Source organism: Lytechinus pictus, chromosome 4 (assembly GCF_037042905.1).
Source record: "Lytechinus pictus isolate F3 Inbred chromosome 4, Lp3.0, whole genome shotgun sequence".
NCBI lineage: Eukaryota > Metazoa > Echinodermata > Echinoidea > Temnopleuroida > Toxopneustidae > Lytechinus > Lytechinus pictus.
This window is the reverse complement of record NC_087248.1, coordinates 27,297,751-27,441,929: the sequence shown is the minus strand read 5'-3', so window position 1 is coordinate 27,441,929 and position 144,179 is coordinate 27,297,751. Positions and strand designations below refer to the sequence as shown.

The following is a 144,179-nucleotide window of genomic DNA, read 5'->3' as shown; positions in this document are numbered from 1 at the left end:
CTTAACCCCGTACTATCGCTCTTAGCACCGCAATTGCTGGGATAACCCTGCTTTTTTGCAGGGCCAAATAATCCCGTACTAAAGGTGGGGTTAGCCCACTTTGCAAAAATGCTGTGTAAAAAGAAAGTGGGCTAAGCTTAACCCCGTACTATAGGTGGGGCTAAATGGCAATTTAGCCCCACCTATAGTACGGGGTTAAGGAAATTTTAGCGTGTGTAAAAAGGGTATCTGAATCTTCAAGAGAATGATGAATGTATGAATATACATCATATACATCTAGAAAATATTTTGAACGAATTTGCACTTTATATGTCGATGTTGCTGGCTTTCCATAGTTGTGCTTGATTGGATCGACCGTAAGTCATTGTTAAGACGGCCCTGATTTTCAAGGAGATTCTGCTAGAATTGCTGTCACTATGGTTACACTAAATGAACGCTTATTACATTAAAACTTTAATTCAAACATTAGTCTAAAGTTATGGTTTAACTATGGATGGCCAACTGCGACAAATTCTCGAACAGTTCAAGTTAATTTCACCATCTCATTCCACACTCAATTATAATTGTCAGGAGATGCTGACTGAAACTGTTTTCTTCACCATGAATGCATGAGAAAAGAGCAAAGTAAACATGAGAAACAAATAGTGTAAACAAACCCTTTGACATTTCCAGCTTCCCATAATTTTAGCATAGAGTTAGACCATGGTTTAAGTTAAACCAGACTTCAGTTTGCAGTGAGTTTAAACTGGCATGTCTATTTACTTTGAGCCAATCAGATGTAAGGATTTCATCAATTATGAAAATAGTCAGTGATTATTGCTGTCTGTTAGTTTTATGCTATAGACTCCCTTGATACCATGAACCATATTTTCTGCATCGAAGAATGTCTGTGTTCCATCTTTCGTGGGCTCAAAAAGGTTTGTGTGAACTTGCCCATTTTCTGTAAATTTCAAAGATGGCAGAGGCAGACTCCTGGCACCCGTCTTACAAAAGAGTTACGATCCATCTCAATTGTATGGAAATCCATCCATACCATAATTTTTTCTACAGGAAATTTGCTCAATCTCCTTTTAGTAAAGAAAGAGGGATCACACTTTATCTTCAAAAGAACGATGATTTTTTAAGAAAATATTTTGAACAAATTTGCATTTAAGATGTTGACATTGCTGGCGGTCCATAGTTGTGGTTGATTGGATCGATCACAACTCTTTGTAAAATGTGGCCCTGGTGTTGGTGTTTGTGTTCCCACCTTCCTCAGCTAAAACTCTGTGTGAACACACCTGTTTTCCATGCACAAACTCCTAAATATAGGTGTCAGTGGCTGTGTTCCAACCTTCCATGGCTAAAACTTTGTGTGAACTCCCCCATTTGTTGTACTGCGGTAAAATGCCCCAACTCCTCAAAAAAAAAAAATGTTTGCGGAAGTGAGGAGCTTAGCAAAGAGGCGTGAAGATGCTCCAGGAGCTGGGTGTGGATTAACTTGTTGATTGGGTCATAGGATTAAATGGGGTTGCCTCTAATCCCCAAAGTTACAGATTGTTGCATTTTCTCTCGTTCTCGGGCGAAACGAAAATATGATTTTTTTTAAAGAAATATCCTGATCCAGTAATCAGATAGTAAAACCAGGAGGAAATTTTCAGTGTGATGTATTATGATTATGTGGGATATCTTTTGGTATATTTTGTTACGGATGTCGATTCCCAAACATAGGGGATGATTATTACGATGAAAGGAGAGGGAAGAGGAAGCGAGTAGTGTATTATAGGGTGGATCAAGTGAATGAAAGTCAAGGTTAAAGTGATCATTTCACTTTGTTCTGATTTAAAAAATTCTCCTTTTTGTTCCTGAAAATGGGCTAAACATTAGGCTTATAGTGTAAAAATACCATCCCAAAAGTTTCATAGTATTATATTTACAGGATCACTTTTAAAACCTTGGAGATGTATAAACCAGTTTGAAAATAATTGGGAGTTGGTTTCAATGACTATGTGTATACAGGGAATCTGTGCACCACAACTTATTTCTAGATGAACACAGCATGACCTACATACAGTGTGTACAAGGTATACACTGAATGTACAGTGCAGCTTATAGCGTGTGTATGGGAGATACACACAACAGAAGGCAGTCAAAATAGCCAACGGACTTTTTGAATTGGAGAAAACTGGTCATAAGCTGAACCCGTCTACTAGACGGTTCTCAAAATCAGGCTAATAAATTGCTACTTGTATCTAAATTAGAGATTTTCATCCTATATTGTGGTCTGTTTCAGGGTTTTTTAGGACAAATACAGGCAATCATACGCACGTTTCAACTCAGTTTGAGAATTTTTTAAATCAGCTGCTCACAAAGTTAAACGATCCCTTTAAATTGAAAGTGAGGAAAAAACAGGATTTCAAAGAGATTTAACTAGTATATGAAGTAGTGAGAATACTGTGTTAAACAAAACATTTTCATCTATGACCAGAATGTGTAACTCTGCCTCTGTCGATTCCTTTTTTACCACAGAAATCTTTTAAACTTTGAAGAAATTTTTGTTACAGAAGCTTTGGAAGTCTGTATAATTTGGCCTGAAAAATTGTTTTAACTTGCATGTATTTTACTCAAAGAAGGTTGACTTGTAAACGCATGGTTGAATGCATTTCAAAAGTGCTATGAGGAATGAGCAATTGAGCATTCAATGAAAACAAAAAACACATCCATGTTGTTTGTAATAAAGGTAAATAAGAATTTTCCACCTTCATCCCCCTTCTCTTCCCCTCCCACACACCCATTTGTCCCCCCCTTCTCTCTGCTATTTAATATTTCTCATATTCCTTTTTACCATTCCTTCTTTTACCAATGATTTCATATTGAATATTTACCATAAATTGATTTAACCAAGTTTCTGCCTTGTAATTCCGATCTTCCTCTTTCCAATTTTCTCAAACTCAAGCGCTTCTTCCAGCAACTGACGTATTAAACTGTATTCTTTGAAATATTTCTGTGAATCATGGACAGGAACAATAGGTTGCGAATTTTAGCTGCAGACAAGAAGGTAGATGGATATTTCATTATCCAATTGTATTTTTTTTCGACCAGACACTCAGTGTTCGTCACATGATGTGGCCAGGGCTCCGTAAAAAAGGTTTGCAATCGATCGCTAAATACCAGTGACCAATCAAGTTCATCGTTGCGTGCACACTCTGTTTAAAATACTGACCGGGAACCAATCAGTGCGGTTCTTTCATATATTCCATTCATTGCAAACCGTTTTGTTACGGATCCCTGGGGTGGATCTTGGGTGAGCGAAGGGAGCATTCCCCCCCCCCCCCTTCCCCATTTTCATGACTTGGAGATTTTTTATATTATAAGGAAAGTGATTCTGAAATAAGCGTTGATCTTTGAACTCCTTTTCTTGTTATTGCTTGTCTGCAAATCTTTGTATTCATTTCATTTTCATAATTGCATTTGTATTGGAAAACAACCATGAAAAAATCACAATATTTACAAGTAATTGTTCCACAACTAGAGCACATAAATCACAGAAACAAAGAAAAGAAGAAAAAAATAAAAGTTCAGAAATATGTGTTCTATTTTTTGCTACTAGGAAGGTAATCAGATAAAAAAGAAGAATGAGTTAGCATACAAAAATAAATCAACAAGGAAGGAAGGTTTTAAGAGTCAATCAAGAGGATTATGGGATAAGAGGAATTGATAAACACAATATAAAATGTTCATGTTATGTCAATTCAAATTTACAAAAACAAACAATAAAAGTCATCAAGGAATCATTGAAAACAAGGAATTTCAGGTAAAATAAATCAAGAAATCCTGTCAATGGCAATTTATCAGGGGTCGTTGTGTTCAGAAGAACTTTTTGAGAAAACAAAGTGCATCTTGTTTTGGATGTTGTTGATGATAACCATTCGCGATGTGGGTTTTTAGTCGTCTGCACTAATACCCTTTTTACACAGGATCTTCTTAAGCCCGGACTATCGCTAACCCCGTACTATCCTTAACCCCGCACTATTTTTTTCCTTTTCACACATGCCAAATTGTTATTGCTAACCTCGGATAAGGAATGCTTGCTTTTCACACAAGAAACTCGCTAACCCCGGACTAGTGGTAGCTCATGAATATTCATGAGCGCACTGAGGGGTCATTCGGGTCATATCCAAAATCGCGCGCGCTTTAAATACATTTGTCGATCATTCGTAGTACAAGTACTTCACTCGGAATTTCTCATCGCCGTGTTCGCTGTTCATGAATATTCATTATGCTTACCTCTGATTGGACAACAGGGCCGGCTCTGTTGCGGGGCATGAATGGGAGCGCTTAGCCCACTTACGTTTTACACTAGCGATCTTAACCCCGTACTTTCGCTCTTAGCCCGGCAATTACTGGGATAACCCTGCTTTTTTGCAGGGCCAAATAATCCCGTACTAAAGGTGGGGTTAGCCCACTTTGCAAAAATGCTGTGTAAAAAGAAAGTGGGCTAAGCTTAACCCCGTACTATAGGTGGGGCTAACCGATAGTACAGGGTTAAGGAAATTTTAGCGTGTGTAAAAAGGGTATTAGTGCTGTACAGAATGAAATGAAACCAAAACTTGGTATTTGAAAGCTCTCTGCCCCATTGTGCTATAAATACTTAGCAAGGAAATGTATGGATGTTCCTAAGCCTGGTTTCAGTGGAGAAGAACATTAATGAGAAATTTCACATGATGCATACATGTGTGTTGCATGTTATGAAGATTCCCCACTTATCTACATATACTTGCATGATGTACATTGTGGTAATATAAGGAAGCCATTCTTAAACAACAATAACTGTTTAAACGCTGTTTAAAATTTTATACAACGTCATTTACTATATGAACCTTTATACAGTATTTTAACAGTTTAAACTGCCATGCTGTATTTATTGAAAATCGAATATTAAAAGTTAAACTTTGTTGTTTAAAATTTTAAGCACTTGTTTAAACTGCTTAAACAACGACTGTAAGGTTCATACAGAAAAACAGCATTTATGCACACATGCTTTGCATGAAAGTGTGGTGTTATTGGCATTCTTGCACTGACACAGCAAAATGGAATCGAGAGATCTGTATGGCCTTTTCACACGTGAATCTTGAATCATCATTGTAATGATGATTGCTATTGTAATCGTGTCTGTGATTAGCGTTCGTGATTCTAATCATGTTCTAGTTTGGTTTCACACGTGCTAAATATTCGTCATTAGCCTTATGTTTCACTGGAGTCGTCATTGAAATTACAAATTTTTTCACCGTGTGAAAGGGCGGGTAGATGTCATGTGATACTTTATTGTATTGGATGGCTTAGAATGGAATACCAGAAATATTCCAAGAGTTTGGGCAATATTGATCTCATATTCAACAGAAATTTTTGAACAGGAGCCTATGCGATATTCGTCGGATTTTGATACTTTTTAGGGATACGCTCTTGTACTGCACGGGCAATTGATGCAGACCAAAGTAGGCATTTTTAATGGCTAAAACACTCTATATAGATGATAATAGTGTATATCACATAATGAAGATGAATGCGGCATGGAAAACAATACAAAACAGGACCAAAACAGAAGAAAAATAATTTAAGAAAACACCCAATAAAAACAATGTACTCCTGAAGTTTTTCCATAATTAAAATAAATAAAAGTGTTTTACTGTATGAACCTTTATTAGTTTAAACTACCATGCTGAATTTATTGAGAATTAAATATTAAAAATCAACTTTGTTGATGAAGAATTTAAACACTTGTTTAAACTATTTACATAACTACTGTAAGGTCCATATAGTAGACAGCATAGTATAAAAAAATTAAAGAGCATTTTTACTGTATACATCAAGGTACTTTTGTTAATTATTATTCTTTCATTTAGGATATTTGTTGACCATACATGAACAGGATGTGGAAGTGCTATGGGAAGTACATGTGGATTGAATTACCATTACATTTTCATGATCAGCTGCACATATGTGTACCGTCGAAGGTGTCACCGCCTCGGTGCAACCGGACTTCCTTTCTCAGCTTTTGGACTGAGATTGTTCAAGCAGAGATAATAGTGGTAAATAAAAGCTATCCGCAGAAAAAAGTAAAAGAAAGGCCAAAGTCATTTATAGAAAAATTTGAAATACTTCAAAATAGTTTATGTGAAAGGACAAGTCCACCCCAAAAGGAGAAAAGTCAACAAATAAATCACTAAAAATTTCATCAAAATCAGGCGTAAAAAAATGACATTCTAAAGTGTGCTTAATATCACAAAACAGATAAATGTACATCCTGGTTGGTATGTAAATGAGGGGACTGATGACATCATCCACTCACTATTTCTTGTGTTTTTTTTATTATATGAAATGTGAAATATTATAATTTTCCCCTCATTGCCACACGAATCAAAGTTTTAGTCCTCCCTGGACATGTGGTATTTCCATTGTTTTATCATTTTATGGTTCAATCAAGTTGGTCCTTATTGTCAAATCTGTAAAAAATAAAATATTGTATAATTCAAACAATAAAAAACAAAATAAATAGTGAGTGGGGGACATCTCTGACTCTCATTTGCATATCACTGAGCTGTGCATATAACTGTTTGTGAAAATTATAAGCGAAACGATAAGAAATGTCATAACTTTCTTATTTTACATCCAAATTTGATGAAAGTTTTATTGTTGATGCTTGCTGGATTTTTCTCATTTTATCCGAGTTCACTTTCTGTTGGGGTGGACTTGCCCTTTGATATTAATAAGAAGCAAAGCCTCAAAATGCAATTCTACTTTTCAGAGTGAAGGAATTCCCCCCCCCCTCGCCCCCTTTGACAGATGTATGTTGACATTGGGCAAGAGTAAAAAAGAAGAAAAAGAACAAAATTAAATGAGTCACAGAAAGATAAAGAGTGGGAGACACTGACAGGGAGAATTAGAGAGAGAGAGAGGGGGGGGGGGTCGTAGGAAGAAAGATGGAGAGGATAGAAAGTAAGGAAGGAAGAAAGATAGAGAGAGGGGGTAGTGGGAAGAGCGAGAGAGAGAAAAGAGGGAGAGAGGAAAAAAGATAACAGGGTGGATATTGGTTATCTAAGTTAGATGTGGCCATACTGAAACTTTGATTATATCCAAAGAGTAATGCTGCCCTCTCTCGGTTATATCCAGTACAGTGACAGAAATAAAACTCCCCAAGTAGAGCCGTGTTGTTGGAGTTCAAATTTCCAATCTTTAATTTTCATCATCTTCAGGAACTGTGAATGCACAAGAAATCAGTTGTATTATAAGATTTAAATCAAGTAAATTTCAATGTTATTGAAATGAAGGACTTGATTGATGCGTCAAAAAATTGTTTTAACCCCTTCAAACTTGAAGAATGATATGAACAAATTGCAAAAGCAATCGTATTTGATAACTTAATAACCCCCCCCCCCACCCTTGAATTCATTATCCCTAGATTACCAATCATTATACATTATTATACATATATATGTTTGCAATATATATTTTTAACTAATATTAATAACCAGATTTTCTCTTTATTTTGTTTCTTGCTGTAACACAGCATTTGGAGTTTTGATGATCAGTATGTGATCCCATTGAAGTGAGTTGTTTTGCCTGCCAAGCATGATTGAAGTCCACTTGTTATCTGGGGCCCTTGTTTCATAAAGAGTTTCAGCTATGGTGACTTTGCCATTATAGTAACTACCATGGTAACACGGCTCAGCAGCCAATCACAATCAAGGTCTCTGTGGTAGTTACGATAGTGGCAAGGTAACAGTAGTTGTAAAGTTTTTATGAAAGTGGGTTCCTGGTCTGAATGCATGACCCCCCCTTACACGCACCTGAATGCCTCTTGCCTTTATTGTTTTCTATTTCAAGCTGGAGGAATGCTCATAGAGAAGTCAACCAGAATTCAGGGGGGGGGGGAGATTTAGGGTACGTTCATACAAATAGTAAGCTCATACATTAGGCTTTTTTGCAAATCCTCTCTTATTTTTTTTTCCTGCTTCGAACTTTCCCTTTGCTATGTATTTCTCTTGTTGTTTATAGATCCTGTTTGCTCCTGTATACAGTAAATTGGCATCTTCGCGCCTCGTTCAGATATGGTGAGGTCAGCAATATTGTTCGCACTGCTCAGATAAATCGCTTTACTTTATATGATAGTGCATTACACGCTTCATGTCTCAGGGTTGTGTGGACAGAGCCCCTGACATCACAATGACTTTTGCATGAAGCCGTGATGCAACTTGGCAGTATTCCTTTTTTCTTCTTCAATATTCGGATCGAACAATAGCTTATGTGTGGGCAGAAGTTTTTATTTAATGGGGGGGGGGGGGGAGGGTATGCCTTCATTGCCTATTTGCACAAAATAATGCTGCATTTTTTTGCTGACGGTTGTCTAGCTGTATCTGAACAGGGTTTACTGTGATGCTGTACATGTGTGTGACCGAAAGTACCCTTCCGCTCTCCAGGTATTGCATCGTGGATATACATGTTTGAATGTCAATGATATAGATAGCATGCCCCCGTCATAAAAGAAATATTGATTGTGTAAATAAGTTGTGAGTTGCATGCTTTTAAGTACGAGATATGTCATTGAACTTAGAAGTTAAAGTAGAAGTATGCATCATCGTGTCGGTGCAAGAATGCCCTTAACCTACACCACACTTAATATGCTCATCGCATGCATGCAAAACTGCCCTTAGCTCCACGCATAAGTGCATTGCGTATTGGTGTTTCTATGTTTTGCTAAGGGCGTTCTTGCTTCGACACAACGACATGTGGTATTATATTGAGATGTATCTATACATTTTTTATAGTCAATGTATTAATCATTATCTTTTCTTGGATAAAAATTTTATCTCCAGTTTGTCAGAATTTAGTCTTTTTGACATCATAAACGAAGGATTTTCTTTGTATCTATACAGTCTTTGTATACATATCCAAATTAATGAACCATCAGAGATTTGTGAGTTAGGGGGTGTTGCAAGAAAATATTTGCAGTCAATTGCAAAAATTCAGTTGCAATTTTGCAAATGAAAGATCAATTCCAACTGTCAAAATCGGGGGCCCGTCTTACAAAGAGTTGCTATCGATCCGATCAATCGCAACTATGGAAAGCCAGCAAAGTCAACATATAAAAATGCATGTTTGTTCGAAAAATTTTCTAGATATGAATGTAGCTATATCCATAAATTCATTGATTTCTTGACAATTTTGTGTTTTCTCCTTTGTTTACAAAAGACATTTGGCAAATTTCCTGTGCCGGGAAGAAATTATAACACTGATTGATTGGATCAATCGTAACTCTTTTTGTAAGACAGGGCCCTGATAAAACGCCTATTTGCAAGAAGCACAATTGCAGTCAATTGCAAATTTGCGATTAACTGCAAGATATATGATTGACTTTGTGAACACAAATAGGTTTGCAATTGATCATAAAGTTTTGTGCAACGCCCCATTAGATCGGGCCCAAGGAGCCATTTAAGCATCCACCAGTCAAACTTCAGAGTGGAAGTCATCAATTTGGTGGATTCACAATATGGTGGGCCATCTATCTGTTTAAGAGAACGGGGGCCTGTTGCAGAAAGAGTTGCGCTTAAACGCCAAGTCAAAATATTAAGCGCAAGCCAAAATATTAAGCGCAAGCCAAAATATTGAGCGCAAGTCCCAAATACGGGTGCTCCATTGGCTGAAAATCAAGTTGCGTAAGATTTTTTGAGTTGCGTTTGATTGCAACTCTTTCTGCAACGGGCCCCTGGCCACATTTCTACCTTTGGCGTCGACATCACGCGCAGACTCGGGCAGCGCACGGTGCTTATGTACTGTAATGTGAACTTGATGCTTCAGAAACAAAAACCATACGCCAAAAAGCGGAGGAAGGAATTCACCGAAAACGGTCCAATTTTGCTTTAAAAAAGGTGGCGAATTTCTCCCCCACCTCCTGGACCCTGGTAAACAGCGTAATTTTACGCAAGCCGGCCGAGCTACATCGGCCAGCGCAGCATAATCGCATCCATGCGCTATAGCGTGCGCAAGAGATGTCGACCTTTTCCCCGTGAGGCATTGGGAATTTCGGCCCGTAAGCTGCTACCGACCCAAATGGCCAGCTAAGTTTGGTTTTTGGCTCCGAGCTTCAGCTACAAGACCACAAACTTGAAGGAGGAGGAGAAGGGGAAGTTAGGCCGATACTCCTCTAATATAATCTTGACTTCATGCCAGAAGGGAAATTTCCTGGCATAACAAATTGATCACCACTATCCGGAGTGTATTTGATGATACGTGTATCTTCAGGATATTTTCTCTTAGTTTAACTCTACTTGTAAGCTAAGAAAAAAATTGGTTCGGTGGATACCTTTTCTATATATAGAGAAAAAGGGTGGCCAATAATTTTTTTGAAAATAATATAAATAGGTACTACTTGGAAAAGTAATGTTTCATTATCAAATCTCCATTTCCGTTGACTCAATGCATGTAGGATGCTTAATGCACATCATTCAAACTGACAAAAAGTTAGTTTAAAAAATATTTTTTGAGAATCACAGATGGAGTGCGGATCGAGTCCTTCTGAAAGGAGCTCTGAAATGATAATAGCTCCAGCTGCTAAAGGTGCTTGGTGCATTCATGGAAGTAATCCTGCTGGATGCCCATTCATCTCACCTGGGTTTAGTGCAGCGCACTGGGTATTTTTTTGTGCTGAAGGAAAGCACACCATGTTTTGGATTCGAACCAACATCCCTCTGAATGAAAGACGAGAGTCGTAACCACTAGACCACAACACCCTGGACGCCCATTCATACCGTACAGCATGACTTGTGCAAATTCCAGACTTGTCTAAATTACAGAGGACAATCTATAAGACTGAATATCTTGTTCTGATAGGATTAGAAATCAATCTTAATTGATTAAAAACCTAATTGACCTGAGATTTTTTCTCAACAAAACACGTTGGGAGTTGACTTTTTATCAAAGACATATATATTTCACTTTTTACTTTGCTGTGCAATATTGAGGCTTTGAAGAATAGCATTGCATCTTTAAGTGTCTTTTGTTTTAGAAAAGCCCATTTTGTGAACAAAGTCCATTATGGTCATTTTCACTATATAAGTTGCTTGAAATATAAAGAAAGAGGTGATTTATTCATATGGTGAAGGATATTTTTAAACGTGTCCCAAAAGAGACAGGTCATTTAGCCGGCCAAATATCTATTTTTAGCACCTTACTGGCTGTGAACTCAGCTCCACACTAGGAAAGTGGAAGCTTGCCAATTCTCGGTACATGCCATTGCCAAAATCATATAATCTCTTGTTTGTGTAGATAGGATTTTTCAACGATTATGGTTTGTTTTTTTTTCCTCCTGAAAATGAAACATGCCAGATCCAGCCATAGTCATGGTTTCCAATCTGTTTGTACTGTAATTATTCAATTTACAGAGTTTTTATTAAAATTAGGGGGACCGGAGGTATCGGTAGTATCCCGGGGGGGCCACTTACATTGACGAGTGGATACCATGCGCGACCAAAAAAACACGTAAAAAGGATGTCTTTTTCAAGATAGGGCACGTTACGTACGTAACGTGATAAGGGTGTCAAAAACACAAAAATAATGAAAAAAGGGTATCTATTTCGCTATAGGAAAGCTACGTGTTTAGGGTCAAATTTGCGGGATGATAAAACAAAATTAAAATGTTGTATAAAGGATGTCCTTTTTGCCCCAACACTACGTGTTTAGAGTCCCGATTTGCGCGAGGAGAGGAAGGTTGGGCCGTACTAAACCAAATGGTGTATGTAAATTAGGTAAAACCGACGGACCCGTGACACAACAATGAAATATCGCTGTATACTTGTTTAGGCCGGTTCATGTCAGGGAATACTTGCCAAGAGTATAGTTTTGTTTCCAATACTTGTTAAGGGTATGGTTTCAGACGCCAATACTTGTTAAGGGGTGCATTTTCAGAACATGGAAAATACGTGTTTAGGGTGCTTTTCGAGACCCCGTGGTCGCGCATGGTATCCACTCGTCAATGGAAGTGGCCCTCCCCGGGGGTAGTATGCATGATTGACTGCTGATTTCATGAAAGTTTTTTACTCAAATGATTTAAAGCATTGACTTTTTTGCATCATGCTCTTCAGTGTATCATGTAGGTCATTTAATACTTTCTACTGACGGAAATAGACTTAAAACCTCTAAAACCTTTTGTTGTGATATTTTTTGTTCGAACGACCAATTCATTTCCTGGAATACAATTTATTGGTATTATGTAATTACGCATTGGCTGAAATTTGGAAAAGGGAATGTTTTAGGGTGACTATCTTTTCTTAAGTTAACCCAAGATTTTCCATTAATAATATTCAAGGACATTTAGAAAAATGAATAATAACAATGTGATTTGTAATGCGCCAAATCCACTCGGCAGAGTGCCCAAGGCGCAGTGAAAGAAAGAAAGAAAGAAAGAAAGAAAGAAAGAAAGAGAAAAGTACAAATATAATAGAAATAGATTCAGGAACAATTAAGAGTAGGAAGCATTGAATAGACGAGTCTTAAGGTAATGTTTAAATGTGTCAATGGAAGTGTATTCATGGATTACCAGGGGAAGATATCATTCCAGAGAACAGGGCCAGCATGAGCAAAAGACCGAACCCCCCATGTCTTATGCTGCATACAGCAGAATAATGGGTTATGCTTTTACAGAATAATTGCTCGTTTGGGTATTCAAGTAGCCCTTGAAATAAAAGAAACAATCCATAAAATTAAGTTATCATCCCAATATGGCAAAAACTTGCACTCACAAAATAAATTCATTCCCTACCCTAATTACAGGGCATAGAGAGCATGGATTGAATGGTTTGAATCATATTTCAGTTTTAGATTTGGGAATGAAATCCTCCTTTAATGGGTTTGTCTAAAGTAGATGTGAATTCATAGTTGATTGGAAATAAATAAAGGAAAAGTATGTTTCTTGTGAAAACACTCCCAAAGAATTCTCTTGGGGTTTACAAGGAAGAATAACGGTGACTCTAAACTTAAGATTTATTTCAAACTGAAATGTAATTTAATTCAGGAAGTATGATGCAAAGGCCTACATTTCCGTGTTGGTTGCAATTTGTTTTTCAGGTTTATCGTGTTGCAACGTGTTTTTCAGGTTTTTCATGAACGTTTGCATTTTGTTAGTATAAACGCAAGTCTGAAAAAGAAAAAAAAATCTGTTTGTTTATCATGAAAAAGATGATCCGTCATCAATTAAATCCGTCTGGGTGCTAATCCCCTCAAATCGCTATCTCCCTGCACATATCCACCGAATAGCTTTGAAGTGATACGTTAACCCACCGACACAAAACTCTCCATGTTGGACACACAGTCCCATGTATGTTTAGTGACATTGTAAGTGTATGGGTTAATCGGCAGTCCTTGCACCTGTTCATGAATGAAACCACTGAATGTAATAGAGATGCATTTTCAGTCAAACAGATTACCAATTTATTAGATCCCTGGATCCTTAACCCTTCAGCTCTCACAGTAATAGTCATGTGTACGTGATAAATGGCATGTTCTCTTGTGTGTTAGAGCTTACTGGGTTAATAATTGTAGACGCTTCCACCTGTTTCATGTGTAAAATCAAAGTAGTCTGGCCTGCAGAATCAGTTGAAGCGGTTGAATATGGTTATTGAATTTCAGGGGCTATTCTTAACCCTTTGACTCTTCTAATGACTAAGGTACTCATCACATCTCTAGGTTTTACATATAGTATTTTCTGCCAGAGGATACAAAGTGCAACTACTACCCCGGCTTTATATTAGCTCAAGCTATGTCTTTATCAGCAGCGCCTAGTGCATTTGTAATGCTACCGGGTCCCCATTTGCCTCACCGGGGTTGAGTGCAGAACAATATGGATCATTTTCTTGCAGTTCTGAAGGAAATTACACCATGGCTGGGCCTCCACATTAATGCCTTTATTTGAAGAACATTCAATCAACATTGATTTCCAAATCGTTGTTCAGATCAAGACATGTTTATTGGTTACATACCCACAGTTTAAACATGGAGTTTTTTGGAGGAAACTACATGTAGTAGTACCCGATACCAAGTACCGAATCGAAGGTTACAAATCTCGAAGCACAGCAGGTGCAGGTCGGTGGGGGGGGGGGGGATGAAGCCACACACACCCCCCCCCCCCCCCCCCCGTAGGAATAAGAAGGGAAGAATTGACCTTAAATCTTAAATATAGGTGAAAACTTCTTTTTTTTTTGCTTGTATTTTTTGGGGCGGACTCTGGATCCGCGCCTGCACAGCTTGTAGAGAGTGCTCTGTAGATATATATATATAAAAAAGAGAAAATAACACAATACTGAAAGGCGAGGAAGGATCTCTGAGCATGATTTGGGTCAGCATCCAATGACTTAAATCTAGCTTTACGTGCACCTGATTCATGTATAAAATCTCAGTCGTCTGACTTCAAGAATCAGAAGACTACGTGATTACATGGGAGAGACTCTACACCTGCTGGATCAGGCATTTAGCACACAGAACCCAGACAAGCCGTTTTTCTGTCTTTTTTAAAATGTTAATATATCTGACCAGACAGTATGCATTATCTTTCCCTGCTTTTGACCTAAATTTGTCATATTCTTGCATGCTGGATTCACCCAAACTTACACTCTACACTTTAAGCATGTTGTTTAAGCCTGACACTCTAACAATTATCGAACTTTTTAAACAACTGTTTAAACTTTTTAAACAAGTTGTTTAAAAAGTTGAAACAATTATTACAAAGTTTAAACAACTTGTTCTTATAAGAGTGACAGGCTTAAACCATATGCTATTTTTTGTTACTGTGTAAACACCAATGTCATGTTAATGGGAGGATGATGATGATGATTCACTGCATTTATATTACGCCATCTTTCTGTTTAAAATAAGTTCAAAGTTGTTGAATTTAATTAATCAGTTTTCCATGAAAATCTCATACACGATTACTGAAGGGTCCAAAATATTGCTCAATAAAATGCATGAAAACTAAAACACTTATTTGAGGAAGGGCCTATTAAATGTGTCGTAGAGACGGTAGAGTAAATATTAGACCATGTGTTTGCAGCCATTTGAGTTGCCTATAGTACAATAGAACCATTTAAAAACAAAGACAATTATTTAAAAATTTGACTTTTGTTAGATGGTTTTGTGAATTTTGTTGTTTTCAGCTATGAGGTATTTTCCATCCCAGTCCAACGTTTCGAAGCACAGAACATCCCATAGTAGGAGTATTCTGGCAGTAATTCAGAGACGATTTTGAATAGAAATTTTAGTTGATGGAACCTGCATATGCTTGGCTTTGATATTCATAGAGAACACTGGCTATTGCAGTCAGTCCGCAAGCCCTGAAAAAGTAGCTTCTTTTATCCAAGTGATATTCATGACAAGAGGGTATTTGCATAGTTAATGAGCTTGGTGCGAACCAAAACACCTCTTTTTATTCGGACATTGCTGCTCTAAATATTGACAAAATTTCATGTTTTTGGTATCTTTGTAAAGAAGAAGAATCATTCTTTTAGGTAATGTGTTTGGATTTTTAAAAGAATGTTGTAATATAGGAAAAACTTTTGATCTAAAACATGAAACAAAATATTTTTTTTCATGCAACAAAAGTTGTTGTTTTCACACTTAATTTCTGTTTAGGCACAAATGATTTTTAAATTATGATAAAGCTGAAGATCTAAGCATTAATATGATATAATTTTTATAAGAAGATGTATTTTAGATGGGTCAGCAGCCAGCTTTTCATAGGCCAAGTACATTTTGCAGCTCAAAAACAAGAATACTGCGCTCTGATTGGTCATAGACCACACACCCACGCAAATTCCAATGTTCCCCACACTGGGCCTCTGCAAGGTCACACTCACCATGTGGTAATCTCTTCAAATTACCCGCGCCTGTTTGTTTTGAAAACAGTATTCAGCCAATCAGAACTCTGGATTTTATGTTACTCAGAAATTTCAGAAATCTCGTCTTGCATCTTGATGGAAATAACTGGCTGCTGACCCATCTAAAAGATGCCACATATCAAGAGTGACATTGTAAGAAAGTATAGAGTTTGAGCTTTCTGATGATATAAATAATGTTGGTGCCTAAAACACAAAATGTTGCACAATTTGCAAGTGAAAACAGAGGAAGAAAATTCAGTTTGATGCATCTTTTCAGGTAAAAAATTCACTTATTTATCAAAATATTTCATTCAAAAGAAATGGCCAATATAAAAGGGTAACATTTACTCTTGCCCATGGTACAAAAATAATCAATATTACTCAAGGAGAAAGTGGTTAAATTCTTTGAGAAAGAAAGTCTCACAATTCACGAGATTTTGCAGGGACATGAATTCAGCCACGAGAGGACTTGGATAAATCTTGCTCATTTGCTCATTAACACAGGGGCTTGCGGACTGACTGATTGCTTCTATTGCATCCACAGGTGCTGAAAATCTATGTTCTTTGAAAAGGCAAACATCAGGATTTACTTAATCCCAGCTTTATAACAATCTGATAATCCCATGAAAGCAATGTCTATAGAGTCTACATGTTGGCCTAATCCCTCTTTTGTCTACTTTGTTCCCCATCTTAGCAGTTAGAAAATGCCATTGAACTTAATGCTTTGATGCTTGAATAGACTACTGATTTAAACACCCTTTTATCTATAAAAAGGTGTATTTTGTTTATAGACCATACACATTTTTTATTTCACTTGACTTTATATGGATAATTGGTTGTGGTGAGCAGTATATCAGTTCTCTAGCAGGTAAGATTCTTTGTTTTGCCTGAATTAACTCATCAAAAGGAATGAAATGCAATTTGACGATGGTTTTAGTCTCATGGTGCAGACCCTCTTGCTTCTACAGAAGTTTTTCCATCTTCTTCAAGAGTTTGAAGAACCTAGTCTATTTTCGTTTTTGGATGGTGAAGCATGCTGTTCCCTTTCTATGAGCAGCCTTTGTTTTAGGCTTTATGGTATTTAGCTTTGTTTCAGGCTTTTTTCTCAATTGTGGATTGCATATGGACTATTAAAAACTGCACAGGATTTTCGTTTTTTTTCCAGAAATTGAATTCAAAAGGTAATATACTTTTTCATGCATTAAGTGTTTTTTGCTTTAAGTTCTGAAATGAATTTGTCATTTATTCATTTCATTTAATCTTGCCTATTTCATTTCCAAGAATTGAAAAAAATGTTTATTGCTTTTAAATGTTATATTATATTGTAGAAAATGTTTGCCACTTTTAGTTTTAGCTGATGATAAAACAATGTACAATTTTATTTATTTCTGCCCATGGAAAACAAGTCTTTTTTCATATTTTATTTGTGTCTTTAAATTGTTTGAGTATATTTTACAATAAAAACCTACATGTATCTTAGATTTTTGAACAGGAATTATTTGAGAAAACACTCCAAAATAATCATTCAAGCCTTATAGTATTATTATATATTTGGCCATAAAAACATACAAAGAATTGTACGATGTAAAGGGTACAACATACATGTACAAATATTAGGAGCGCAATTGGCAAATTACAAAAGGGGTCGTGAATTACCCTACAATTATATCACACATATTAACCAAGTAAAGTGATGTGTAATACGCCCACCTCTCAACGCCCATCTTGTTTACGTTACGAGGTAGCCAATAAGCTAGTTCCTTGTTTCGAAAATGGACCCAAAACTAGAATGACGTTATCTGTTTTTCTGTGGAAGGGCAGAACTTGGGATTCAGGAAAGCGGCGTAGCTTGCAGTCAATGACAAATATTTCCTGTGGTTCATTGAAATGGTCTGGCCACAGTATCACAAAGCGTTGTGATTGATCGCTCAGTTGATTTGTATCCATTTGTATGACTAATTGCACATAATGATCAATGCAATCAATCATAAAATAGTCTTGTGATCGATTGCAAAGTTTTGTGTATTATAGGACCTTAGGTAATAGTTTTACAAGCGATATATGATACCAGTTGTAGATTTTACACTATTCATTTGCTATCAACCTTTCGTATCAAGTTGATCAGTTGGGTCGGTGTTGGTGAGTGTAGTTCTTGCAATTTTTTTTTGTCTTTTTCATAAAATATTTTGCCAAATATCTTCATCATTTTAGGATGATATTTTTGTCATTATTGGAGTGTAGCATTTCACTTGTAGGCTGTTCTTCCTATGAAGTCTTTCCCTTATTAAAAAGCAACCTAACCAAAGTCTGGATTTTTTGTCATATTGGGCAAGCGTAGCAATGCCTTTTTCTCAACTTTAATGCTGGTCTTCCTTTCCTAAAGATTCATTAGCTTTATATAGATTTACATTGTAGTGTAGATTTATTATGGAGTGAAAACCCTGTGCATATGAGTTGATGAACAGCATTTAAAGAAATGCCTATGATGTTGAAGTCTTCTACAGTTCTACCTTCCCAAATTCTAGGATGATTTTCTTTTGTAATATTTTCAACATAGCATTCCATACATTTATCCTTTTCTCCAGATTACTGGCCCAAGTTTACACTCTGTGCGTTGACGGAGATGAGCAGCACTGGGAGAAGCTGGTCGACGAGGTCGTGAGGATATCCGTCATCTGCGAGCAGGAGTCGCCGAAGTGCATCTATCGTGTGACGGCGGGTGATACAGAGCTACAGGGTATCATCGAGGCTTACATAATTATACCAGGTTAGAATATGTAAAATATTTATGACAATAATAATGGCATATTTACTGAACCCAGGGTAGCCACTTTGGTTCTGAAAACTGTTCTCCCAGATGTCCTTGCTATTTTTAAATACCCCGGATTTAGCTGGGCTTCCTACATGTAGGCAATCAAGCATTCAAGGAGTTTCTTGTTACCGGATACCCATTTGCCGCACCTGGGTTGAGTGCAGCACAATGTGGGTAAATTACTTGTTTAAGAAAAACACAACATCGCTTGGTTTAAACCCACATCCCTAAAATAAAATGTGGATGATATCATTAGAATGAATTAGGGTTTTGGTTGCACATGATCAGTTTGGCAGTTTAGAATAATAGCAGTGATCGTAGAATTTTTTTTACATAAATGTATAGGTATGAGTTTGGGGCAAACTGTACATGTATCTTTCTTATCCCCAAAGGAGCAGTTGTCGCCAGAGCCGATATCATGAAATCAAATTGGGTGTGCGCGGTTTTGTGTTAAACTGATGGTCACTTCTGTGCAAGGTGTAGCCTCTAGGCATTCCCCAAGTCTCTGAGAATTTTCAAAATTGTTCTCTTCACAATGAAGTCAAAGAAGTTGCTTTTCTAACTAAAGTTTCTATTTTTCATCCCTCAAAATACTTCAATACCACATGGTTGGCATCCCTGCATTAAACTCTGTTGGAGGGGGGGGGGGGATTTACATATGAAGAGTTTGGTTGCAAAAGGGGTTAGGTCCACCTTGGACCATTCCGAGAAAAACCGTGTTTTTTATTCTCACTTATTGCAATATTCTTATGAGAAACTAAATTGTCAGGATGTACTACCCTATCATGTGAACATAAAATTGGGTATAAAAGAAATCTACCCGTCTTCAATTTTTTTATATATATTTTTGAAAAAATTATCATTGTGGACCTAACCCCTTTTGCAAGTAAACTGAAATGAATCCAATCTCTTTTGATTAAAAAAGTGATTTTTCTTTGTCACTTTCATTCATGTTTTCATTTGAATTTCAAATTGTCTTTGTTATCATCAAAGTGACTAAAAATTTAGAGGTTTAGAGACAGAAAACAACAAAATTTATGAAAAATGGACCTAACCCCTTTTGACAAATGAGTTCTTCTGAAGAGTTTAGTTGCAAAAGGGGTTATTGGTCCACTCCACGAAAATCATTTTTTTTATTTTCCCATATTGCAATATTCTTATGCGAAACTGAATTTTCATGATACCTTACCATGAGAACATAAGATTGGGTATAAGAGAAATCTACCTGTCTTCATATTTTTTAAGATATTCTTTTTCAAAAAAAATTCTGTGTGGACCTAACCCCTTTTGCAACTAAACTGAAATGGACCTAATCCCTTTTGAAAAAAAAGTGATTTTCTTTGCCATTTTAGTTCACTTTTTAATAGGAATTTCAACTTTTCTTTGGTATCATCTTATAGAGCTACTAAAAATCTATACATTAAGACATAGAAATCAAATTTGATGAAACATGGACCTAACCCCTTTTGCAAGTGAGCTCTTCAAATACCCCCTATATGTAAATTAAAAATAATAAATTTGCTATTGGGCCTACAAGAGGAATTATCCAGTTGATTCACAAATAGAAATCACTCAGATAACAAAAAATTTAAATAAATAAACTACACATTTTTATGCCTAACATGTCTTCAGTCAGGGCGAGAACAGATGATAGTTTCTCTTTCTCGTGATAAGCTTGTCTTTCCCTGCATCGCAACGTGTGAACAGAATGTCGACACCATGCCAGACAGATCATGGCAATGGTAGCCTGATTCTGTTCGCACCTCAACACCTGTAGACATATATATCTGTAACATCTTCCTCTCTAGCTTGCTCTTGGCCCTGCTAACCAAATTGTTTCCCCAACCACAACATAAGTCATTGGACATTTTGGCTTTGAAATGATTTCATCAATCATGCAGACCATCAGCATCATACAGTATGTGGTGGTTTAATTTCATTTGGTCTACTGCCAATTCGTCCAATTGCCAACTTGTCTCCTGTCATTGGTTAGTTTGTTCAATATCCACATGGTCCAATTGCCATTTCATCCACTCACCATTTCGTCTGATAAGCAGTGGTTGGTTCAATAATAGCTACATGTATTTAGTACCAATTGGTCTAATTAGACTAAATGTTAATTGGGCAAAGTGAATGAAAATAAAACGAGTATTATACCAACTGGTTGTGAGACGAAATGGTCATAGACCAACTGGTGATTAGACAAAGTGATTATTGGACCAAATGGTTATTGGACCTAATGACTGTTAGACAAAATGTTGATGGACAGAATGGCATTAGACTATTAAAATCAAGGTAGACCATGTGATGAGTGGACGAGTTGGCAATAGACGAATCGGCAGTTTACTGCCGCAAATATCCCGTTCTCATGTAATTGCTGAAACTACCGTAGTTTATCGGAAATCAGTTTAATGTGTGATGGGAATGTTTGAAGCGATTTGTAAGTTCAAGAAACCACCTTGCTATGTGGTTTTCAAGACTGGTTTGTCTTGGTAAACTGGTTTAAGCGTAGATGAGGAAACAACCGTTCTTTTGGAAGCTATCTTCGCACAGAGTACTGTGTGTAGAATGCCTACAGTATGCTGCGGTTTAAATTTTGTGTAAAGTGGAACATGTGACCCCACTGAGAGCATTCCCATCATAGCAATAAGATCACTTAACATGGAGTGGCTTTAGAAACTACTTCAGGGGGGTGTTTCACAAAGATTTAGATATTACTTAGAGTTGCACTTAAATGCCGTCGTGTACACGATATGAAAACCGCTATCTTATTGATCAATGCGCAGTAGTGCTCGACCAATGCGGCCATGCCTTTTATACCGCACGCAACTAGGCATTTAAGTGTAACTCGAAGTCATACCTAAATCTTTTTGAAACACCCCCCACCCCCCCCCCCAGAGATGGAGATGAGAATGCTACCGAAGCGATCTTCTAAACTGGTTATGTATAGTCTTTATTGCTTAAGTCACCGTGGATACAAAACGAATCCAATTAACACAAAAGAAACGATGCAAGCAAACTCTCAACAAATGCATTTCATGGAAATTGCTTCTTCCCCCTCCCCTTGATCCATTTTGAGTCTGTTGTCCGATGGGGGTCTGGATGTGTATCCTAATTAGATGATAACTGTTAATGGTCAAGGAGACATCTTGATTTTAGATACAGAATAATTAATTATTTCAGCCCAATTAAGGAATGTTTGCTTTGCTCAGAGTGTATAAACCCATTCTTTCTCCTTTTCTTTTGTTAGACATTTTCTCGATATGTTTTTGTTTTTATGCCTGTTGCTTGAATGGTCATCAGGATTTCAATGAAAGAAATTGATCTTGATTGCCTGTCTTCATATATCTGTTCATACTTTCAATCACTTTGTTCATTCATTCATTCGTTTGTTCATTCATTCATTCTATCGTTCATTCATTCATTCTACGGATGTGCCTCTATCAATCCATTCATACATATTAAACTTATTTCATCCATCCATTCATTCTTATCTTCTGTCATTCTTGCTTCCATCCACCATCTTCATTTATCCCTTTGCTTACATTTCCTCCAATTCTGTCATATTTTGATAAGAAAACACCTCATTTTCAAAATCCAAATAATTAAAAAATCAAACTTGTTGAATATAACAATTATAGCATTTCTTTCAGGTACAGTGTACATAGCCTATATGATTAAACTTTATATATTTTTCACTCCATTTAAAACGTTGAATCAGGCTCCACTTGCTAAACATCACAAGCTATATGAAAAAAAAATCTGGCTATCTTTAGTGCTATAGAAGGAATCTGGAAATTAGAGGGGTGTCTATTTAGTATTTTTGAAAGGAAAAGGACTTGATTGCCACAATCAGGGCAAGGTGACAGGTTACACATTTGGAACAAGGCCAGACTCAGAGGAAACCTGTGTGTAGTTGAATGAATCCTCTAGGTTGTGTCTTTAAAGGTAAAAGAAAGTAGTTGCAGCAAACAATTATTTCATGAAAAAGTCTTCTAAATCAAGGTTACTTACAAGTCAAGATATTATCTTACATCTAGATCTGGTACGTTAATGTAAACTTATCTTTGTAAAATCATGAAATCTTTATAGCTCAAAATCGATAATATTGATGATCACTAACACAGAAAAGCATATCTCAGCAATTACATATTTTCTTCCAGAGTTATTTGGCACATATTTTTCATTTATACATACAAACAATTTGGTGGTAATTGAATTGGATTCTGTCGTTACCACGACAGGTATTTATCTTTAAAGTGTTATCAGGAGATGCAATCCATTGTGAACAGGGGGATACATGTCGCTGCTGCAGAAAGAAGGGACAATTTACTATCCATTCATGCATGATGTGGGCTACTTCTTTGTAATGGGACCAGTACAGTGGCGGACTGTGACCGGAGGAGACAAAGCATTGGAGGGGCACAGCATTGTTCACAAACAATACAGTGCCCCTCCAATCAATTGTCTCCTCCGGGTCACGGTCCGCCACTGAATGGGACCATCAAAATGGTTCCATGACTCCGGCGACAATTGCTCCGCTGTAATTTCCACACACTAAAGGAATGACCAACTTCAACCATGGATTTAACACTATACCCTATCCTATACCTAACCCTAAACCTAACATAAAACCCTATTGCCACCGTGATTCTATATCTTAGGCAAAATAAAGCCCGGAGCAGTTTATCGTTGGAGCAAATGCCGTGTCACCGTCAAAATACGACAGCCTATGCTGAAGGACATGTTTGTTGGGTTCTTTTTTTTGTGTGTGCAATTTTTGATGTCAAAGAGTTTGATTAAACGAGAAAACTGCTCGCCATACAGTGCTTGTACCTCAGCTTAATATGCTGGCTAAAATGCCCAGGTAGGTGATTCATAAAGCTGTTCGTAAGTTGAGAGCAACTTGTGATCCTTTCTTTTGGTAAATGTTATACACCAAAATGTTCATTGACGATGGTTAAGCACGTAAGAAAGGTTCACCAATCGTTATTAAAGTCACTCTTAACTTACGAACAGCTTTATGAAACATTCCCAGATGTACATGTAACAGCCCCTTTAATGGTTAACAAAGGCCTAATTGTCTCAAAGTAGCAGTAGCATAAAAAAAGAGAAACTTTATCATCATTTTTGCTTTAACCATATTAAATGTGAAATGGTTGAAACTCACAAGGGATAGTTCACCCCCTGAAAAGCTTCATAGTATGGTAATCTGCAGGTATAGGCCTAAAAAAAACTTGCATTTGCTGCCAAACACAGGCAAAAAGTTTACAATTTTGTTTATTTCCCTTGCTCTTTCTGCGAATTGTTATGTCACTTTTAATTGTGATCCCGGGGGGGCCACTTCCATTGACGAGTGGATACCATGCGCGACCACGGGGTCTTGAGAAGCACCCTAAACACGTATTTTCCATATTCTGAAAATGCACCCCTTAACAAGTATTGGCGTGTGAAACCCTACCCTTAACAAGTATTGGAAACAAATACTATTGGCAAGTATTCCCAGAACTGAGCCCCTAAACAAGTACAGCGATGTATTTTCCATATTCTGAAAATGCACCCCTTAACAAGTATTGGAAACAAAACGATACTCTTAGCAAGTATTCCCTGAAATGAACCCCTAAACAAGTACAGATATATTGTATTTTTATGTCACGCGTCCGTCGGCGGTCGTCGGTTTTACCTTTAGACACCATTATTTTGGTTAAGTACTGCCCCATCTTCCACACCTCGCGCAAATCGGACTCTAAACACGTAGTGTTGGGGCAAAAAGGACATCCTTTATAAAACATTTTGATTTTGTTTTATCATCCCCGAACATTTGACCCTAAACACGTATATTTTTCCGGGCAAAATAGATACCCTTTTTTCAATATTTTTGTGTTTTTGACACCCTTATCACGTTACGTACGTAACGTGCCCTATCTTGAAAAAGACATCGTTTTTACGTGTTTTTTTGGTCGCGCATGGTATCCACTCGTCAATGTAAGTGGCCCCCCCGGGATTGTGATGCAATTACATTTTTTAAGCTTTACATTCTTCAGTAATATCCCAGGGTTGTTTTCTTTTCTTATCTGGGAACTTTTACTTAAAAGTCACAACTTTTCCTCTACACATGCATGTGTTCTTCCTGTAGTAGGTCACTGAGTTACCGGGTACTTTAAACTTTTTAGAAGCTACATTTCTGTTGAAAGTGATTTAAGGAAGTTGTTTTCCTTAGATATTTTTGTGTCAATAAGGAAGAATACCATACAGTTAAACTTTCTATAATGATCACCTTAATCAGTCATAAGTTATGTTTTCAATTTAATTACAGTCCCACATTAAATAGGGGAAGAATTACTTTTACACACCATTTGGAATACTTGTCTGAATTTTTGAAAGTGCTAAGACAAGAAATATTGAAGATGTCTTGTGGAAGTATATTCCATTCCTCGACACCCAATGGAAGGTTGTAGATCAAACGTTAGAGGAAATTGCCCTGCAGTGGCATTTCTCTGTCCATTACCTGAGAACACGGCGCATGCCTGAGATATCCTGACCTAGTAATCATGTCTTCCATAATTAGAATGATCGGAAGTGGCTGGTTTGTGAGTGACAGTCCTACGCCCGGTGACGGGCAAAATACAGGAAAACTACGCATCCCGCCGTTTCCAACTCCCATTGACGCACATATACTCGATGTCTGCCAAAACATTGCCTTGCCAAATAGAGAATTTCACAAGTTTAAAGAGAAAGTTGGATCTAGGTACATGTAGATGTAAAGTTCAACAAAGTTGTAACTTCTGAAGGTTTGCATAGTGAAAAAGATGGAGTGTAGTGGTTACCGGTACACCATATATTTTTTTGTGGGCATTTGTTTGTCCGGAAAAGGACCACTCAAAATTAACGTTTTGACAAGCGTGTTTTTGGCATTGTCAAGAGAATGTTGTTTTTCATGGTTTTTTTTTGTACTGTCAGTTATAAATAATATTTCTCCTAGATTGCAATCATGTTCCACTATCTCTGGTATAAGCTTTTTTCACACTTCTAACCGATTCCCATGCACTGAAATGGTTAGGAGCTTTAATTGATAGCTTCTGTCTCCAGGTTCTTAAGTTAATCTACCAAAAAAAGTTGCATTTTGCTGTCTAAATTCTAGAGGAAAATTAGACAGAAAATCGTAGCATTTGTTATTGATTTTATTTCATCAAATTATGCCGCCGGACACTTCAAAATTGGCCAAACCCTGCTGGTACTTAGTCTGCAGGCACAGACCCTGATTGGAACTTTGATCAACAAGTGTGCCTCCACGCAAAGACTAGCACATAAAAAAATTGCCGAGCGAGAGGGCCTTCAGCACACAAGGCATGAGTAGGCTGCAATTCAGACCCTTTACTCGAGGGAAGTGTTTGCCCAGCAGACTAGCTGGTACTTGTATTCAGCTTTATGCAGGAAATAATCCAGGTATTAAGGGCATTTTTAGATGAGCAAGGTAGGATGATGTGTGTCATCCAGTCCTGAACTTCCTCATTGTTGCCAAATGACACCGAGGAAAAGGAAGTGTCAGTCTATTCTGTGGGCACAGACCCTTGGTTTTTGCTATTCGCAAAATGCAAAGTCTGAAGTAGTGAGACTAGATTCACTGTGTAATGTGACTGCCTTTACCAAAGACCGTTAGGAGTCCAGTCTTTGCTCTAGACATGGTTTTGGTTAAAGTGTCAAATTTGAGTCTGTGCTTGTAGTGTCAGACTGATGTCCTGGGTCCTGCTTAACACAAGGTGATTTTTTTAGCCATTGTTTCATAGTCTTGCCACATCAGATGTATTCCTTGCATTTAGAGCAGTCTCTGCTGAGATTATGGGCAGAGAAAAAAAGTTACTCACGGGCTCAGGGCTATTTTACCCCCGAAATGCTCCAAAGAACACTGGAAGCCAAGAAAAAGGATCCCTAGAAAATCCCCATTTATCGCAACGTTTTAGCATTAGGCAGTACTGGTAAGTTGAAAAAGTAGAAAAGTAGCCCCTGAAGCTGAAATGTTAATTTTTTACTTGATTATAGGCTATTATTCGTTCAGACTACCCTATGACATACTGTATTGGGAGAGGGGGGGGGGGGGCAATTAGGAAGTGTCCTGCCACCACTTTCACAGAGCTGTGGTACATGTAAAAATCAAAGTATAAAACCATTAATTTGAAGAGAAAACGAAGTTGAATTTGCTGGAAAGCAAAGGGAACTACTAAAATTGCATGAAGCACCATCAATTGGAAGGGATAAGATAGCAGCACTTGCCCCCCGTGTGTGTGTTTAATGTGATGTGTTTCTGAATTGGTTGTTCTATTTTATTGACCAACGAAAAGTATGGCATCTATATCCAGCAGGATGCTACATCTGTTTTTAGCCATGGGGGTTGCATGCAGTGTAGTCCTTGACATAACTGTCACCTTCGAAATTCATTTGTGCTGCAAATTTCCATGATCCGTCAAAAGTTCAAATGCAAACCTTGGGAAAATGTGAAGCCTCTGTGGGAAATAAACCCTTGATTCCGATGCAGCATTTGGACATTAAGTACTTCAGAGTGGACCCCTGAAGCTTTTCAGACAGGTCTTTGATGCAATAAGAATGATGGCATTTGAATGGTTTATGATGGAGTGTTGTGGCCCAGTGGATTAGTCTCCTATGACTTTGAATTAGTGGGTCGGGGGTTCGAATTCCAGCCGTAGCGTAAATTCTTTGGCAAGAAATTGATGCACATTGTGCTGCACTCAACCCAGGTGAGGTAAATGGATACCTGGCAGGAATTTCTTCGGACTAGAAATGCTTCCACACTGTAAAAGGCAGTGACGCTAAAGCTGGTGTAACTATATTCATGTCAGTTGTAAGAGCATCTAATGACATTATATAAAAGTTGTGAACAAGTAAAAAAAAAAGGTTATTGCTTATTTAACATGATGAGTAATTAATGATTTATTAGATTTTCAGCACTTTTACTGGGGTGGACCTGCACATTCTTCCCACATCCCCCTCCTCTCCCGGATCCATGCCAGTTGATCACGCCTTCCGTGCTCCAAATTTATTCCTGGGACCCTTTCTCTAAAAGTTTCTTTTATGGTAACTTCCCCATCCAATGGTAACTTTCATGGAATCCTTGATTTGATTGGCTGTTGAGTAATGACCAGCAGTGCCATGATAGCCAGTTACCATTGGATGGCAAAGTTACCATAATAGTAAAGTTTTCTGCGACGCGGCCCGCAGTCACTTTTGTTCATTGTGAATGGGGGGTTGAAAGACCAAGTGAAAGTTTTCGCAGTCAGAACCGGTGAGTTTCCTAGTTTGTCGTTGGGCATTTCCTCAGTGGTTCATCCTGAAGAAGTTGTGTTTCCAGTGGGAGTTTTCGAGAATCATTCCATATGCAGTCAATTCCTAATCACAGACATGTTGTTTGTTACTTCAAAGTTTGAGTAGCCCTGGATCTGGGGGGGGGGGCAGTTTCATGACGAGTTTACAACTATGATAGCTTTGTTATTATATTACTAACCTTGAAAAATTTCGCTTCTGAGCCTTGTTTTTATGGTAGTTGCCATAATTGCAAACTTATACCCCTTTCATAAACCCATCCTCCAATTAGCCGCCTAATTTTAATGCGGATAATTCAATAAAAATTGCATTCACAAACTCCGAAAATAATCCGCACTACTTTTACCAGCGCCCGTCCTGAAAAAGGCGGATAATCGTCATGACAACTGCACACGCCCCCTCCGATGCGGTTGTGTTGGAAAAGGGTGACCTTGTGACCGCACCATGGCAATTATCCGCATTATTTGGTAATGCGTTCATAAAGTCAAAATCTGGTCCCGATGCCGCTATTATGCGGATAATTGCAGCATCAAAATAATGCGGATAACTCTGGTCCTCCTCCGATTTTACGACCAAATTATGCTGCTATTAGCCGCATAATTGGGTTTATGAAAGGGGTATTACTATAGTAATGGAAAGTACCTCAGTACCTTGCCATTCTTCAGTATTAAGTAATTGTCACCAAACATCGTTAAAAAGTATTCCCCCCCCCCCCAATGTGTCCATCTGAATAATCCCTGCATCATGACACAGTGCATTTCCAACAGAAATCTTCATAAAACAACCTCTTGGTTAGGCATGCAATGGCGTTTTTAGTCTGTATTGCATGAGCTGTAAATTTTGTGAGGGTTGTCTTTTTTGGTAAATTTTACAAGACACCATCTTGCAAAATTTACCACTTGTAGATGTAAATGTATGTCTATTTATAATAGTAATTATGGCAACCAACATCTGCAAAATCACAAAATGGATGAAATTAGAACTTTGCAAGTGTGCCTTTGCCTAGTGATATGTCCCTGAATGGGAGAAACTTTCTATTTTAAAGGGATGGCCCGGGCTGAAAATATTTATATCTTAATACATAGAGTAGAATTCACTGAGCAAAATGCCAAAAATTTCATCAAAATCGGATCACAAATAATAAAGTTATTGAAGTTTAAAGTTAGGCAATATTTTGTGAAAACAGTCATCATGAATATTCATTAGGTGGGCTGATGATGTCACATCCCCACTTTCCGTTTTCTACATAAAATCGTAATTTTTTCATTATTTCATACTTGTGTGAATAGTATGTCTCCCTTGTAATGAAATAAGTTTCAGCAATAAATATCTAATGCACTAAATCAGTTGTCAATCCAATTTTTCAAGTTATTGGAGGAAAAAATTTGAATAAACCTAATTGCATATAATAAAATTCAAAAGAACAAGTGGAGATGTGACATCATCAGCCCACCTAATGAATATTCATGACGACTGTTTTCACAAAATATTCAATAACTTTGTTATTTGTTAACCGATTTTGATGAAATTTTTGGCATTTTGCTCGGTGAATTCTACTCAATTTATTAAGCTATAAATACTCTCAGCCTGGACCATCCCTTTAAATCAAATAGTGAATGCCCTTTTCGCTTGACACCTTCCAAAATATCTTGTGAAACCACTTTGAAAGTACCCTTCACTCCTCATACATGTACATGACAAGTGGATCCAAGTTTCTTTTTCTTTTTTCTTTGAGATAGGCTGCAGCTCAGCCAGATCTTGTTAAAGATGATTGAAGGAATTTCAGCACTAGTGCAAAAACTGAAAATATCCATATGCAAAAAATCACCTTGTTCTAATAGTTCTTATTGTTCATATGGCTTTACGACATGCATACACAGATTCATTATTCCATCAGAACAATTGTCACTGAAAAAAATATATCATTGTATATTAAGTTGAATGATTTTTCCCCCAGGCCAGCATTTATGTATAAAAGAGACATAATATTGAAATGAATAATTCATCATCATCATCACCATCATGTGTGCTAAGTTTTAAAACCCTGCTTAATTCAGTAGCGCGATCCTCGGGATTTGACACATTTTGATATTTCATACATTCAAGGCCCTCGTTGGCAATGGCAGTCTACTATTAAGAAAAAGATTACTTCGTTACATAAATTGTTTATAACATTTGAAAACAGCTGTCCTGAAAGCTTCAAGACTTGTTCATGTGTTGACTTTTATTTATGAATTCTAAAATCTCAACTTCTCTGCTGTTGATAAAAATTGTTTGATCCAACAAAGATTTAGCTCTAATTCTGTTCAAATTCGTACGGGTTTTCCACAGATGAATACTTGATGACTAATGTCGCATTTGTCCAAGCTTTTATTTCAATGTTAGAATTACTGAAGTTTGGAATTACAGAATTCTTTACCTTCATTGTTTTCATGGTAAAATATTGAAATACATGATTCCTTTTTGTTCTTGTTTTATTGCAGACTGTTTCTCTGTGACATTAAAGAAAGACTCCCTTATTTCTTCTTGATATAGTCATGATTAAACAATTTTTAATGAAATTTCATTTACAATATTCAAACTGTGCATATCCTTGTACTTAAAAAAAAAAATCCTTTAACAAAACAATCTCTATTAAAGCAAAACAATAACTGTATTAATATTCATACATCAAACAAAAAACAGGGTACATGATTATAAGAAATCTGTCATAGGATTTTTGATTTCATAAAGCCTTTGTTTATTACTGGCATTAAAGAGAAATTCCAGTAGTTGCAGTAAACACTGATTTCATGAGAAAGTCTGTAAAACCAGGCTTAATTGTCAGTATATCATCGAGGATCTAGATCTGGTACAGTTACATCAACTGAACTGTGAAATCTTGAAATCTACGCTGAAAAATGTTCAGACTGAACTTCCCCAACACAGATAAGCGCACGTGGGACAGTGTATAATTATTGCTTTGAGCGTCAGGCCCGACGCTCTACCCGAATCCTGTGCTTATTTGCTGATTTCTCAGCAATTACACAATTTCTTCCAGAATCCTTTGGCACATGCGTTTTATTTATACAAACAGACACTTTGGTGGTCATTTCATTGGATTCTGTACGAACTCATTTTGATATCGTTACCAAAACTAGCATTTACCTTTAATCTTTGTAACTTGATAACTCTACTAGTGCACAGACCCAGGGCTATCCCAAAATATGACCCCCCCCCCTCCCCCCCCCCCCCCCCCCCCCGCAATGAGTCTGCATTTCGTTTGTCTTTTATCATCCATTTTTCTGGTTAGTGATTCAGTAAATTTGATTGTGACAAGCTCTTTTATTTCCACCCAAAGCCCTCCAAGGTCGAAAGGGAGTTTACAGAGTGAGATGTAATACATTTTGACAGGCAAATTAAGGTGTATGTACTAATTCAGCTGGACCATGATGTCATTTGGAAGTTCTTTGTCAAAGCCAGAGCGGCCCAGGAAAGAGCTCCACCTTATTATTTGAAACCATGCCTGGTTCACGATGGTTGGTTTTAATTATACGCATTGGACCTTTTGGATTTACAATCAAGCAGGATTAAAGGATAGGGACCAGAGGAGCACCTGGAAACCCTTGTCAGGGAAGGGGGGGGGGGACATTTTCTGACTCTAGATCACCAGTGGTGGTGCCTTGGCCAAGTGTTCTAAGGCACCTGACTAGACATCTGAAAGTCTGGGGTTCAATCGCCAGTCTTGCAACCGCTGCCTGTGAGCAGGGCTTTTAAAGGACAGTGCCCTTTAATCCTACATTCAAATAAATAGAAATGCATTTATGGTAAGGTAACTAAGTATCTGGAAGCAACCTTCAATTTGTCTTTCTTATGCCACACTTCCAGTTTGGGCATAAAAATTCTGTTTGGGGTTGCCCCCCCCCCCATGGACTCCGCTAGTAGTAGGGCCTGATAGGATAGGACAAAGATGAAAATAGCCTCTATGAACTACATGTATGTCCATCTTCACAATAACATTTTCTTCAAAACAATTTAAGGATGAAGAGAAGGGAAAGTGAAGGGGGGGGGGGAATGGGGCTACTATTATTAGGCAAAAGTATATTCGCAAAGGCTACATTTTGTCAGATTTCCAATTTGAGGAATGAGCATGTGACAGTCTGAGTGCCATGTAAGCGTGCAGGCTTTTCATAATTCCAGACATGATTTGACAAATATTTCCCCAATCTGTGATAAATTAATATATCTGGGTGGAGTGTAAGTGAAATTCCCCGGGATCCTGAATGAGGATATACTTGTATGATTGAGATATATACAGGCCTGGAATTATGGATTTTTTCTCACAACAAATGACTCTGTGAATTTAGAATTGCGCCTACATGTGACAGGCTCAGACTTTTCCTCACGAATCACTAAGAGGCCGTTCTCATTACGCTTTCTAAAACTAGTTTACTGGAAACCGATTCAGGAAACCACTTTGGAAGATCGCTTTGCTAGCGTTCCCACTTGATCACACGAAAGTGGTTTTCAAAATCACTTCACGTAAAGCGCTCTTGTTGCTATGGAAACGCTCTCAGTTGGGTGACACGTTTCGCGCGAAATTCGAAACCGCAGCATAGGCATTCTACACCTGTCGTGTGGAGTAGCGCGCTCAAAATGTGCGAAGATCGCTTCCCGAAGAACGGTTGTGTCCTCACTTACGGTAAAACCAGTTTAACGAGGCAAAGCGATCTTGAAAACTACATCGCGAGGTGGTTTTCCAAACTGGTTTGGAAGATCGCTTCCAAGACCGTTTTGACCGTTCTCACTACGCGTTAAACTAGTTTCCACTAAACTAGTTTTAGGAACGTAGTGAGAACAGCCTCTAAGTGAATTTAGATCTACTTTACGATTACATGTGATACAGTCGCAGACTCACAGTCCTGCAGGACTGTGTTTCTCTCTTCAAAGCACCCATACTTTACTTAAAGGGATCGTCCAGGCTGAAAGTATTTATAGCTTAATAAATAGAGTAGAATTCACTGAGCAAAATGGCAAAAATTTCATAAAAATCAGATAACAAATAACAAAGTTATTGAATTCTAAAATTTAGCAATATTTTGTGAAAACAGTCATCATGAATATTCATTAGGTGGGCTGATGTCACATCTCCACTTATTCTTTTGTATTTTATTATATGAAATTAGGTTTATTCAATTTTTTTCCTCCAAGAACTAGAAAATTGGATTGACAACTGATTTAGTGCATTAGATATATACATGTACATGTAGCTGCAACTTATTTCATTATAAGGGAGACATATTCACACAAGTATGAAATAATGAAAAAAATATGATTTTATGTAATAACATAAGAAAATGGAAAGTGGAGATGTGACATCATCAGCCCACCTTTTGAATATTCATGACGACTGTTTTCACAAAATATTGCTAAACTTTAAACTTCACTAACTTTATTATTTATTATCCGATTTTGATGAAATTTTCGGCATTTTGCTCAGTGAATTCTACTCTATGTATTAATATATAAATATTTTCAGCCTGGACCATCCCTTTAAGTTTAAGTTCTATGTCCATAGTTGTTGTGTGGTGAGAGTGAGGGGGGCGGGGGGGGGGCGGCCATTTATTGTCTGAATACTGTCTGCTTTAAACCTAATGGAGAAGTTTAGCAAGGCCAGAAGTAGTTGCATATACGCTACAGTCTTACATTTCCATTAGCACCGAATATATTGATGCCAATGTCTGCATCAACGAAACCTTCCTGAAAACGATTGTGTAATTTGCATATGGCGGTGCGGAGTTCGGTCATTGCCGTAATTTGCATTTGGTGGTGCGGAGTTCAGTCATTGCTGTGATGACTACTCGATTTAAACATTCATTGATAAATTTTAATGATGCTTGAAAAGAAGTGGATGACACCATAGGGACTTTCCCTTCTGTCACCGCTTGAAGTCCAAAATGCCTTTGACTCAGAATTACCCAGAATTACTACCCTTGTATCTATCACCTTTCTCAAGTAATCATGATTATTATTATTTGTTTGGCGTCACCTGTGCCTGGGAGGCGAAAGGCTAACTGAATCACTGTGACCCGCACGTCTTTCCTCCCGATATAACTGATTGGGGGAGTGCAGGTGGACCACTACACCGGGGTTGCCCCCTTCTCTTATACGAATAGTGCAGTAGGATCTTAACGTGCAAAGGTGGTGACTCTCCTCTACACGGGGCCTCCATTTAACGTCCTATCCAAGGGACGGATTGTTTTCCACTGTAACGTAGCCTGCATCTACGGAACAGGGGAGAGACGTTGACCGGTACACACAGCGCACCGGATTCAGTCATCTGCCCTGGGTGGACTCGATGATAATGATACAGCTCTACTATTAAAGCACCTTTTCCCAGAGGATGCAAAGACAACATTACGTGTATTTATTACCCTGGCCAGACATGACATTTGCTCCGGTCTTGATTTCCCAGAGGGCACAGGGTTAGAGTTAGGATTGTATTGTAATATAGTTTTTGGTTCAGAACTTCAGACTAATGTAATGATAAAGACCCAGGTTTATTTAGTTTTGGAGGTTAGATTTTGTTTGGCTTAAGGCGCAATTGTCGTCGGGGCAAATGTCCTGGAACACTTTGTTCTAGCTTTAAAAGCTCAAGCTGGCACTTCTTCAGCAGCACTCGGTCTCAGTTGACTGTTCATTTCAAGAATTAATCCTGTCATGCAGGACTGGTACTCGAACCTTATATCTGCATTAACCGCGCAGTTCAAACGCCTACCATAATATTCTATGTTTGGAAACTGAACGTGAACACACCTATCGTCTGAACGCGCTGGCACACATCGGGTAGTGCCCCTTTCTTACAATTGGAGGAAATTATACCGAAGAAATGAGACATCAAGGCATGCATGCTCTTGCATGGAGATCTCCTAATGTTTGGCTCCACCGCAAACCCTGAAAATCTCCAGGCCGTCTGCAGTATTTAGGGCAGACCACTCGACATTGACAGAGCCCTCCCCAGGCTTGAGATGTATTCATCGGGTTGGGGGCTAATGACAAGTAGAAGTCGGCGATTAAACCGTAATTGAGCTAATAACGGGTCAGCAGCGAGCTGCGTTTGAGGACGGATCATTCCCTCTTTGGTTAATTTGATGGATATCTGCAAGTAATTACTTATTGTCTTGTCTTGTTGGAGAAACTTTATTAAGCGGTAAGGCTTCTGATTATGCGGTTTATCCTGAATCAAGACCCTGCGGTGTTGAGTACATGTTTTTTTTTTTTGGGGGGGGGGTCAGGTACATGTATTTGATTTACCTTTCACAGCACATGTACGGACCTTGTATGTTTCCAAAGGCATGTGCCGTGTTCCCCGTATGTCGTACAGTGTATATTGGTGTAACTTTATAAACAATTTTATGAAGCACCCACCACTCCTCAATTATTATTACCATTTTCAGTTTATTCATGATATATAATTACTTCAAATGTTGTATATTTGAGAAAATATTAGTCACCTATCATTGAAGAGTAGGAGTATATTAATCTGATATTTTGATTATCTCTAAACTTTTTTTTTCCATTTAGGAACCCAGTTGACCCGTTGCACCCCTACGTTCATACAGTGGAAGGATCCAGAACTGGGCGGGGCTTGGGGTCTTAACTTTGTCTTGGAGGATGAGGCCGAGAAGTTCATTAACCTCTGTAAGGTAAGGTCAAATGTCATGTTTACCATTTCCTTTGTCACATCTTTCTGACCTTGGAATGACTAAATGGATGAATTTGATATTAATTTCGTAAAAATAAATACAGGGCTTGTATTAACCATTTGTTTGGCCTCATTGACCGTCTCATTTGCTTTGTTTGTTTAAATGTGTTCTTTTTGTGCTCTTTAGTTATTTTTTTCCAATTCGTGTGGATTATAGGGCAAGTGGGCACGTCCTAAGATTTATTGAAATACACGAGTAAGGCTGACTTAAGATATCTAAATGATAAAAAAAAATTAAAAAGATTAATATATTAAAAATTTTTACTTATTTGTTAATCTACACTCTTAAAAATGTTGGGCAACATACGGTCCACACAACAATTGGTTAAAACTTTATCCAATTCTGGGTAGTTTTACACCAATAATATGTGCTTTGGGTGAAAACTACACAGTATTGGTTGAAAACTACCCAGAGTTGGATAAATTTTTTAACCAATTGTTGTGTGGACCGTATGTTGCCCAACATTTTTAAGAGTGTATAATAAATCAATTATTGGAAGATAATGGATTAACAAATGCACATACACACCTCTTCCTCAGGAATCAAAATAAAATGAAGTGATATTTCAAGGGACCGGAAAGAAATGAAATAAAAAAGGAAGAAGGAGCAGAAGAAATTAAAAAAAAAGAATAGGAGAAGGAAAAAAGAATATTATTAGAGAAAAAAAAAGTTGTCGGAAGATAAAATGGTGGATGAAAAAATTGAAAGAGAGAAGGAATTAAAAGTTCAAGCAGAAAAAGGTGTTTTTGTTTTGTCGAATGAGAGTATTTACAATGTCCAAAGTGTTACAAGTTACATCTGTATTTGAATGCTCTCTTGGTCTTGAAAATACCCTATGAAAAATGAAAAGAAAAACTGTCATAAGAGAGTTAATTTAATACCAAACTAGGCCTGGGGCATTACATCTATTTTGAAATAAATGTTTAAACGCTTTTGATAAACAGGTGTGTAGGGTTAACCGATGAGGGGAAAAGTATAAAAACTTTCCCCAAAAGTTGCTGAAATTTCATTTTTTACATCGTTAAATCCATGAAATGGCCATCTATTTTCCATATTTCCTAGAAATTGTTAAGAGTTTGAAACTATCAATAAGAACTATCAAATTTCTTGAATCTGGGAGATCATATTCAATTTCAGTTGATTATTCAGAGTCAAGAAAGAACCAAATATTCTTTATTTTCTTGATAGTTTCCAACTAGAGCAAAACAATTTCAAGGAAATATTGAAAATAGAAGGTCATTTCATGGATGCAAACTTGCAAAGATGAAAAATATGAAATTTCTGTAACTTTTTTTTGTAATTTTTTTCCCCCTACAGTCATGTGGTTGTCAACATAGGAAAACATATATGCTTTTAACCATCATTTGAACACAGTTTATACGTTTTGACTCGGCCCTTAGTACACCAAGCATCTTTTGGTTCAGTTAAGTTAGACAAAAAAAAATCTGTTGTCTCATTTTGCTGATCAGAAAACCAGCCGCTTGGAATTAGGAAATATGATTTCAATCTTTTTGTGGCCCGGAAATGTTTGAGTTAGTTTTCGCAGCTATGTAGGATGTATGGTCAGCTACCTGAAATGAATGCTTCCCTCCTGTTTAATTTAAAATGATATTAACGATTGATTTACCAGATGTATACTAAATATGTTTATTATTTTTTTCATAATATCGACAATGAATTCTTTGGAAAGTATGAGAGAAGTTTGTCTAATTGATTATTGAAATGTAATAAAATAAAAATAGAATTTCCAAAAGCTATGCACAGTTGTGGTTTTTGTGGGTATTACACAAAAATGGGGGCGAATTTTGTCCAAAAAAAATGTGCTCTTCGAATTCAGTATTTTTCAGCATAGTTAGACATGTCTTGACTACCTTTAATAAAAGTTTTTGTCTATTAGAACATTAAACAAACTATATGCTCACTTTACCTTTGGCCATCCACTTATTTTTCAGATACTTCATGTTCCAATGTTGTAGATTCAATATCTGTCAAAAAGGGTCCTCTTTGAAAAATTAAGCAAGCAATTGACAGAACGTGTAAAGTCAACCAGGCCATCGACTTCAACCTTGAACCTACATAAAAAAATATTACGGGTGACCTAAAAGTCGTAAAACTTCTAGGAAATATATGTTTTCACTTGTTTACAACACTCACAGGACTTAGAAAATTTAGGAAAACAAAACAAATGAGACACTGAGCTCAGTGACCCTGATTCTAAAATATCCACATACACAATTTATAAAAACAAGCAAACAAACAAAACTAAAAACAAAATGAGGAACGCCAGATCGAAAGTAAAAGATATACAATTTCACTTATTTACAACATCCCACAGAAATGAAATATGGTTATCTGTGTATATTGTTGTATTATCCTTTTTCTGTATACATATTATGCAAAATAATACCTCCAGTGCCTACTGTATATACATAATTCCAACTTGGTAATTGGTCAATTATAGATTAAGATACATGTACTAGCTTTCTCTCAAAATAAGAATTAACCCCCCCCCCCCAAAAAAAAAGAATGACTAAGGGCTTCTGAATGACCCATTAACCTGATTGGTGATCACTGGCCGTAACCAATCAGGAACCACCTACTATGTCATGATCCGTCTTGTCATGGGAAGGAACGATTTCTCAGACGTATTTACTCTGTGGGATTTTCCTCTGACCTCATTAGCTGTAATTATAAGCTTCGATAATCATTTTTATCTCGCAATTATTGATACCTCCTTACCTGGTTATACAGCTATTTACGAAAAATAATATGATTATTTACGTCTGGGACCGACCTTTAACTTCACCATCCAAAAGACATGACCAAGGCTCGAACCTCTGCATCAATTTGTAACTTCCCCACATGTAGCTCGGATTACAGGCACACGCCACAACGCCCAGTGTATTCATGATATGTACACAGTGAATTCACGGTGTAATGTATTTACAGTGTATTCAGTGTGTTCACACTGTAAAAGTATATTTACAGTGTATTCACAATGTATCCACAGTGTGTTAACTGTATTCACAGTTTGTTCACAGTGTATTCACAGTGTGTGTAGGCCTAAGTGTGTGACAATTAATTCTCTACATGTATTGATACATGTACTGTACATGTAGTTGTCTCAAAAGGTATATTTAAGACTATACATGTATATAGCGGACAATCATTGAGAGATCAATGACAGAGTTGGTCAGTTTGCCCCCCCCCCCCTTTAATCTAGCTGGTGCCAGAGTATAAGACAAAAGCTATTATTAGGTGCGGCTAACCTAAAATAGGCCAGACGGCATCTTCACACTCTCTGCTTTTCATGCCTTCTAATTAGTCGCAGACATAGACCCTTAATTGTCATTTTTTATCAAGTTCAGGGGGCTGTTTCATAAAGCTGTTTGTAAGTTAAGAATGACTTTAAGAATACTGGTGATCCTTTGTTGTATGGTAGATGACATTCACCATTAAAAATATTCTTTGCTGGTTATTTAGCGCGTAAGAAAGGTTCATCAGTCGTTCTTAAAGTCGCTTGTAATTTACGAACAGCTTTATGAAACACCCACCAGAAGTCTTGATACATTTCACGTCCGTCACTTTAAGCTCGGTGAATATTCACAATTTCAAATCAATTTCTGACAAAAAGCAGCTGAAAAAAAGGATTTGAGAATGGAGTTTTCAAAATCATAAACGGAAGCCATGTAACATTTCCAATCATTTTTTTAAATGGTGTTTCATGAACTATTCGAGGATAGGGAATCAAATTTTCTAGTTACATCTAATTTGATCATGAAAATCAATAAAAAGTACAAATAACAAAATGTAGCTACCTTTCAATTTATTTGAACCTTTTTCATGGCTTTTAGTCCATTACACATTCATGTGGTGCATGAATTACCGTGTGCTGCAAAGATCACACTGCTTTAACACTTTTTGTTTGCCAAGGAAGTTTAGACTTCAGGGCAATGAGCAGGCTCAAGAGTTTTTTTCTTTCTTGGGGGGGGGGGGCTACTTTTTACAACTTACTGCCCAATTCTGCAGCATTGGATAAGCTTTCACGATGCACAGAATGAGGAGTTTTCCAGGGCTTTTAAGTTTCCTTGGCTCCTTTGAGCATTTCAGGGGCAACTAGCCCCCATGTACCCCTCCGGACAACAAGAGTCTTTGGTCTTAGACTACGCTTGCTACATGTAACTGCACTCTGTAATTACAGCACATAAGGAGACAGCCCTTCTCTCTTGCCGGACTTGATTGTATTATGTTTTGTCAAGGTACAGATTAATCACACATGTTAACAAGCCAATTAATGACGGTAGATCCATTCTTCTTTTAAAATGGCCTCATCATGTTGTTTTATTTTCTCCCATTTTGTGACATTTCATGTCCATGTAGCTTACATGTATGTCTGCATTTGAAAATAACTTTCTTTGCATAGAAATAAGCGATACTTAATAGTTTTTATCCCTCAAGTTTGATGTGCTCACAAAGTAATGTAAGTATGAAGAATTATAGGATAATCAGAGCTGAGAGTGTGAGATTACCATGTGGCTATTTTTGCTTGTTTTCTTTTTGTTTGTGTATATATTTTATTAATATCTGCATGTGTGTATGTGATCTATAATCTAAATACATTTGTGTAATTTTACAAGTCATGTGTCTGTGTGTAAGCCACATAGTGTGTGTGTGTCTGAGAAAATGAGTGACTCCTGCTTGATGAGTAATACCAATGGTGAAACATTGTAAATTGAAATACAAGAGCAGCTTCAACAATAAGTACATTATATTGCCTCTCTCCCGAAGATACATTCACACTTTTTGGCCAAATACCACGGTAACCCATCTCACTTTCATACTTATGCCTCACAAACTTCCTATGCTTGTGCATTTTATACTTCTACCAATCGGACGCATCCGAGAATGAATCAACTATGCTACGCCAGGCTTTGCTTTGCATTTTGATACATACGTCTATCAGACCACAAACTACCTGCTCAGCATCAGGCGTTCAAGTGCCACTCGCCAACAGTCATTACACCCCGCTATGGAGTGACAGGGTGCAACCGTTGCACCCCTATTAGGATTCTTTAACCCTCCTCAGAAGGTCAGGGGATGAGTAATGGGACGAGTCTCGTTAGCGGTAGAGTTGTCTGAGGGAAGGTTCAGTTCTCTGTCTTGCGACCGAGTGGAGAGCCAGGTCTTCTGAAATGACTGCTGTCTACTTGACGGACATTGCAAATCAAAGCGATACTGTCAAATAACCTCCTGGAGAAGTTCCTCTTTTTGCTTTGATCTTCAAAATAGAGCCAGATCTCCATGCACGACTTCTATCTTTTGGACGGACATCGCAATTGAATGTAATATTGTCAACCACCTGGAGTTGTTCTCTTTCTTTCCTTTAATACATGTAGATTATTGTTCGCTTTATTTATCTCAGACCTTCTCCGACAACATAGGCGTACTGTCTGTCTCTCCATTCGCAAATCATATCCTTTTGAGTCTTGGCAACTTGGAACCTGACTTTTTCTAACAAGGCGAGCAGCAAGATTTAAACATGAATCACTCATTGTTGTACTTCTATCATTGCAAATGAGATCGATATCTTGCAGTTTTGGATATCAGTAACCCAATACATTGGATTCTTAGCATTCTCTGAACAAACATACCAGGCTTCCATGTTATATACTTTATTGTGGATATTTATCTTCTACAAGGATTTCACTGCCTCCTCCTCCAACTTGGTAAGTTTTGATTTCCATTTGATCGCTGTTCCAACAGGAGTATCACCCCACCTTGTTGTGTTTTTATTCGATAATTACCGGTATATTTCATAAAGGGATGCCTGCGTATGTATCGCAATACAGTGTAATTGGAAAGGAATTCTCTGCACCAAGTTCCAACTGTGACATTTGATTATCGATGAAGGGTAATGGGAGAGAACGCCTCTGTCGATTCCCAGTGGTTTGTGTATACCCATGGGTCCTACATGTACTTGATCCATGTTATACCTGAGGTCAGGCTTAACATTAGATTTTTCAGGTGTATAAATTTGTTTTTATATCTCATCTTCTTTCTTTAAAAGTAAACTTGAGTAAATTAAAATTTTATCAAGATTTCTATGGAAGCAAATACACTAGTATTAGAAGATGTGAGGTCTATGGTGTTTATTTGAAAATTGGGGGGGGTAAACTTTTCATTTTAATTTTCTCTAATATTGACGAGAGTTTTACCAAAATGTATCATGTATATTTTCCTTGGAAGGGATGGCACCAAATCCAAGCCCCATTTAAAGCTTTAGTGCTTGATGATCTTGGTGTGATTTTTAGCTTGATTACATGCAATAAATCATATAAACCAATTATGCAATCAATCAACAAACAAGCTTTGGGTTTCAGGCCCATTTGACTTTTCCTTAAGTCTTAGAACATGTTAAGGCCTGGTCCCACTGGCCGACGGACACAAAACGTACTCATAACGGATACGGCGGACAAGCAGAATTTGGGGTGACCCCATCCGTTTTCTTGCGCTCCAGCCAGTGGACAAATTAGCCGAACAGTGAAATCACAGTGGACGGATGCGTGATGGATGTAGAGCATATGAAACTTGTATACATGCAAAGGATACACAACGGATACATAACTTTTTCCAACGGATCTAGATTCTTTTCCTTGCAGTGGGAATTACTATAATGATAATACATAACATTTATAAGGTGCTTACTACTGGTGTTTCTAGGCCCACTGAATTCTGTTTATGGTTTATACTTTGGATTAAAAGAATAGAAAGAAGGAAAAAAATGTGGAAGGGGAAGATGACACAGCTAATGCAACTATATACTAATATTCAAAAATCAAAACTGGTGTGCACATCCAATCGACCGACCCACAACTGTGAATCATCTATGAAGCAGGTAGGTTTTAAGCGAGAAGTTGTCAAAATACAACATTTTTTAAGACCAGAGAAAGCGTTTTGACATGACATAAAACTATGAAAGACATAAGATCCAAATCACTGACATGTTCTGCCTCTAGACATTAACTTTGGCTCATTAAAATGGTAGTGACAAAAGAAACATTTAATAAAAAGATGGGGGGAATATGTCCACTTCACGGGGAGTCTGGTATATTTGGCAGAGGAAACTGACTAGGAATTGGATTCGATATATATACCAAATACTCACTTCCTCTATCGAATGTACATGAACAAAAGACTGGGGGGAGAGAGGGAGGAAATCTGCGATTTTAAGGCACAGGAAATCCCTATCCCGCTAGTCTGATTTTCTGTGCGATTGTTCCTTCAAGAAATTACGGGACATGGGGAAGTGTTTCATGAAGCATCTTGTCAGGGATTTATCACCGAGAAAATTGCTCTGAGCCAATCAGATGCAAGGATCTCAGTAGCTTATAACAATTGTCAGTTTGAATCGCTGATTGTTATGTTTCGTGAAAAGCTCCCATGTGGTGTAAAGGTGTTGTATATTGAGGCATTTCAAAGCTGTCATTGCGTGACTGTGTTCAGCATTTGAAAGCACTTGAGATATAATCACCTCTTCCTGATGGTATAATGCACAATTTTAATTGACCCACATGTACCTGGATTTCCTTTGGTTTTTGTCTGGATAAACAATTAGAAATGTATAGTAATTTGACATGTTTAACTCATTACCATGATAATGTTTCTCTCAAGGTGAATTTGAGCTATGTCTATTTTCTTTTCTATTTTCTATCCAATCAATTCAAGTTCAAAATGAACGGTTTACCCTGCTCATAACAGCTTCTGTTAGTAGTTATTTTGTCCTTTATATATACAGGGGTCCTTTTTTACCAATGGTTCCCCCCCCAAAAAAAAAAAAAAAAAAAACACACACACACAATAATAATCATGATAACAATGAATAAATGATATTGAAATGATGATAATTGAAAAAAGGAAACAAATTATAAAAGTGAAATAGATCGCTGGAATAAAGAGAAAAAGAATTGTTGAGGGTAGATATAAACTTCTTTTAATTAGTCCTTCAATATATTTTCATTGACTAGAATCCTGAAAAACAAATTTGATGAATATTTCACTGTAGGAACACATTGATGGTTCGTTGGTTTAACTGTTCAAAGATTTAATATTTCTCTATATGTTATGTATACCTACCTGACTCACCATACTTGTTCTAGATAATATCTAAAAACCATGAGATTTTAGATATTAAGATGTTAAAATCATGATAGTTTTGTGTACACGTAAAGGGATGGTCCAGGCTTGAGATATCTACATGTATCTCAATAAATAGAGTAAAATTACAAAGCAAAATGCTGAAAACTTTGTCAAAACCAGATAATAAATAACAAAGTTATTGAATTTTAAAGATTTTCATTATTCCGGTGAAACAGTTCTAGACATGTCTTTATGAATATTCATTAGGTGGGCTGATGTCATATCCCTACTTGTTCTTTTGTATTTTATTATATGAAATTAGGTTTTTCAAAAATTTTCTACCAAGAACTAAAACAATTGGATTGACAACTGATTAAGTGCATTAGTTATTTACCGCCGCAACTTATTTCTTCACAATAGAGACACATCATCTACACATGTATGAAAAAATGACACATATGATTTCATGTAATAACATAAGAAAAAGGAAAGTGGGGATGTGACGTCATCAGCCCACCTATTGAATATTCATGACGATGTGCATATAACTGTTTTCACAAAATATTGATAAACTTTAAAATTCAATAACTTCGTTATTTGTTATCAGATTTTGAAGAAATTTTCAGCATTTTGCTCTGTGAATTTTGCTCTATTTATTTCAGCCTGGACCATCCCTTTAAGGTGGTGCTGCACCATGCAGCCTGAGTTTGCTCAATCTTGCCCAATCGGCCCTCTTCGCGACTAATCTCAAGATTCAAGAAACCCCTTCTCCACCAGCACAAGAAAAGCAATTCGTGCTCGATCAAGGCATCGATGCATTATGGTGTGACGCCGTGAATGAATAATCCTGAGTGCGTCTGCGCCTGCAAATTGGCGAGATAATTCGTAAATAGCGCGTTATTTTGCAAATATACCCAAGTTGACTTGGGATTGCAATCTCGAGATTAATCCAGCGAACTGTCCTGATTGATTGCGTCTCCATTACAAACAATCTCGAGATTGTTCAGATTGGGATTATTTGGTGGATCAGATATAGTGCGATTATTTGAAAACTCGGGCTGATGCAGACGGACATATTAGGTGGTTTCAAACCGCCTCGATCACAAGAATCCCCGTTAAATTACGAGAACTTTTTTAGGCTGAAAAATACCCATTAATTATCCCTGCATTCACACCGCCCTGAAACATACCCTTCGGAATAAGTTCCTGAAGTTACGAGCATGCGCAGTATGGTCTGATAAGCAGCAAGGCGCGAAATTCAAAATCACTAGCCCAGCAGCAACCCATGCACGGCGCCGCACCCAACGACACGCTGGGCTAAAAGTTCCCGTAATTTGCTTTCAGACCGCCAAAATACCCACGACCTTGGAAAAATCCCCGCGAAAGTTCTCGTAATTTCGCCAAGTACCTACTATTTATCGGGTATTTTCTTTCGGGGATATTACGCGTAGTTTGCTTTCACACCGCCAAAATACCTGGTATTTTCTGATCGGGGTAAATTTCCCGATCAGAGAATACCTGGAACTGGCGAACTTCGAGGCGGTCTGAAACCACCTACTGTTACTATAATCCCTGTGTTTTTACATTAAATCCACCACATCCTCCTTTGTAAAGTATTTCTTCTCCACCATCTGTTCCTACTCATGCATGTATGATGTTGTTACTGCGAGCTGTGAACACATATTCTGATTTTCGTCTGGCGTCCTTATATCATCCCACTGTAAGAAAGAATATGATTTCATTGCCCAACAAACCACCTGAACTGAACTGTTGAAGGTCAAGTCCATCCCCAGAAAAATGTTGTTTTAAATCAAGAGAGAAAAATCAAATGAGCATAACACTGGAAATGTAAGATAAGAAAGTAATGACATTTTAAAGTTTCTTATCTTTGACAAAAGAGTTATATGCACAACTCATCGAGATGCAAATGAGTGAGTCAATGATGTCCCTCGCTCACTGTTTCTTTTTTTTTAAATTGTTATTTGAATTATACACTATTGTAATAAGGACCAACATGACTGAACCATGAATTGTTAACACAATGTTGGATTTTCTATTTTCATTCAAATCAAACTCTTCATTGGGGTGGACTTGTCCTTTAAGCCTGTTACACACCTCACAATTTAAAAACAAAGTATGAAAGTTCAAACACGTAAAATCACTTCATTTGAATTATTGTAATGTTAGGAATTATTAAATAAAAAAAAATCTGCTTTAATGCAAGCCTTGTGGTCGGAGTGAATTTCAAATTTGCTTCAAAATCTGAGCCAGTGGCGAGATGGCTGCATGTATTACTTCACTGGAATTGAATTTGTTTTTATTATTTGATTTTGCTTGTTGTTTTCTGTATTATTATGATGATTGACTTGTTTCTAGGGACAACATCATTGCTCATGCAACTTATTTCCTATTATTGTATTATTTTTAGAGTGACTGCCCAATCATTCTCCCTCTCAAAACCTTCCCTTTATTGTAAAAGCAAACATCCTTCGCTGTTATCTATATTTAAAGCATCATTTCATTGTCAATGTAGTAGGGTATTACTTAAAACATATGTCCCTGAGAAAGTAATTACAAAGCATCCATTTTCTCCCCTCAGGTTTCTACATGAAGGCTGACTGGGTCAGCAATGTCAGTTTAGAGTGTTTTATTTTGGTAAATCTCTCCGTAAAATATCTGTTTTTAACGCTCTGCCAAATGAGATTCCCAAATTTTGGCAAATGGTACTTTTGCATTGGGATGTTACTTTAATAGCAACATTTTTTTTTTTATATTGATGTTAACAACAGTAATGTTAATATACCGGTACACTGTAAAAATGATGTTTAAAATTTTAAGCATGTTGTTTAAGCCCGTCACTCTAACAACTTTTGTTTAATTTTTTTAAACAACTGCTTAATCTTTTTAAACAACTGTTTAAACTTTTTAAACAACTTGTTTAAAAAGTTTAAACAACTTGTTAAAGTGACAGGCTTAAACAGCGTGCTATTTTTTTTTACTGTGTATCAAATTTCATTTTAGTTGATTTAGGAAAATGATTATTGGGATTCTGTGAAGTACCTGAAAAAAAAAGAAATGTTTCACTCACTTGATGAGATATGCCTAATTTACCCAGCCGCAAATCAAAATCTGCATGGAACTAATCAATGATGTAAAAAGCAATAACAATAACATTGATTTTTAGTTTGTTTTTCATGTGCGTATCCTCTTGCACCTATTAGCTTTCACCCGCTCCTTTAAAGGGATACTCCGGGCTGAAGATATTTATGTCTAGATAAATAGAGCAAAATTCACAGAGCAAAATGCTGAAAATTTCATCAAAATTGAATAACAAATAACAAAGTTATTGAATTTAAAAATTTAGCAATATTTTGTGAAAACAGTTATATGCTCGTCCTCATGCATATTCATTAGGTGTGCTGATGATGTCTCATCCCCACTTTCCTTTTTCTTTTGTTATTACATGAATCAGAATTGTTTCACTTTTTTCCAAAAATGTGTATAAAAGGATGGTCTCCATTATGATGAAATAAGTTGGAGCAATAAATAACTAATGCACTTAATCAGTTGTCAATCCAATTGTTTTAGTTCTTGGTAGAAAAATTTTGAATAAACATAATTTCATGTAATAAAATACAAAAGAACAAGTGGGGATATGACATCATCAGCCCACCGCTAATAAATATTCATGCCGAGAACTGTTTCACCAGAATTATGCAAATAATTAAAATTCAAACTGTGTTATATGATTTTGATCAAATTTTCAGCACTTTGCTCTGTGAATTTTACTCATTTTATTGAGACATAAATATATTCAGCCCGGAGCATCCCTGTAATTAAGATAGAGGTACACTGGGTCTCCATGTACCTGTAAATAGATTTTAGCATTCATAAATTCATGTAGTTTGGGAAATGCCATAATTTTCTCAGTCCTCCCTACTAACTACTCTTCCATGATTCAACCCTCATTCAGCCCAACAATTCGTATAATAAATAGCCAGTCACTGGGCCAATTGTTTCCCGTTGTACATCAATGTCGGCAGCAGTTGCGCTGGTGATCGTTGAATTGTCTGCCCTCATCTAAGGTGGTGCATTCAGATCGACCTAAAGTTTGAGAATTCCAGGTATTTTTTGATCGGGAAATTTATGCTTATCAGAAACTGCCATGTAATCTTTGTGCATGGAAAAGAATATTGCACACGTCTTCAAGTCTTGACTTCGGGAACGAAAGGGGCTGATTTCAGGTTGGTAAGGAATCTATGAATACAGAACATTTTAGGGCCTGACATGTTGTAAATTCAACGGTAATTTGCAGATTGAGACGGTGTGAAAGCCCCCCCCCCCCCCCCCCCCTAGAGAGTGAATCACCACAGAATGACTCGTCATAGTCGTCCCTTCCCTATAGAAAGCTCTCCATTTTCTTATCCACTGCTGGATCCTTTTCGTTTCCTCTCGCAAGCCACCCTGTCTTAACATGTCACTAACCTTGCTTTTACCTCATTGTTGTTTTTATACCTCCTTTATTTTTGCAATTTTATAGATATCAAATTGCTGATTTCTGAATCTGAGCATGGACTTAGTGATGAATTTTATGATTGGAACATATTCTTTGATACAAAATCAGTCTATGCAGGGCCCGCTGGTAGAGCAGTCTTTATACAACTGAAGTGGCTACACTGGGTATATCAAACGTTGTTAATCGATTTTCAGTTTATCATTCATCTTAATTCCAATCAGCTTGAGTGGAAATCTAATCATTGTAGTTTATAATTCTTATGGTTAAAGCATGATAAAGCATGAAATAAGACACAAGAGCCCCCTGGGACACTATTCACTATATCTATTACATAATTTAGGCATTCTAAGTATCGGATAGACCTTGACTGGTCATGTGTTATTTTTCAATTCAATTCAAATTTATTCAACGTTCATCTTAGAAACATACTACAAAATTTATACAAAATTCATACAAATATTAAATAAAGGATAAATATAAGAATTATAATAACAAAACACAAGGTATAAACATAATGAGAGTGTCATGGGTAGCAAAAAGGAGGAGAATCCTTTTATAATTGCTACCCCAACAAATCCAAAAATTACAAGTTATAGATACACATGAAAAACGAAGAGAATACTGTACATAAACAATAGACAACAAAACAATTATAAACATAAACATACTCGTAATGCATAGATTATTTACAATTTCAATTAATGTACTTGTTCAATGGGAATTTTTTGTATCTACATTTAAAAACTTGAAGAGATTTGCTCGCCTTACAACAGGGGGTATATTTTGCCATATTTGTGGTCCTTTGAAAAACAATGAATGTAGTTTTATTTTGGGTTACTGTATTATGAATATGAAAATAACTGCATTACTAAGAGAATACCGAATAAAATTTCAAGTAATTTTGACAAAGAATTACCAAAGAAAAGGGTATTGTAAAACAAGAGTAGATATATTTTAAAGGCAGGGATAGTTAGTTTATCAGGATTGATATTGAAGCTTATCAAATAAAAATAAAACAATTTTTTAGAATAGAATGACAGGTATTGTTAATAATGTGCAATATGAGTCCTATTACTAGGCAGCTCAACCTGCTGGAGGCTTGGATCAGGCGATGAACTGAGGCTAACGAACGGAAGAGACTGTTATTTCACGTTCCACCGGACACTCCACATGTCATCCCTAATTCCATCGGCAGGCCACGCCTATGATTTGTTTTGACCCGCGGTGCTCCAGTCACTAACGAAACAAAGGCCTCGATCTAGGGAGCAGATTGCAGGGAAAATTATCAAATTTTGGAAATTATAGGGGAATGATTATCCAATTAAGCTTTGTGTTCCGTAAATATTGTGCCCTGAGTGCATTCATGTGTTGCGTGGAGGATTGACAAATTGCCGCACTGCCTGCCTCAGATATTGGCATATCTTGCTTCATCCCATGCAGTCTTTACTTATTATTAAGCCATTTTTTTTAGACAGTCATATATAGCACTTTAATAGACAGGGCAATAGTGGAGTACATCTTCCTCACTTAACCCCTTTTTGATGGATTTTTGTAATATTCAATATCTGTTTTCTATTTTTTTTTTCATTTGCTTTTTAGTTCTTTTTAATCATCTTCTTTTTTTTCTTCAGCTTCTTATCCAGCCTCCTTCTTTTCCTCCTCTTCATCCTTCACTTCTCCCCTCATCCTATTTTCCCTTTTTTGTTACCATTAAATCTTTTTTTTTTATTGCTTCTTCATTCTTTTCTTTATATCATCACTGTTTGTTTTCTCTGTTGGCAATTGTCTTTTTTTTTCTATGCATTCATTTTAAATATGCAATTTATTATCAATGAAAATATTTGATTCAAAACATGTAAATATTGTTATCTTTAAGGGTCCTTGTCAAGCTCTGCTATTAAAGGAAACCAAAACCCAAGAAGAGAAGCAATCTTATTGGAAAGAGTAAAATGAGAGGAACAATTTCAAAAAAGTTTCATCAAAATCGGTTATGAAATAAGCAAGTTATGGGAGTTTGAAAACTCTTGTTTTACTTTCTATGGGGATCCTCAAATTGGCAAACATGCTTCAAAATGGCTGATTTGTGGACAACTCTCCATTTGTTTTGTACACAAATTTTTAGATTTTTCTCATTATCTTTCAAATTGCATCTTGCCTCCTTCTGAGCACAGCATATGTCACGGGGACATATAATTCACACCACATATGTCAAGGTCAGGAGGAGATAATGTGAAATATGTGAAATAAAGGGGAAAATCTGAAAATTTGTGTACAAAACAAATGGAGAGTTGTCCACAAAATCAGCCAATTTGAAGCACGTTTGCCAATTTTAGGATCCCCATTGAAAGTACCACAAGACTTTTTAAACGTCCATAACTTGCTTATTTCATAACCGATTTTAATGAAACTTTTTTTAAATTGTTCCTCTCATTTTTCTCTTTCCAATAAGATTGCTTCTCTTCATGGGGTTTGGTTTCCTTTAAGAGGATGTCTCCAGCTTAAAAAATAATTTACCATTTTTTTTAAATTGCAATTAGTGTAATTTTAGTTTCAAATCTATAATACATGTAGATTTAGATTGCATAGATCCTCCTTTATTTTTTTTTGTCATACTGGTATGGATTTCTTACATTTTTGTTTGAAGTGAGAAAAAAGAAAGAAACTGAACTGAACTGCTTTGTTGAATGTGATAACTGAATTGAGTAAACAAATCTTATTTATGTTTACTTATGACTGCATGTGTTTGATAAAGAATGCACATTGTGTTCGTGTCAGACTTGGATGTTCTTTAAAGGGGAAGTTGACCCTGTCGAAATGTTTGTTGCAAAAATAGCAACAACAAAAAATATCGGTGAAGATTTGAGAAAATCCATCAAAGATTAAGAAAGTTATTAGAATTTAAAGTTTTTGATTTGTTATGTATTATAAAATCCATAAGTTGCACAATTTTAATGATTGGTGGTGTTAAATGATTTGTCTATTGATATACTGAAGCCTGGCACCATAAAACTTTTTTCAATTTTCTGAGAAAATGATGTTTCATTGATTATTTACCATACGATGTGTGGGGGAGCTGCTCGCATATGATGTCACAAATCAAACACTTAAAATTATAATAACTTCTTTATTCTTGGATAGAGTTTCCTCAAACCTTCACCAGTATTTTTTGTTATTTTTTTCTGCTAATTTTACAATGAACTTTTTGTCAGGGTGAACTTAATTCCCCTTTCAGGATCTTACCCAAGAATTGCACTCTTAAAGGGGAATCCAGCCTTGGCCTTTGTATGATGTGTTGGGAAGGAGAAAAATAAATTAAACAGAATGGTGAAAGTTTGAAAGAAATCGGACAAGCAATAAGAAAGTTATAGCTGCTTTAAAATTGAGATCACTAATACTATGTAGATTTCAAATTGGCAACTGGGTAAGTAAATTATGACAAGGGGCAAGGACAACTTTCCCATAGGCCATGTACTTTATTATCAGAGATTTGTGGTTTTCTCCTAAGTACCCATTCCTCTGGGGCAGTAATCTAAATATAACCCAGGTAGTATATTGTATGTCCTCATGAAAGAAAAATATAATTTGAAATAAAACTTTTGGGAAAAATTACATTTTAGCCATAATATGTATTGGAGTACATGGAAGAGTAGTCCTTGCCTTACATCATTATGACATCCCATATGCGGCCAATTTGATGTCTCCATGGGTATAGTGATTACCAATATTTCCAACTTTTAAAAATTCATAACTTTCTTGTGGTTTGTCCAATGTTGTTCAAACTTTCACCTATCAACTTGTCTGATTTTTCTTTTTCTTACAAAAACTAGTTTTTATTTGGGTTGGATTCCCCTTTAAGGTGCACTTTAAAGGAAGTTCTTGGTTTTTGCAGTGTTTCCTGCATATATGTGTAATTATATGCATCATCGATTATTGTTCACTGTATTCTCAGAAAAAGCAGGATGGTCTTGGATCTGCGAAACTTGTTCTGCTGAAATAAAAAAATGGGAATGTAATAGATGTTAACATTTTAAACAAGAGGTTAAATATATATTAATGATTTTTTTTTTTACTTTTTGAAAAAGGAGACATTGTAGACAAAAGTATGAGGGCCTCCAGCTCCTCCAAAAAGAAATGAATAAAAATGATAATGATATGAAATAATGATGATGATATGATAATAAATAAATAAGTATAAAAACGAATAAGAAAAGAGATAATATGAAAACAGATAAATGGATAGAAGTTAAAAAAAATATATTGAATGAGTTGATTGAATAGAAGAAAAGAACACAACATTCTGAAGGAGAGCAATATGTTTGGCTAACAATATTGAACTCAATCAAAGTCAGTCTAAGGGATTAATGTACATGCTTTTATTCTTTAGGAAGGAACTCAAGCAAGGCTAATACTGGATGTATTTAATGACAAAAGGCAGTGAGTGATCAGCTGCGAGACTGATCTTTATTTCCTTGTTCTATGGAATGTTCATATCTGTATGTCAGAGACAGCAACCAATTGCTATGACACCAAAATATTGCTGCTTGCCAGAGGTGGTCAGTTGAACTGTAGGGGGGGGGGGAGAATTAGGGAGTTTTTGCTCTGCGACGTACAGACGAACAGAGTAAATGTATTGAAAATGCCGATCAAATGGCAATGAACAGCTGGGAGGTCTTTGTCGAAAATTGGTGAACCGGAACAGCTGTTTAGTCCAAAGTTTCGGAGTACGCAACAAAATTGCAAATATTTTGTTTGTACCGAGTCAAGGACTAAACTGCCGTTTTTGATTCACAAATTTTCGACAAAGACTTCTTGGTTCTTTGTCACGAAGGGCATTTGACAATACATTTTCTCTTGTTCTTGAACACTCTAAAAATAAATAAGAACACTCTAAAAAAAATTAGTAAGAAATGACTAGTTAATAGGGTCAGCTTGGTGCAACTGTCATTCTAGTCATATTTGACTATTTTCTAGTTGTATTTTAGTAGGACAGCATTATTTTTTACTAGAATGTAAAGAAATGTGATTATCAGTGATTGTCATATCAGTTGCACCCAGCTGACTACTGGTCTAATCAATTTGACTGATTTGTTTTAAGAGTGTACGTCACTGTGCAAAACTCACTTATAAAGAGAAAGAGGATAGAGAAGGAAGGGGGGGGTGAGAATGAGGGAGAGATGTGCAGTATCAGTCAAATATAATAGAACTGAATAAAAGAAAAATTTATTCAGGGAAGTTTGAATATGAGGGATGGGGTAAAGGAGAAGATGAAAGGTTCAGAATATGGAATGCAAAAGCTGAATTAGAGAAAAGAGTACAGTAAGAAAAGAAAAGAGGGTTTAGCCTAGAAGAAAGGTAAGCCAGGGGCTGCATATAAAATACACGAGGACAAGGGTCCTCCCCCCACATGAGAGCCCAGATTGTCTCTTAAATTTCCAAAATTGCCCCTAAAATTCCCCAAATTACATTTATGGGGCGACAGTCTTTCTTAAAGTCGACCCAAAATCTGCCACAACAATATTCCAGAAAGTTAAGAAGTTGAGAAATTAAATTCTGTCTTCATCCAGCAGGATAATGAGATATACTTTCACAGCATTATTGCTCGTTTTGGAAAACCAGTACTCCTTGAAACGAAAGAAATAGCCCCGCAAAATTCAGTAGTCCCCCAATGTCGAAAAAATAGCCCCTAGAAATAAAATAAAGTATTTTTTACACTGGTGAGGGAGGTGGCTATGGGGGAATGGTGGAATGAAATGAGAGAACAGTTGTTTCAGAAGAAAGGTTAGCATTTATAATAAGATACAAGAGGAGGAGGGTGATGAGGTGTGCGAGGAGGAAAAAAAATTATAGAACGTAAAACACCACCTTGAGGCAACAATCACTTCTAGAGCTGACGGAATGAAAACAAGATTTGCGCTTGGGATGCCAGCAACTGTGATCAGTTGAAGTGGTATTCCGAGGATCTGGCGGACCCTAACAAGGAGTGACAATGATCAAAATGAAATAGTTGGGAGACGGAGCACATTGATGATGAGAGGAGCATATATTTGATTGCAGAGACAGAGAGAGAAAGAGAGAGAGAAAGATGAGGGGGGGGGGGTAGGAATAAGAATAAAGAATGGTTGTGAGGAGAGGGAAGATATGTTGGGGATATGAGAAGGGAGTAATGGTAGCTAGGCTCATATGAGAGGTAAGGAGGGAGAGAGAATTATACCCTTTTTACACAGGCTAAAATTTCCTTAACCCCGTACTATAGGTGGGGCTAAATGGCAATTTAGCCCCACCTATAGTACGGGGTTAAGCTTAGCCCACTTTCTTTTTACACAGCATTTTTGCAAAGTGGGCTAACCCCACCTTTAGTACGGGATTATTTGGCCCTGCAAAAAAGCAGGGTTATCCCAGCAATTGCGGTGCTAAGAGCGATAGTACGGGGTTAAGATTGCTATAGTGTAAAACGAAAGTGGGCTAAGCTTAACCCCGTGCTATATAGTACGGGGTTAAGGAAATTTTAGCGTGTGTAAAAAGGTACGAGTGAAGTACTTGTACTACGAATGATCGACAAAAACCACTAGTCCGGGGTTAGCGAGTTTCGTGTGTGAAAAGCAAGCATTCCTTATCCGGGGTTAGCGATAACAATTTGGCATGTGTGAAAAGGAAAAAAAAATAGTACGGGGTTAAGGATAGTACGGGGTTAGCGATAGTCCGGGGTTAAGAAAATCCTGTGTAAAAAGGGTAATAGAGAGGGAGAATGGGAATGAAAGGGGATGAAAGAGAGGGGTTGGGAGTTGGAGAGAGAAAGGGGGAGGAGGATAAAAAGAGGTAAAGAAGAAAGAAAAATATATTAGAGAGAAAGATAGAGAGTGTGAAGAGAATGGAGAGATAGATAGAGAGAAGGAGAGGGGGGGGGGGTTGCCAAGGAGAGAGGGTGAGAGGAAGTGGATGAAGATTGGAAGAAGGGGCAGCGGAGGAGCTACAAAGATGGGGAATGCAAAAAAAAAAACCCTCTTGCACAGGGGCGAAGAGAGAGTAAGAGTAGAGCACCATTAAGAGATGTACGGGATTGAAAATAAGGAAAAAGAACTATGAGAATGGAATGAGGAAATAGATGACCTAAGGGGGGCCACACATCGACCAAGAAAATCAGATTTATATTGCGCTATCCCACGACAACCCTCCATCACTATCTATGCAACGTGACAGTTTTTAGTAATGCATTTTGGATCTGCGGTAGATTTTCAGCCCGTCTCGGGCCTTCTCTCTTGGGAAGCATTTGCTACTTGAAGAATTTGACTTGGATTTTTTCGTATCATACTCCCGGGAGTTGGTTAAAACCATCTTTCTGCATGCGTAGCTATGCGGAGTTAATACAGCCACAACTTGGCTTTCATCAGAGCTTGCTTTGTTTGGATAAGATTTTGGAACTCTAAAGAAGATGGGTAACTCTAAATCGTCGTCGTATTCGATGACCCGACTCGGCCGGAGTAAGTCGGAATGGAGGCCCAAGAAGGTATTCAGACACCAATGATTATCTTATTTGATGTTTATTTAATTGTCAATCTTTGTCTGGAAGCTTTGTGTACATGTCTGATTAATAGATAAAAACAAGGGCCTGCTAATTGCAAGATTCTTTGCATTCTCCACCCTTGACATCATTGTTCAACATCGACTTGTACAAACACATCTGTAGTATGTTTGTCTACCAGGTTGTTTCCTTGTCATAAAATGTCAATTATGGCAGTTTTAACCAACAAGTGTCTGTGGAATCCAATCAATGGTAACATTTTATGTCATCCATCTTAAATTGATATACTCCTTGCCCTCTGTTCTTGGATGTTCTGTACCGTGTATCATCATAAAGTATGACACATTCTCGTGAATCCTTGTTATTTGAATACTTCAGCATTTCTCTGTGGCTGTCTACAATATCAAATTGGGAGGTCGGAACTAATTGACTTGTATATATTGGATTATTTTTTTTTCTTATTGGATGAATCTTGAATATGTTGCTGAACAAGAGACCAGGAGGATTCCAAGGGCCGATTGCACGAAAGGGTCTTTCCAAGGACCGTCTTTCGTGTCGCCCATCTTTTATGATGCGCTATAAGCGGGGTGTGTCTGAAATTTATGATAAGCAAATAAAATTCGTAAGCTTGCTTTTAAATCAAATTTTATACAATTTCATGAGATATCACATCATTTTATAAACAAATATTTTGTTTATTTTAACGGACAAATAAAATATATTTGCAGATAATTTATTTGAAATGCGTTTCACATGGCGTATCATAAAAGATGGGCGACACGAAAGACGGTCCTTGGAAAGACCCTTTCGTGCAATCGGCCCCATGTTGTGAAAGATGACTCCGTTTTAACCCGAATTAAGTTGTCAGTTTACTTGTCAATTTCTCGCTAAATTGGGATACATATATTGACCCTTGGTAGTGTATATAGCCAGGATGTATCATTGATCATCTTTAACCCTTCTTTATGCAGATATATTGCAATATTAGTCTATAAATCTTGTATTGGCAGCATTTGCTAAATTATTTCATTTTCCTCATGATAAATTGCAATATTAGTCTATAAATCTTGTATTGGCAGCATTTGCAAAATTATTTATTTTCTTCATGTATGTATATACATGTAATGATTTTTTGCATTTTGAATTTTTGTTCTCACATTTTCTTCATCCGGGAGATGTATTTTTCAGTGTACTTTATTTCAATTCTACCTGTAGTCTACTTCTAAGGACATTTTATGAAGCAGTTGTCAATAAGCTATAGAAATCCTAATACCTCTGACTAGCAGAGACAAAAGCAGCCAGTCAAAATCTATTCATGAAATGTTTTCCATGAACACAAGCTGGAAATTAAAGAAGAAAGGGGTATTGCAAGCAGACATTTTTTTTCCTTCTTCATTATCAACGTAATGTGTGTAAGTATTTTTGAAGTGAAGCAGAAATGGTATTCCTGACTTACTCAGTTTGCTGAAGTTACTGTATTTCTTTTTTTAGACATAATTTTTTACGTCATAAACCTTGTATTTTCAATTTGGTCTCTCTCTGTCTTTCTATCTGCAGCCAAAGGACGAGGGTACACTGAAGCGCTCCAACTCACAAGTGGACCTAAACTCCGCTGAGATACCCCAAGACCTGACAGTGGAACGCATATGCCTTCCGGATTCCAAGTCTTCCGAGGACAAAGCAAAGCACGCCGAAGAACCTGTTAATGACGAGCTGCACGTAAGAGTGTCAACCAGTGACTTTGCAGACGACATGGAGGGGAAATTTGGTCGCAAGAACAAGGATGCAGTGTCGGAGAAGCGGCAGGCAGCTCTCCCAATCAGTGGAGGGGTGCGGAGACTCTTGCAATCGAGGAAAAATCAAAGGCAGATCAAGTACGCCACGTATTCTCCAAAGCGGAGCGGAAGCACACTTTCCAGGAATTCTTACTATGACAATGTGGATGATAATGATTACCCGCAACGCAATGGTGAACGCTCGTTACAAGGAAAGGATTTGGCATATTCCCAGGATGGGTACATACAAGACTCTGATATTGTGAACAACCAGAATAGAAAGATAAGTTCATCAGAGATTTGCGTGGAAGGTTTGTCCACACCCGGTAGTATCGACAACCCAGTGATATCAGCCACAACAAATGGTAGCAGGACATCATCACCTCGGAGGTTTGTAGGAACTGGTAGCAATAGCACTAGTCCAAGGAATGCATCCTCAGTTGATGCACATTCACCCAGTCTTCCGTTAGGACCGGGCGTCCTGAAGAGTGCAAAGTTCATCGAGGACAATGCCGCCAACTTTGAGTTGGCCAACACCATCAGAATAGCTGGGAACCACCATGAAACCATGAACGGTAATTTCATCAGCCAAAACAGGGCCATGACCCTGAAGTATGGCAACAGTGCAGGTGGGCGATTGGAAAATGGAGCTGGTAACGCGCCCAAGACAAAACGCTCGCACAGCTTCAACACAAGAACTACAAACTCCCTGTCCAACGATAACAACGTGGACAGATTGGAGAGATATAACGAGGAGGATAACACGCTTGTGCAGGATTACGAAGCACATCTCAGGAACATAACAGACAACTCTGACAGCGGATTCGATGGGACGCTGCCCGAAAGCGAATCCTGCACCAATCACTCGGCATCCATGGGGCAGGGACCGCTCCTGCCCAAGTGGAGGAAGCGGAAGACCTTTGGAAGCGATAGCGGAAGCAGTTCCGGGGTGAGGGGGGATAATGGGACAATGACCTCGAGTGAAGGAAGGCACTCGCAGCACGATGTGGACTTCTTGGATTCCACTGATGGCAAAGATTTTTACATCAGAGATGAGGTGAGTCTATTCCAACCTTGCTATTAGAAGCTACAATAAACATGTACATTTCCCTTTCCCACATTTCTCTATGTTCAGATTTCCTTTGATTGAACACTTCTTTCATATTTTGTCTTTATATCGAAGCGTTGTGTTGTAGAACAGATGAAAGACAATCGGTCTTTGAGCTCTCTTCATACCCATAAAGGTACAAATTTTATCACAGCAGTATTCTGTGTAGCTTATTGTAAATGATGATGATGATGATGATGATGATAGACATCTCTACCCCAAGATTCCTCATTCCATCTGGTGTCACTTCTGAAACTTTGTTAATATTTTCTTCTTCTGCGTGCCACAGTGATATCTCTGTCCTGGTTCAGACCTGCCAACCAGTACGTTTTAGCCTTTTTAGTACGTTTTTGCAACCAAAATAAGGCAGTACGTTTTTTGTAAAAAAAATAAAATAAAAATAAAAGTTTTTCATTCCTAGAGGTTGGCAGGTCTGCTGGTTTGCAGTTGAACCTGTGTTTCTCAAAATTTGAACCTTTTTGAGGACAGCCGAGGAAAAGTTCATTCTTAGATTTGTGACATAAGTGGAAACCTTATATCTTCCTCAAAAGACTTCTCACAGTAATAAGGAGATTGCAATATGAGGATGTCATCATTGCCCTGATTTTAAAAATACATTTCCTCCAGAGCTGTCATTAAATTCTTAATATTTGATATAGCAGATTTTCATAACCTATGATGATGTACTGCTCCCATTCTTTGAAGGTGTCTTGGCGACATCTCCTCGACAGCTTCGTCCAAATGAAGGTGAAGTGAAAGGGAAGGCCAGGCCTGGGCCCCGTTTCATGAAAGTTACTATTATGGTAACTTTACCATGTAATGGTAACTACCATGGTAATGAAAGATGATTAACAATCAACATCAAGGATTCAAGTTACCATAATAGTAACTTTTGTGCAATGGGGCCCCTGGAGATTGGAGTAAGACAGGATGGATAGATACTATCCACAATTGGAAAGTGGATGAAACGGCCATAAAAAAAGAACTGCACACATGAGAATGTGTGTGGATGGTTCTCTCTTTGAAAACTTTGGCAACACAGTAATGATAGTAACAAATTGTAGTAGTCCTTGATATATTGAACTCTTCTATCAATCAAGAATTGGATAGTGGGTGGAATGGCCATGGTAAAAGAAAATGCATTTATCAAAGGACAGATGGTTCGATCTTTGATGACTGTGGCAACACAGTAGTGGTGGTAGTAGTATTTTGTAGCAGTCCTTGATTATATTCAACTCTTCTGTCTTTCGCAGGATGATCACGTGGAAGAGGAAGAAGAGGAGAGTCAGTCCCTGAGCTCCCTTCACAGCCAGACCTCGTGTTACCAGCAGGGCGGGGCGACCAGGAAGGCCGGGTGGCTCAACGTAAAGAGCATGCTGGTGCAGAGGAAACGCAAGCTGGAGAGGGCCAATAAGAGATCTTGGAAGGAGTACTGGGGTAAGGCTGAACCACTTGTCAAGGACTTGGGAGATCTTTGGGGGAAACCATCAGCTGGATTGACATTTTTGCTCATTTTCTATTTATCAGAGCTGCCAGATTTGATTGATTTTCAGTATTGTCCTGAAATTGAGAAGAATGCTGATGGTTTCATGAAAAATATTTAAGTTACAAAAGTTCAGTTTGATCTGTTGTTCTCTCTGAAAATACTGATTTTCACATTTTAAATTAGTGAAATGTTCTTGTTTAGGTTAGCAGCTCAAATTTAAGCTAATGTGGAATACTGTATGTGATGTTCTCTCTTTTCATTCTCATTTTTCATTTCATTTAAAGTTAAGAAAATACAGTCAATATGATGAACTCATTATTAGGACTACAAGTGTGTGTGATCAGTAAATTTGAATTTGTTTTATCAATATATAGCACATGAATGTAGAAAAAAAAACATTTAGAAAAAAAGTAAGAGGTTCGTGTGTGAACGAGCTGGGAGGCTTATGAAAAGCAAGGTTTATACTGTTTTGTTCGTATTCATCATAGAGCAAGAATTTTTAATCTTCAAAGCTGGATTCTAATCTGGGGCCCGTCTTACAAAGAGTTGCGATTGTAAGTATGAAAAGCCAGCAAAGTCAACATATAAAACGCATGTTTGTTAAAAAAAAAATCTTGATATGAATGTATATCCATAAATTCATTGATTTCTTGACAATTTGGTGTGATCTCCATTGTTTACAAAGGACATTTTGCAAATTTCCTGTAGAAAAAATTATGACACTGATGGATTTCCATAGAGTTACGATTGATTGGATCGATCGTAATTCTTTGTAAGACAAGGCCCAGTATTATAGGAATCTTACTGATTGAGAATGTGATTTGCCTTCCTAAAACAGATCACAAATCGTTTATAAAGTTGTGCATAACCTTAAAACGGTCTGGTGAAACACCACCCACATGGCCTCCGGTTCCCAACACTTAATTTCTTCTATAAATTGAATTTGTCATCTTTGTTGGTTTTGTTTACAGTTTGTCTAAAGGGCACGATGCTGCTGTTTTACACTTGCTCCGAGAAGACCGCTCCTGACGAGAACAGTGAGCCGCGACACATACTCGGTAAATAATCACCTTCCCCTGGCTTGTTGAATCGCAGCAAATAGCTGAGATTAGCAAGATATCATGTGCAAATATGACAAGGGCTGGAGATTGAAAACTGACAAATTTTTGCTCTCGTCCTCCTTGTTTTATTTGGGATGCCAGATATCTTCAGGCCATCGATGGTGCTCTCCCATCCCCTTCCCCCCAAAAAATACAAACAAATAAAATAAAAGATAATAATAATAATGACCATAAATAATCATCATCGTCTTAAAAATGATGATGATGGCGATGATGATGATAAGAAGGAGGAGAAGGAGAAGAAGAACAAGATGAAGAACATGATGACGAAGGAGGAGGAGGAGGAGGAGGAGGAGGAGGAGGAGGAGGAGGAGGAGGAGGAGGAGGAGGAGGAGGAGGAGGAGGAGGAGGAGGAGGAGGAGGAGGAGGAGGAGGAGGAGGAGGAGGAGGAGGAGGAGGAGGAGGAGGAGGAGGAGGAGGAGGAGGAGGAGGAGAGAGAGAGAGAGAGAGAGAGAGAGAGGGGGGGGAGGAGGAGGGGGAGGGGGAGGGGGAGGAGGAGGAGGAGGAGGGGGAGGAGGAGGAGGAGGAGGGGGGGGGGGAGGAGGAGGAGGAGGAGGAGGAGGAGGAGGAGGAGGAGGAGGAGGAGGAGGAGGAGGAGGAGGAGGAGAGAGAGGGGGGGGAGGAGGAGGGGGAGGGGGAGGGGGAGGAGGAGGAGGAGGAGGAGGGGGAGGAGGAGGAGGAGGAGGGGGGGGGGGGAGGAGGAGGAGGAGGAGGAGGAGGAGGAGGAGGAGGAGGAGGAGGAGGAGGAGGAGGAGGAGACATACATAGCATGTTAATACAATCAGTGCAAATGTACATGTACTTTGAAGTAGGGGCCAATCTGTTCAACAGTTACACATGTCCCATAGGTTAACATGTAGTTAATTTATCTACATGTATGGTGTAAAACCAGTCATAGTTTTATTAATCAATTGTATTTGCTTCGGGCCATCCTATGTTGAATGCAAAGTCGGTTCTGAGAACATCTGAATCAGTCTAATAATGAACTTTGATTCATGTTGTATTTAACATTGTTCATATTGATTAATAAAAAAAAAAAACCAGGAAGAAAAATAAGATCTAATTCATGCAGACACTTTCAAGATAGCTGTGACCCAAAAATCATCATTTACTCAATCTCCTGGAGAGATTAATATATATGTAACACATATTGCTCTCAAAAATGTTACTGCAAGGAATGAAACTAAGCTGATGTTTCAGTCACTATATATTGCGTTTTTTAAGCAATAAATAATGATTTTCTGGCACAATCTAAAAAAAAAGGAATCAGAACTCAATTTGTGTAACATATCTCAAACACATGTGACAAGTGGGACTTTGGAGCTCAGATTTGTAAATATCAAATCAATATGAACCTATGCCTTTAACTTTATATAAAATCCTCCTATATATATTCTATTATTTGCTGCCCTCAGTGGTGGAAGATGGTCTAGCCCAGGCGGTCCCGGAACATCCAAAGAGGGACAACATCTTTTGCCTCAGCACGGCGTTCGGCGATGCCTACCTCCTACAAGCAAACAACCAGATAGAGCTGGAGAACTGGGTGACAGCCATTCATTCAGGTAAGGCATTAACAAAGCATTTGCCGCTCTCCACCCAGGTGGAGTAAATGTACGTTTGCTCCGCTTAGGGGTTGATGCAGAAACAGCGCAACCATCAAAATTGATTGCAAGTCCCAAATACATACCTCTAATTGGTTGAAAATCAGTCAAAGCTTTGGGGGCCCCTTTTACAGAGAGTTACGATTATAGAATCAAGCGTTTGATTTGAATTGCAAATCTTTGTAAGACAGGGCCCGGGTCTTTCTGACACCTTTGAGACTTAGCCTGAAGATATATATGCCGGCGGGCTGTGTCATAAAGTTGTTCGTAAGTTAAGAGCGACTTTAAGAATGAAAGAGCGACTTTAAGGATGACTGGTGATCCTTTCTTACTCTCTAAATAATCACAAATGAACATGAAATGGTGACTATCATTTACCACAAGAAAGGATCACCATTCATTCTTGAAGTCACTATTAACGTATGAACAGCTGTGTACTGTACAGCAGAAGACCAGTAAAGTGTAATACAGGGAGTGGTTAACACTGTTCTTTGTTTGTTTTTGTAAGAATGCCAGTAGAGTGTCTTATGGAGCATCTCGTCACTGACTTTCAATGACAAATTAGTCCTGAGCCAATCAGATGCAAGGATTTCAGTAGCTTATAACAGTTGTCAGTGGAAGTCACCGACTCTTTGCTTTGTGAAACACCCCCTTGATGACTGATGTGGTCTGAATATGGGAGGATGTGATTAATTTAGTTTGTTACAATGCGAATGAGTCCAGTCCTTATATGTTAAAGGTTCAGTGAATACATGTACATGTAGGTGTGTCTGTGCTTGTTATAGTACCACCTTTCTTTAAAATGTTCTCTCTTCCCCCAAATCCTTCTGCTTACCCCCCCTACCCCCCCCCCTCCCCCTCCCCCAGTCTTAGTGGTATAACACATTATAATCACCTTTTATTGGATGAGTCGTGTAATCTTAATGATGTATCCATGCACGTATGTAACACTCATTAGCGTTTCAAAAGTGGCCGACTCCCCAGTCCCTGGTTCTAATGCAACGTGACAGACCATGGCGAGACACCTGGCGTGAAGAAAAGAATTAAGCTCGCATTAGCGAGAGGAAAATCAATTAGCCGTCTCGTAACCAATGAAGGGTTTCCCGGCTTTGTGTATGCGGACACCAGTGTGCCTTACTGATCCCTATAGGATGTTACACTGTTAAAACTCCTTGACCGGTGTCTCCAACGGTGCTATGTCAGGAAAATATGGTGCCACTTTAGCCGATGATGGGCATACATGTAACCTCAACTGAGTGTTCAGGGGAATTTAATCGCTATTAATTTACACCAGCATTTACTAAACTTTTTGTGAATGTTAAGTGACAACACGTTAATGAAAAGGAAATTTTGATAACTTGCTGATATTTTTTTAGCATACATGTACCTACATGTATGTAGACTTCATACAGTACATATAGTTCTTTTGCATACATGTTTTTATAGTTTGTGCTTACAGTCATATACATACATGAACAGATGCATAATTTGTAAAAGGACTTCCTTGTACTTTTGATACTCTGGTTTGTTTTTTGTTGACTTTATTTATTCATGGTTAAAAATGCAATGCTATGTAATAGTTCCCTTTTTAATGATAAGCTGCTTTTTATTTGAGGGTTTTGGTTGGTGATTTATAAAAATAATAGGCCTATGGTTGAAAATGGGAGAAAATACCAATTAACAAATAAATTATGATGACAATACATGAAAGACGAAAGTTATCAGTTGAAATAAAATTATTGTCATGACAAATTGGGAGCACCTAATAGAAACAAAGTTGGCAGAGGAAAGCAAAATGGTTTACAAATAATTATATTTTAACATAAAGTTAAACTAAGATTACACTATAAACCAAACCTAATCGTTATGCTTATCCTCGCAATATATGTGTATTGAATGAAAAATGCTATCACAAACTTTACCCTACATGTATCTTTTGAGAGAGCTAAAGGCTTGCACAATTTTGCCATAGCAAATACATGTCTTGGGTCAATTATATAAAAAGTGTTCATTTCAATTTTTTAAAGAATAAAACCTATTAGCTTACACTACCATCATCTCGCGAAAAAATGTCTTCCAACTCGTTCTATGCTCTAACATACAGATTCAGAGTTAGCAACTAATCTGATCAGCCAGGATAGGGAAAATCGTGGAAATTGGCTTAATTGGAACGGCTTGCTTTGGTCGAAAACAGGTCACTGGCGGATAACCTGGGGATGAGAATGGATTATATCAAGGGATTATATCAAAAGGATTTTATCGTGGTCCCAATTTTTAAAGATTATTTCATGATCCGTGCCCGCCTGGAAGTAACAATTAAGTCTGTGCACCTTGCAGTCCCCGCCAAAATATGAAATAGTTCAAGAAAAATCAATTGATGAGGTTTGAGACAGATTTAAGGAGATGGAGGAGGGTCATGGGAGGGGGTCATTGATCAGGATTCCCCCCCCCTCTATCTCTGTCTGTCTCTCTCTATTTTATTAATTGATAATGTTTTGCATTAACATAGTATTTTTGTCTGCAGTCCTCTGCCTTGCCTCGAGCTTTTTTTATCTCCTGTGTTTCCTTATTTTCTTCTTGTTATGATTGTTTTTTTTTTGCCCCCCCCCCTTTCTATGATTTCCTTCTTAAGATAGGGGTATGCATGTAATGAAAGCTTTCAGGAAAGCTCGAGGAAATTGTTTACTTTATGATCAGTACTTCATCTTCTATTAGAACCTACTTAAAAATGGAATTTGAACACGAGTGAATCAATTTACAATTACTATGATACATGTACAGTATAAAAGTTTACATTTTCAGCAAATATTATGAAAACATGCTCCAAATCTTCAGGAATGAAATGTGTACCATGAAACGTCATGTACATGTATGTGAAAAATAACTTGGTTATTGATGATATTTACATCTTAAAATTAAATATAGACCGCCCAGATTTTTTTATATCTCTCCTGCACACCATATATATGTTTCATATTTTGAGGATCTGTCATAGTGTCTAAATAAGAAACAGGGAAACTGCAATTTGTTTCAAATTAAGATTCCTCCCCTGTTATTGATTCGTCTGCGAGTCCAATTTCCTTCTTCGCTACCTACTGATAGATACATGTACCTGGTACTAGGGGCTTGGTTCATTTGACATTCCCCCGTCGGTGACAGGGAATTATTGAATCCTTATGATCAGTTTTTGCTTCTTTAAATTGGCAATACATGTACACCTAGTTTTCTTCCATTGCTGCATTTTTGTTTGATGAAATTCTTTTTTTTGACAAAAGTTATTTTTTGAAGATGAGAATTTGCCAATTTGCATTGAAAGATGGTTACATGGAAAATTTATTTGCATTGCCAATTTGATGGTTTAAACTGCTTATTATTATTATTTTTTAAGGGGGTGTGTGAATACGAGTATGTATACATGTATGTATGTTCATGTAGCATCCAACAATTGATACATCTGCATTTGAAATGGGCATCAAAAGTATTTGACAAATTAAACCAGCGCACTTCTGTCACAAATGACAGAGGGATATACATGTACCACTGCGTTTATCCATAAAAAAATCAACAATTATTTCCCCCACCCCATGGAAATTATTCACACCATGAAAATAACAATTGATAGACATATTTGAATTCATTTGATAGTCCATTTTTTTAGAAGTTTGGATGTGGGCAACTTGGTTAGGGGCAATATACAGTCCAGTGTGAAAGAACCCACTTAACTCATTTGTACAATGGAGCATTTGATTGACATGTCCAGACCTCTGTCTTATTTGCGATCTGGTGTATTAAGGACTGGTTCTTCTCGAAACAACAGAAGTTCATAACACAAAATGACCAATGGTTTAATGCTCAGTGTGAACAGGGTTCCCTTAACTGACCACTCATCATCACAATCCTTGGACATCCCCAGGGGTCATTTACACCCAAATCAAATTGGATTAGATATTTTTAACTCTTATTACAAAGTTCCAATATGTTCTAGGTCCGCTGAGACTCTGTAGTCTTTGCGTTGAAACTTTTATTTTGCAACATTGATCTGTACCTGTACAAAATGTGGATATTATCAGGAACAATTTGTATTTCAAAAAAAATCTATACAAAAGAACCCCCCCCCAAAAAAAAAAAAAAAAAAAAAGCAGATAAAAGAAGCAAAACTTATTGGATAATCTATTTTGTGAATACTTTTTCTCATTTATTTACCCTATAACTAAAATCTTTATAGCCCATTGCATTGGCTGTTGCATATGCATCATCTAGATGTAATATCAAAGTAAACCAATAATTGTTTCAAACTGAATTGAAGACATGTACAACCAAAGGGTGGTACTCATTTATTTCAAAACACAATTTGGTATCCTTTTGTCTTTCCTCATTTTCATTTAAACACTGACCTTAAAACCTACAAAAAGGTGCTTGTTAGATTGGCATTTCTCCAAAGGAGAGTTACAGACAAAGCACAAACGCAAGAATCAAAAAGTGACACCTTGAGTAAACTGTGATTGGTATCGAGACTATTCTGCAGGGCTAACCAAGTCACTATACACTTAGTCATATGTCATGCGCAATTAGCGCAACAGTATCAACGGTAAAGCCTGGGTCTTAAGGGCCGAACTATTCCTAGACGATGTTTCCTGCTTGTTTTATTGCCGAAGATGGAGCAGCGGGCGGGAATCGAGAAGCGCCTGTGCTGCGCGAGCGAGGTCAAAGAGATAAAGAAGAGGGTCGTTCATGGAGAATCGTGGAAACCACAGTCTGAGACAAACTAAGCATTGATCACACATTGCCATGGTGATAGAGTAAGCACCTTGGTCTGCCGATGTCTAAATAAAGTTTGTTTCCTCGAAAAAGACAACTTCCATTGGCCGCGTCACTCTCGTGGTCATGCAAGGTATTTTGTGACGTGAATAATATAAATGCAGAGTACAGAATGTTGGGTAAAAAAGATCACTTAATGTCCAGGTTAAGTGGCTATTCATGTAGGTAACTCTGCCTGTTCAATTTAAAGTCAAATCTTTTTGCTTGCATGGTCACAGTGATCTATTCGACTTAGAAAAGATTTGACACTTAACTGCAAGTTTACCTTTGTGTCTATTGTAATCTATCTTGGGGGCATCGTGGTCTGGTGGTTAAGACTCATCTTTCAATCTGAGGGACGTGGGTTCAATTCCCAGCCATGGCTTTTTTTTTTCTTCAGCAAGAAATTTACACACATTGTGCTGCACTCAACCCAGGTGAGGTGAATGAGTAGGAAGAAATTCCTCGGATGCTCGAGCGCCTGATCAAGGTAGCCGTGCTAAGGCCGGGGTAATAATAGCATAATCATGTTAAGCAGGGCCTGCTGGGAGAACAGTTTTCAAAACTGAAGTGGCTTCCTTGGGTAAAATATGATGTTATTACTATTTTCTTTTTTTTCATTTACCCTTCTATCATCCTTACAGCTTGTTCCTCTGCATTTGCAAGGCAGCATGGGAAGGATGACACCCTCCGACTCCTCAAATCTCAAAACCAAAAGCTGGAAGACCAAATTGATCAAGTATGTGAAAAAGAGACTTTCTCATTGATTCATAAACAACAATACACATGTTTGTGTGGTATTGTTCAGTACTATTTCATGATTTCAGGGGCAATATTGAAATTATTGCACTGAGCTGAAATGATCTCAGAGCTTTTATGATATCAAGACCAAAAATCATTCAAACACAGTCAATTGTTTCAGACAACACTACTCTATGTCTTTTATAAAAAGAGAGATACATTGTACCAACAATATAGATAAAGTGTCAAGATTTGAAGAAAAAAAAAACATTTTCATAATTCTCAGTCATTGTTATCTTCATTGGCAAAAACTGTGGTAGACACTTTGCCCATTGATAATCTTAGATACATGTACATGTACATGCTTCTACAGTCATGTCATTTTATTTATAACCACATTGATGCCAACCTTTTTGTTTGTGATTATGACATATTGAAAGTGAAATTATTTGATAACTTCAGTCAATATAACTGCACGGAATTTCCCAGCTAAATTATACTGTGTGGGTGTTGCGCTTGCATGAGGGCAGTAAGCAATAATCTTTTATACAGGAAGTATATGAAGACCTCAGTATCCTTCTAATCCCTTTATTTGGTTTTTGAAAGCCTTTTAGAGATGTTTTTGCATCTAGAAGTACGTGTAGAAGGAGGTTGAACGAGGAAATAAGAGCCATGTGAAAATTTCTCTTTCAATCAATCTCCCTCTCTGTGAAGGTCCCTGTATTATAAAGAAAATCAAGTGACATTGAAAACAGTTGAATGTGTGAATATAAAAGATCAGTCCATCTCTTGGTCAAATAAAGTCAAACGTGACAAGCTGTTGCTTTATACAGTGTACATTAACCCATCTTGTGCGAAATTCATGTTCGAGAATTCCACCTAGAAGTGCCAAAAATGATTAAAAATTGAATAAAATCGTAATGGAACATACAGCAAAGTCTCTTCTTTTCTTGATACTGTACATTCAAAATGAACTGGACTGGGGGGGGGGGGGGTCGTTCATACAAAAATGTATGTTCACATTTACAGTTGTGTGCATGCAGCTCTTCATTGAATACGGAGTGTATTAAGGCGACCGCACACCTTACCATTGGTCCGCGACCCGATTTCAGAATAAAATGTAGTAGAAATTGATTCTAATATTGAGACTTGGAATATCTTACTGTGTAATGTTCTAAATCATCGTACGAATACATATGTTCAAATCTGTGACTATGCTATCATCCTTCTTAAATAAAAGCAAATCTAGTCATACACTGTAGTGGCGTCATAGCAGTCGTACGATTGGCTACGATTTGAAACTAATTTGGCCTTTACTCCAAAATAAAGACTTGCAAATTCAAATGGTTATATTAGTATTCTTTCAATTAATTCTAACCTCAAATAAAATGATATGTTCCATTCACATTTTCAGAAAATGAGCAAAATCGGATCGCGAACAGTCGTAAGGTGTGCGGTGGCCTTTACTCATTTGACTCAAAGTTATTCTCATTCTCACCTCTCTACTTACTTCATACATGTACATGTAGCTATTAATTTTCCACATCATACTCTGCCCCCTATCCAACTTGTTTACCTCCTTTTATTTCATCTATCTTACCATCATTCTCATGCCAACATATTCACGGAGTAGGTTACGTTATTTATTAGATGTTGTAATTCTTCTTTATTGTCTTTTTATTTTGCAGGAGAATAAGACTAAGAAAATGGCTGAACTTCAGCTGATGACGGTGTCTGATGCCAAAAATAGACTTGCCATCGTTAACCAGGTATTCTATATATTTGCTTTACAGTTCGTGCATACATGTAAATGGAATTTTGATTTAAACAAAAAAATTATGATGTTATCTAATTCCATGCACCCATATTAAAAGTTTGTTTGAATGAATGGTGTAGCAATCACCTTGTTTTTAACTCACTTTTTGTCCCCAAGATATTTCCTTTAAAAATATACATGTAATAAACTTAAATATTCCAGTCATTTTTCATCACATGGGGAAGGATATGATGCGAATCATGCAATTTCATGCTTTTTTGAAACAGTGAAAATATAACATTAAAGCATATCATATTGATGTAAAAAAAAATGAAACCATATTTTCAATAGGTTTTATCTTATTCTTGTAAATGATAAGAAGCAGGGGGCCGTTTCATTAAGCTGTTCATGAGTTTAGAGTGACTTTAAGAATGACTGGTGATCCCTTCTTACGCACTAAACCATCGCCGATGAACGTTTTGGTGTATATCATTTACCAAAAGAAAGGTTTATCTGTCGTTCTTAAAGTCACTCTTAACTTACAAACAGCTTTATGAAATGCTTACCTGGTATGATTTTACTAATGAATGGGAAAAGTGAAGATTTTTTTAAATATGATGTTTACCCTTTTCCTCTTACAGATCTCTCAGTGGGAGCAGAACCTGGAGAAGCTCCACCTGGAGCTGTACCGGCTCCGCTGTTACTCCACCTCCCTCCAGGGCACCGAGCTGCCCAACCCCAAGACCCTCCTGGCCTGCGTCGGCAAGCAGACCAAGGCCCACCTGGGACGGCTCGGCTTCTTCTCCGTCTCATCTTTCCATGCCCTGGTCAGCGCCAGGAACCCGGCTGGCATCCAGGGACGCTTCACCAAACCCAAGTCCAAGAAGCAGAAATCATTTGTGAGTCCAGAATTACCATATTTTCCGGAAAAAAACCCACGGCCCTGAATAAACCACATCCTAATAATAATAATGATATTAATAATCCGCTTTTATGTAGCGCTTAATACATTGGAACGACGTGTCTAAAGCTCTTTACAGATATATTATTACCCCGGTCATTGGATTCAATCAGTCATTCCCGCACATTATGTATGCACATCCTCCACTCCCTGTGGAGTATTCCAGTCAGTCGCCGGTGAGGCGCACACAGTACTGGACAAGCTACAATGACTTTCACATCCTACCGGGTACCCATTTTGCACCTGGGTCGAGAGTGGCAAAGTGTGAATTAAAGTCTTGCCAAAGGATGCCAGACCGTGGTGGGATTTGAACTCGCGATCCTCTGTTTACAAGGCAAGAGTCAGAACCACTGCACCACGGCTCCTCCACAAATTCCTCAAAATCAGGAAGATAAAAATGAAATAAAAATTGGCAGACCAAAGTCAATAACATTTTGATTTTATTTTCCTACACCTGTTATACAAGAGCAGATCCAGAATCGCCAGAAACACCCTGACAAAAAAAATCTTTGGTTCTTAAAGGTAAATTCTAGTTTTGGTAACGATATCAAAATGAGTTCGTACATAATCCAATGAAATGACCACCAAAGTGTCTGTTTGTATAAATAAAACGCATTTGCCAAAGGATTCTGGAAGAAATTGTGTAATTGCTGAGAAATCAGCAAATAAGCACAGGATTTGGGTAGAGCGTCGGGCCCGACGCTCAAAGCAATAATTATACACTGTCCCACGTGCGCTTATCTGTGTTGGGGAAGTTCAGTCTGAACATTTTTCAGCGTAGATTTCAAGATTTCACAAAGTTCAGTTTATGTAACTGTACCAGATCTAGATCCTCGATGATATACTGACAATTAAGCCTGGTTTTACAGACTTTCTCATGAAATCAGTTTTTACTGCAACTACTGGAATTTCTCTTTAAAAAGGGGGCACTCCCTTTACCAAAATGCCTTCTATTTTTTTTTTGTAATTCATATTTCATTGATCCTTTTCATCCAGAGCAAACATTTACATGTATGATATAAGAAACATATACTATTCAAATGACATTGGCATACAGTATTTTTAAAAATGTCTAACATTGAAAATAAAATTACCTACTTGTAAGAAGACAACCGCACTGTATATTTCCAACACAGATCATTCAAGCACTTGGCCTATGGGGAGACATAATGATGATGAAAAACAGCCTTCTGCTTTTGTTATCCATTTACAGTATTAAAAATTATGACCCACCTGCCAATATGCTTTTGTTGCGTTTCCATTGTGGTATGGCATGTTCAACAGTTTCAAATGATAAAAGAAAGTTACAAAATTATGCCACTATCGCATAAGTATGCTATCGGCCAAGCATGCTCTATCGGATCTGTTCTCTTGGATTCCAGGAATCTCCAAAACAGTGGAGGGATCACCTCCATATGTGGTGAAAATAATACAGAAAAACTACAATTTCATAGTTGCCAGAATTTTTATGTGTCAATTGTCACCAAGTGTCTGTGCCTTCATGTAATGGAATATTTGAAACACAGAAAGTGAATAGAAAATAATGCTAAAAGGTGAAACTCATTTTACTAGGATGTATTTGTATGGGATGGCAGTGTTCCCATGTTTGATTTGAAGTTTTCCTTTTTCTTCTTTGCAGTTTGGTACACTAAAGAAGCACAAAGACAAGTCTTCAAGTCAACACTGTGACACATCGTCAACGTGAGTACCTTTTGAATGATGATGATAATAATAACGATCACACCACATTTGGGACAGTGTATTATTATTTCTTTGGAAAAAGACCCTGACATTCGGCTTGAATCCCATGCCTCTTTTGCTAATTTGTCAGCAATTACTCAAATTCCTCTAGAACTCTTTAAAACATCTTTTCAATTCATACATACAGCCACTTGGGTGGACGTTTGATTTGATTCTGTACATGTACGAACTCCTTTTGATTTCGTTACCACTACTCGCATTTATCTTTAAAGGGATGGTCCGGGCTGGAAATTCACAGAGCAAAATGCTGAAAATTTCATAACAAATAACAAAGTTATTGAATTTTAAAGTTTATCAATATTTTGTGAAAACAGGTATATGCACATTGTCATGGATATTCATTAGGTGACCTGATAATATCACATCCCCACTTCCCTTTTTCTTATGTTATTACATGAAATCATAAATGTTTCATTTTTTCATACATGTGTAAATGATGTGTCTATATTATGATGAAATAAAGTGCGGCAATAAGTAACTAATGCACTTAATCAGTTGTCAATCCAATTGTTTTAGTTCTTTGTAGAAATTTTTTGAATAAACCTATTTTCATATAATAAAATACAAAAGAACAAGTGGGGATATGACTTTATCAGCCCACCTAATGAATATTCATAAAGACATGCCTAGAACTGTTTCACCGGAATAATGCAAATCTTTAAATTGAATAACTTTGTTATTCGTTATCCGATTTTGATCAAATTTTCAGCATTTTGCTTTGTGAATTTTCCTCTATTTATTGAGATATAAATATCTCCAGCCTGGACCATCCCTTTAATTGCCCTTGCACATTTTTTCATCACCAGGTCGACACACGTTGCTGGGGAGCACGAGGATGTGGAACCAGATTTTGATGATGAAGAAGAGGCATTGGAATTTGAGGATCCTGGACAGGTTAGCTTTCATCCATCTCTCTCTCTCTCTCCCCTTCTCCCTCTTATTCACTAACTAGTCTACAAGCACAGACTCATATTTGATACTTTTGCCAATTTTTTAATGTCTAGAGTGAAGACTAGACGCCAAACTCTCCGTCTGTGTCACGTAAGAGGCCGCCACAGTGCATAGTCTACATCATCTAGTCTCACTACTTGAGACTTTCCATTATGCACCATGAGCATTGCGAAAACCAAAACCAAAGGTCTGTTCCTGTAGACTACTCACTATCTGTCTGTCTGCCTGTGTTGCAGTGATTGCCATCTGTCTCTTTCTCTCTCTCACTTTGTCTGTCGGTCCGGCTCTCTCTTGCTCTCGATCTGTCTGTCTCTATATCCGCATGTGCGACCTTATCTGTAGACTATAGTGGTATTCTGAAACCCATGGTTTAGTTAAACCTGGGTTAACCTAGAACACACTTTTAAGGAATGTCAATTGCCAACTCATTCACCAATAAACAAATCATTCTTATCCTGCTGTAAAAAGTTGTCAAAAATTAATTGAGTCATGAAATGGAAAGAATAGGAAAATACAACAAATTTTAAAGAAGAACTTGGTACAAAAATATGAATATGGAAGAAATATTATGAAGCTCAGCATTCCACAGATGTGTGGTTTGAATTCTAGTTTAGACTAGGGTTAAACCTAGGTTTAATTATCAGAATACTAACCACAAATGTCTGCCTCCTCCTCCCCTCTCTCTCTTCTTCTTTCCCTTCCCTTCCTCTCGCTTCCGATCTCATCTCGTAAGTTCTTTGTCTTTCTTGCTCATTTTTCTCCCTATTCATATCCTCTTCCTTTTGCTCTATCTCCTCCACTCACTGCTACAGCTGTCTTGCTCTTTACCTTTCTCTGTTATTGCATATTATTCCTGATATGTCTTTGTCTGTTGATGTATTCATTATTATTTTGTTTTTAAATATTTATACTGTATGTTTTATTGAACAAATCAAAAGAATCTTATACACAATCATGACAATTCTAAATAACGTAACAAAAATTAATAATTACAGTACATTAATTCTTGCAGCATCTCTTTAAATTTATCCTTCTCTCTTTGTCTGTCTGTCTGTTTCTCTCTCCCCCTTGTAGTCATTTGACGAGGACACACTGGTCAGTCACAACGAGTCAACCACCTCTGACCAGCTCAGCGAGGGTTCCCTAGTCAAGGTGCTCCTTCCCGATGACCAAAGCTCCATGGTAACGGTCAGACCGGGAATGACCGTTCATGATCTTCTCATTAGCAGCTGCACGGTAAGCCATTCCCTTCAAGATAGAAACAGCTCCATGTAATCAAAACATTATTATATTGACCCATTTAAATGCACCGCTTTCATGAGACCAAGATTAATCTGTGTTTGTTTTTTAATTGGCATCAAACAGTAATTCATTTTGAGAATTAATCTGTTTTTGTGCTTCAAATTGGTAACAAACTTTATTTCATTTTCAAATTTAATCTGTCTTTGTTTCAAAATTGGCAACAAACTGAAGTTCATTTCAGAATGAATATCTATTTTGTTCTTCATTTGGAAGACAAATTTTAATTTATTTTCAGAATTGATGTCCTTTTTTACTTCAAATCGGCAACAAATTTTAAGTCATTTTCAGAATCAATCTCTTTTTGGTTTTCCAAATTGGCAACAAACAAAATTAGTATGATATCACTCAAGTCACTCAAAATGGACTATAACAAATAATAGTTGCCAATTGGAATTCGTAATTGTCATTTTGCTGTTTTATCACATTCCCAATGTGTGTGTTGATTACTGTAGGTTAAACATCTTTTATTTGATTAATTCATTCATTCAACCATCAAAGAGATAAACAAAACAAGACAAGAGATTGATAAAATCAAAAAAAGAAAATGCACAGATGGCTCGGAGACCCCGGTGAAGCAATGCGTGTAAATGGGGTCACTGCAATTGAAGTAATTAACACAACTCTCATTTACCTTCCTGTAATTCCTTTTATCTTCCTATAGAATCGTAAGATGGACTATCACAACTACTACGTGAGATTCAAAGTGGCGATGAGGTATGGAGCAAACTACAACATTCCAGATAAAACAGCCATTCTATCTGATGAGGTAAGGAAGTCATACTATATGGAGAGCTGTAAACTATTACAATAAAATCATTAGAAACCTGGTAAAAATTCATTAAAAAAAACCCTTATCTTCACTCGAGACGAAGAGCAGAGAATAGGTGCTTGAAACATCGAGACAGACAGATCTTTTAAGAGCTATTTATTACCCAACACTCCTTTTTGAGGACTACATGCATTTCTCTTTACACAAGGTGCAACCGAAAAATTTGTTATCCAGTGTCACCAACCATGCAAACTTTCAAAGCTCGCAAAAAAATCATAACTGTTTACAGACTTTTTAACTGATTTACGTCATTGTGAGTGATTACTGATTTGAGCCCAACAAGTATGAGTTAATTGAATACCCCACTGGTCCAACTACATGTACATGTATATAGCAAAACCTTCAGAATGTCCAAATGATTGAGAATAGTAAGCCAATTTCAAATAATTCCAACAAGTGTTTTCAATCCAAGACCGCTTCGACCGTTCTCATTACACCTTAAAGTAGTTTAAAGGGATGGTCCGGGCTGAAAGTATTTATAGCTTAATAAATAGAGTAGAATTCACTGAGCAAAATGCTGAAAATTTCATTAAAATCGGATAACAAATAACAAAGTTATTGAATTTTAAAGTTTAGCAATATTTTGTGAAAACAGTCGTCATGAATATTCATTACGTGGGCTGAGGATGTCACATCCCCAACTTGTTCTTTTGTATTTTATTATATGAAATTAGGTTTATTCAAATTTTTTCCTCCAAGAACTAGAAAAATTGGATTGACAACTGATTTAGTGAATTAGATATTCATTGCTGCAACTTATTTCATTATAAGGGAGACATATTATTTACACAAGTATGGAATAATGAAAAAATTATGATTTTATGTAATAACATAAGAAAACGGAAAGTGGAGATGTGACATCATCAGCCCACCTAATGAATATTCATGATGACTGTTTTCACAAAATATTGCTAAACTTTAAACTTCAATAACTTTATTATTTGTGATCAGATTTTGATGAAATATTTAGCATTTTGCTCAGTGAATTCTACTCTATGTATTAAGATAAAAATATTTTCAGCCCGGACCATCCCTTTAAGGACGGTAGTGAGAATGGTGTCATGGATAATCTCGTGCATACAATGTAGCTGGGGGATGTTTCACAAAGATGCCTAGTTGCGTGCGGTATAAAAGACATCACCGCATTGGTCCGATCATGGCGAATTGATCAATAAAATTGCGTGCTGCATATCATGTACGCATCGGCATTTAAGTGCGACTTACATGTAAGTCATACTGTACTTAAATCTTTGTGAAATACCCCCCTGGTCTTTGAACTTGGCATCTCTGATGAAATTGTCACCTGTGATTGGTTGATTTTGTTTCCTCCAGAAATACGATGAGATTGAGATCTGCACCAAGAGTATCCACCAGGTTGAACTGTACAAGGTTGACGAGAGCGGAACGTTTGGTATGTGTGAACACCTAGGGTCATGTCTATGTGGTCCCCGGTATTTTAGATTCAATCGATAAACTTTAGATGTCGTTTTGCACACCACATTTGCTCCCATTACCTAATGCCATATTCAATATACATGTATTGAAAGATTGGAGGTATATTGTTGCTGTAGTGATGATGATGGTGGTGGTGGTGATGATGATGGTGGTAAAAATGATGATGATGATGATGATGATGGTGATGATCATGGTGATGGTGGTGGTGGTGGTGATGATGGTGATGGTGATGATGATGATAATGATGCTGCTGATCATGATCATGATGATGATGATGAAGATGAAGATGAAGATGATGATGATGATGATGATGGTGATGATGATGATGATGGTTGATGAAGATGATGTTGATAATAGTCATTATGTTGATAATGAATGTGATGGTGCTGATACACATGATAACAATGAAAAAGTAAACAGTGATATCCTGCTGAAATATGAAAATATGATATCTCACAACTATTTGTATTTCCCACAACTTTTGTTAATCTATGAATAAAGTTTATGGAATGATTATTATGATAATGATATAAACAATACCACAAAACAAAATTATTACACATGGCTATTTTCCTAATTTTTGTTTTAGGTTTATCCCTGGAGGCCGAGCTTGGTGATGACGTAGAACAAGAAGATCAACTTTGCGTTTTCATCAGTACATTAGAGTCTGGAGGACTAGCCTATCATCAGGGTATGTCAATAATTCCTTTTTGTAATAATCTTGATAAAATCATCTGGAGAAAATGTGTGTTGTCATTGGTTCAAAAGAGTCTGGAGGGCTAGCCTATCATAATGTTGCATTAACAATTCCTCTTCGTCATAATCTGGATAGAATTGTAGCTGAAAATGATTCTAAACATCTAAAATCTTGCGCATTATGTTTGAGACTCTCGCATTAGCGACTCTTTCTCGTGCATGCATCACAGCATATCCTCGCATACATTGTGCAATGCCTGGTGATCTCACATTCTCTTTTAAACAACAAACTTGAGAACTTGCTGTGAGAAATTACATGTATTTTGAATTAAACTCTTTAAAAAACAAGTGATATGATACTGTGCCACTAATACTATGCACTGCACATCCATATGTAGATCTATGCACTTAGTTCTGGCATACATACACATAAGTTTACTTAACATTGCGAAATAATGAAAAGAGGGTTAAAAACCGATTTTGTCTTTAAGACGTAAGCACGCTATTCCACTCTCTGTTTCTTAGATCTGCAAGTCGGGGACGAGATCCTGGTCTTCAACGGCCGGGTGGTCTGCGACCTCGACATGCTTTACATCGAGAACCTGCTGCAGACGAGCACCTCCCTGACGCTGACAGTGCGTTCCTGCCGCTCGGTGTTCGCCCAGACCCAGGCCATGCAGGATACCAACCGCTACATCGATCAGCTGACGTGCCCTCCGCCTCCTCTCCAGACCCGGCTGACGGACGAGATGATCGACACCCTCATCGTCCCCTCCCCTGCAGGTACGTGTCATGTCCTTGCAGGGTCCCCTTGTGGCCCAGTGGATTAGTCTCCAGACTCTGAAAAAGAGTTCTGTGGGTTCAAATCCCAGCCATGGTGCATTTTCCTTCAGCAAGAATTTGTGCTGCACTTATTCAAGGTGAGGTAAATGGGTACCTGACAATTCCTTAAAATGCTTTGGTGCCATATGGCTGCCAAGTTTAAGCCAGGGTAATATACTTGTCCTTTGGAAGCACATAGAGACATTATAATCATAAAGTGATGTGGGTTGTACAAGAATTGTTTTTTATTATTATTGCTTTTACTTGTTATGATAACAAATTTACAGTAACTGTTAAAAGCTACTGAAATCCTTCAACCCGATTGGCTGATGGTAAACTTGTCATAGAAATTGAGCATTTGTTATTGTGACAAGCCTCTCTGAAACCAGACCGAGACCTCACAGTCCAAAGTCACATAGGAGCTTTGGAATCTTTGATCTTAATCTAAGGTAATTGTTTGTTTTTTTAACTCCTTGCAACTAGGCCAAATCACCAAAAAATGATTTTGGATCTGTGATCTGAAACTATGGTTGATGCAAACTTCATGCATTCATTGTGCCGTATAATACAGCATGCATATGAAGAAAAAGCCAGGTATTGAATTCACACTGATGTCACAAGGTGCTTTATTTTCTGTACATATGACACAATGGAATAAACAATTGAGAGAATTGTGCTGAATTGATGACATGTTTTTAACCATGTGGTATCACAGCCTGCTGCTTTAAAGATGAAAAACACAGACAAAATTTCAAAACGATGCAAACGAACCTTTAATGGGTGCCGACAGATTCTTCCACAGTAAGGAAACCGAAGGAGCCCATTTGTAATTTTGTATGTATGTCAGCAAATGTTTCCTTTTTTTTAAAAGAAAGTCAAAAAGGGGCCTAAGCTTTCGATCCTAGCATAATCTTAAAAAAAATCAAAAAAATCAAAGTAAACAAATTAACCCACCATGTGTCAAGAAGTGTTTGCCATTAGAAATCAAAATATGAAGAGAAAAAAGCATCAAACAGTTTGAACAAAACAATGGAAGCAAAGTAAATAAATAAGCTCTTCTGTGCATGTGTGTCAGCAAATGTTTTTAATAAAAAAAAGAAACAAATTGACCCACCATGTGTCAAGAAGTATTTGCTATTAGAAGCCAAAATGGAAAACAAAATGAAAAAAAAAGAAAAACAAGCATATGCACCCACCCCAGTGTTTAATGTGTAAAGCAGCATCAAAGTTTGAACAAAAGAGTGGAAGCAAAGTGAATAAACAAGCCGTCTGTGCATGTTTGTCAGAAAATGTGTGTAGTTTTAAAAAAACAAAGTAAATAAATTAACACACCTTGTGTCAACAAGTGTTTGCTTTTAGAAAAAAAAACATGAAAAAAAATTAAACAAACATGTACCTCCCAAAAGGTTAGCAAAGTATGTAAACAATCCCATCTGCATGTGTCAACAAATGTTCGCAGTTTTAAGAACACAACAAATAAAAAATGATAAAAAAAATAAACCCAAAATGTGTCATCAAGTGTTTGCAGTTGAAAGAAATTAAAAACATAAAAACAAACTCCACCTCCCTCCCCACCCCACTGTGTTTTATGAGGGTTGCCAAATCATACACTTCCTTATTTACCATTGAGACACAGTATGTGAGCTCTTTGTGATTATTTGAATTCTTTTGTCCTATCTGTTTATACTTTCCTTTGTAAAGCCCTTTTTCTTCTTCACTGAACTGCACCCACTTTTCCCAAGCTCCTAAACAAACCTTTCAGAATTCTTTTGTTCCCTTCACATTCCAGTGGAGCATTACCTCCAAATGTAAACTTCCTTTTCAATTGTTCGCGCTTTTAACCCTTAACTTGCCAGATCAGTTGAATATCTATGGGCTTAATGCAGATTAAACCTATTTGTTACAGATACAAGACTCCTGTGCATAAAGAGTTAATTGTTAAATTGCAGACTTGACAAAAAATCAATTGACCAGCCCCTGACAGATCTACAGAGACAACTCCTATTTTAATGCTTTCATTGCGGTACCAAATTAATGTGGTGAGACCTGTACATAAAGATCTATCAGGTTTGTTTAGGAATTCATTGTTTTTCAGAAGTATATCAGTCTGACAGTATTCAGAGAGGCACTTGTTCAAGTAGTGTCAGTTACATGTACAATCAAAGGCTTACACTGGAATGCACTGTATACTTTATGCAACATTTTTGTCACAGTTTTGCGTTTGGATGGGGATTTTGCAAGAGTTTATTTTGCGATAATATTGCGTTTTCAGTTGATGATGATGTTCGTTTTTCGCTTATGAAGACGACCACAACTTTACAATTTTTTTAGGATTCTATTAAAGATGGCTGAGTCGACCAATTTTCACCTGAAGAAAAGTCTGTTGCAGTGTGGGCAAGAAACAGCATATCCTGGCTGAAACATCCAGTGGACCGTAACACAAGCTTAGCAATCATCGTAGAACTTTACATTTTTTTTTTGCGATTGATTGCATTGACTACAGTTTACAATTAATCATGGAAATCCAGCTTACCATTTATCACTAACCTTTGTTTTACCGCACTCAGGTGTGGCAGACCCTTTAGCTGCTACAGCACCATTGAATATTGATGTGGATTTGTTAACACATTTTTTTTTTCCTTTTTAGCTTATGAAGATCAAGAAGACGAAGATCAGTCTTCGGAATCGAGCACCAACCCGTCGATTCCTGGCAGAGACGGCACACCTCTTCCACCAGCATCCTTCGATACTGTCACCGACAGCATCAGCAACGGCAAGGAAAAGCCGCCCCTGGACAACAAGCAGATCGAGCAGTTGATGAAAAACGCCGAACAGGTCACCGAGTTCTGCCGCACCCTCGAGTTCCGTCAGAGCGTCCGTCGCAACAATTTCACCCGGTCGGTCGGGGCCCGGGAGAGCCAGTTGATGGATATGCCGCCTCTGGAGGTTCTCCAGGCGGCTCAGAAGCTGCGGAAGGTCATCACCGAGCTCCTGGACACCGAGAGGGCGTACGTCAGGGATCTGAACTGCCTGGTGTCCAGGTACTTGGAACCTTTGCAGAATGAGGCGTTCTTAACTGCAGATGAGGTATGTGTACAGGTTCGGTACTCATCACTTTACACAGATGTCACCCTGGCATACCCATACTATACCTTGCAAAACAAATGTGCTCTTCCTACAGGTGGCAGTGTTAAGTGCATTTTGAACTGTGCAGAGAGATTGTTCGGGTTGCCTGTACTACTCTGTACTATTCGACATCTTAATTTGCAGTCCTCGTTTCACCTTTTTTTTCAGATTGATGCTCTATTTGGTAATATCAAGGAAATAATCAAGTTCCAGACTACATTCCTGAAATCCCTCGAAGATCCCATCTCAAAGCAGCAAAACTTTTCCACCCTCGATAATCCTGATGACTTCAAGGTATGTCAACTTTGAATTCAGAAAACATTCTTCCACAATCTTGAAAATTTACCTGTTTCGGTTGCAAGGCTGCAAGCTTTGTCAGACCTTTGTTGTAGCTGGCACTACCAAACAAGGTAAATTTTGAAGATTGTGGAATATAGAATGTTTTCTGATGTCTACACTCCAATCAGATGATTCTTTTCAGCAGCTTTGAATTTCTCAAAGCTTATCTTTAGTTTTTGTACATGTAGATCCCTAAAGTTGCCTACATACCACTATTGCTATTCATTACTAGATTATATGAATGTTTGTGCCCTAAAATAGTTATCATGTGCAGGGTATAAGTTAAAAATATGTTTTATTGGATAAATCTATCATCACAATTTATTTTTGTTGGTGCCCCATCTCAATGAAATATTTCCAAGAGTGGAATGGGCTGAAAATTGTTTGTATAATGTCTGTCCATATACATATAGCTTTCCAATTATTAAATTTATCATTAAATTAATTTATTCATAGTCCCCAAAGGGCTTTTTTTTTATACTTAAATATAAAAGACATTACCGGGGGGGGGGGGGGCTCCTGAAATGTCACAGCCCAAGCATGTTAATTAATTTACCGATTAAATACAAAGGTTGTTATAGAAGTAGAGGATGCTATTTAAGGTCAAACCTGAGTTAAATTTTGGATTAAAACCTAGCAGTGTATTCACTACATGATAAAGTGGTAGGGTGGGCTGATGCTGTGGCAAATTTTTTTTTTTTTTTTTTTAAATCAATTCAATTTTGGTTTACTAAATATAAAAAACAATGCTTTAGTCCAAAGACTAATTATGCAATGTTTACATAAAAATATGATATACATTCATAGATTTTATATACATTTGAAAATGTCTACATTTGATAGAAAAACAGTTGATCAGTGGAGGCATTAATACGTGTATAAACAAGATTTTGTGTGACAAAACCAGCCAGAGATTGGGATTGGAGATTTTTTTATTGCCCCCAAAATATGGATTATAAATCAAGTTATTATTTCGATCCATTTTGCTCTCCCTGCAGAGGATTCTATTTTCCCTGGGAGGTTCTTTCCTCTACTACATGGAGCACTTCAAGCTCTACAGTGCCTTCTGTGCTTGCCACTCCCGCTCCCAGAAGATCCTGGACCCTGCCAAGGGAAACAGCGCCCTCATGCAGTTCCTGGAGGCCAGGAATCCCAAGCAGCAACATTCCGCGTCTTTGGCCTCCTACCTGATCAAGCCCATACAGGTGAGGGGTCACTCTGGGGAGGGTAGTCATGGTTTCTTGATTGATTTTGATATTTTGTTGGAGATTTAAGTTTCAAATCTGTCGGTATTAGACAGATTTTTCCAAAACAAAAAGAAATCACAAGAATAAAAAAAAATTCAAAGTAATAGTTATGCAAGTATATTCCAATGTAAAAACTATAACGTGCATGTACATGATACAACATAAGGGGTACGATGTACATAATTATTTTTACAATGTACCTGTAAGGGTTATTTCATGCACACCTTACGATTGGTCTGCGATTAGATTTTGGAATAAAACTGAAAAATTTGATGTGAATATTGAAAATTAGAACTTACATTAGTATTCTTACAGTTAATTTGAGCCTTAAATAAAAATATACTTTTCATTCACATTTTCAACAAAAAAAAAGAAGCAATTTGTTCCAAAATCGGATAATGGATCAGTCGTAAGGTGGGGGGCGCTAAAAACGATACGCAGGAGAGAAAAATACAAAATAACAAATGTTCACAATACTTCTCTTATTTTGTTTTAAACAGAGGGTGCTTAAGTACCCCCTCCTCCTCTCTGAGATGCGTACCCACCTAGACCGCGACAGCTACGAGCACTACCACCTGTCCGAAGCGCTCAAGGGCATGAACAAGGTCGCGGAGCATATCAACGATATGATGCGGGTCCACGAGGAGTACGGGGCCGTCTTCGATACCCTGGTCGCCGAGCAGTTTCATATCAAGAAGGAGGTTTGTACCGTGAAAGGATTCTATTCATACAGAGAGTGCTGAGACTGGAGTGTTTTCTCGTGCTGTGTTGAAAATTGATATGCATTTTGCTACGTTTACATCTTTGGAACACATTTTGAATACCTCTCTAAACCTACATGTACTACTCAGCGTAGGAAATACATGTACCTGAGGGCGATGGGTGATTTTGCCCTAGTGACAGCCCAAATTGTCCCTAAAATTCCTCAAAAATGCTTGCTTTGCGGCGACCATCCGAGTTGCCCCAAGATCTGTCCCCCCAAAAAATTCAAGATTATAAAAAATCCATATTCTAACTAAATTGTCCCTAAAATTCCTCAAAAATGCTTGCTTTGGGGCAACCATTCGAGTTGCCCCAAGATCTGTCCCCCCAAAAATTCAAGATTATAAAAAATCCATATTCTAACTTCATGGCAGAATAATGATATTTGCCTTTACTGCATAATTGCTTGTTATCCCTACAATGTAGCCCTGTAAATGATAGAAAAAGCCCCCCAAATTTTGCAATCACCCCATGTGAAAAAAAAAGGCCCCCCAAAAAAATTAAAATTATATCCTACCCTGCTACTTCTCAAAAGCTGTTCTACCTTTAAAAAAATAAGCCTTCATGAAAATATTCTTTTGATTCTATTTTCTCCTGTGCCAGATAACATGAAGTTTAAGAACGAAATTGCAACTTGTTTTGTTTTTTAATGTCTCATGAAAAAGTGCTCTCTTCCTCACTTTCTGAAGAGTTATTGGCATTCTAAGATCTCCCGTTTTCATTCTTCTTTCCTTCTTTCCTCTGTGGTAGCATTTTTTTATCAATTTGATATACTTTGGGGCATTTTCCCTTGCTTTTTCCTTAAATACTACATGTATATTTTCTACAATAACCTGAGTGTTTCATTTATTAGAAGAGAAATAAAAAATGAACTGACATTCCCCCTACATTTTGGTCATGCATTTAGATTTGTCTGCATTGGTTTCTACATGACATTGTAACATTTTATATATCAATGAAGCTTTAATACTGTAATATCTTTTCGTGCCCTGATACATGTATTAGCCATTTAGAAAGGGTTACCGTAATTATTAATCCAATGATAGATGTTATTCATAATATCGTCTCATAGCCTATTTATAGTCTTATATTCTATAGCGTTCAGATTTTTCCTATCATATAAATTCACAATGAAAACAGTCTATACTTCTAAATAATGTATGTATCCGTTAATGATCAGTTTAGATTTCTAATCGCAATTATCATTTATCTTCTACTTTTCCTCCCTCCCTTTTTCTGCATTGTGCTTTCGACTTTGGATTTTTTTCATTTTCTCATCTCTCCACCATCCCTCAATCCTTTCCCTTCTTTCTGTTTTCATCTTTTCATTTGTGTGTCCATCCATCCATCCATGCATCTGTCTCTTCATCCATCTGTCTGTCTGTCTGTATGTGTGTCTTTCCGTTCATACGCTCTACCAGATTGCGGGATCGAAGGTAAATATGAGAGCCAAATTTCTTTAATAGAAGTTTCAGCTTTGTGCTCTAGCTATATTCAACGCTCTCGTCATTTCATCTCATTTTCAATTTTTCACCACAATCTTTTTAATAGTTTCTGACACTTAAATGAAAAACAAATGTACACATTTCAATATAGTTGTAGTACATGTACTTCACATCATCTCTTTCGTATTAAACTGATTTTAATCATATTTCTCTTTGACTTCTTTGTGCAATTTAGATTTTATTTGTAACATTTCATTATTCTGTTATCATGCCATTTGATTTCTGAACAAGTGCAAATTAATATTGTTAAATTGATTGCTAGCTCTCATTTGTCATGGAGGAAAACTAATTAACTTATAGACAACCATTCATAAAATTTTCATTAATTCTTCCCTGATATCACTGCATTATTTCCTTTCATTTCCTTCTGTTTGATTGTATTCTTGCTTTAGTGTTGTATTGGAGATTAAAGGGCAAGACCACCCCAATAAAAAAGATTGGATAAAAAGAAAAGTCAAGCAGGCGTAACTCACAAAATGTCATGAAAATCAGATTTAAAATAATTTTGCAGAACACAATATGCACATTCTGGGATGAAGGAACCAACAATGATACCATCTCCCTATTTATTTTGTTATATGAAATCTGAGATATTTTGATCATTTCCTCAGAATGATTCTGTTTCGTTTTAGTATCATGCTTGCTTGATTTTTCACTCTTTTTATTCAATCAACTCTTTGTTGGGGTGGAGTGGACCTTTATAATGATAATTCTGTGAAAGAAAGAAAAAAAAGTTTACATCATCTTCCACTTCCAAGTACATGTACTCTGTTTCTTCCTGCCGTCCATTTTCAGATCTTGGAATAATTTGTTAGAAACATTGCATTTTGCTTGTTCTTGCAATCTATTTGAACCTTTATGGATGTTTCCTCAGTCAATAATAACTTAATGTTAGATAAGGAAGTGATACAGTACATGTAGGTGTAACTGCGAATCACTTTTATGTATACAGAAAATGATGAATAATACTGTGATGACTAGGCCTTGTATCTGAAAAAAAAATGGGGGGGGGGATGGGGTTTGTCACTTTTAAAGCAGATACGAACCAATAGCGCCATCTCGAGTCCTCAACTACTCATACCTGGCCAGTTTCCTGACCCATAATGCTAGTGTAGTCTAGTAATATAGACCCATTTGAATGATGTCATGTTAATTAACTACTCAATACATTTATACTGCTCTCAGAACATTCTAGTTTCTCTATACAATTATAGGTCAATTTATTCTCTGTGTTATTACTAGATATCTGAAAAGGTATATTTCAAGACTATGTATGTATAACACACAGTCAATGAGAGACCACACACAGTTCACTCCCCCTTTAATCGCAAGATGTTCTAAACATGTATCTCTTCTCTCTGATATTGAACTCCTACTCCATGTTGTACATAAATGTATCATGAGATGGAGTGTTATAGTAACCATATTATTTCACTCTACTGAAATTTTTATTTGTCCTTAATTAGATACAAGGTTTTGTCTTCTTTGCAGCAATGTGTTTTCTGATTAATGTAAACAAGTATTAGCTAACTATCATTCTCTCTCTTAGTGTACTGATCATTTTGTTTTTGTTATTTCTTGTCCTGTTTTAATCTCTACCACCAACACCACCACCATCTCCATAATTGTTACCGACCACTTCCTTTATTCACTACCACCACTACCATTAATTCTCCAACACCATCATTATCATCACCACTCCCACGACATATTACTGCCACTACCACCATTATCACAACCACGACTTCACCTGCACCGTCTTCATATCCACTCCTACCGTACTCTAATACCACTACACTACCACCATCACCACCACCAATTCTCTGACACCATCACCACCAATCCTACTACACCCTATTGTCAATATATCTATCATCACCATACCACCACCATCACCACCACCACCACCACTTCTTCTCCTGTACCATCACCACCACTCCTACTACTTATTGCTGCCACTACCATGCCACCGTCACCACCACCACCACCTTCTCAATAACAACCACTATCTTGATCTACATGTATACTATCGCTATCACAAATGATGACCACTACCACCACTACCACATCCTTACCCCCCTTTCTCTCCATTCGTACCCCGTTACCCATACTTGTACCCCCTCTACGCCCCTTTCCAATCCATCCATTACCCCTCAAAGACCCCAACCAACCCCCTCCTAGCCTTCTTCCAACCCAAGGATCCCGTCAGCCCGCCCACCACCCCTACTCCGCCCCCTAACAGCCCTCCCCTACGGAAAGAAGATGTACCGGTAATTCAATGTTCATACGCTGTTAAGTGTTTGTCTATATGGAGCTGGTTAAAGGAAGGGATTTCATTTTCAAAATACCCCCCCCCCATTATAGTAAATCAGTGATCATTGGCATCTGTCTGTCTCAAGAGACAATAGAGTTTGCGCTGGTAGTTTCTTTTAGTTCCCTAATTCATAAAGTGCAGCTCCTGCGATGACTAAATAGACCAATCCTTGAGAGGCAGGTCTTGTTGCAGTTGCTGCATACAAATGTCACTTGTGGCTGAGCTGTTGGAGCCATGGCTAATCAGTAAATCAGTATTGCTCAAAATGCAGGGGTGTGAGTGTTCAGATTTTTTTGTTTTGATTTTCAGCTTAATTTCAGCTTATTTTTGGCCTTCCTCTGTACAAAAAGTATGGGAGCTCTTTCTATTTCAGACTTTTTCAACACACTTCAGCTTTTTTCAGATCTTTTTATTTGTGACCACTCACACCCCTGACAATAGCATGTTGGTGTACTGTAGACAAATGATGGCATGCTATTCAAGAGGGGATTGGGCCACACCATGAATGTCCTACTGCTGTAATGAATTACTAGAATTCTGATTTAAATTCAGATTAATTCACTGTTTTTTTGTTTATTATGTATCTACCCCCCCCCCCCCCCGAATCATTCATATGTTTGCTGCTTAAACCTAAGCCATTGCCTCATTGTAACCATCTACTTTTGTTCCTTACAAACTATTGCAAAAACTTAAAATTTTCTTTTCAACATCATGAAGAGAAGGTTGGCTGTTGATGTTATAGTACTAAATAATTTTAAAAAGTCGAACCAAAGCATAGTTGCTTTCCAATTTTGCTCAAAGGCTTGGAATTTTCTGGGAAGGAAATAATCGCTCTCTAGCTTTGGTGAATGGCTCTTACCTTGACTGGAATTACCCCCTGTTATGATTTATTCAACACTCCCCCCCCCCCCCCTTCAGAAAAGTAAATCATATTGAACAAAATTAATTGAGGGAAAACGGTCTACACCCTTGTATTATGTTATACGTGAATGATTGTTGATATCGATCTCAGTGTTTGAGTGTGTATGTTTTCCTTTCATTTTATTTCTTATCCAACTTCCTGCTAGCATCCTCTTAATGTTCGCACTTGTACATATGCATATCTATCTTTCCACTGCACCTCATTATCATTGGTAGCTTATTATCCTTATAATGTTTGTAAATGTTGTCACTTCTAGCACATCCATGTGTGGGGTCTTCCGGGCATCAGCATGTTTATGTTTAAAAATTTGTTTATTTGTTTGAATTTCATGTCATTATACATGTATCAGCAATTGCATTAAGTACGTCCATCTGACCCTCGATAAGCGGGACCTTTCTGAAATGATTTGTATTTGTTTTATTTCTGTATTTTTTGCTTCATATTCGTACATTAAATGCTTTTAAATTGTGATGCTTAAATTTGATATATTCCACTGCACCTTATTATCTTTGGTAGCTTATTACCCTTGTGATGTTTGTCTGTGCTGACTTTACTAGCACATCCATGTGTGGGGTTGTCTCAGCTTCACAATATTTATCATTCAATATTTTTTTGTATTCATATGAATTTCATGACATATCAGCAACTGCATTAAGTACATCTGACCCCCAAAAAGTGGGACCTCTCTGAAATGATTTGGTTTTTTTTTTTTTTTTTTTTTTGCTTCATATGTGTAATGCTTTTAAGTTATGATGCTTTGAGTAGATATTTTATGAGGTGATGTATAACTTGAAAAATTTGAATGTCAGACCTACCAAAATATAGATTTCTCTTATGGAATTGCCCTTCATCTTGTAATGTTTTGTAACTCAGGAAGTTAGCAAAACATACATAATTTCATCATGCTCTTACATGTACATGTATTTCATTTGAGCGAATCAGTTGATAATCATTGTTTTCATGTAATGTGACGCACCTCTTTAGCAAATACTGTACCATATTCAATTATTTTGTACAGACTGGAATTTCATTTGTCAAGCTTTGCGGAATGGAGTCACAATTTGAAAGAGAGTAGCTTTCTCATCTTTATTGCATGTACAATTATTCAATGACACGATCAAATACTTAGCTCTCATTTACTTCATTTACCATTTCTGCACATTTGCAAAATCTGTATGCATGAACGACAGCAGTATATGTTTTATTATTGTATTCAATTCAGTTTGTATTAGCCCATCTACTCAATTCTAAATCATATATAAAGCTATATGTAGAATGGGTTACTTTGTTCAGTTTTCAAGATATGATGTACAGTAAGACTCAAGAATATGGCTAGATCAAGTTTAAAAGTTATACAAACATTCACAAGTGTAGGAGTTAGGTTCATCATTATGCCAAGTTCCACTTCTGTATTTGGTAATTTCCATCAGAAAAATATATATTGGGGTTATAGTTATAAAATAACATTACACAGGTTTCTTAAATAAACACATATTGATCTTTTGTCAAATAATAGGTTTTTTATGTCAACATACAATTCAAACCTTTGTCATATAGGTTTGTTATGTCTACATAATTCTTTCGTCATATTTGTTTCTTTTATCAGCAATGTTCTTTTGTCATATAGGTTTCTTACATTAACATACAATTTAATCTTCTTTTTTTCATATACAGTAGGTTTCTTATATCAACATATGTAGGTTTCTTAATCTCATCATATGTTTGCTTTTTATATAGGTTTAATTTGTAATATGGAATTCTTACTTCAATTCAATCTTCCTTTTTCATATAGGTTTCTTATATCAACATATGTTATTTTTTCATATTGGCTTCCTATATCAACACTCAATTCCATGTTCTTTTTTCACATAGGTTTCTTGTATCAATATACAATTTGATCTTCCATTGTCATATTGGCATCTTATATCAACACTCAATTCCATGTTCTTTTGTCACATAGGTTTCTTATATCAATATACAATTTGATTTTCTATTGTCACATAGGTACACGAGCTTGCAATGGATGATCTAGTGAAGTACGAGAATATGACCTGGCTCAACTGTCACGATGACCTTCCAAAGTACAAGAAAGGGCGTGAACCCGAGGTCACTGTCTTTGGTGAGTACACCAGCTCCACAGCCTTATGACTTCAGTCTTGTACATGTAGGTGCTAAAGTCATGAAAGAATTTACAAATTTCCTTACACTGTACTTCTAGTAGTTTATTTATTCCTTGAAACATTACAGGCCAGTATTATAAAGTTGGGTTTAACTTGGACCATGGTCCAAGTCTGTGCTGAAATGATAGGATGCCAAAAATGTCAAAATTTTGTTTACTTGAATGCTTCTTATACATGTATTTGTTCTTACATAGTTCTTTAATAGTGAAAACAGATAGATACATGGAGATCTTTTCTTTACTCATGTTTTCATCTTAGAATTTGAGTTATTGAAATGTAAATCAAATAGTGGCCATTGATACAAGTTTTCAATCTATTCTGATCTTACAAATTTGTTAGAATGTGTTTGTTAGATTATGAGCATATTAGTGCTCAGGTTTATATCTTTGAATTTGAGTAATTGAAAGCAATTTAAATAGTGGCCATTTTTTTCAACGCAATTCATTTATTTGAAATCCTTTGAAAATATACAAACACATGCACGAGGATAATATGATACAACAACAAAAAAAGTAAAATAATTTAAATAACAGTATAAGCAATAAGAAAATAGTAGATATCTACATGTATTAAAAGAAAATGTATTTTCTTTTTTCATTTATGTACTGTATGCTTTCAATCTGTTGGATCTTGAAATTTGCTAGAATATGGTTCAAGATTAATATATTAATCAGTGTATGTATGCATACAAACAAATTTTGTGCATATTAGTGCTCATTCATTCATCAAGTTTTCCATGATGGCTTTGTTCTCTTTGCCGGATGTAGTCTTCCGACCAGCGGTGGTCATCGTATGCAAGGAAAGGAGCCGCAAGAAGAGCATGGTCAAGCTCTCTGGAACTGGGACACTGAAAGGAAACCCAGAGGACCTGATCAAGTTCAAGTGGATGGTTCCGATATCAGCCATGCAAGTCAAGGAGACGTGTTTATCAGGTGAGAGAAGGATGGTGGTTGTGGTGGTGGTAGTGATTGTTTTGGTGGTGATGGTGTTGGTGGTAGTGATATTGATGGTGGTAGTTGTGTTGGTAGTGGTGTTTGTGATGGTGATGGAGGGGGAGTTGGTCTTGATGAGGTGGTAGTGATTGTGGTGGTGGTGGTAGTGATATTGATGGTGGTAGTTGTGTTGGTAGTGGTGTTTGTGATGGTGATCGAGGGGGAGTTGGTATTGATGAGGTGGTAGTGATTGTGGTGGTGGTGGTAGTGATATTGATGGTGGTAGTTGTGTTGGTAGTGGTGTTTGTGATGGTGATGGAGGGGGAGTTGGTATTGATGGGGTGGTAGTGATTGTGGTGGTGGTGGTAGTGATATTGATGGTGGTAGTTGTGTTGGTAGTGGCGGTGGTGGTGGTGATGGTGATGGAGGGGGAGTTGGTCTTGATGAGGTGGTAGTGATTGTGGTGGTGGTGGTAGTGATATTGATGGTGGTAGTCGTGTTGGTAGTGGTGTTTGTGATGGTGATGGAGGGGGAGTTGGTCTTGATGAGGTGGTAGTGATTGTGGTGGTGGTGGTAGTGATAATGATGGTGGTAGTCGTGTTGGTAGTGGTGTTTGTGATGGTGATGGAGGGGGAGTTGGTATTGATGAGGTGGTAGTGATTGTGGTGGTGGTGGTAGTGATATTGATGGTGGTAGTTGTGTTGGTAGTGGTGTTTGTGATGGTGATGGAGGGGGAGTTGGTCTTGATGAGGTGATAGTGATTGTGGTGGTGGTGGTAGTGATATTGATGGTGGTAGTTGTGTTGGTAGTGGTGTTTGTGATGGTGATGGAGGGGGAGTTGGTCTTGATGAGGTGGTAGTGATTGTGGTGGTGGTGGTAGTGATATTGATGGTGGTAGTTGTGTTGGTAGTGGTGGTGGTGGTGATGATGGAGGGGAGTTGGCATTGATGGGATGGTAGTGGTTGTGGTGGTGGTGATAATGATGGTGATAGTTGTGTTGGTAGTGGTGGTGGTGGTAGTGATGTGTTGTTGGTGGTGGTGATGTTGGTTATGATAGTGATGATGTAGTGGGGTTGGTATTGATGGGGTGGTAGTGATGATGATGTTGGCGATGGTGGTGATGTTGTCGTTGATGGTGATGTGTTGGTAGTGGTGATGTTGATGGTGATGTGTTGGTGGTGGTGGGGGTGATGTTGTTGTCGTTGATGGTGATGTGTTGGTGGTGGTGATGTTGATGTGTTGGTGGGGGTAGTGGTGATGGTGGTGATTCAGATTGTGGTGGTAGTAGCGGTGGTGCAGAATGAAAAACCTCAAATTCGTTATTGTAGCATGTTTAATGAGCCCTTCCTCTAATAATGTTTTTCTTCTAATTCACAGAAACTGACTACTTGTGTCTATGGGAGCTGGTGCACCTCAAAGGGGAGGGAAAAACAGAAAAGGTCTTCCAGTTTTCATTCTGGTGAGTTGAAGTATTCTTTTAAGGAGATCAAAATCCTTGAAACCAATTTAATTGCGTTAAACAAGAAAAACTTGAAAGAAAAAATCAATAAAAGTTTAAGAAAAAAGGTAAATAATGAGACGGTTGTGAGCATTTACTGTTGCGATTGTTTTGGAGATCGTCATGTTGGCAATATGAAATGGATTTAAAGACATGGAATGCTCAAACAAATTTTGTTCCTGTTTATTCACATAGCTCTTCCGACTTGAGGAACTCATTTCTGAAAGTGCTTCGGCAGACCCTGAGGGATTACCATCGTTCAAAGACTACCCCGGGAGGAGGAGGCTCAAAGTTTAACATCAAGAAGAACTACACACCTTACGGCGGCAAGCGCTTTGAGAATTTAGGGCGCAACAAACGAACCCTGCGTAAAACGATGGCAAAGTCCGATGGGGGTTCGTCGGCAGGACAGAGCGAAGCGGGATCGTTGGGTAGCGAGGAGAGGTCCAGCGAAAGCGGGTCCCACCGCTCAGACCCAAACTATGACGATACGGACTCGACGGGCACGGGGCGGGGGTCTTTTGACCATGACCGTCGGGATCCGAGCTCCATCATCATCACAAGCCTCCAACGTGAGGAGAGTGAGGGTTCCCTGAATTGCAACGGGAACAACAGTCTGCAAAGGGGAACAAGTTGTGACTCCAGCATTCCCAACTCTCCGGCATCTCCTGGTGTGCCACCTTTCACACCAACGACCCATGCATCTCATCCCAACACCCTCCATTCTGAAGACCCTCTCAGAACTCTGACGCCCGAGTCCAGTGCTGGCGCTCAGGGTCGCAAAGGACCACACAGACCATTAACTCTGGACCTGTCTTTAGTCCACGCCCAGCAACAGTCGAGTACTCCGAGCGAGCCCTACACCCCAAACCTGGAGGACATAAGAGCTAGGTTGGCTGAAATAGAAATGGCTGTCGAGGACCACCATTGATAACAGTATTGCCGGAGCTTCCATTCTTGGCTAATCCATTTTTTAAACAACATTGGAGTTTTTTTAATCAGACTCATGGAAAGGGGCCTACTACAAGTATTTGCCTTTTTTAATACCACTTTTTTATTGATGTTACCAATTTGTGTTTAATGTAATGCTACCGATGCTGTGGATTTTTTTTCCTTAATCCAAGATAAAGTGCATAAAATACTCAGGATAAATGGTGGTATGTGCTTGTTTTTTTTCAACCGTCTACATGTACCTTTGCCTACCGATCGATTCACGACAACGTAAAGCATCGCAATATAGCAATGAATGCTGCATTTTTTTAGGCATGGATGAAGTTATGTATGTGTATCCTTCATCAGAATTAAAGCCTGCATGTTTGTACCTGAACAACAGAATTTGCAGTATAAAACATAGCAGACACCTACAGAATATAAGAGAAACCTGGGCCCCGTCTTACAAAGAGTTACAATCGAGTCAATCAATCGTAACTATGGAAATCCAGTGTCGTAATTTTTTCTACAGGAAATGTGCAAAATGTCCTTTGTTAACCAAGGAGAACGCACCAATTGTCAAGAAATCAATGAATTTATGGATATACATTCATATCTAGTAAATTTTTGTGAACAAAAATGCATTTCATATGTTGACTTTGCTTGCTTTCCATAGTTGCAATTGATCGGGTCAATCGCAAATCTTTGTAAGACGGGCCCCTGATTTAAATATCATAGATTATATATATTCCATCAGAATCCCTTTTGTCTCCAAGCCATATTCCTTGAGATTATAGCAAGAAGGCATTGTAAAGTTTGACAAATCCCTTTCTCAATCGGTTGTGCTCCCGTTAGTGGTCATTTGGTTGCAATATCCAGTACAATACACATGGTTACAAATGGTTGTGAAACTAATTGTGAGAGCCCATTGACGCAGTGCGGAAGTTGCGTCTTGTAAGTAGTAATAATCTTATTTAATGTAAAGATAGTGCCAATATTTTTGTACAGTATTAGTTGTAGAGGATAAAGGATCATGGATATTAGATTTGCTGATTTTGAGAATGGGTTATGCAGTGGTATGCAACACGTGGATAGTGGTTCGCAATGTGTAATAGAAAGTTGTACGAAGTTTAAAGCCCAAAAGGCTTTCAGTGACGTAAAGAACCTTAGAGAACTGATGCGAGAAAATATTTTGAATCAATTGCAAATGTTCTGTTGCAATTTTACAATTTAGAGATCAATTTTAATTGCAGCAAGTCAGATTTCACTCCTTGTTAAAGAAGCAAATCGATAAATGTCTATATTGGAGCAGTTTGTTTATCTGTGCCCTGAGAAACGTAGCTCTTTCGATTGCATTTCCAAGTTTTTCTACAAAATTTAAGTAGGCCCTATCAAGGCCACAGCACACCTTCCGTTTGGTCTGCGACCTGATTTTGGAATGAAATATAGTGACATGGAATTTCTTACAGTGGAAAGTTCTAAATTGTCATGGAAATTGTTATAAATTATTTGCATGTCTGGCTACGCTACCATCATTATTAGATTAAATGTGAATTTAATATCTAGCCGTAATGACTTTATTATAACTATTGTACGATTGGCTACAATTTGAAACAAACTTGGCCTTACCTCCAAACTAAAGGCTTGCAATCCAAAATTATGTATTCTTACAGCTTATTTGATTTCTCAAATACAAAGTTATTTTTCATTCACATTCTAAGAAAATTAGCAAAATTTCAATTTTTTTCCCCAAAAAAATCGGGTCGTGGACCAGTCGTAAGGTGTGTGGAGGGCCTTAGCACACAAAAATGTACTTTCAATGAAACTGTCAAGTCTCTGGCCTACACTAAAGGCCCCAGCTCATTTGCGAGTCAACCACTATATGGTCAGTAGTAGGAGGATGTAGTGTTCATGTATAAGATTTTTGTTCTTTACAAAAATAATGAAAGTTGGTTATTGGTGCGATGTTCTTACACGTGCTATGGCATTTTGAAGTGCAATACGTCTTTGTGTTCTCAAGGCTGTATCCCTTTTAGTGTACATATATTATTGATGCTCTCTCAAAGATTATTTTATATGTTTGATTTCATTTTCTTTTGTGAAGAGCAGTATTTTTTTTTCGTTTGCTTTTAAATAAACACACAAAAGCATTGGATGAAATTGAAGAATGATTTATCTATGGGTTAGAGTCAATGCAAATCATTTGTTCGAGATATAGTCTTTGCTATGAAGGTAATATTCTCATCTTTTAATTAAATGATGCCTTCTCTCTGTAGAAAAAAATATTCTTCGCAGAAAGACGAATTAAATATTCTGTGCCAAGTAGATATCATTTAGTAATAAATATACAAGGTAAAGTTACATCATTACTTTGAAAGAACTTGACTTTTGTTTCTTTCAAACCGTAGGCAATGGTTTTTTATGTGCACAATACTGTCCTATTAGTTTCATTTCCAACATGCAGTGCTCATTGTTTTGTTCCTAAGTAATTTATGTTTTTATATAATGTCATGAATTAAAGGTTTTGTCTTCCTTTACGTTAACAAAGGAATAAAACAATTGAATTGTTACTTGATCAGGTATCAATATGGATGAAAAATAAACCCCTTTTCTACTTACTAGACATCAGTTTGCACCTATTCTTATCAAGTTATTTGGAAATGAACACTTTAGTGAATGTTATTGAACAGCAATTTTTTTCATGAGAATCATGCAGTTGTATAAGCTATCTTCTTACATGTTCCAATTTGCCTGATTTGTATAGTGACTGGAAAAAAAAAATATGTCTTCATATCCCCCGTAACATTGAAAACTTATTTTTTGTTTTCCTTGTGATAGCTTTTGCAGATCTTAGACAAAATGTGGTGGAAGTCCTCATCACACTATTAGCAGGGGAAAGAAAGGCATCAAAGTTTTGAAAACGTTTGATGTACTGTCAAGTTTGTCTGATTGCAAAGCAGAAAAGGAATAATAAAAAATCTTAACTTATTTATTGAAAATGACACAGATCATATCTACAATATCAGAAATGTGGTCAGGGATAGATTCTCTAGCTACTGGCGATGATTGAAATGAGAAAATAATTATTATGTATATTCCAGATTTTATCACATTTTGGAATTAGATTTGAATGATATTGCACATTTCAAAGTAACCTTTAATAGTGATTTATCATGAGCGCAGAGTTTAAACTGCTGGGCAGTTTTTAATTGAGAGTCTATAGTATGTGAAATTAAATATATTTAGAAGTTTTATGCTGCAGTCACATTTCCCCTACGGCCCCCGTACAGCGAATCAAAAACAGCCGTTTTATCGAATTTTATTCAAACCACCCATATGTTGCTGGTACAAAAAATGTTATAATGGCTGTTTTCGACTCACCGTATGGCGATCGTAGGGGAAATGTGTTTGCGCCATTATTCTCACTGGAATGTAAATTTTCACTGAAACAATATACTAATATTTCAATTCTTTCATGTCAGCACTGAATGATTTAAAGAGATTTTTTTGATGAATATTGATCTACAAGTGAAGCATTATTTCATGTAATATCTTGGATATTATATCTTTTATAAGAGATGTAAATGGGAGTATAATTAAAATCTCAGTTTCAGATCTAAAAAAAATCACGTAATAGCTAGTGAATATCCTGTCATTCCTGAATCGTCCACATCATGGGATGTTCTTTGCTTGGTCTTTGCCCAGCATAGCATTATCCATCCTTATGCACTCTACTAACATAATATTTACTCAGCATTTGCTATGGGGAATGACACTTGGGGCAAGTTTTTGAAAGATGAGTGAATTAAACTAGTGAAATTGCTTGAGAGAAAGATGAGGGAAACAAACTTTTAATTTTTTTTTTAATATTCAGCAAGTATGATGCATTAAAATTGTGGAAACATTTTATAGATGTTTAGCAGATTAAGAACATCACTGCTCTTCAAATCCCTGTAATCACTAATGCTCTGATTCACACTGTTTTAGAAGGGTCTTTTTAACCTCTTAATTTCCAGGTCGAGACTAGTTAAAATGATCACTTACACAACCAGGATTTGCAGCAAACTTGTATGCTTTCTATCAATAGTCAATTGAAATTAATTACTTGATTTTTATGAATATGAAATGAAGAAAATTATTTAAAAACCTGTGGTATTCCATGGAAATGAAGACTGAACCTGGATAAACAATTTTGAAGTTTTCCCGGAATGTCACAAGGCAAGAATATTGACTATTACAGTTGATAATAATAATATATGTTTATTTACCCAGGGTAGCCACTGCAGTTCTGAAAACTGTTCTCCCAGTGGGCCCTGCTACTATTATAACCCCGGCTTTAGCTGGGCTGCCTAGGCACTCAAGCATTCAGTGAATTTCTTCACATTCAGTTAATGGTTTCATTTCTATATCTAGATGGTTTCAGCAAACAGCATTAGTATTACGAAAGAGATTTCTACAGTATTACTATCTGATGCATTAGAGGTATATGACCGAGGCTGAGTTTTTGTAAGTGGTGACTTCAGTGTTATGGTTTGAATGTCCATATTGTTGTCTTCCCGATGGTAATATTTATGCCATGCTTCCATGTAATAATGATAATGATGGTGATAATAATACGATGTAGGGTATTTCTTTAGCGCATATGTCCACCTTGTTAGGTGCTCAAGGTGCTCCTATATTACCCCAGCTATTCTATAGTGTTCACAGGTTTTGAGGAATTGCTACAAAGAAAAAGTTTATGGCCTTCTGCAAAACATATTTCTGGCTGTTTCATTAACTCTCTCTCTTTTTTTTTGGAATTGCTTTTGTTGATGAACTTCCCATTTCTTCTTAGTTTCTATGCAATGAATTTTCATCTAGACAAACCACATATGATTGTGATTTTATTTGTCATTGCAGTTGTTTTTCATACTTTTTTTCTTCTCAGTGATGTATATGAATATGAGTGAATGTATTTTGAAAGATGCTATATTGATAATATATGACATTTCAATACAGAAAGAAGAGAGTACAGTATTATAATTTATATCATATTTAGAAAAAAAGCAAAGTATGCCATGATCTTTCTGAATTACTTTATTTTCTTTTCTTCACTTTTTATTTGTTCTCGAGCTCTCTTATTTTACTATCCCGCTTTCAGACATCACCACTAGCTATTGATGGTGATATCTGTAGCCAGTGGTGACAGATAAACCTGTCGCTATGTCAGAGGGCTTGCTTATTTTGAATCCAGGTAGGTGTTTCATAAGGCTGTTCGAAAGTTATGAATGACTTAGCGCACAACTGCTGACCCTCTCTTTGATCGAATGATATTTATACTTCTGTAGCTGACTTCGCGGTGACGCGACATTTGCTCCACCGACAATTGCTCCTGGCTTTATTTTGTCTAATATATAGTGTTGGGGTTGCAATAGGGATTTATTGCAGCCCTAGGTTTAGGGTTAGGATTAGGATAGGGTATAGTGTTAAATCCAGGGTTGAAGTTGGTTCTTCCATTGATGTGTGGAATTTGCAGCGGAGCAATTGTCGCTGTAGCAAATGTCATGGAGCGACCGATTTAGCACTTTAGAACATGCTCCAGTTGTGTTTGAACTTTAAAGTTCTTCATAACTCTTCAAACAGCTTTGTGAAACACCGACCCGTGGAGTGTTGAATGAAAGGGTTCCATGACATTTGCTCCGGCGACAATTTCTCCGATGCAAAATCTGCGTGTAAAGCCACACAAAACCTAACCTCCAAAACTAAATAAACCCTCACCCTGATCTTGATATTATTCTAAACCAAAAACTCTATTACAATCCTAACTCTCCCTTTGCCCTCTGAGATATTAAGAACGGAGCAAATAATCGCAGGATTAGATTTAGATTTATTTATTTCCGTTCAACAATTTTTTTTTCAAAATATAATCAAAGTAACAATACCTTTAAATTTCAATATAATACAGACAGATCAATGAAATTTCGTAACAAATGTTGAATATAAATTAAACAAAACTACAGTGTGTTGCAATAATTTTATCTATGAAAAGAATGTAGAAATGAACATGATTTGTATGTCCTGTCACCCATGAAAGAAATGTTGATTTGCACGGACTAATTTGCTCTGAGCCAATCTGATGCAAGGATCAGTGACTATTGTCTCGTGAAATACTCCCCTAATCAATCACCTTCAGGTCATATCTTAGTCTAGATCTAGACATTGGTAGTTATTTGTTCTGAAAACCCTACACTCACTCATTGCATGTATATGTAGTAAACACAACAATATGCCAGTCCCCGCATTTTTTCACCTTCTCTGGCCAGATATAGTAGTTATTGTTGGAGAAGGTGAAAAGTGGGAGGACTATGTGTATAATATTTGCTGTTTTCCGAACAAATAACTACTAACGTGTAGATCTAGACTAACAACATCTGTACCAAGGATATTAACAAGTAACAATAGCATCTTAGTAACAAGTTACCGATCACCTATTTCTATCTATCTACATTTATTCCAAAATGTATGTTCCTGGTGAGCGTTTCGTGAAACGACTTGTCGGACTATTCATCCGACAAGTCCAGTTTTATCCGAAAGTTACCATAGTAACAGTGCTTCTCAGCCAATCAAAATCAAGAAAAGTTGTCGGATCGTTGCAGAAAGAGTTGCGTTTAAACGCAAGCCGAAAAATCAATCCCAAGTCCCAAATGCGTTCTTTTGATTGGTTGAAAATCAAGTTGCGCATGATTTTTAGAGTTGCGATTGATTGCAACTCTTTCTGCAACAGGCCCCTGACAACTTGTCGGACAAAAATTTTCATGAAAATTTTCACTGATTGCCACTGGCTACTGGTAGCACTGTCTTGTGAGTTGCAATGATGTCTGAGACGGCTCGATACGTCAATCTCTCATTCTCCTTCTCTCTCTCTTTCTCCATTTGTCTCTTTCTATTTTACACATTACGCTCCTGTCTGTCTTTCCTGGATATTTTATGGACAAAATCTATCAAAAATTTCACACATTTTATCAGCATTTTGAAATTCTACTTTATGAAATAGAAAATTTTATTTATTGTTTGTTTCTCTCTGTTTGTGGATGTGCACATTTTGTCAATCAAAGATTTGGTATATACTGTTGATGTAGTATTATCTTATTGTCTATCTTCATGGTGATGTAGGCCTGTGTTATGTCGCCTTTCTCTGTACAAGGCATCACCTAGCCTCTAACTTGAGCATTAAAGCTCTCCCAAGTTACCGCTCTTTTTGTTTCATTGTTTAAGATCACAGTTGTACATAGGTATTATTATTATGAAGATTGAACATGTGGCAATTTTTTTTCAGTTGTCATGGAATAAATTTATATAATTATGAACAGTACCACATGCGTGTTTTTTTTTTCTTTCTACATCACTGTCAAGATTCAAGATTTGTATTGATTCATTACAGGGTTGACACAATGCCCGTCCATGGATTCTCAATAAGGACCCTTAACAAGTTTACTTCGATGCTCTATACACAATTAAATTTATTTTGTCACATTTCCCCCACCCTATACATAACGTATCGAATGTTACATTTTCATGATAGGGGAAACCAATTTCCAAGCATCATGCTCATGAGGCTCTTGAAAAATAAATAATTTCCCCTGGATTTTGGCGATTTTGGGATTTAAAAAAAAGATGTGGAAGATGGTTTCATCCAACGAACGTAGAGGGCAGCAACACGCAGCACTGTTGCTGTTGCTCGCGCCCCGTACGTTCGTTGGTTTCATCATACAAAGAAGAGACATAGTTTTGCAATATGAAAGAAAAAGGTGGGTTAAGATACAGTGACACGACATTTGCTCCTATGACATTTACTCAATTCTTAATATATCAGAGCCTGAGCATATAGGGTTAGAGTTAAGATAGGTTTTGGTTCAGAATAATGTAAAGATAAGGATTAGGGTTTATTTAGTTTTGGAGGTTAGGATTTATGTTTGGCTTAATGTGCAGATTTTCCATCGGAGCAATCGTAGCCAGAGCAGATGTCATGGAACCAAAAATACATCCATTTACTTAAAGGGGAACCAAACAGAAGCACTGCCCTCCCCCCCCCCCCCCCCCGATAAAAAAAATGGACCCTTTTTATTACTTCTCCACCACCTTAATAAAATTGGGGGAGCATGCGCACCTTCTCTCTCACCCCCCCCCCCCCCAAAAAAAAAAAAAAAAAAAAATATTGCTTTAATTTACAAAACTGGAAGCACACCCCGGGAAGCACATAACTACTCCGTTGTCTCTTTCCCTTGGATTCGTGTATGAGGTTGATAAAAATTAACGTAATGGAACAATAAAGTTAGAAGGGGATCAATGACATTGAGAAACATCGTGAGGAAAGAGATTATGCATGGATATGAGAGATTCAATTTTAAGGTAAGAAATATACCCGCCCGACCCTTTTTTGGCCATAACCAAGCAAGGTTTGAAATCTATTTTGGAGGCTATGAATCAGAATCTTAGGCTTGTTTTTTCACTCTTGCCCTTATATATTATTAAAATTAAATAACTTTGAAAAACCGCCCATTGAGGCAAGACTCAAACCCGCGTCAATGGTCTCGACTGCAGTGAACCCATTATGTGGTGTGTTTGTTGCAGTGAAGAGGGACTTGGCTTCAATCAGGCGTCCTGAGTTTGATTGCTCTGCAGAAGTATGCTGGGCTTCCATAGACTTTGTCAAAGGAGGGCTGCTCTATCTCGGTAGCTTCTACAGACCACCCGGTTCTAAGGATGAGGTGATTGACGAATTACAAGGTAGCATCAGTACTATCTTTCGAAAGCACAGGAAACTGCCTGCTTTAGTCCTAGCGGGAGATTTTAATCTACCGGATATTGACTGGTGTAAAGTTGTAACATCGAATTCTAGAACTCATGCAATTCATTCTCACTTCCTCAACTTTGTGAATGGATGTAGTTTAACCCAGATGGGTAGGGAGCCTACAAGACCGGCCTCTGGAAATATCTTAGATCTTATACTCACAACTACACCTGATGCTGTGAATAATACCCAAACAAAACCTGGGATCAGTGACCATGACATCACCCTGTTTGACATCAATATGCGACCCAAACTCCAAAGAAAACCAGTGCGGAGAATTTACCAGTATGACAAAGCTGACAAACAAGACATTAAGGAGCGCTGCTCTCAGATGTCATATGACTACTTTGAAAGATCTCCTGAAGACATCTCTGTAGAAGATAATTGGATATTCTTCAAGACTTCTCTTTTGTCAATCATGTCTCACATTCCCCACAGGAACTCGAGGCCCAAGACAAGCCACCCGTACATCACCTCGAAGATCATACGGGAAATGAATAAGAGGGACAGGCTATACAAGAAGGCAAGACGTTCAAGGTCACATTCAGATTGGGAAACATACAAAACAAAGAGAAATTCTGTTCAAAGAGCAAAATAATCAGCTCACAGTGAATACCTTCAAAATGTTGTTGGAGGAAGTCTTATGACTGACGCAAAGAAATTCTGGAGGTACGTCAAAGCTCAGCGGAGAGAGTCGGTAGGAATCCCAACTTTAAAAGTGGGAAATGTTTCCTATGTATCCAATGAGGAGAAAGCTAATGCTCTAAATGCTCAGTTCTCTTCAGTTTTTACACATGATAATACTTCATCGGTACTACCAGACAAGGGTCCCTCACCGTACACACCAATTGAAGATCTCTTCATCAGCTTACGAGGAGTGAATAAACAACTGAAAGAACTTAACACCAACAAAGCCAGTGGTCCAGATGAAATACCTGCTAGAATGTTAAGAGACTATGCAGATGAGATTAGCCCAGTCCTTACTCATCTCTTCCAACAATCCTATGATGAGGGAATTCTTCCAAGTGATTGGCTAAGAGCTCAAGTGGCCAGCATCTACAAGTCTGGCGACAAGAGTAACCCAGCCAATTATAGACCGGTGTCACTCACATGCATCTGCTGCAAGATCCTAGAGCACATTGTATTGAGCCACATGTCAAAATACTTGGAAAAGAATAACATCATCAACCCAAACCAACATGGATTTAGGAAGGGACTGTCATGCGAAACGCAACTTGTTGAGGCCATCAATGACTGGGCATACAACATCGACCAGCAATGTCAGACAGACGCCTTCTTTCTCGACTTTAGTAAGGCCTTTGATAAGGTATCACACAGGAAGCTGCTCTACAAATTGGAGTATTATGGCATTACTGGTCAAATGCATGGATGGATCCAAGCTTTTCTATCAGGCAGATCTCAGTCAGTTCATGTTGATGGAACATCCTCACCACGAGCCAGTGTACTCTCAGGCGTGCCGCAAGGCTCAGTACTCGGGCCTGTGTTATTCCTGCTGTACATCAATGACATCTGTGAATGCATCTCATCACCAATCAGACTCTTTGCTGATGACTGTGTGCTGTATCGCAAGGTCAAGACAAGAGCTGACCACGCAATTCTCCAGCGAGATCTTTCAACATTATCAGATTGGGCAAAACTGTGGGATATGTCCTTCAATGTCAAGAAGTGTGCCCACATGTGTATCTCATTGAAACGACAACCCTTGGCTTGCAACTTTACCATCAGTGACCAACCTGTTCCAACGGCAACCTCCTGTAAATACCTCGGTGTGACCATCACAGACAACCTGAGTTGGAACTCCCATGCACAGAAGATATCCTCCAAAGCTGCTCGTACTCTTGGAATCATACGTCGAGCATTGGGTAAATGTGACCTGAAAGTGAGAGACATTGCGTACAAGCAACTTGTCAGACCTCAACTTGAGTATGCTTCATGTGCATGGAATCCTCACATACAGAAAGATGTAAACATTATTGAGAACATTCAGCGTCAGGGTGCTCGGTTTGTCCTTCATGACTATAGCAGAGAATCCAGTGTAACATCGATGTTGTCAACTCTTCACTGGGATACTCTCCAACACAGACGCCTTCTTAGCCAATGTGAGATGTTCTACAAAATTCATCACAATTATGTTTACATCAACATGCCACATCAGATTAAGTTAAGCAGCAGTTCTCGTCCACAACGTTCACAACACACTGGACATCAGCTCAAGTACACCCAGCCTTTTTGTAGAGTGAACTGCTACATGTACAGTATGTTCCCAAGAACCATCCGTATTTGGAATACTCTCCCAAATGCTGCTGTAACTTCGACCTCTATAGCTGGCTTCCGGGGAGCAACATTGCCTATCATTCAGCAAATGTTGCCTCCCCCTCCCCTTAAGATGCTGTAAGAGGGACACACACGCACCACCCGCACACTGCACCTAGCACACTGTATATAGTGCACCAAGAATACCACCACAGGATCACCACATCACCTGAAGCACTGGCAGCACCTGACACAGCACAACCCTCTCCAGGACAGCGTGTACGCTTTGGGAGAGTACTTCTTCAAGATTCAAGATGTGACACACACACCAATCGACATGATCGAGCCCATCGATGCGTCGTAGATTGCGCAATATCCTTATTCATGAAGAGGAGTCTGACTATTAAAGGACAAGTCCTCCCCAACAAAAGGTTGATGTGAATAAAAAGATAAAAATCCAACAAGCAAAACACTGAAACTTCATCAAAATCGGATGTAAAATAAGAAAGTTATGACATTTTAAAGTTTTGCTTAATTTCACAAAACAGTTATATGCACATCCTGGCTGGTATGAAAATGAGGAGACTGATGACATCATCCACTCACTATTTATTTTGTATTCTATTACATGAATATGAAATATTCTAATTTTCTCCTTATTGTCAAGTGAAACAACGCTTGATTCCTCCATGAACAGTTGGAACTAGCATTACTTAAAACTATATGATTCAGTCGAGTTGGTCCCTATTGTCAAATCTGTAAAAAAAAATGAAATATTGTATAATTCAAACAATTAAAAAACAAAAGAAATAGTGAGTGATGGACATCATTGACCATCTCATTTGCATGTCAATGAGTTGTGCATATCACTGTGAAAAATAAGTGAAACTTAAAATGTCATAACTTTCTTATTTTACATCCAATTTTGATGAAATTTTCAGCGTTTTGCTAGTTAGATTTTTCTCTATTTATTCAAATCAACATTTTTCTGGGGTGTACTTGACCTTTAATAAACCCTATTGTATCGTCATTTCCACAGACTTTGGGCTCGCTCAGTAATAGACACTTTTCGTAAACTTCAGGACGCGGATGTTAGGGTCCCGTTCGTGGTTACACTCGATTTTTTTTTTACGATTGACTGTACATTATAGTCAATGGGATCAATCGTAGAAAAAAATTCACGTCACACAACTTGCATTGCAGGACTGCGTTTTACGACGGACCCAAGTCCTTTCCAAAATCAAATTCCGTCTTAAAGGTCCGTTCGCGTTGTACAGCGAAAAGTTCAGATTCGTTAAGAAAGACGCGTCCCGCCTGGGAATCCTGCTAAAAGTGAAAATCAAGGATGATTGGCGTAAACCTGTGACGTCAGGTTATTAAAGTGTGGGGGGGGGGGCAATAGATCACCCGCCCCCCCCCCCCCCCACCCTGAACAAAATGTTCACCGCTCAGATTTACGCGCAGTGGATGACGTGACTTTGGATTCATTTTGATAATTGCTGGTAATGGTTCAAATAAAATCCTTAACCCTTTCCCCTTTTATTCAAGTTTGTGGATCCTCATTTGGCCTGAAAGGATGAGCAAATAATGACAATTGGCTTAAATTCAACTTTAAGGGGCTGTGATGTCACAATTGAACGTGTTAAAATGGGGGCCCATGGTCCCCCTCTCAATTTTTACGGCCAAAAAGTTATTAAAAAGGGAGAAGAAAGAAGAGAGGGTAAAATATGTTATTTCTGAATAATTGTGTCAAAATCTATCACTTAATTAGAATTTTGTATAAAAACTGTCAAAGTCTTTGCTCGCTTCGGTCACTTGCAGCTTTAAAAAAAAGTATTTTACCTCTTATGAGACATCTGCCCCCTCAAAACTTTTGGCTCCCTGCACGCTACTGCCTGATATCAGCATTCCATTCCTGACATCAACTGCATTTTGTTAACAACACAAAATATTAAGAATTCAGATGCTTTATGAAAATGAACTTGTGTTGTTAACAAAAGGCAATTATTCTCAATCAAGACATAAGATAAAGAAATAAGTCTTGCCAATTTTGTCATAGCCTCGGGGTGATCATTTTTCATGACGAAATTCTACATACACATAAAATCATGGACAAGAAAACTTACATAATTAGTATTCCCAAACTTTATTTACACATTATTTTATAAAATATCTCTTCGATGTCATGTACATTTTTTTATTCAGCCTAATGTCGTTATCAATAAAATATTCAAACTGAAGAAAAAAAAAGAAAGAAATGAAATTCGCTGCCTACCATAAACTGCGAATTGAAAGAACAAAAAACGGTAAATTTAGATAGAAAGTGAGTTGCGCATGCTCATATTTTAATGATCAAAGAATTAATGATCAAGCGCATACAGTGTGCTTTTTACCTGAATCTACCTGACAGGTATTCTTTATCTTCTGTTGCATTGAAATACAGAGGGCAACGTCCCTTCCCCCTTTATGACGGACGCCTGGCACCAGTTCACACTAGTGCTGTTTGATCATAACACGTTCGGTTCAACATGGACCCTACTACGAAATTTATAGTTTGTCCACTTCAATCGCTTTTACTTCCCTACACATAGCCCCCCCCCCCCACATTTACTATTCTCAATGTTAACACAACAAAAACGAATGCCCTACAATTATTCATGCCCTCCCATCGCCTCCACCGCTCCTGCAGCCCTCTCTGAAACAGAACGAGGTAGTTTAACCCAGCAGACGGGAGGGGTGGAAGCCAAATAAGCAACGTATTCTCAAAATACTTTGCAATTTTGACTTTCAATCAGATCTGCGTTCTTTAAAGGTCCAATATTCATGACATACTTCTTCGCGTTTTTTGAAAGAAGTGAAAATGCGATATACTTGGTATATTTTTTATGTATCAAATTCTGCAGTAATTTTTCAAATTTGTTACATTGATTTTGAATCCATGGGTGAAAATGAGCACTAGACCCTTGTCAATCTTCTTATTGACACAATTATTATCTTCCTAAATGTGTTCACTAATGTCCACTGATTCCATTCCTTTAAATAATTACAAAAAATGCGTTCAAATATGGTCAGGAGCCCCTATTTTCGTACTGATGCTTTCGTTGTTCAGATGCGCATAACTTCTGAAACTGCGATCATGTTGATTTTTTTTTTTTTTTTTTTTTGGGGGGGGGGGGTGAAATTATGCAACTGACACCCGATCAGTCATGCTAAAGCATTTTAGGTATCCTTGGTATCTTATTCACCTGTTAGGTATGAAAACATATTACGGATTGAATTCATACTTCAATATTGGTCGTTGCTATGATTATAGCAATCCTATATATACATGATATAGGACAAGCTTTAAGGTTTTAATCGATAACCTTTATTCACGGAGAAAGAAAACGGAGTACCGGCGGTCATGATTGGATTAACAGGGGCAGTCTCATTTCCCCTACGTCGAAATGCACAGGCGATTTGAATAAAAATGAATGGAACGGCCGTTTTCGACTCGCCGTACGGCCGCAGTAGGAGAAATGTGACTGCAACAAGTCCCGTCCGTGCTCTGTCGATTTGTAATAGGCAGGGGCCGCGGAACGGTTTTGAAAGTGCGGTGGGGGAGGGGCTGACCATGCAAAAAATCAAAATCAGATGGTCATACACGATTTGGAAAGATTTTTTTTATTTATTTATTTATTATTATTATTTTTTTTTTTTTGGGGGGGGGGGCTGAAGCCCACGTAGCAGCCCACCCCCCCCCCTCCCGTGGACCCTGATAAAGTCATGGTTTCAATGAGTTAATGCTTTGTCGCTTCTGAAGATTTTACCATATGTTGAAAGTATGGTAGTATGACAATTGTCTTTTCAATGTTCATTCAGCATTTGAGTTGTACCAGATATCCGTAAGCACGCGGAATATGAATTATGAAATTTCAAAATGAAGAGTCTATATGTTAAGATATACATATATATATGTATAAAACATATTTCGTTTTATTCTAACGCAATAATGTAGTTCAAGTATTCATCAAGACTTCAAATCTAAATTGAATACCGAAGTGATGACGTCACAACCCCCCCTTTTTTTTTTGCATTTCAGCGTTTTTGATACCATATTTTGGTAGATGGTGAAAAAAAAACCTCACTACCAGAATTTTGTGAGAATTGGTCCATGGGGGCCCGAGATATGACCTCACGAATACATAATAGCCCCATCGAAGTCAATGTATTATTGGCCTGGTTCCTAACTTTTAGACCAGGCCTACATCGACTTCAATGGGGCTACTTATGTATTCATGAGGTCATATCTTTGGGGGCCCATGGATCGATTCTCAACGAATTCGGGTTGTGTGTTTCTTTCATCATGCTCTACCAAAATATGGTACAAAAACGCCGAAATGCAAAAAACTGATGACGTCACACTTTGGTACTCTTACAGGGGAAATGTTACATTTTATAATATATCGTTCTAACAATATCGTGTAAGAATAAGTCAGTGTTGGGTTGTGTCAAGTAGGATGTCCCTGTCAAAGTAGTGCAGGTATTTTAAATTGTTGAAATAATTACTGAATACAAAAAACATCATACCTCCTTAATGACATAATATACAACATAATTATGCTGTAAATACTCACTGAATACACATTCATAAAATAAAAGCTTTACAACTTTATACAAAAATGGAGTATTGTGTACAAAATATTATTATAGAAAAATTCAAATTTAAGAATATACCCGAATCTATAATTCATCATTATGTTACATGAGTATAAAGGTATTTTCACTGGAACAATTCTAACCTGGTTTCTAAAACGAACATTTATTATTGTCAATAAAAAAGAAAAGAAGTAAACATGAAAATTACTAAGCTGCGAAAATTTGACATTTTTAGGAGGGCTCTTTATATTGCAAATCATTTTAGATTAATACTGGATCTGTAAAGCGCTTAGATACGGAGACCCCATTTTTGTGACGACTCATTTCCACGAATGATGACTATATACACATAAAAACGCTGTTTAAGATTTTATACAACAACGTTTACTATATGAACCTTACAGTAGTTGTTTAATAGTTTAAACAGCCATGCTTGATTTATTGAATATTAAGTATCAATAATTAAACTTTGTTGTTTAAGATATTAAACACTTATTTGACCATTTAAAGAACTACTGTAATGTTAATTTATAATTTAGTGAACAGCGTTGTATATAAAATAATTAAACAGGTCTGCGACTTGAACCGATGTGTAACTTACTCTGACCACAAGGCCTGTTGTAGCAGAACAGAACGAAGAGTTTAATACTCCTAGAATTGTGCAGAACTTCAGAATGTATTTCACTTTATTTTACTTCTTAGGACTTTTACACTTTCAATGCCCCAAAATGCGATTCGTTAAACAAAACTCAGAGTCAGATCGTGTAGTGTACGGGCGGGCTGAACTTTTTTGTGTTAAAGGGGAATCCAGCCTTGGCCATAAAATGTTGTGTTGGGAAGGAGAAAAATAAATTAAACAGAATGATGAAAGTTCGAAAGAAATCGGACAAGCAATAAGAAAGTTATAGCTGCTTTAAAATTGAGATCACTAATACTATGTAGATTTCAAATTGGCAACTGAGTAAGTAAATTATGACAAGGGGCAAGGACAACTTTCCCATAGGCCATGTACTTTATTATCAGGGATTTGTGGTTTTCTCCTAAGTACCAGTTCCCCTGGGGCCGTAATCTAAATATAACCCAGGTAGTATATTGTTTTATGTCCTTATGAAAGAAAAATATAATTTGAAATAAAACTTTTGGGGAAAATGACATTTTAGCCATAATATGTATTGGAGTACATGGAAGAGTAGTCCTTGCCTTACATCACTATAACATACCATATGCGGCCAATTTGAAGTCCACATGGGTATAGTGATTACCGATATTTAGAACTTTTAAAAATTCATAACTTTCTTGTTGTTTGTCCAATATTGTTCAAACTTTCACCTATCAACTTGTCTGATTTTTCTTTTCCTTATAAAAACAAGTTTTTATTTGGGTTGGATTCCCCTTTAAAGTATCAGTGAAAAAGCACTATCGTCTGCATGATTTGAAATACATTTTCCCTTTTTAATTAAGATCCTTAGGATCAATATATGTACCTCCATAGGGGATGTCTTTATTTTGAAACATTTAGAAACCAGGAAGAAATATTTTAAAGGGGAATCCAACCCAAATAAAAACATGTTTTTATAAGAAAAAGAAAAATCAGACAAGTTGATAAGTGAAAGTTTGAACAATATTGGACAAACAACAAGAAAGTTATGAATTTTTAAAGTTGTAAATATTGGTAATCACTATACTCATGGAGACTTCAAATTGGCCGCATATGTGGTGTCATAGTGATGTAAGGCAAGGACTACTCTTCCATGTACTCCAATACATATTATGGCTAAAATGTCATTTTTCCCAAAAGTTTTATTTCAAATTATATTTTTCTTTCATGAGGACATTAAACAATATACTACCTGGGTTATATTTTAGATTACTGCCCCAGGGGAATGGGTACTTAGGAGAAAACCACAAATCCCTGATAATAAAGTACATGGCCTATGGGAAAGTTGTCCTTGCCCCTTGTCATAATTTACTTACCCAGTTGCCAATTTGAAATCTGCATACTTTTAGTGATCTCAATTTTAAAGCAGCTATAACTTTCTTATTGCTTGTCCGATTTCTTTCAAACTTTCACCATTCTTTTTAATTTATTTTTCTCCTTCCCAACACAACATTTTATCGCCAAGGCTGGATTCCCCTTTAACGTTCGTTCCTTAAAACGGCGACGGACATTCAAACTCGGCATAGACACAATAGATGCTAGTTCCCGCCTTTCTTCTTTGACGCGACGGCGATCATTCGCAGTCCTGCCTCGGGGTCGACCAGGGCTAGGGTTCTCTCATCGATGCCTAGCTGCTCGGCCAGGGCGCTGATTTTAAAACCAAAGAGTTGCATAAAAGAGAGGAGTTCCATGTCTTCACCTGTGTACGAAACGAGGGAAAGGTAGATGTGGATCGTTTATATTCAAAGATTATAATATTCGCCAATGTCAATGAAATAAGAAGAATAAAATTATGTGAGGGGTTACAATCACAAATTATGAAGTGTGCGTCATTATTGTACAGTAAAGAGGGCACACTGTGAAATGAATAAAAGAATAATGTGAAGTCTGTTTTTTCACACTGGGGAAAAACAGAAGTAAAAACACAGTTCTTTCAGTCGTCAGTGATAATTACGTTCTGACTTTACAGTCCAAAATCATTTAAGAATATTTTTCTCCCGGATTTTTCTGTCTTGTTAAACTATTGTGAACGACGTGGAGGCATCACAAGCAAAATCCCTGGGGAGCGATTCATGAACATTTTTCGTCCAATAATTTGTCAGATCTGACAACTGTCCTTGATTTTGTTTGGCTGAGAAGCACTGTTACTATGGTAACTGTAAGACAAAATGGGACCTGTCGGGTGAAACGTCCCTCAAGTCATCCCATGTATTAAGGCTTCCGAAGTCCAGATGATAATTATGGTAAATGAAAAAGGTAAAGTTAAATGTTTAAATGACTATCAATATAATGTTTTATATACTAAGTCCCTTTTAGTTGTTTGATACGAGTCTCTGTTTGATCTAGCCGTTAAATAAATACTGCTTACCAGTTCTTGGATTCGTCATCTTGGGGCAAGTTGGATTACAATGCGGACAAGTCGCGTGGTCCACCAGCCGGTTGACGCACTTCTTCCCCGACGCTCTCCGGCTCTCTCCTGCCTCCCCTTCGTCTAGCCCGCCAGTTCCCAGTCTGCTTAATCTATCCACAAAGTCGATATTCCCTCGACCGTCGCGCTTTCCTCGTCCGCCTCGCCCTCCTCTTCGACGCTCTCGCCCGTCTTCGCGGTTCGATGACGAGCTCGCTTCCGTGCTCGACACCGGGACATCCTCTATGAGTTGTCTTGGGATGCTGGTGGTGCGTGGTCGGCGATGCCGTCTTCCTTTCTTGTTTCGTCGCCGCGTTCGTTTCTTCTTTGATGTGACTGTTGTCGAATCTGCAAATGAAGTCAAGATAAGCCGATGTTAGCCAACATTTTTGAAAAAGGCACATGTTGCAATATTGCTAATATGTCGCGAGCTAGCGAAAATCTTGGCATGTAATTTTGTGATATATCTCAACACATCATAATTTTAACCTCATTTCACTCCCCCTCTCCTTCTTAAGCCCCGTCCCACACAATCGAAAGCCTTTCATGGCGTGTTATCATTCAGTTAGAAATGTACCCACATTGTGCTGCACTCAACCCAGGAGAGGTGGCCTGCACTTCGCAGGATTGATTCTTTGAATGCAATTAGCGTTGGAAACGGCAGCAAGGAATGAAGCCAAGAATATGATAGTGCACCCCGGAAAAGATTATATCTGAATAGGTGATGCTATATATAAATGCTTATTATTAACATAATTATTAATAATTAGGAGTGTTATCATTATCATCATCACCAATATCATCATCATCATCATCATCATTAGCATTCGTTTATCTGGATCTGGATGTATACGATGCAGGGCCCTCCGGGCATAAACGCATCGGGTAGTTGACCTGAATTTTGCCGGGACGGGCAGGTGCAATACACCATCGTCACCATCATATTCCCCAGAATAAAGGAACGAAAATAATGTACAGGCCATACCCGTTGTCGTTATCCTCGACGTCGTCCTCTCATCCATGTTTTCGACAACCCCGTCGACATCAACATCGGCGGTTTGACTTGATGGCGTTTCATATCGCCTCGAACCTTCTCGGGGTGGTATCACCGTTGAACTTACTGCTAAAATGAAAATCAAAGAAACAGGGTCGGAATATGAAAACATTGAATATAATTATTTTTATCATGTTTTTATTTAATCAAGATGTATTTTTGTGGAATGTGAAACAATAACTGAAAATTCAAATAGAAACACATTATTTGTGAGCGCGACTCTAGTGTAATTTCATAATTTAATGACTGTATATGTTCTTTTTGTGAGTCTTTTTCTGGTAAAAAAAATAAGAATGATATGAAAAAGAGAAATTTGTCCTCCATAGTTTCTTTCGATCATTTTCCAGTCGATAGTGTAGTTTTGCAATCACTATGCAGTCGCTTTCTTCAACGCACCTATTCCTTATATACACATGCAAATCAAATCACAATGGACAGCTAGCTGAGAGGTCTTTGTCGAAAGCTGGTGGATCGGGAAAGCAGATCGTTCGAAGATTCGGACCAGAAAAAAAAAACTGCAAATTTTTTTTTTTTTTTGATTCACCGATTTTCGGCAACAGCTGTTTTGTCATTGAAGGGCTTTCGACAAGAGATTCACTGCGTTATAGAAAGCATCTGCGTATAGTGATTGCAAAAACTCCCTACATTATACTACATTATGGTCTAATAATCCTCCTTATTGCCTCTTAGTCCACAGACGCGTCGTGCATGGTCTAGTGGTTCTACCTCTTGTCTATCAGAGGGTTGTGTGTTCGAATCCCATCCATGGCATTAATTTCCTGCAGTAAGAATTTTATCCCCACTATGCTGCACTCAACACACGCGAGCCGGTAAATGGGAACCTGGCAGGAACTATTTCTTGAAATGCTCGTGCGATGTAAAAAAAAAAAAAAAAGCCGGGTAAATAATATCCACGTCCTTTGGAAGCGCATAGAGATGTTTTATCTGGTGATGTGCACAAAAATGCAAGAATAATGTTATATTTAATATCATCAGCATGATGGCTACCTTGTTGATTTTGTCTTCCCGGTTGCCTGTTACTGTTTGAAGGTGATTGTCTCGGTTCTTCTTGGCCTTTTAACCAGCATTGTAGGCTTTTATACAGCTTGACATCTCGTACTTTAATATTACTCCAATCACTAAAGATATACAGAAAGCATAATTGATGACAAAAACAATGTGACCACCTCCAAAAATCAGATTTTTACAATTCCTCCTCCTCCTGCTAAAGAAAGAAATAACAATTCCATTCATATCAAAATTGCGTATCAAAATGTTTTTTTTGCGGTAAAATTCAAACAGCGAAAATTCTTTTTCAACAATTTTTTTTTTTATACTGTGGACAAGACACAATCAAATATAGACATACAGGTAGTATAACCAGTCATTCCTTGGTATAATTATGTTAACGTTACCTGGTGAAAAATCGAAAATACCCCCCCCCCCCGCAAATACATTAAAAATAAATAACATTTTTCATATTCCATAATTCACAGTAATTCATTTCGTTAGCTTGTTTATTAAACTGCAGTGAGGTAATGAGCTGACCACCGGATGCCCCAGGCTATTTCTAACGGAGGATTTCAATAATTTCATACTTTTGTTTTACAGTTACTTTTGAGTAAATACAAGGGCGGAAATCTCTCCCCAAAGGTAGGGGGACCAGGGGCTGGAAAATTATTTGACACGCAAAAAAAAATAAATAAATGTTATCACCCAAAAAGTAAGGTCATCTCGTCCAAGATACATGTTTTATTTCGATTTTGGATGATTTATGTATTTCCATCATGAAAGACCACAAATAGTAGGACATTTGATATTGTGTCCCCCCTACTATTTTGAGTAGGGGGACGCGTCCCCCCTGGGATTTCTGCCCATGAGTAAATATGAAATGGAAAGTTTCTTAGTATACATTACCTTCTTCTCAGCACATTGTGCGCATAACATGCTGGAGCAAATACAGTCCTACGGAGCAAAAATAATAAGAGAAAAATAATTTTAAACCAAATATAGCCAAGAAGTACAAGTCAATTAAAAATGTTCCTTGGCACATTAAATTCACCAAGATCATCTATGTTCTCAATTGAAATGCCACGCTAACGGGTATTACTAGTGGGAACAGAAATTATAGGTAAGTTAAGAAAAAATGGATCAAGATAATTAAACTTAATGCTTTGCCCGACAGAAGAAATTTCTAAAAATCGCTCACGTAAAAATATATCAACATATATCAACAGCTCCGCGTTGGCGCCATGACACACTTTTGCAGCAAAATAAACACACCTTAAAATAGTGTATACTGTTAAAGTATACACTATTTTAAGGTGAAATAAATGTCATAACCGCAAGGGATCAAATGATGTACATTGTTTTAATTCTTTTTTGTTCTTTTAATCTATGGAGATAGGACTCCGTGATACAGATGCACATTTTTTGCCCAATTTAACCTCAGACACTTTTTTAAAGAAAGCAGTCAACAAAAAAGTCAATCCTCATGCAAGGTACAAGACTAAATCATCTAAGTTGCTACATTTACACTAAAGGATGCACAATTGAACTCAAATGCGACATGTATTCCGGAATACCCCTAGTCCGGTCGTTCCATAACTGTTACACAAATCAATATTCCTATCAATTTCTTTTTTAGCAATGGTATTAATAGGAAATTTTGTGATTGGGGATTTTCTGTTTTACAGAAACTCCTAGCAATCAGAGATTGAGCAAGAAGTGGGCCAAATGGGTTTTCTTCTGTTAAGAATTCTGTCATTGTACTGTAAGGATCATGGTTAGGCGAATTGTTAGAAATCGTGAAGTGATGTCAATGTTTAGAATCGATTCATGTTAAACTGTAGAATCATATTTCATCATGATTCTGACACCTCTATAAGCTTTCTGGGCTTAGATTTGGTTCTTCCTATGGAGCCTACAGCGAGAAACGTAATCTGCTGCTAGGTTTACGGGATTTAAATTGTAGGAGAATGTGCCATGATAACTTCCAGCTAAAGAAAACGAACTGACACAAAATAGTTGATGTTTCATTACAATTGAAAGTAAGCACATGACCTTCTGACTGTAACTTACGTTGCATTTCTCAGGGAGCCTCGCATCTGCCGTCCGACCTTCTGCATGTAATGCCAATGTCTTGCCTCGATCGGAGGGCCTTGCATGTTGATCGTAAGCTGCACTTCGTCATAAAGCCACTGGAATATATAAACTGGAGCTACGAGGAAAAAAAAGGACACAAATTGCATGTATTAGGCAACAGAGTGTTTCATCAGTGACGTTTCCGTTTGTGTTAAGGTCACAGAAAACAAAGTGAAGTGGAAAAATCCTACAAGTTCCTCCTAACCTCGCTCCGCCCCTTTTCTTTAAATTATAACCCCAAAGTTGAGTTTAGAGGCGGAGGCACACTACAAGTATATCAAAGAGGTGATTTCTAAAGACCAAATAGTCTTCAATTAAAAAGGGGAAGGTACATACCCTTTTTGTCCCTTGAACCCGCGCCTGGTTAAGACAAAGCTAAAACTAAGTCAGATACTCTGAAAAACTCGGTATATCAACAAAAATGTCCTTCTCTAATGACAAGCAACGGTGTCGGGTATTTACTTGGTCAAAACTCAAATTATTACATAGATTGTAAATTCTCCTAATTTTACATAATTATGAGAAGGACTATACTCACTTTTAAGAGATTGATGTATCCTAAAACCGTAGAAACACTTCCATTTCTCCGTGTATGAATTCAGACACGTTTCCGGAACTAAACTATTCCATAATCTGGGAAAAAGAAAAAAGAAAACTACAATCTCAATTTTTATTAAGACATTAATCAACACGCAAGTATATCTCATCTCCAACTCTTTGACGAAATAATCGATAAATTCCCCCCCCCCCTGATATTTTAGGAACATACTACAAAACATGAGTATTCAAAAAGACGAATCTTACATCTACGAAATATAGTAAATTACAGCACTTCTATCAATTCGTCATCGTGACGCATTGGGATAATCCGTACGCTTATCATGAAAATGTTTCAAGTTAAGTTTACTCTCCCTTTTGGTTTAAAATACTCTCCTATTTTGGTTTGAAATTAAGGCGAGACTGTGAAAATGGTTCCATGACATTTGCTCCGGCGACAATTGCTCCGATGGAAAATTAGCTTATAATGCCAAACATGAAACCTGACCCCAAAGACTGAATTAACCCTAATCCTTATCTTTACATTATTCTGAACAAAACTCTATTACAGTTCTAGCTCTAACCCTACGCGTTCTGATATAATTAAACCCAAACCAAATGTCCCAGGAGCAAAATATGTCGTGTCACCCTGAAAATATGCAAAGCCAAGATTTTCAGCCTTATTTAAGACTTGAAACGCGTTAACTATGGAAGAGAATATACAATAAGTTGTGGGAAAATCAATTTCGCTGCTGGATGATCTAGAACTTTCCAATCGTCGATACTTTGATACTTACTTGGTGCCTCTTTGTAGTGTCCTCGCTGGGTTGCAGTAGAGGTCCAGGATACAATCTGCTTGAGTATTGCCCAAGGGCTCTGTGTCAAGGAACCATCCAGAATCCGCTAGACCAACCACCTTTGCTGTGCTTCCTGCTTCGTCCATCATGGAAGCCACCCGGTCGAGATTTAGAAGCACGCCTGTGCCACCTGCACTGCAGTGCCATAAATGAGAAAAGACCAAAACGGATAATGAAATGGCTGAAAAGGAAATAGAAAACCTGGTAAGATTTCAATATGGAGGCCCAACTATATACCATGAATTCTTTTGTGGACATGTCTTGGTGCCGAGAGTAGGCCCATAAAAGATATAGACAATAAATATCATGAATACAGCACGAAAATTAGTGCCGTGTGGTCTAGTGGTTCGAGGATTGGATACAATGATTGTGAGTTCGAATCGCCGCTCGGCCATTATCTCCATTTAACCAATAAGGTCCGAGACTAATTTCTGTCGATAAGGTCAACCACAAGGGCTGTAACTGATTAAGTTAGACGTAAAAAAAATGTTTCCAGTTTGGTGTTGATAAAGCGGAAAACTGCTTTTCCGAGTTCCTACGAGTTACTCCAACAGAAACAGAACATTGTCATTTTCATGCCCCACATGCTCAGAAAAGAACGCATGGTGTATCGTAAAGCTTCCACACTGATTCATTCATCGCCAAGGCCAGGGGACCCTCAAAGGTTACTTCTGGTAACATTTCAATAACTTCCTACATGTCCTACATTACTTTTTGACATGCTTAGTCAAAATGTTCTTTCTTCAGAATCTTGGAGCAAAAAAATTTTATATTTCAATATTTCAACAATAAACCATGGAGCTCCATAAATAAACTACTAGGGCGACAACTAAAATAACATCTACCATTTATATCAAATTAAACGAATGCGAGATCATGATTTTTACAGGAACTTTTTTTGCTTGTAGCATGTACATAACATCTAGATTATACAGAAGATCGTTCATTCGATTCCCAGCCATGGTGTAATATCGTTCAGCGAGAAAATTGATCTGCATTGTGTTGCACTCAAGTTACTCCAGGGCCTCGTTGCATTAAAGTTACTATTATGGTTACTTTGCCATCCAATTGTAACTGCCATGGAAACGCTGATCAACAGCCAATCAAGTTACCGCTGGATGGCAAAGTTGCCATAATGGTAACTTTGCCATCCAATGGTAACGCTGATCAACAGCCAATCAAGTTACCACTGGATGGCAAAGTTACAATAATGGTAATTTTTATGCAACGGGACCCTTGTGGAGTAAATGGAGTTCTGGCAGGAATTTAGTCCTTGAAATACTTGTGCGCTGCAAAGGGCTTGTCGTGCTGGAGCCATGCAGGGTATAATGATTTCCAAATACCCTTGGAAGCACATATATAGGGACATCCTATGGTAAGTGTATGCGCATTGCATGAACTGATGATGATGATGATGATTAATATCAGTATTACATTGCATGCACATGCATTATATTTCAGAATTACCTGCTTCCTGCCAATACCAGCTGCTTGGCATCCATGAGACCTTCTGATAAAAGATCGGTGAGGACTTGTTGTAAGATGTCAGCTCCCATGAAAGAATAAGTACCTGATAAGGACAAAATAATGACAGCGATTTACGTAATTGCATCGGTGACGGATTCTACAACACAGTAAATCTATTGAAAATGCCCGTCAAATCACAGAAGACAGCTTAAAGGTCTTTGTCGAAAATTGGTGAATCGGGACAGCAGATCGTCCAAAGATTCGGAGCTGGCGAAAAATTACAAATATGGCGTTTTCCCAGAGTCCATGCAGGACGACACTCCTGTATTGATCTACCGATTTTTGACAAAGGGTGGTTGTCAGGAAGGGTCTATGGCAATAGATTTACAATGTTCCAGAAAGCGTCTGCGTAGTAGTTGCAGAAATTCTCTAATGTCAAATCGTTGCGATGTGAGTGTCAGGTCTACTGCTTGGTAAATGTCCACCAAAGAGTAGGCCTATTTAAAGCAAGAGCAGGTAAAAGAACCGGGGGGAAGAAGAGAAGGAGAAACCAGGCTCACAATTAATTTTCTATGACATTTTCGATCTTCCTGGCGTCAGCATTGACTTTATTCTGTCAATAGTCATGAAACACAAATGGTAAAGCCATTATTATGCATCACCTTGAACTACCGATATTTAAGATTCTCATCTTGGCGCAATGGGATAACCCTTGGGCCTACAATGGCGAGGTTAAAGGTTCGTGTCGCAGTATGGGTAAGAAGTTGGGGGCGTCGTGGTGTATGTAAAATACGACTCTCGTCATTCAATCAGAGGACGTGAGATCGCATCCAACAAGGCGTGTTTTGTCCTTCGACAAGATATTTACCAACAACGTGCTGTACTCGACCCAAGTGATTTGCAAGGGTATCCGGTAGGACTTAATCCTCGAACGCTTTAGCGCCGACTACCGAGTATTAAGCGCCGTAGAGTATAATAGTAACTGCCCGAAAAAAAATAATTGTTTCTTACTAAGCTAATTCACAAACTTTTTTTTTTTTCTGTATGAAATCGAAGCGAGACTTTGAAAGAAAACTATTAGTTCAGGACTTGTAGCCTGATTCAAAGTCTTCAAAAGCAGTTAATCTGTGGTAAAGAAAGTCGTAATAAAAACAGGTTCCCTAGTGAGCGTATATAGCGATCTGACAGAATTTTCTTTTTCAAAAAGAAAAACATGGAGGAGGAGAAAGAGGGATAAAGAGGAAAAAGAAGAAGAAAAAGAAGAAGACGAAGAAGGAGAAAAAGAAGAGGAAGAAGAAAAAGAAAAAAAATAAGATGTAACTACCTGTTTCAGAGGCTAAAGACCTTCCCGTCCAGACATCACTCGAACAATATGGGATGAAACTGAAATAGAGAAAAAAAATAGTTTAAATATCCCAGTGGCTTTAACAGGGAACTGTTGCATGAACGTTCTCCCCTGCTGGAAAATCCAAGTGTGTGCCACAGTATGTCCAGTGTGGTCACACAATGAGAAATCACCTTCACACTGTTAAATTTAAGCATTTCAACATTGTGAATCACACATTCACATAGTCGACCATGGACAATCACACTGTCGAGGTGCCCATACTGTGAAAATATCTTCGCACTGTTGAATTTGAGCATTTTAACAGTGTGAATAATATTTTCACATAGTCCACTATGTGATTACATTGTGATTACAGCAGGGTCATCTTGGTAACTTTGTCGTCCAAAGATAACTACCATGGCAACAGTGCTCAATAGCCAATGAAAAGCAAAGATTTGCATAGGAGATACCGTTGGATGGCAAAGATATTGAAGTAACGTATAATGCAACGGGGCGCAGGGTATATACGGCGATATCTAAAGTAGATGTCAAAGAATTATTCTAAGTCTTAAGTAAAAGGCTGTGTAAAGATTATACAACGCTGTTTACTATATGAATCATACAGTAGTTTTTTTAACAGTTCAAACAACCAGGCTTAATTTATTGATATTTGAATATTAAAAAAGCACTGGCGGATCCAGGAGGGGGTGGCACATCCGGCTCGTGCCCCTCCCCACTTTGAGAGGAATAAAAAAAATTGTAATGTAAATACGTCGTTTGCCCAAATTAGTGCGCCCCTTTTGAAAGTAAGGACTTTTATATGTGGGGGTCAATTTTCATCGGGAAAATGCGCCCCCCTTGAAATCCTGGATACGCCCCTGAAAAAGGTAATTAGGAATATCAGCAATGGCAATTTACAGTAAGACAATAAAACTTCCGGAAATTAATAGAGGATTTTCGAAGTACAAGATTTTGTTACAATGATATTATCTCCAGGTTTTATCTCTATTTAGCATATGCTCGATCATCGATTTAAGACTCACACGACATTTGACTTCCACCAGATTGGGTTTTCTTCAGGATCGGCCGACATTACACCTGACCCTTTAGAGAAATGGAATTGAAACAATAATTAATGAAGTTAAACGATTCAAAGTGGTGCTTGGTCGGGGGGGGGGGGGGGTGGAGGACATCTTGGTGGGCATGTACGATAAAGCCCCCCAAAAAAAAATTAAAAAAAAGTTGTATAATAAATATTGTTAGTGTTTATAAAGGTGCGCTACTCATACATTATTAAGCCATATCCATTTTGTATTGGCTAACAAATCCAAAATTTTGTTTTAATCAAGCCACTTGGGGTCCGACAAGCCTACCGATTTCATAGGGTGGAGTAAGTACAATGAGGCAATTTATTTGAATCGTCGGTTGTGATTCGGGTCATTGACTTCTTGTGAAAAATATTATTGTAAACAAACCGTCTCAATGATGAATGACATTGAACAATATGATGGAAGGGAAAGGGAAATGGCGAGACAAGTATATATACACTCTTGATAACGATTTGTCAAAATATGTATTGTTGAATTCATGTCTCCGGACCTCCAAAATTACCAAAATTTACCCGTAATATGATTTGTAAGAAAATGCCAAATTTGGGTAAATAAGCCTCTATATAGGTCGGACACGTATTCACCAACACATTCCTTCTCATTACCATGATTACGATAGAAGAAGTAAATCTATTCTTCTGGATTCACTTCTTATGAAACGGAGAACAGTTTCACGTCCGATCTGGGACGTTTCTTCAGCTCGTCTGAATTGGCGGGAAATCGTCAATAGCGCGTTTTCGCCCAGCGTCGTACGACGTAGAACGTAAGGGTCGTGTGCAAAAATCGCCAACTTCCATGGAAACAGAGGCCCGAGCGTTCTTGAGCTCAAATCACGGACGGTTCTTCCGCAAATTAGCGGGCGTCCGCATTAGAACGTAGGATTTGTCAACAGCCGTCAACAGCCAATCAGATCGCTTGTAGAGCGAGCAAGCTGAGCCGATGTAAACACATTCGCCCATCGCAGTCAGTCCGCAAGCCCCTGTGTTAATGAGCAAATGAGCAAGATTTATCCAAGTCCTCTCGTGGCTGAATTCATGTCCCTGCAAAATCTCGTGAATTGTGAGACTTTCTTTCTCAAAGAATTTAACCACTTTCTCCTTGAGTAATATTGATTATTTTTGTACCATGGGCAAGAGTAAATGTTACCCTTTTATATTAGTCATTTCTTTTGAATGAAATATTTTGATAAATAAGTGATTTTTTTACCTGAAAAGATGCATCAAACAGAATTTTCTTCCTCTGTTTTCACTTGCAAATTTTGCAAAATTTTGTGTTTTAGGCACCAACATTATTTATATCATCAGAAAGCTCAAACTCTATACTTTCTTACAATGCCACTCTTGATATGTGGCATCTTTTAGATGGGTCAGCAGCCAGTTATATCCATCAAGATGCAAGACGAGATTTCTGAAATTTCTGAGTAACATAAAATCCAGAGTTCTGATTGGCTGAATACTGTTTTCAAAACAAACAGGCGCGGGTAATTTGAAGAGATTACCACATGGTGAGTGTGACCTTGCAGAGGCCCAGTGTGGGGAACATTGGAATTTGCGTGGGTGTGTGGTCTATGACCAATCAGAGCGCAGTATTCTTGTTTTTGAGCTGCAAAATGTACTTGGCCTATGAAAAGCTGGCTGCTGACCCATCTAAAATACATCTTCTTATAAAAATTATATCATATTAAAGCTTAGATCTTCAGCTTTATCATGATTTAAAAATCATTTGTGCCTAAACAGAAATTAAGTGTGAAAACAACAACTTTTGCTGCATGAAAAAAAATATTTTGATTCATGTTTTAGATCAAAAGTTTTTCCTATATTACAACATTCTTTTAAAAATCCAAACACATGACCTAAAAGAATGATTCTTCTTCTTTACAAAGATACCAAAAACATGAAATTTGGTCAATATTTAGAGCAGCAATGGCCGAATAAAAAGAGGTGTTTTGGTTCGCACCAAGCTCATTAACTATGCAAAAACCCTCTTGTCATGAATATCACTTGGATAAAAGAAGCTACTTTTTCAGGGCTTGCGGACTGACTGATCGCGTGCATGCACATGTTGTACTCTACTCTGACTACACTGATAGCTGAAAGCTTCAAAACATGGACTCGAATGCGAGTTTTTCGGTGAGTACCATTTCAATTATACTAAAATCAAGCTAAGTATAATTTCAAAATGTTACAGTAGAAGTTTAAACGAGTATGATTATTGAAATATGATTGAAAAGCCGTTGCATGGCTCGGTCGACGACGCGACTGCAAGACACATGGCACTGCCGCGTTCAGCGATTTGCGAAACTGCTTACAAGCGAGAGTTGAGCGCGACGGACGCACGAACCAAGAGATCGTTCTACGTCGTAGATAGCGTCGTACGACGCTGGGCGAAAACGCGCTATTGCCACTTGGCGCCGACGCACAATCGACGATAATTGTATTTGATACGTCGAGGATTGTAAACCCGTAGAGAAAAAGCGTCCCAGATCGGACGTGAAACTCTTATCTGTTCATAACAACTTAAGTCCAAATGGATAAATGTTCTTCTTCCTGGATGAATCAAAACATACATCAGTTTATTTTATGTTCACTCCTTTTTAAGTGTGAAGACAGACTGAGTGAGCAAAGAGTACGAGAGAGAGAGAGAGAGAGAGAGAGAGAGAGAGAGGAGGAAAAATTGAGAGAGTGATAGAGGGGGAGAGAGAGGGGGAGAGAGAGCTGAATCAATACCTGTCTTCGTTTGTGGCCATGCTCTTGAGCTCATTTGGTTGATCGATTGATTGTATCGATTTCGGCAGCTTTCGGTATCGAAACAATAAAATCCACCTGTTGTGGAGACATAAACAGCAAAGGAGTTATTACTAGCTTTCAACGGGAAAATCAATTTTCACATGAAAATAGTATTCCTTTTAGATACACATAAACGCAATCAACTTAGAGCCTATTCATTTACAACGATCAATATAGGCCTACAACGTTCAATTAGAATTAATAATCAAACATTAGCCCTATAGGCCTATACATACATTTCGTAGGTTGAAATGAATTTAATGTCCTGGTAGCTTTTTCTAGAAATATAATTTCTTCGTAGTCTGTCAGTATAATAGCAAACATTGCCAATTATAGCATGTACTTGTTCATATTTTGCATCATAATTATTTTGGTGTAGCATATAAATGCAAATTGTTCGAAAAAGGGGCATAAAAAGGTGAATTCTTTGAAAGAAATGGACACGTAGTCCACATGAACAATGGTTACAAGTGTCATGTGAGCACAGATCTGTTGTAGAAAGAGTTACGTTTAAACGTAACTTTAAGAAATTTAAGCGTAACTCAAAAATACGCATCCTGAATTGTGTTTGATTGCAACGTTTTCTGCAACTGGCTCCACAAAAGCAACAATAGGAGAGTTCTAATCACCGGGTTCCGTTAAAAAAACTTATCATACATATCAAATGATTTTAGTATAGCTTAAAAGTTAAAAACAAGTTTTAAAATTTGTTTTAGGAAGCTTTGTGAAACGGCCCCAGATGTACGTACCTTCAAGAAAGATGAGCCACTTTTTGCTCTCGTAAGACTTTCGAAGATAATACCTGGATAATAGTAATGTGGATGACAAACAAAATGCTATTATAACGCTCATACTGACAAAATATTATCCAACCTTGTCATTGCATGTCATATATCCCTTGTCTTAAAATGCATCCAAAATACCATCCTAAGACGTCATCTTATTTTTTTTCACTTCTTACGGGTTCTTGCATGTTATTCTAGGTCTAAATCGGTCATATTGCGTTTTTAATGAAACGGTATAAATGGCTGTTTATGATTATTACTTTTCACAAATACGTTATACGCAACAACAAAAACAATGATATGAAAAGAAGTCAGAGAAAATTGATCGCTGAAAGACCAAAGATTGGAAATCTGAATGGGAAGCAACTTATTTAGCTTGATATCTATACTAAACATACAAACGTAAAGAAAGGAAAAAATGCACTTAAGTTAAGAATATGAGGGTCATCGCGGAGGGGGGGGGGGGGACTTTACAATATTTCTTTATTCATTGTTTTCCTTAAAATTGGGTTAAATATTCAATAGGCCTATATCAGTGTCAGTCGACATGAATAAGATCACGTGGAAGTCATTGAAGGCAGGGAACAATCAGGACATATATATATAGTCGACCAAAACTGGAAAGAGTGGGACAAATAAAAATGAATATTGTATTGGGTGTAATGGTTAAGTATGTGGGGTAAAGAGGGTGCGATTGTGTGGTTGTGCGTAGACGCATACATTCGTAATTCCGAAGCTTCGTTTTTCCGAAGGTTCGGTTATTCCGAAGGTTCGTATTTCCGAAGGTTCGTAATTCCGAAGGTTTGTAATTCCGAAGGTTCGTTAATCCGAAAACGAAATAAGGTTCGTAATTCCGAAGGTTTGTTAGTCCGAAAACGAAATGAGGTTCGTAATTCCGAAGGCTCGTTAATCCGAAAACGAAATGAGGTTCGTAATTCCGAAGGTTCGCTAGTCCGAAAACGAAATGATAAACGAACCTTATTTCGTTTTCGGACTAACGAACCTTCGGAACAACGAACCTTATTTCGTTTTCGGATTAACGAACCTTCGGAACAACGAACCTTATTTCATTTTCGGATTAACGAAGCTTCGGAACATTGAACGTTATTTCGTTTTCGGATTATCGAACCTTCGGAATAACGCCACAAATGATCGGATTAACGAACCCTTTTACGTTTTCGGATTAACGAACATCGAGGTATAGGCAATTTACGTGTTTCGGAATTACGAACCTTCGGAATAAAGAACCTTCGGAATTACGAAGTGTAACCGTGTGTAGGTTTATTGTGGATGTTGTAAAATGTGTCATGTGGAGGTTGAATGATAAAAAAAAAGAGTTCAGTCCAAGGACTGTCCGCTAACAGAAATGATAGCCTATCGTCACGATCATAAACTAGTCTGCTGGGCAAACCCTTCACTCGAGTTAAGGGTCTGAATGTGCAGCCTACTCATGCCTTGTGTACTGAAGGCTCTCTCGCTCAGTTTTGTATGCGCTAGTCTTTGCATGGAGGCACACTTATTGATCAAAGTTCCAATCAGGGTCTGTGCCTGCAGACTAATCATAAATCACGCACACACACACACACACACACACACCCCATTTCACACACACCGTCTCACGAGATACCCACACTTAGGACTATGGTGTTGTGTGCGTGAGAATGAGTGTGAGTTGCTGGCACAAGTGTGTGGGATCATTCTTAGTAGGGTCCATGGTGAGATTAAACCAGAGTGTGGGGTAAAATGTGGGTGCGTGCAAGCTTGAAATTGTAACGCGTTTTTCTCTTAATCTAGCCGGGTTTTTCAGATGATTATGTTCTTTAAATGTATCAAAGGACCGTACGTCACCTCTAAATTACCATAAAGTACATACTGGGTACATGAACAATGAGCAAAGGTCTGTATAGTTCTGAAATAATAGTCATATCTGATACACTCTACCTGAAAGTCAACGTGAACTTTAACCTCTCTTCTTGCATTTTTTATTGCTTAAATCACCTTTTTTATGGTGGATATTTGTATCAGTTATTTCAGTAATATTATGATGCAACTTACAATATACATACAGACAGAATTGATCTTGTGTGTTGTAGGCCTATTTCTGTTACAGCCATATCTGACCACAAGCATTTGCTTTTGGGGAATTTTGGGGAATTACGTTATTATATCAACTATTTATGACAAATTATTTTTTTTAATTAATGTTTAAAACTTGTGTTCAATAGAATGGAAACAAACGTTTATTTGAATGAATGAATGAATCATGAATCTATTCCTCATCGCTTACCCTGCCGGCGAACCGTCATTGCACGTGACTGAACGGTTGGTCACGTGATGAAGGCGGAGCTTCTGAAGCTGACCATCGAAACCGCACGTGCTGAGAGCGGATGCGAGATGCTGAAGCTGCTCCACAATATTATCATTGCTCAGGTTATTGAGGTCCAGGACGTATTCCTTCTCGTCTAGCCCTGGTTGGAACTGGTCCGCTCCGGGTCCAGGACCTCGAACGACGGCTTGGGTGCGGGCGGGTAGTTCCTGGTCGAAATGGTCCTGGCCACCGGGGTCGTTGTTCCGAGGTCGCATTGCCGCTCGTCCGCGCCCGTTGTCAATGAGGTTGAGGAGAAAGATGAAGAGAGGTAGGAAGGTTTGAAGTCGCTGAGGGGATGATGATCTTGACATGTTGGTGAGTTACTGATGTGATAGCGTATGAACTATGAATAGGCCTACTAGCCCAAGATTGAATTCTGTTCGAAAAAAATAGATATAATGAAAATGATAAATGCGTTGGCCTATGTAGACCACAGTGGTACTTAGTAGGCCTACAACCCTACATCTTCTACATATTACTATACGATCGTGGAAATATTCTATGTTACGATATAGGCCCATCTCTGCGAATTTGTAATAACATCCCTGACCTTTTCTGCTTCAAACATTACTTGAAGAAGAACAAGGAAATAGAACACAGGGTGTCTCAAAAAATAATCTCTGTATATTTTCAATAGAGTTTTCAGATTTTGCCTTTATCTATTTTCAGTACATACACCTAAGCATAATAAAACATGTAGAATGCCTTTCATCATGTAATTCAACTCCTTGAATGTGATGATCTATCATGATTATTTTTTTTTTAATGGAACAATCATACGTACACATGTACTTCGGGATAAGAAAAAAAAACACCCAAAAGTTTATTTAGTTACTTCCAAGTCATGGAGAGTGTGAATTAAAATTCTGTTATCCCAAACCAATCGCCGGCATTTACAACAAAGGCAGATGCAAATCGATCACTTTGTCGTCGACACCCGATTTCGATCGTGGATAACACTTTATTTCAGAAGTTTCCGCTCTCTCACGGATATATAACTGTAGAACGCCATACGCTTCTTCAAACCAGGGTTTCAATGCAAACATAAGTTCTTTTGCAAAAAATCCCTTGATGATACGGTTTGTTCGCGATAGAATGACCTATATAAAATGGTAAGAGGCGAGGAAAGGTCGAAATAAGTTGGACAAACGGAATTCAATAGCTCCCGATGGACTGGTGACGGGCAAACTTTTCACTATTTTCTGCGAAAATGTCGAAATCATGCATCTTCCAAGGTTATGAGGACTCAAACCCAAAAAGAGAGAAATGAAAAGGGCAAAGGAAATATATTAGTTTTTCGCTTCAAATATTCGCATAAGACAGCATTTAAGAGCACACCAAATGAACTACGAAAAAACCGGGGAGCGTTGTCGGATGTTGACACAGCCTATTATATCCAACATGACAAAATGCTATCAAGGGAGGTCGAATATTCATATTTCTCAAACTCGTAAGTGCTCAGCAAGACAAAAAAGATGGACAGATTTTACAGGTTTTAAAAGTGCATACGAACTAGCAGCATGGGCGGAAATCCCAGGGGGGACGTGTCCCCCCTACTCAAAATATTAGGGGGGACACAATGTCCAATGTCCCCCCTACTATTTTTGGTCTTTTATAACGGTAATAAATACATCATTCAAAATCGAAATAAAACATGTATTTTGGGACGAGATTATCTTTATTTATTTTTTTGCTTGTCAAATTTATTTTCGTCGAAATGACCTAAAATTTGGGATGATAACCTTTTTTTTTTGCTTGTCAAATTTTCCAGACCCTCGTCCCCCTACCTTTTGGGAGAGATTTCCGCCCCTGACTAGCAGCCAAACATTTCCCTACCTCAAATCCTGAACTACATATCCGGCCTTGTTCATTACCCACAATGCATCATGTTCAGCAGTGTAGTCTTGTTATAATATATAGGCCCAGGTGGATGACAACATACTACTTCACTGCTCTATTCATTCATATCGCGATAGTCATGTAACTAAGTTGCGAAAAGGGTACCTTTCATCTAAAAAATTAAAGCAAAATCAGTTTCAATACACAAATTAAATTATTGGCTAGTTTACACCCTATCATAATAGTCATCTAAAGAGATATATTCTACGACTAGGTATTTACTAAAAACACTCAATGAGAGACAACACATAATGTTAGTCAGTTAGCGAAAAAGCGCCATATGCCGTGAAAATGGAAAAAGTATTTTGAGAAATACATGTGCCATGTTTGTTATCTGGAACTGCAAATAACATAAGATTTTCACGCGAGGTACTCTTTTATTATTTGATATGAATAAATGAAAAGAAAACCTGAAAATATAGCGCATTGTAAACAATAATAATTTGATTGGATTTAGAATAATATTCTGCCACATTTCATGCGTGTGGATTTAACTCAGCAAAACTTTCATTTAAAATAAAGTTGAAACTTACAGGTGACATGCAATGCATTCGGTTAACATATTTTTAACAAATGAAGCTAAAAAGTACTTTGGCATTACATTTAGCTACGTGTATCTTAATTTTCCTCATACATCACCTGGGTAAAACATTATATGAATAGATGTAATTTGAAAAGGGATATCTTTTTTTCTTCATGGGAATATCACGTACGTGTGCGGCTGCTACGATTTCAAGATCATGAATGAAGATCTAGAATGCTTCAAGTCATAGTTTCTGAGCAGTAAGTCGCTGATATTGCTTTGAATTACGTTACAATACATTTGCGTTTGTGTTTATGAAATATATATATATATATATATATATATATATATATATATATATATATATATATATATATATATATAATTTTAAGCAACTTTTAATAGAAAAATTCCAAGGGATAGGTTTAAGTAGCAGTAAAGACGTATGATGCAATAAGGGATCATATAAGAAAGTATATGAACAATAAATTATATATATATATATATATATATATATATATATATATATATATATATATATGTGTGTGTGTGTGTGTGCCGTGGCCGAGTGGTTTAAGGCGCCTGACTATACATGGAAAGTCCGGGGCTCGATCCCCGGCCGCGGCACCTATGCCCGTGAGCAAGGCATTTAATTGGCAATGCTCTTTTATCATGCATTCAAATAAATGAAAATGCTATACGCATTCTTTCTAACTAGGTGTGCATTAAAAAAAGTATATATATATATATATATATATATATATATATATATATATATACGTATATGTATATCAAATATCAAATCAATAGGCCAATTAATATGCAACAATTTATAAAATTGAAATACGGAAAACAATATGTCCGCTTGTATTACACGACTCGAGAGTTATAGTTATTTCTAATCTTATATGTAATACATGTTTCCACTTTATCGTTAATTTAATGATCACCAAACATATCCTAAAAAAAACCAACTAAATAATCTTAAGAATGTATATATATATTATATATACATGTATACGATATCTTTCACCAAAAAATAACCACCTAAATGCAATAATATGACTTTTTAAAAATCAATCGGTTGCTATAAGAGAACTAATGTTTGAACAAAGAATATTCCGTCACCTTAACAATGAAATCTAGGAAATTGACTTTAAAGTTATCACATGCATACATGTGCATTGAAGGCTGAAGTTACATCGAATCTTTCCTAAAACAAATACATATCTCTACGTGCTTCATTATGTACACATGAGATTACTGAACATTGCTTTCTGGAGCTTTGGCATATTGCCAACCAAACATGAACAGTTGAACTCGTATGTAGGCCTTTTGGTCCTATGAAAATATGGAAACAATATTCTGAAGTGTATATCCTACAAACGAGTATTGTCATTCAGTATGTTTTCATGAATTAATTACCCCCAAACAAACATATAAGAGTGATAGCAACAATTAGACTTAACTATTTTGTGCTAATACGTCAAAATGGACGAAGCGACAAAAAACTTATTGGCATACAGTACTTGCTATGTCGGGTAATTCTCAGGAAAGTTCTCATTTTAAAAATTAAATATTTTTTTTTACACAGCCACAAAGCGGTATGAGATGGGTGTAAAGTGTTACTCATTCAATAGTAGTAAGAAAAACATAGGCAATCACGTGCGTCTACCTGGCAGAAATTTACTTCATTGCATCAAATTTCTAGATAGCTCGTGTTTAGTTATTCCGAGATGAACATTAAAAAAGAAACCAACAAACTCTGCCGAGTAGAAATGTGGAAATGTAGAAATGTTAAATGATATCATTTTCTTGTTTATATATTTTCGTCCGAATACTCTTATAAATCTAACAATGAAAACTTAATAAAATGTATATCAACGTGGTGCATAGAACGAAAGCATGCTTAGTGAGTTAAGTATCATTCTACTAGCGAGGTTAAGTCCTAGGATGTTAACTGAAAGGTAGGACACGAGGTTAAGTCAGAGAACGATTTAAAAGTGGTATACTTAAGGTAAAACTCTTACCCTTTTCTCCTATGAGGTATTTGTATACTCCGAAACAGTCCAGAGTGAAAACTAAACAGAATCGTCCAGGATGAAACTATCCACGAAAGAATTTATTATTCCAAAGTCCTGTTGTACCAACATCACATGAGCGTCACATCTGAACAGGGAATATAAGATTCCAAGAGATGGGTACGTTAATGGATTTCAGCTTTCGATCTAAACTCTCCCGTTTTGCATCACACATCCCGACCGCTCACTCGCTCGAACGCAAAATGAACTCGGATTTTCCTATTTCTTCATATCAAGCTCCAGAGTGTATACATATCGTGATGACCATGAAGCTCCCTTTTCCTTTTCTTTCTTTTTCCTGGTTCTTCTTTCTCTAGCGCTCTCTGCCTCATCTCTGGTTCCCTCTCGCCCATCTACCCTCAAACGATACCGCTTCTAACAATTGTAACATCAAAGGGAGACGCCGCCAAGCACTTCCAACAATAAGCGATTGCATGCAAGGCAAATAAAACGCAGCGGCCTGCGAGACTTCGAGGACAAAACGCACCAGCATACGCGAGGTGGTGTTATCCTCTCTTACTCTTTTCCCGTCTCTCTCTTCTTTTCTCTCACACCAGCAAACCCGAGCACACAATACAAGAGGACACATCGACAAGACCCAGCACTCCTTCCTCTCTTCCTCTTTCTCTCTCTTGAGGACTCCTTTTGTGGCTGATGAATGAACTCTAAAGCGGTTCTGTTGTTGCCGAAGATAATACGCGTTTTTATTCACCGCGTAACGGTCACTTAAGTTCGACACCATCCCATTGACGCAGTGTGCAATGAGGATGAATGCTCTTAACTTGCTAGTTGACTTTTGAGGGGGAAGAAAAGGGGATAGCGCTTCAAAGGAGGGACCGTATTTGAAGGGTTATGGGGTTATACCCCTTTGCATTGAATAAAAACTCTACAAACATAGAATCCAAGTTCATTATTTAACACATTCCTAATAAAATTCGGTGCAAGATCCTCAATCTAATCAGAATCCTTGTCATTTGAACTGAGTGGACAGGTTACGTTTTCTGATTTTTTGTTCTCTGAAGTTTTGAGAAGCGTCTTTCATTTAGCTCCATTTGCCATCATCTCTTGAAAATATATGCGGATTTAAAGTTTCGGCGCACCGTTATTCCTAAATTTTTGGACCCTTTCTATTTTTTCTGTCAATTTTATGCTGGTAAGCATACGGTCCGTGCATAGATTCATTTTGAGAATCTCCTAGCCTAAAAGAAAGGCAACTCTTGGAGACTGTGCATTTAGCTTCGCAGATCCGAAACTATGGAACCAACTTCCCCTTACAATTATAATGGCCAAATCTACAACTGTCTTCTCCTCCCGAGCAACACCGAAAGTTGCCCCTCTTTCAGCTCGACTCCCCCCAACACCCAAGCCCCTTTCTGAAACAAAAAAGCTCCTTGATGAAATGCATCCCAAGGTATCGCAAAGCGTGCAAGAGATGCATGGCATAAAGAAAACAATAGCACTGGGTAACATGAGCTTTGCTTTTACAGCTCTCTGGACGGCGAAAGATCAAACGCTTATTTACTCCAGACGCCGTTCTCGAGTGTTGCTTGCTTTCCTGAACTTCATCTGTGTTGGAGATATGGGCCAGGTTTCACGGGACGCTGATAAGTCAGAATTCGCCGACAGAACTTAGAAACATGTGCACGCGTTATAAACACATTTTAGTGGCAAGTGCATGGCGGGATGTCAGTGAACCTATCTGCAGCAGCTTGCCTTGGCCGCCGAATGATGCCATGGACCCTTTTAAACCATGGAGCTACTGGGTCCATGTTTAAACAAACCATTCTGTACGAAGGCTAAATGTAATTTTAACCAAACCATAATCATCAGCGGCCAATCAGGAACTGGTTTCCATTGAAGTTACCATCTGTAGCAAATTCATATTCGAGATAAGGTATACTGATAATAATTGACTAAACATTTTTGTTTTAAAATATATGATTTCAACCTCAAAGGTTTAACGTGAACAGTTTCGTGATCCTTGCAATGATATTGAAATCACGTGAGAAGTTATTTTTTTTAAATTTTTTTAACCCTTCCACAGGGGTCCTTTATTGAAATCACTATACTACATATTTTTTGACAATACATGATTGAATATTTAACACAGTATATGACACACAAGTTGAATATGTACAATACAATATTCCATGAAATTGTCGTAACATAATTTTGTATAAAAAAAGCAAAATCAAAGTGCATAGGAAAGAAAAAATCCATACAAGATATATATATATATATATATATATATATATATATATATATATATGTATTTTAGAATGATATCTGAGAGACTTAATGTAATAAAGTAAAAGATGACCACCTTTTTATGAATTTCTTCTCTTTCAGATTTGTTTTATATATATACTTTTCCATACCATAATAAGATTTTGTGAGAAGTTATTGACCAATCAAACTGTAGTATCTCTACTAGCTATTCAAGATTGTAAACTAGAGCACAGGAGAGGAAGGAGAAGTAATGAAAGAGAGAGTGAGAGCACGCGTGTGGGGATTTTAAAAGAAAGATATAAGGAGCGGGAACAGAGAGCCGTAAAAACAAACAAACTAAAGAAAAGAAACAGCTAAACAAATCAACAATCCTTGATTTACAAACAAAATGATAGCCCTGTGTAGCTGCCGCTCACTAGAAATTGTAGAAATTAAGACTGCCGCCATGTGCATGTAATAAAAAATTGCCAAAGGCGAGCAGTATTTATCCCATTTTGTGCGATATGCGGATGGCAGTAAGAAATACATCAAATAATCACAGTAAACACACTCGACCGTTTAATTTCATTCTGGCGGCTTCTTTAGACCCTATAATTTAGCATTTAGCAACTATGGTTGATAACGGCAATAAAGATGGCCATAAAGATGCGTGCTTAGTCTTTAAACTGAACGCATTCCGTCCGATCATCCCAGCGATATGGTACCCTCGTAAGAGTATCGACATTTGTATTTTTCTTACGACATTAACGAAATAAGACGATAAATGCATGTGCATTTGTGCATGTATATAAATTGTGGCGCCAATTATTATTTCATTACATCATCGTGTTGTGTTGAATATTCCCATACAATCACTGTTTTTCTTGAATTAATTTAATGTAAATTTTGTATGTCAAGTTTTTCAATCTAAATGCAACGCTGACTGCATCTTCTTCATGTTCTTAGGTTGCTCATTTTTTGATACATAATACTTACAATGCAAAGCGCATATAGTATAGTAACAGAAAAGTTTTAAGCGCTATATAAATATAAATTTTATTTTATTATTATGATTACTATTATTATAATTATTATCATTATTCTAATCATGGTGCACACATTTTACATACACATACTGCATGTACTTAATGGATACAAATGTTTTATGTACACATTTTATAAATTATACTCCAGTTACGGGTAAGGTGCATAAGCTTTAATTGCATTCGTTCGAAAAGCTGCAAAGTTGCATCTTCCCTAAACGGTACAATTCTATAAAAAAACATCTAGGTGCAAAAGTTGCATACAAGAAAAGTACCCCACGTGAACATTTCAATTGTCCAAATATGCATTTTTACTTGACTTTTGTCGCTGCGAATCAGTAAACTTTTTGATCACCAAAGTTGAACAATTTGAGACTCCACACAAGTCACTCCATTGTGCTATATCATTGCATGTATGATTAGGCTCATGATGTATATACACTCTAAAAAAGTTTACCCAATATTGGGTAAAATGGGAACATGCATGTTTGTTGGGTAAAAAGATACCAAATATTTTGTAAATATTACGAAATGTTACGTTGAAATTTATCCTTCAAGCATGCATTTCGCCTCATGGGGAAAAATTTACCCAGCAAACATGCATGTTCCCTTTCTATGCAATATTGGGTAAATTTTTACTCTCTGTTTTTAGAGTGTAATTGAGCCTATTGAAAAAAAGAAAAGAAAAGAGCTCTGTAACGGGCAGTCCAAATGTGTCATTTTTTTTTTCTGTTAAGCTGGGTTTCTTTCGAATTTCAGAATAAACCAAGGAATTTGCATATTCCAGATAAGGGTAAGTTAAGCTTTGCGTTCGTTCGAAAATTTGCAACGTTGCATCTTTCCTAAACGGTACAACTCTGTAAAAAAATGTAAGGGTGCAAAGTTGCACTCAAGAAAAGTACCCCACGTGTAACATTTCAAATGTCCAAATATGCATTTCTGACATGTTTGACTTTTGTTGATGCGAATCAGAAACTTATTTAACCCAATAACGATTGAACAATTTGATACTCCATGTAAGTCACTCCATTCTGTTATATCTTTGCTTATGTTTTGGCTCATACAGGATGTATATAATGGAGCCTATTGGAACAAAAGAAGAGCTCGTTATAACGGGCCATCCAACTGTGTCGTAACTTTTTTTGTTTGTTTGATTCTGTTATACCGGGTTTCTGTATAATTTCCGAATAGAACAAGGAATCAATAAACATTTAAAACACGCAAATGTACCGTTTTAAACGTTTGGCAGATAATTCCAACACAAACTGTCATTCAGTGGTATGGCTACTTCCTTTTTGTGCACTGTTACCATGGTTACCAGTTATGTTATGATCAATTGATCATCATCCCCATCGTTCTAATATCAGTGCCCAGTACGATGGACGCAAAACACTGATTTGCCTCTGTTGATATGCAGGACAATTCCTTCCTAGCGCAGCACGTTCGCTCAAGTTTCAATTTTACAACCAAAATATATAAAATAAAAAAACTTCTATCGATTAAAAAATAATTTTGTACTGACCATTAGAAGCCGATATTGAAAACTTAGATAAAAACGGGCCTTGAAACTACGCATCTGCATTTGGCTTCTTAATGCGTTATGATCGCACCGGTACTATACTAAGGTATGTTTATTTGATTGTATTTATGCTGATAATAAATTTTGAATGCATATAACAGGTAGGTTTAACGTTATAGTGAATACAAAGAATTTTCACGCGCTGAGGTCGACTGATCATGTACCCCCCTCCCCCCCCCCCATCACAGTCACACACACACCCGACGGGAAAATTGCCTAAACCCTTCAGGGGTAACCTTGTCGAACTGTTAAACAAATAGAGCTACTGTTAAAGTATTTTCTCTTCTACCTTTTCCTTTGGAGTTGGGATGAATGACATCACTCAAAACTTTTTGTCAGCCCGAAATGGACGACCTATGGTAGCCTTAAGGCGTCTGATTGCCAACGGGGTGATCACGCACGCCAAGCGGCCGCTACCCCCCTACTGCGAGCCCATGTAACCGAACCCTAATAGTCTAACGTTCCGTCAAAAGAACCTTCTTTCGCCTCTCTCTTAGTCCCCCTTCATCTTCGATGGCCGTTTAATATCGTGTTTACAGAGCCCAAAATAATAATTCCAAAGAATATCTGTCACTTCGTGTTATTATCGAAGGCCACATCAGTGCTGATACGGGCAGCGATAATGACAGAGAATGTCGGAGCCTGCTCAAATTGTCGGGGGCAGCTTTGATGTTTGCTCGTTCTGCCGCGCGATTCGAAAGTCGATCCAAAATGATATTTTTATCAGCGCGTGCCGATTCATTTAGCTGTCAAAACGAGTGTGCGCTAAAGTTCCCAAATGGGACTCTTTTCAGGCGTACGCTTTGACGGCATCGTCCCACCATAGAGCTATCTATGGTCCCACTAAACACGATTACACGAATTTGAATGTTTTCGGCTGGATATGAAGGAAGACGAAAAACAAATAAAGAACATAAGTAATTGGTGACAAAAAAAAACAATTATTTAGTTCGATATGCAAATGTTTATTTTTACACATCTTAGGGTATATGTCGTTCATCATTTTATCATATAATGGCCTACCTTTTAAAGAAACAAAAAATAAGCATTATCGAAACTTGTAAAGAGACACAGAGCTAACCATCTTAGAGCCATGGGACGTAGGTTAGCGCCCAGACTTTGATCATACAACATACACATACAGTACGACCCCCCCTAAAAAAACATCACAAAAACCACCATTAAGACTACCAGCCCACGAGTTAAGCGGCCAACCATCGCTCCCATTCCCAACTTTGTATGAATTTTGTCCGATACGCCATATCAACCCCCTCATATTTTTTGGCTCATTACGCTACTGAACCATACATAAGTGTCCCCCCCCTTTAAAAGTGAAGCCTTTGTTTTTTCGCTTGTCAAATTTTTCCTCGGCAAAATGTGCCCCCCCCCTTGGAAAATCCTGGATCCGCCCCTGCATACAGACCAGGATTTGTACAGCCCACGAGTAAAAAAGCCGACAATTAACCATACAGCTTGCAGGGGCTGATCCAGCTATCGCCAATGTGGGGGTGGGGATGGGATAGCTTCATACATAATTTTTCCCGATCGACGTTAAAGGGTGATTTTTATATGTATATATTTTTTGGGGGGAGGGGTAGTGCTATAGCTAAAGACTAACGGGTGTATTAACATCTTAGCTTTATTCTTACAAACAAGCACTGCTAGATCGATTTCATAAGGCCAAATAAAATAATGCGAGCGCGAGCTGAAAATTTGTGATATTTCCGACCCAATACTGGACATTGGAAGCACTTTTTGTAATCTATCTAAACAATTGATTCTGATTTTTTTTAAAATATATTTTACATAAAATTTGGTCATCAAAAGCACTGTTTGTAATCATGAACAAGATGCTAATCTAACCAAACAACTCATTTGTTAATCAGTGTTAATACAAAGCGGGAGCTGAAATATTGGATATACTGTCGTATAAGGGGATTTTCCCTTTTTTTTAGTTTGATGGAATTCATTAACTGAAGAGGACAGGCCTATAATCCCACTAATCATTTTTTTTACCACGAACAGGGTGAATCTCTGGTTAAAACACAATATAATGAAAACTCGAATTATGAGCTTCCAAACGGGATATTTTAAGCCCCATGTTCTTGAGAAGATTGTTATCACCCTCAACCGTCAATATTATTATTTTTTTATCTTTAAATAATGACCTGGAAGTTTATCTATTTTTCCATTTTTTTTCACCTGCCCTCGTTTCTTTTTTAAGAGGTTTTTATTTGACACTAACTTCAATTCTTGACATATGTACAAACAATACATATAGCCAATGAATATCATCTCTTTACTAATTAACAGATACATTGATTTGGTCAATGAACATGATGAAAAGGGCTGAAGACATGCTTAGGAACTACTGGACATGCATAAAAAGGGATCTACGGGACGCGCGTACACAGCAAAAACTGCGGTGTTAACCGGTGTACATAGAGGACCACACCAGTGATTTTACACCGGTGTTAAATTAACAGTGTTAGTTTAGCACCTATAGGTGTTATTGCAACACCTTTGGTTGTTACATGTACACTCTTTGGTGTTATATTCAATCTCTAGGGTGTAATTTTAACACCAGAGGGTGTGGTCCTCTATTAACACCCACTGGTGTCAGTTTTAACACCACAGTTTTTACAGTGTACCCACACTGCCATTATACTTGAGTGCCCCCCTGACATTTTACCCGTGCCATTTCGTCCCCTCTGTAATTCTTCCTCTTCCATTTTGTACACCGAACCATTCTGTTTTTTTTTTTTTGGGGGGGGGGGGGGTGGGACCCTTAAAGGGATGGTCCGGGCTGAAAATATTTAGATCTTAATACATAGAGTCAAATTCACTGAGCAAAATGCCGAAAATTTCATAAAAATCGGATAACAAATAATAAAGTTATTGAAGTTTAAAGTTTAGCAATATTTTGTAAAAACTGTCGTCATGAATATTCATTAGGTGCACTGTAAAAAAAAAAATCTGAATCAGTAATTAACACTTAATGTATTTAAGTAGAATTTACAATTTGTAATTATTTTTCGTTTTTTTAAAGTAGTTTTAACTTGTCTTTTAATTTACTTGATTTATTTGCGTTCAATATACATTTAAGAACATTCACGTATTGATAGCTTGCTTTGATTGAGTAAATCTAACTCAATTAGGCAAAGATTATTATTACTTATAAAATCATGTTGAATGTACTTATATTTTTCAATGAACGCCATATTTAAATAATGCATGAATATTCATTAGAGCAAGTAAATGTTGTTTTCTTTTTAATAAATGTCATATCTATTTGTGTTTGAAATTGTTTTGGATAAGGGTGTGCTAACTATTTTATTCTTTTGTTGAATCAAAGAAAAATCACCATTAAATTGTAATTTAGCAGAAAATTTCAGATTTGTTTTTAGGTTTTCAGAAAATGCTTATATTATTCTCTTTCACTGTTTTATTTGTAAGAATGAAACGATCGCGTATAAAAATATCAATGTCATTACCTATACCTGTACAGGTAAGTGACAATGCACAAAGTCTAATATTTAGATACAACATGTCTCAGATGTAAATGATGCCAACAAAAATTGGGACGATGGGGGACGGACTTTCGAATCACGAAAGTCCCTCTTCCCCCATTTGATTTTTTCAAATATTTAGTGATTGTTTTACTTAATTGAATTAAGTTATTGTAACTTAATTTTCTTGAGTAAAATGGATGCAAAGAAAATAAGTAAATTTTACTTAAAACTGCCAAACTCATAAATACTTTTAAAAATTAAGGCAATTTTTTGCCACAATTTTATTGAGTAATTTCAACTAATTTTTTTTTACAGTGTGGGCTGATGATGTCACATCTCCACTTTCCGTTTTCTTATGCTATTACATAAAATCATACTTTTTTCATTATTTCATATTGTGTGAATAATGTCTCCCTTATAATGAAATAAGTTGCAGCAATAAATATCTACTGCACTAAATCATTTGTCAATCCAAATTTTCTAGTTCTTGGAGGAAATAAATTGAATAAACCTAATTTCATATAATAAAATACAAGAGAACAAGTGGAGATGTGACATCATCAGCCCACCTAATGAATATTCATGATGATGTTTTTCACAAAATATTGCTAATATTTAAAATTCAATAACTTTGCTATTTGTTATCCGATTTTTATGAAATTTTCGGCATTTTGCTCAGTTAATTCTACTCTATTTATTAAGCAATACATATTTTTAGCCCGGACCATCCCTTTAAGTTAGGAGAGCAACATAATTATAAAGAAAAATACTCATTAACATTAACTCAACTTAACCGTTAGGAGTACATCAGATGAGTGAGCTATAGACATGTGTGCTGAAAAGAAATTTCCTGATAATGAATTAAAGGGATACACCTGGGGCCCGTTGCAGAAAGCGTTGCATTTAAACGCAAGTCAAAAAATCAATCGCAATTCCTAAATGCGCGCTGTTTATCGGTTGAAAATCAAGTTGCGCATGATTTTTAGAGTTGCGAGTGATTGCAACTCTTCATCAACGGGCCCCAGATTATTTCATATCTTCAGTCATGTGTGTAACAATATGTCTCCCTTGAAATAAAATGACTTGCACAACGATGAATACCAAATGCATGATATTAGTTGCCAATCCAATATCTTTAATTCTTGGAGGGCAAATTTTGAATAAACATCATTTTATATAATGGAATACAAACGAAGAAATGGGGATTTTTTCCGATTTTTGTTTTGTTTTAAGGATGTTTTTATTGTATTCTCTCTAATCAAAATACACATTCCATTAACAAGTTTTACAAATTATTTGAAATACGATTATAACTTATACAATAAATCCATATCTCATATAAATATACATCAAACTTCAAAGATACAGGAAATCAATAAAATTCTGATGCATTTCAACAATTACAAAATGAAATATTAACAAGATGTATCAAAATTAATGACAAGAGAGAAAAAACAATGAACATCATCGATTAGCTCATGAATATTCATGAAGGTATGCCTCGAACTGTTTCACCGAAGTATTGCAAATCTTTAAAATGGCAAATTTGTTATTCTTTATCCGATTTCGATGAAACTTTCAGTGTTCTGTTTATCTGATATTTATTTATCTTTGTAAGCCATGTTGTTTTCAGCCTGGAGTAACACTTTAAATTGTTTTGTTATTGTATAGCTACATTAATCAATAGGATGGCGTGGAGCGGGCGTTCGGTCCATGCCAAATTCTTCCATCGACTTTCTCAGAACGGAATTCACAACATCTATAACATAAGGAAGAAAGTGTTTTGGGTTAAAAGTACAGGGGGTATTAAATAGGTCATACAATAACAGATTTTCCGTAAAAGCAAACGCGCTTCAAAGGAGCACCGTCTTAAAGTCGATTTAAGCGAACAAAAAGGCGTAACAATATCCATTACCGGTCGTTCTGTAAGCGCTCGTCTCTATTTTCTTCAAAACAAAGAAAGTGCAAAAATTCGGAAAATGAAAGTAATGGAAGAAGGTGTATATGCATGTACTCTGGAAGCGACCTAGAAGCAAAGATTTCAGGTGCCCTTTTTTTCTCCATGGACTTCTTGTTGCCCAAATCTAGGAATTGGCTTTGGAACCTCCTTTCTTGTTTTTTTCCTTGGGGTTGTTTTGAGCTGGGAAAGTACTTTCATGGCCTGGACGCTAACCCGTGATGTCGGAGGATATTTTCTTTATTAACCAAAAATG

At 37.4% G+C, this 144,179-nt stretch overlaps 2 protein-coding genes across 4 annotated transcripts; one reads left to right on the top strand and one right to left on the bottom strand.

Moving 5' to 3' along the window:
* The first annotated feature begins 55,858 nt into the window (after positions 1-55,858).
* On the top strand, positions 55,859-98,509 carry LOC129258687 (rho guanine nucleotide exchange factor TIAM2-like). 2 transcript variants are annotated; one of them, XM_064098759.1, is made up of 24 exons: positions 55,859-55,948; positions 57,521-58,795; positions 60,100-60,283; positions 61,304-61,390; positions 62,869-63,015; positions 68,496-68,590; positions 70,281-70,361; positions 70,990-71,247; positions 72,949-73,010; positions 73,877-73,964; positions 75,096-75,257; positions 75,985-76,089; positions 77,485-77,563; positions 78,197-78,298; positions 78,829-79,086; positions 81,773-82,212; positions 82,420-82,545; positions 83,589-83,795; positions 84,338-84,538; positions 86,021-86,035; positions 91,345-91,459; positions 92,288-92,452; positions 93,830-93,911; positions 94,146-98,509. In XM_064098759.1, exons 1-24 carry the CDS (start codon positions 55,874-55,876, stop codon positions 94,879-94,881), a joined length of 5,145 nt encoding a protein of 1,714 aa, XP_063954829.1. In that variant the 5' UTR covers positions 55,859-55,873; the 3' UTR covers positions 94,882-98,509. The 2 variants fall into 2 exon arrangements, with proteins under 2 accessions (XP_063954829.1, XP_063954830.1); XM_064098760.1 differs by lacking the exon at positions 86,021-86,035.
* Positions 98,510-108,111: 9,602 nt separating this feature from the next.
* LOC135153911 (palmitoleoyl-protein carboxylesterase NOTUM-like) lies at positions 108,112-134,057 on the bottom strand. 2 transcript variants are annotated; one of them, XM_064098758.1, is made up of 15 exons: positions 133,574-134,057; positions 129,041-129,497; positions 126,718-126,770; positions 125,909-126,004; positions 123,117-123,177; positions 122,071-122,129; positions 120,747-120,849; positions 119,220-119,414; positions 118,424-118,518; positions 117,823-117,961; positions 116,659-116,706; positions 115,750-115,880; positions 114,673-114,807; positions 113,649-114,035; positions 108,112-112,979 (listed from the first exon to the last, which is right to left on the bottom strand). In XM_064098758.1, the coding sequence occupies exons 2-15, from the start codon at positions 129,430-129,432 to the stop codon at positions 112,819-112,821; spliced, it is 2,055 nt and encodes a 684-aa protein (XP_063954828.1). In that variant the 5' UTR covers positions 129,433-129,497; positions 133,574-134,057; the 3' UTR covers positions 108,112-112,818. The 2 variants fall into 2 exon arrangements, with proteins under 2 accessions (XP_063954828.1, XP_063954827.1); XM_064098757.1 differs by having other exon boundaries at positions 114,673-114,810; positions 133,574-134,056.
* Positions 134,058-144,179: the final 10,122 nt, after the last annotated feature.

Coding starts and splice junctions, on each gene's coding strand:
- LOC129258687 (XM_064098759.1), top strand. CDS start 55,874: ATGGGTAACTCTAAATCGTCGTCGTATTCGATGACCCGACTCGGCCGG. Junction 60,284..61,303: donor ATCTTGGAAGGAGTACTGGG/GTAAGGCTGAAC, acceptor TTTTGTTTACAG/TTTGTCTAAAGGGCACGATG. Junction 73,011..73,876: donor CACTGTGACACATCGTCAAC/GTGAGTACCTTT, acceptor TTTCATCACCAG/GTCGACACACGTTGCTGGGG.
- LOC135153911 (XM_064098757.1), bottom strand. CDS start 129,432: ATGTCAAGATCATCATCCCCTCAGCGACTTCAAACCTTCCTACCTCTC. Junction 126,771..129,040: donor AATGACGGTTCGCCGGCAGG/GTAAGCGATGAG, acceptor ACTATTATCCAG/GTATTATCTTCGAAAGTCTT. Junction 114,811..115,749: donor GGGAAGACAAAATCAACAAG/GTAGCCATCATG, acceptor TTTTCATTTTAG/CAGTAAGTTCAACGGTGATA.